This window comes from Rhinolophus hipposideros (assembly GCF_964194185.1).
Source record: "Rhinolophus hipposideros genome assembly, chromosome: 3".
Classification (NCBI taxonomy): domain Eukaryota; kingdom Metazoa; phylum Chordata; class Mammalia; order Chiroptera; family Rhinolophidae; genus Rhinolophus; species Rhinolophus hipposideros.
In genome coordinates, this window is record NC_138049.1 from 11,241,327 (window position 1) to 11,385,505 (window position 144,179).

The 144,179-nt window shown below is 36.8% G+C and overlaps 1 protein-coding gene and 1 pseudogene across 3 annotated transcripts; one reads left to right on the top strand and one right to left on the bottom strand.

Annotated features, from left to right (window-relative positions):
• Nucleotides 1-28,188: 28,188 nt before the first annotated feature.
• SCAF8 (SR-related CTD associated factor 8) lies at nucleotides 28,189-111,195 on the bottom strand. 2 transcript variants are annotated; one of them, XM_081045165.1, is made up of 21 exons: nucleotides 110,930-110,974; nucleotides 106,028-106,090; nucleotides 80,555-80,638; nucleotides 76,766-76,810; nucleotides 66,202-66,363; nucleotides 63,881-64,034; nucleotides 62,867-62,997; nucleotides 59,801-59,977; nucleotides 58,644-58,723; nucleotides 56,828-56,945; nucleotides 50,998-51,129; nucleotides 50,611-50,723; nucleotides 49,177-49,370; nucleotides 45,495-45,595; nucleotides 42,684-42,797; nucleotides 41,531-41,687; nucleotides 39,312-39,445; nucleotides 37,599-37,740; nucleotides 36,080-36,148; nucleotides 33,288-33,506; nucleotides 28,189-32,524 (listed from the first exon to the last, which is right to left on the bottom strand). In XM_081045165.1, exons 1-21 carry the CDS (start codon nucleotides 110,957-110,959, stop codon nucleotides 31,086-31,088), a joined length of 3,858 nt encoding a protein of 1,285 aa, XP_080901291.1. In that variant the 5' UTR covers nucleotides 110,960-110,974; the 3' UTR covers nucleotides 28,189-31,085. The 2 variants fall into 2 exon arrangements, with proteins under 2 accessions (XP_080901291.1, XP_080901290.1); XM_081045164.1 differs by lacking the exon at nucleotides 106,028-106,090 and having other exon boundaries at nucleotides 110,930-111,195.
• LOC308490748 (transcription initiation factor TFIID subunit 9-like) lies at nucleotides 83,923-85,066 on the top strand (annotated as a pseudogene). The gene is made up of 3 exons: nucleotides 83,923-84,187; nucleotides 84,321-84,450; nucleotides 84,684-85,066. The product of its transcript is annotated as a transcription initiation factor TFIID subunit 9-like (transcript).
• Nucleotides 111,196-144,179: the final 32,984 nt, after the last annotated feature.

Consider the following 144,179-nt stretch of genomic DNA (forward strand, 5'->3'; position numbering starts at 1 on the left):
TGTGTGTGTGTGTGTGTGTGTGTGTGTGTGTTGGGGGGGATGGTATCCACATGCGTGACTAGTCTAAAAGTCTGACGGCAGATGTCTGGGTGTAAGGTATATTCTTTCAGGGAACAGCTCAGTCAACATCATATTTAACACTCTCTGCCTACGAAATACACGGCTCCTAAGTTAACAAAGAAGATATTCTAGTTAATGGCCTTCTGTCAATTCTAGGGACTCCCTCCCAACCCTCCCCTAAGAAATGCCAGATGTTTATTAGACAACAAATTGGATAAAAATCACACACACACACCCGGCCCCAGTCCACATACTTGTAACAGACTGTGGCGCCCTGGAACCAAACTGTCTCATCATAATTGGTGTATCCCACCTACCAAGAAGCAATGACTATACAGGCAACTGCTTAGGGGGATGGAGTTTAAAAGTATAAAGTGAAAATAAAAACTTAAAAGTATTTACTGGTCTCACTTGTCAAGACCAAATCCATACCCATAAAACTGTGTCTATATTGGTTTCCCTCATTCAGAATTGGTATGTGGGTAATAAATTGTTATTATATAGAATCTGAAAGTTAATAGAGAGACCTTTTATGTAAAAGGCCAGATTACTGTTTTAAACATTTTAATTGGGTTGATTGAATACAAATGCCATATAAATGACATAACAGATTTCTGATATAAAGCACAGTAACAAATTTGAATGTTATAGAGAAATTCTGCTAAAAACAATTTGTGTCTTGTGATTTTCACTGAAACTAGGGCATTTCAGCGCAAAAAAGTGTCAATATGAGTCATTAAAAACAGCAACAGAAACATGATTATATGCTGCACAGGGAAAATTCCAGAGCAAAGTATTAGATCACAAGAAGGAAACTCATTGAATTAATATGAGAACAACTTTAAAAACAAAAAAATGGAGAAAGCTTAAATCACTAAAAATTATACACACATCTAGTTCCTTGATATAGATGTCAAAAATTGAGGGTTCAAGAAAACACAGACTAAACTACAACAGTCAAGAATGAAATAAGGTCTAAGAATTCACTTACCATACCCAGCATGGGTTCTACTAAGGAAAAATGAGGGTGTGTAATAACTGCAGCTTGAGTATATTTACTGTATTCTAGATGCTATTCAAAGTACTTTAAGTCTATTAACTTAGTTACTGCAGGCGCTTATCAACCCGGTTACAGATGAGGAAACTCGGGTGCAGAGAAGGTCATTACAAGATAACCTCAGAACCAGTAAGTGGCAGAGCAGGGATTCGAACCCAGGACCCAGGCTGTGAACCTCTGCAGTACACAGACCACTGAGGAGTTAGGACGCTGGCACTGACGGAAGCTGTAAAAGCATCTGGCACAATATTCTCCTTGTACAAATTGAGGCCCCATCACACTGGTCTAACTATTTTTTGCCTCCCACTGACGGCTGCTTTTACAACATTCCTCATTACCTTTTACATCCACCTCGAAAATACCTTGGGTGATTGTACAATGCTAGCTGGAGACCGACAGGTTTGCCTCGACTGCCGGGAAGGGTGTCACGGCAGTTTAATGGCACACGAGCATTTGTTTGGTTCTTGAATACTCCGCTGTTATTACCAGCAGACACGTCTGTGGAGATAACCTCCAAAAACAGTATTTTCCTACAAACTACTTGTTGACAGACTCAAAGAATGAAACACCATATAACAGGAATACCAGAATGGTGTAAAGATACAAATGAGCCGTTCTAATAAGTAAAATTCCACACTATTAATTAGCAGATGACCTTTCAGAAAAGAATTTCTTTGAGACTATTTTGGATTAGCAAATTAAATGTTAAAATAATAGATGCTATATATAATGAATATTAAAGTTCCTTCAAACTCTGAGATTCTGTGATTTTTCTAGTGAAGTCATAACTTCTGGTGCTTTAGCTGATGTACCTAAATATATATGCCATGACGCCATGAAATATCATCAGGAAGTTCTCCCATTGCATGTACAAATGACTGTCTCTTAGCGACAGGCAAGTGACTTTGTTGTGAGGCGTGGGGAGGAATGTGGATAAATTCCTACAAATGCCAACAACGAATACTAGTTACTACAGGATAACCAGCTGCTCACCAACAGCACTGGGTTTCCTTCCACAGGTGCACAGTGCCCTCTACTGGTATAAATGTAGAATCCCGAAAAGGAACTTTCTCCGCAAGTGAATTTTCAGAGGCACAACTAACAATACTGAAATCTTTTAAATTTTTTAATTAAAAAAATTCCACACTCTACTAGTATTAAACATGCCAATTAAAATAAACCAGATATATAATATCACAGAATGGAAAGAACTGAACAGTACTTTTAAAAAATGAATCTAGCTGGTGATATCAAGAGAGTACATGTCATGGCATCAAAACTATTATAAAAAAATAACCTTTTTTGGAAATACCTCGAATATACCTGAAAAGTGACCAAAGGCACTACTAATAGAACAAGAATTATATACTTAAAATTCTTAAATGTTTGGAAACTTTCTGTTGTCAGATATTAAGTGACCCACTTCTCATAAATATTCCGTTGTCTTATTTTCAAAATAATATTTAAAGCTTTGGGGTTTTTCTTTTAAGTCTCAAAGGTTATCAGAAATGAAATTAGTTGTAGATAGGTTGACTAAGTTTATATAAACTTCCAAGGGGCAAATTTTACCTACATGTGAAAAATGTCAAATACCTGATCTCAAAGACAGCCCTCGTATGTTTCATTATGTAACAGTCAAACACATGCAATTATAATGGAAACATTGTAGGTGAGTTCAAAGGAAAGCATGAGTTTTAAAAAACCAATAGAAATATTTTTAATTCTCATAGGCTGAAATAATTTCCTTGCAACTTAATTTCCATAACTTTCCACTGCAGAAAGTGAAGTAGGAAAGAATTCAAAGTGATACTTTTCAGGGATGAATGCTCAAAACAAAATTTCATTCCAACTGTGGGGAAATACAGCTTCTCTAAATCTTGCTTGCATTCTTTCTTTTTAATAAAACATAATATAAATAGCTGTGGACTGGAGAGTTAGTTGGGTTTTGCACAGACTATGTGTATAGATTAAACGCAGAATTCTTTTCCAAGCAATGTTACTTATTGCTTAAGTGAGAATAAATGGATTAGGAAAAAGGTAGTTCTATTTAACTTTGATACCTAGGATGTAAATCTTCCTACAATAGATTTCCTCTTCATTATTTCTGTTTATTAATTTATCGGCCAGTATATGTTTTATAACATGCACTATCAGGACTAAAAGGGTGACTAAAAGCACTATCCTTGCTCCTGAGAAATAAGCAACTAGTAGGTAAAATAGGATTGCTAAACAAATAATTATAAGGACATATTTTAAATAACTTGCCTGTGAGATACAGTTTTCACCAAAAAGCTCGCTAAGATTTTTATACAACTCCCTACCCCACCCACCCCAAACAAGTTATCTGTAGCCACTAGAAGGGCCTGCTTTTGTAGTCATCTTCTGTCTCCTCTCCTTTTTGGAGGTGAAATGGGGAAAATTATGCTTCTGGCTCAGGGCCTGTCCATATTAACAGCACTTTCCACCACACAGGTCTCCTCTTCATCAGCCAATCTTATTCATAAAATACTCCCTGGAATCACACCCTGAACGGGGGTGGGGGGGTGGGGGGGGAACTAAGGGAAAACCCACTGAGTTCATCCCCCCCCCCCCCGTGTGTTTCACACTCTCTCCTCTCAGCTTACAGGGTAATGCTTGACTAGGTTTAGGGTAAGAAGACGACGACGCTACAAAAGCAATTTCCTAAAAGTTATCTCTAATTCCCTCAGAGACTGAATGGCTTTTAAAATTATAAACACGAAATCAAGGAATTCTGTGCAAATACTGAAGCCGTGACAGTTCCCTAAAAGAACATGTCCGAAAAAGCAGACTGGGCATAAGAGAGAAAAATCAGGAAGCAACTGAAATCCTCCTCAGTAGAAGATTGGCTAACTAAATAGTGGAATATTCTGCATACATTAAAAAGAATGACAAGCACTGGAAACGTCTAGGATACACAAGGATTGGTAACAGCAGTTGTCTCTGCAGAAGAATTGGATGGCTGGCTAATTTTGAATTTTTTACTTCATACTGTTTAGCCCTTGAATTTTTCATGATGAACATGTATTATTTTAATAACAAAACAGAAAAATAATTGTGAGATAAATACTATTTTTAGTGATAAAAAAGAACTGCTCTGTGGAAAGTAGAAAGGAAACGGGCATTATGAGACATTTTCACAACAAAAAAATGAACGGGATAGAGTACCTAACATTTGGGGGGAGGTCAAATGAGTACTTTGATAAATTTGTCAAAATAAATTCATGTCAGTTTGGAAAAATAAACAATGACCCAATAGGGTAAAGTGCCAGGATTCCTAAAAGGAAATAAACATTTAAATGAGAGGTGCTCAGTGTGGGAGCGTTACAACGTCATCCGCCCACATTTTCTTATTTGTTTGCTTTATTCGGTTCTTTGCTCCCAATGTTAACACTCCAAGAAATCAGCTTGGGGCAACACTACATGCTCCCTCACCTGTGGAAGCTGGTGACACATCCCCAAAGCATAAGCAATGTGATTACACAGGCTGACTGATTTGTACCAAGTCCTAAAGGTACTCAGATGACAAACTGCTTAGGACAGAATTCTCTGTAAAAGGCAGTAAAAACATTGGAACGAAAAGGCAGTAACAACACTGGAAAACAACCACAGTTCAGAACACATAACACTGCTTTTAAATGGGATCAAATTTGAAGGCTCCTCGATGCTATCTATGATGGACATCCTTTTCTCTGGTAATTTTTGCAAGTATTATAGGGTAAAAAAAAAAAAGAACAAAAGCAACTATGTGATGTAGTACTAAATCCCACAATGTAAATTCTCAATTTAAACTAGTCTAGATAGAGATTTACTGAGATAAAGCAATCAGGGGGAAGAAAACAAAAACAGGACAGAGCTAAGGCTAAAAACGACTTAACGTGCAACTGAGTGGGGAAAACGGCGGGTGAACGGAGGTGTGGGAAGATCAACTGAATTTGGACTTGTGGTCATTTGTCAGCCATCGTTTAAGTTGAGATTTTTCTCTGTATAAAAATACGTGTGTGACAGCGATAGTGCATGGGGTGGGGGTAGGGGGACTTTTTTTTTATTCCTGAAAGGTGTTGAGGTAGATGAATTTGAAAATGGAGAGAGGAAAGCAGAAAAGAAAGCTAGGGAAAAGTAAATTGCACTCATTTTACAGGAGCACCTGAGGAGGACAATGTATTTTACAGATTACATTCCCAGTGTGTGGGTACCTTACACATTATATGAAAATCTGCACATGTACAGGAAGCAGAAAAATCCCAAACTTTTCTCTGCGTTCTGAGTTCTTACAAACATAATCAACTTTATCAGCAATGAGAATAATTTTACAAAACACACATTTTTGTGGCTGTAATTATTACTGTCACTTCATTTCCACTTTCAAAAATTTATCATTTGGGGAGAGTAAAACAGTAATATTACTCATATTCATCAAATAACTAGGAAAGGTGATTATCAAACGATTAGTAGACAATTTGCCCCTCATGAGGATTCATCAGAGTCAGAATTCTATACCAGGTTAAACCATCCGGCAATGGCAAGCTTCTGTTGGAGATTACAAAATAACTCCTAAAATAATTATACACGAAGTCCTTTATGATTCTTTTTTAAATTTTAAACAAAAAATTACAGTACACTCCAAAGAGGATGAACCTAGCACCATATATAGTAAAAATAACTGATAATCCTGAAGACATGAAGATTCATACTTTAAAAGAGTTCAAAATGCTTTATTCACCTAAAAGCTTTAATGCTACTACAACCAAATGGAAATGAAGACGTCTTCTTTACTGAGCAGAGACTTTTCTGATCTTCTATTTAATAACAGCACAACGCAACCTTACAGATTTGAAAATCTCAAATGATCTTTGAAAAACTGGTACCTGGAAAAACAGAATACTAATTGTTGCTATGACTGACTTTTTTTACTTTGTAGTGCTGCGTCATAAGCATTTTATTTTTTGACAGCTAATTGGAATTTCAAAATCCTATTTTTTTCTACTTGGAAACTTACTGATGAAGACTTTTTTAGAGAGGCTCTAACACCCACGTTGATAGGATCTAGTTAGCTACTTATTCGTCATTTAAATATACAACTAAGTTGCAAACTAAAAAACTGAATAGCCCACATCAAACTAACCGTACTATATAGTTCCATGAATGAATCTGCATTATGATAGAGTCTTGAAACTCTTAACTACAAAATTATTTTTCTTATCTTTTAAAAAACATGCATTATTAGGCCAATCCAAATTAAAAATTCACCCAGGAGATATACAGAAAAAAAGGTAAAGTCAGAAACGAACCCGCCTTGTTAAAAGGCTTTTCTTAGGAAAGAAGATAGAATACACATCTGCATTTTAAGTGGATAACTAATCCATTATTGCTGCTTATATGTATCTTCTTAAATACAGTTCTTGGGTTTTACAGGTTAATTAGAAAATGGGTAAACTGCCTCCTTCCTTACTGTCCCTCTTCTCATATAATAAGAGGTTCTAGTTTAAGTACATTGAAACATTTTAGTTTCAATGTTACCAGGAAACTACAATGAAAAGCAGCATGCTATCTGTTAGTCATGGGAATAAATATTTCTTAGTTCCATGCCTAACTTCACCTAAAATGAATATAAAGAAATCCATTTATCTGTCAAGTCTCAGTCAAGTGAGTAATAAAATAACATTAACCAAAGATCAGTGAAGCTAAAGGGGAGTCAGGTATAATAAAAATGGAGCTACAAGGTCAAGTGCTTGCGTTTTTACCCAGCAAGATGCAAATTATACTTAGTATAATGCCTCTCGCCCTCCCCAAATAGACAGTGTTCTGGAATTACTGTTTCGATTTTTTTTTTTACAGGCTGGCTAGGGAAGTCACTAGAATTTTACAATGCAGTTCAGGGGTCATTATATCCCACTTTAAGGAGCCTAAGAATTACAAGGGGTTTGAAATAAGCACTCCAACAGGTAGAACAGGAATCATTCAACTCCAGGCACTGGTATCACTGACACTGTAACAGAAAAGGAATTTGATTTAATGAGATTGGACAGATTAAAACACAAGCAGCACAGGATGGGCTGCTCATTGATAGTATTCAACCCTTCAAAGGGGGAACTGTTTGCTTTACGACGCAACAAGACATTGATTGCACTATTTTAAAAAGTGCAAAACTGGACCCAAACCACCAGATTAATGTTCTTTTGGCTTCCACCTGGGAATAAGATGCCACATATGGATGGTTTACTGGGAAATGTCCAACTAAGAAAGAACCTAATATACAGAAATGATATCTCAGACTACCTGCTAGAATAATTCCATAGAAAACTATAATTCTTTAATCACTGGTTCTCAAAATTTAGTATGCATATAAATGACCTGAATTTGCTGGTTAAAGATGCACATGTCCCCACGTACTCCCAAAGCTGTTAGCTCCACTAGGTGTTGGAAGGGGCTGCATTTGAAACAAACCCTTTGGGTATTCTAATTCAGGTTACGCCTGGTCCACACTTTGAGAAACATTGGCTTAAAAAGTGAGACATCCTTATAGGTGGTCTCTTCCATGGTGCGATACTGCTGGGCAGTGTGCCCTGTCCAAAAATGTGAATTCTCTGTCATGTAATCATTAATCTCCAATGAATTTTTGACAAGTGTTTATAAAAATCGCTTATTAAAGTGAGTTTTAAAGAGATTACCTCTAAAATCACTAACTCGGTAACAGCTATTTTCTAGCATCTGTTGAGGACAAGGGAAATAAGAGACATTAAGAGGAAAAGGTGAGAAAAAGGGCAAAAGGAAGGTAACAACCTACGTCCAATAATTCTGCCTTGGACCCCCTTACGTGTCGCATAAAAGTGTACGTTACCTGCAAAAGGGCAAACCTCTGCACCCCCATTCTCCTACCCTACACAAAACATCCAAATTGGTCTCTCCTTAAACATCAATTCATTCAATCATTTTTCAGTTTGAGAACCTACACTAGGTGGCTCCCCAGGGCCTAACTGATGAAATCCTTCTCACCTAATGCTAAACAATCTGTGTAATGTAACCAATCTAACCACATGTCACCTTACTCGTAACCTTGGCAGCTCCAGCCAGACGCGTTTTATATCTCAATCTCTTTAGAGTTTATTCACCTTTACACTTGTTCACACCTGTGCTCAGGTTGGGTCAGTCATCCTGCCCGGAATACCTTTCAGCCGTTCCCCACCTTAGGAATCCTTCCAGACCTCCCCTCAACACCATTTCCACTATAACTGCAGTCACCACTGCTGCCCCTTTATGACTACATTTCCTATCTTTACCAAATACTGACACACTTTACTATACTCAACCGTGTGTTTTGTTACACTGTTCTTTCATATTCCACACTCTCCCCTCCCTAAATAACTTTCCAAGTTCCTTGAAGGCAATTAGAGAACTTCTGGATGCCTCCATTCCAACCCAGACTCCTAAACAAAATGCCAGTCATATTGAATCAGCTTGATAATTGCTGCCATAATGTATGCCTTTATTATCAAATTATATCCCAATGAATACCTGTAAATTATTTTTAAATATCTGGGTAACCAGTATACACCAAGCACCTTTCCCAGGCACCAGGACTACACCTAGTAAACTTTGTCCTCAACTATCTTTCATGTGAGTCCTTAAAACAAAACTATCGACTTTTTTCTGGTACCGGCATTACATGAAGCTCTATGTACCTGTTTATTACAGATTCTGAAACTTAAGTTTTCTACTTGATAACTGACACTGATATCACAGCTGACATGAGAAGCTAAGGGACACCCCCCATACACCCCGTACCAAAAGCACCGAATCTTTTATTTTATCAGAGCAACATTTTGAGATGGATTTAAGGTGCAGAATTTATTTCCTGTGTATTCTAGTGATATTCAGCAGTACGTGGTACATATGAACATGAAATGTTAGCTGTTAATTTGATTTTAAAAGCTCCAAACTGAAGATACATAAGAGGTCTGACAATGATGTTCGTGAACTTGCCACCATGCATGTACACTGGCAGCACCGTGCAAACAGCTCGGTAAGGTTTCATACCCTTGGTATATCAGTATCTCACAGCTGCGTTCGTGTCAGTATGTCGTGGTGTCTTGCTGAGTGCCGTTCATTATTGTTGGTGCATGGTTTTGTGTGCAGTTGTGAGAACATCTGAGCTTGAATTAGAGCAACAAACAAACATTAAGTTTCTTGTTAAACTTGGCAAGAGTGGAAGTGAAACCAGGGACATGCTAGTCCAAGTTTATGGGGATAATGCCATGAAGAAAACGACAGTGCATAAATGGATTAAATGTTTTTCTGAGGGGAGAGAACAGGTCACTGATGACGAGAGGTCAGGGCAGCCAATAACAAGCAGAACTGACGAAAACACTGCAAAAATCTGTGAAATTGTGCTTCAAAATCCTCAGCTGACTGTGAGAAGCATAGCAGAGCAAGTATAAACATCAACAGAAAAACAGGAAAATCTTAACTGAAAATCCTGGCATGAGAAAGGTATATGCAAAAATGGTCCTGAAGGAGCTCACCGATGGACAAAAGGAGAGTCAAAGTTGGCCAAGACCTTTTGGAGAGGCAAGAAGATGTTTTGGGCTGTGTTATGACTGGTGATGAAACATGGGTGTATCAATACGACCCTGAAACAAAGCATCAAAGTACACAATGGAAATCAGCCAATTCTCCACGACCAGAAAAGTTCCGTCAGTCCAAATCAAGAGTCAAAACGCTGTTGCTAACCTTTTTTGATATCAGAGGGATTATACATTATGAATTTGTACCACCTGGACAGTTAACCACGTTTACTATTTGGAAGTGCTGAAAAGGCTGCGAGAAAGTTAGACAACCTGAACTTTTGGCCAACAATTCAGGGCTCTTGCATCATGACAATGCACCAGCTCACACAGCACTGTCTGTGAGGGAGTTTTTAGCCAGTAAACAAATAACTGTATTGGAACATCCTCCCTACTCACCTGATCTGAACCCCAGTGACTTCTTTCTTTACCCGAAGATAAAGGAAATATTGAAAGGAAGACATTTTGATGGCATTCAGGACATCATGGGTAATAAGACGAAAGCTCTGATGGCCATTCCAGAAAAAAAGAGTTCCAAAATTGCTTTGAAGAGTGGACTAGACGCTGGCATTGGTGCATAGCTTCCCAAGGGGAGTACTTTGAAGGTGACCTTAGTGATATTCAGTAGTGAGGGATGTAGCACTTTTTCTAGGATGAGTTCGTGAACTTAATTGTCAGACCTCATATAATCTGCCACCATAAAAGATTTCTATGATTATCTTTTTCTGAATTTATAAAAAAGACAGGACTATAAACATGGCAAGTAAAGACTGAGGATGAACAACTCTCACCAGACTTGGTATTTATTTATTGTCTTTTAAATTATGGTAAAATATACGCAATGCAAAATTTACCATTGTGGTGGCATTTATTTTTATATTTAAAAAACTGTTGAAATACTATAATACTAACTAAAAACATGGAATTCTTTCCTGCAAAAAAACCCAAAATCCTAGTTAACATGTGAATTTAAAAACCAGTGTTAGCAAATATCTTTTTCACATTATAAATACTGCTACTGCTGACAAAAATCATTAAAATATGCTTTTGGTGGATAAATTACTTGTACTGCAGGTAGTAAAATAAAATGTCACACATCTTAGATTTTCTGCGTTATTTTCCTAAAACTCACAAATGGTTCCTAATAATAGCAGGAGTTAATCTTCACAGGGAACTTATTACATATCAGGTGCTGCCCAAGTACTTGATGTGCATTACTGATGTTTATTTTTTTATTGAGGTGTAATTCATATACCATTTAACATTCACGCTTTTCAAGTGTACAGTTTAGTAGTTTTAAGCATAGTCACAAAATTGTGCAACCATTACCATAATTTCAGAACATTGTCACCACCCCGCGAAGAAACCATGTATGCATTAACAGCCGCCCCCCACTTCCCCTCAGACCCTGGCAACCAGCCATTAATCTACTGTGCGTATTCCAGACATTTCATATAAATAAATCACACAATATGTGGTCTTTTGTGTCTGGCTTCTTTCACTTAGATTCTGTTTTCCAGGTTCAATCATGCTCTAGTATGTATTAGTACCATGCATGCATTACTTTTTAAGACCTCAAAGCAAACACTTGAGCTAGATACAATAATTGGACCTGTTTTACGAAAAACTAAGATCAAGAGGTAAGGCAACTTGCCCTTTTTGAGTCTCTTTGAACTCAGATTTGTTCATTGCATTTCTGTGGAGGTGCATAAACTATGAATGCTACGTGAGTTGTATACAAACATTATATGGAGTAAAGTATGTATGTTATTTTTTAATTGCTACTTAGGTTTGTCACCATGAGTAAAGTCATAATCTCTCTACGTTGTGTCTAGTGTAAAAATACAACCAAGGATCTCTATGGTGTTTCCAAACTCTAAGTTCCAATTGTTTTTAAAAACATTATGGGATTATTTACTTCTTCTTCAACTCTGATCTGGTTGCCAATTTTTCAGAGTAATTACTACAATTACTGTAATAGATATCTCTCTATATATTGTAGAGAACACGGCTTTCTATCATTAAGTATACAGTGAATTGAACAGGCAACAGTAATATTTCATATTGTGAAACAAACTTAGGATTTACTTACATATCTGTAAATCCAATTTGTTTTTATTGCAACAAATCTGAAAATAAGGAACATCATTATGCTTATAGAATTTCTTTTAAAAGGTCTCAGACAGGCACACATGAGGACACTTCTGGGATGAATTTTAAGTAAATTCTTGGCAAACTGATTGGGAATGGTCAAACACTTCCACTCACTGTAAATCTGCCAGCAGCAGTCAGTAGAGAACCTTTTCGGTCTTTTTGTTATTTTTGCAGATTTATTCAAAATTATCTGTCAGCATGTTTGTGTGTGTCTGCCATAAGCAATAACGCACATTACAGTATAAAACACCCTAAATGAACAGTCTGTATTGAAAAATACATGCCAAGTTGCTCAGAAAAACATATGGCCAATATAAAAGACTGAAGGAGGGATTTAAAGCACATTGCTGAATATGTTTAATCTAATCAAACACTGTTAACTTTAATCAGAAATAACATTTTAAAGATGGCTCTCTAAAACTTGTTTTAAAACTGTACTAAAGTTTACTTGAAAACCCAGGGTTTTTAGTAAAAGTCTTAAAAGGAGAATTAAATTACCAATCCAGAGTTTATACTTATAAGAATCTAAATTGTTCAAGCATTATAGCCCTTTAATGGACAATAACCCAAGGTGATAGGGTTTTTAAAAAAACATGTCCTACAGTGGGGGGACTGCTAAAGTAAGCAGCCCGCTTTCTGGGTCCTATGCTACCATCAATCACTGTTCTAGAATAGTGCGATCCCACAGAACTTTCTGGAAATGTTAAAGGTGTGTGCTGTCCAACGTGACAACCACAAACCACATGTGTCTATTGAATATTTAGAGGAGGATGGTGTGACTGAGGAACACATTTTTAATTTTTCATACATTTAAATAGCCACATGTGACAAAGGGATTCCTTACTGGATAGAGCAGATCTTGAATGAGGTTGAGAGGCAATATACTGTCCAAGGGCCACACCACTAATGCTCTGGTCACTTGAAAAACGAAACGCGGAAGAGGCTGGGGTTATTCGTATTAGAGGAGGAAGAACAATAAGGGAAAATAAACTTTCAAAGCAATCTAAACTTGACCTTTTAGAGATGCTTCCTTCAAAGCATGTGCAGGCTATGAGCACAAACAGAAGAAAAGGAAGAAGGGGGGCAGAAACCACAATGCCAAAGGAAAGAGTCTCTGTAGGTACACTGCAACTGCCACTTACCGGTAGTGGTAAGCGCACATTTATTAAGCAACCCGTCTGGGTTAGGTTTTGTACTAAGCATTGTGCATGTATTTTCATTTAATCCTCAAAACAAGCCTTCCATTAACTTCATTTTACAGACAAAGATATTGAGACTTTAGGGAGGTAAGCTGCTGAAATAACAACGCAACACCTAACTGAAATCCAGCCCCTGGGATCCTTCCAGCGGTATCCTGTCTATCCTTCTGTTGGAGCAACTCACACATTCTATTGAAATAGTTTACTGGTTGTCTCCCACCCTGAAAGATTAACCTCTCGAAGGCAGAGACTGTGTTTGGCCAATCCCTTACTATCTTTCTCAATCATCCACCACCACCAACTCTTATCCATCAAAGTATTAGGTTGCTGCAAAAGTAACTGCAATTTTAAAAGTTAAAAACAACTGCAAAAACCGCAATTACTTTTGCACCAACCTTATACTTGAAATATATATGTCCCTCAACAAGTAGTTGCTGAATTTACTATGAATTTGTTTCTCTATTCCCATGATAAACCCATGCGGGAACCTGCTTTCTCCAATTCTCACTATTCAAGCATTTCTATTTGACTTTTAGAATCAAGTTTAAAGCTTAGCAGTTAAAATCAAGTTTTGCAAACTGTTTCAAAGAATCTGGCAAGAAACTAGAAACTTCAATGTCTGATCAAAACATTTATCTTTGTGCTGTCATTTTTTTTCAGACCTGTTAATCAAAAAAACAAAAACAAAACAATCAGATTTCCCATATTTTGGAGAATATTTGAAACCCTGCATTTATTACACAAACATTGCGCCGTCACAGTATTCACCCCATATATAGGTCCATCTGAAAAGCACAGCGGAGCCACACAGCTTACAGTGATGTTAAAGTAAGAAAGCCTCGGCAGTTTCCTTCTGATCTTTGTATCTCATTTATCAATGGCTGCTTTTGAACCTTTCATACTTTACTGAATTATATTCACTCCCTCTAGGCACAGTGCCAGTAGCTCCTGGTAAAGTGAGGCCAAGATAAACGTTGGGATACACTGCCCACCCCCAAGTCAGGAAGGGCTAAAAGAAGTCAAGGAATTTACACCCCCAATCCAAATCCACAGCCTGCATCCCAAGATTTCATGAAATTAAACCTATAGACTAAGTAAGGATATTCACATGAGAAGTGCGCTCAAGGCTCTCGCTACAAACACCAGAGGCAGAATCACACAAAACTCTTAGATACACCAAGAAGCACTTTGAGTGAAACAATGACCTCCCCCCAACATCGTCAGAAACAGTGTCGTACAGGGTTTCTGCTAGCGGCTGTCTCATGAGAAATGTAATTTTAAACAACATGTAACATGTTATGAAATTTACCCTTGCCTTGAAATGTCCATTTACTCTTTCCCTTCTTGCCATTAAGCCTACTTATAAAAGTACCTATTCCAATCTATACGAACATCAAAATTAGTGTGTGTGTATATTCCGTGTGAACATATGAAAACCCACATTTGTGGGGGAAAAAGAGAAATGAACTCGCAGTTTCTCAAATGTCGCCCCTGAAAATCCCAAGGATCTTTTAAAGATGCGCATCTTGATTCAGTTTGTTAGAAACTGAGATTCTGACTCTAACCAGCTTCCTAAGTTGCCGGTCTAACTAAGGCTTTGTGTAGCTAGGAAGGCATTTTTCCAGATCACAGCGATTTTTGGACTCTTCTGATTTCTTTTTAATGTTCACTTATGCTTGCACCAAATTTGACTACACGTTATGAGTCAGGGACTTCACTAAGAGCAGAGGTGAGACTGGCCCTCGTAGAGCCGGGACTTGTGACTGCAAGTCACTGCACGGGAACCACGAGGACCGTAACGGTAGGTGTGCAGTGAGAAGAGGACAACTGCTGCCAGGGAGAGGACAGGAGGCTACAGCTGTGGCTCTTGCCCGGGGTCCTGACGACAAATGGACCCTGCACAGTGGAGAAGAGGAGAAGCCACCTCCCGTAGAACACACGTAAGACAAGCAGAAAAGGAGTCTGGAGGCGCCGCAGACGGTATCTAATTGCTGGAACACATGTTGTTTACAGTAGAGATGAGAGAGCAGACGGAAAGGTGAGCAGAGTTAGAGCACTGAGTCCAGCATGTCCCTGGGAACCTTACAAGGAACAATTTCAGTGGATTGGTGATGTCAAAAGTAGACTACAGTGTACTGAGAGGAAAAAAAGGAAGAAGAAATTGAGACAAATGAAGACATTCTTTCTAAAGATGTTCTATAAAGGAATAAAGAGATATATAACTAGAAAATGACAAAAGGTCAAGGGCAAGTTTTTCCTTTCTTGAAGTGTGAGAGACTTAAGCACATTAACAGGAAAATATGAGGTCAGAGAAGAGGGAAAGGGTACAACTCCAGGGAAGAGATAAAGAGAGACACTTCCTCCTAAGACTAGAGAAAGGCTTCGGAGCCCGAGCGTCTACCGTCCCACAGGTAAGTCTGTCAGGGGGCTGCCCCGGGCAGTGCGGGATGGTTAGCAGTGCCCTTGCTCTTAATCCTCACTGGATACCAGTAGCTTTCCCAAGCCTATCCCAGATGTGACAACCCGAAATGGACATTGCCAAATGTCCCCTTGGGGAAAGAAGGAGGCAAAATCTCCAAGGCTGAGAACAACTGGCCTAGAGGCAGAGACCAGATAACCGGAAGTAAGCTTCCAGATGCTGCTCAAACAAAGTGCTCTCCTTCTACCAGCTGTACCAGAAAAGAGGAAGGTCCTCTGCCAGAGGGGAGAAAAAAGTATGTTTTGTGGTCAGTGGAAAAGTTCTGGATCGACTCTGTGGAGAACGGGAGAGACGCATAACTAGGGAAAACAAAACTGTCTGGGTGTGAGAAATAGTTTCTATTCTCCGAGGCCTGAAAAGCAGCACCTTCCCTCTTATGGGCTCTCCAGAAAAGAGCATCCAAAGCAACCTGGGCTTGAAGCGTACACTGACGGACAGTTAGCAAAAGATTCTTAGTAATTTAAGGAACTCAATCATCCTGAAAAGTGTTCTCCCTTTTACAACAACCACCTTCTTGTTTGCCAGAACAGAAATTTAGGGGGTAAAAACTGACTTTCATTTTTCTGAATGTACAATTTAGTCATAATTTTGTAAAGTCTTCAATAGGGTGGTTTTTATTACTTTATTTTCCCAAATCCTGTCCATTACAACCAACATTTCATTTTTAAGACACAAAAGAAACAATCTGATATTTTAAATTAGGCATCACCTTTGAAAAACTGTCGCATCAACTTTCATACCCTGATGGGTATGAGTCCACATTACTGTTTGTGCTCAGTGTAGAAAAAAAAGATAATATTCATATCTGCGTCCTGAAAGCTTCACTCCTGCACACTGCCAGAAGTGACCGGTCAGAAGATGTAATTAGCTACCTCACTTAACATCTCTTCTAAATACAACCTTTATAACTTGAACATCCGGTTTCTGTTTTAACAATCTATAATTTCCTGAAAATGTCCCAAGTGTGCCTGCTGACAGGACAGTCTGAGCAGTGGCCCTCATGCAAGTGAAAAGAGACCAGATGCAAAATAATATCCTCAGTGTTTGTTATTAACAACATTACCAAGGAAAGTGATCTCAAAGAAATTTATTTCACTTAAAAATTCCCAAAAATATCTATTACAAAAATATAAAACTTTAGGGGCCGGCACAGTGGCTCAGGCGGTTAGAGCTCCGTGCTCCTAACTCCGAAAGCTGCCGGTTCGATTCCCACATGGGCCAGTGGACTCTCAACCACAAGGTTTCCAGTTCAATTCCTCAAGTCCTACAAGGGATGGTGGGCTGCGCCCCCTGCAACTAAGATTGAACACGGCACCTTGAGCTGCGCTGCCTCCCGGATGGCTCAGTTGGTTGGAGCACGTCCTCTCAACCACAACAACTCCCGCAAGGGACGGTGGGCTCCGCCCCCTGAAACTAGCAATGGCAACTGGACCTGGAGCTGAGATGCGCCCTCCACAACTAAGACTGAAAGGACAACTTGAAGCTGAACGGCACCCTCCACAACTAAGATGGAAAGGACAACAACTTGACTTGGAAAAAAAAAAAAAGTCCTGGAAGTACACACTGTTCCCCAATAAAGTCCTGTTCCCCTTCCCCAATAAAATCTGTTTTATATATATATATATACACAAAACTTTGCCCCCGAAATTTTTCTTTTTCCTGGATCCATAAACTTATTGAAGCACCTTCATGTGCTGTGCAGCTAACAGAACTGGACTTGCAATCTCCCTCTTCAAGAGAGCGAATGCCTCTCAACACACATTACCAACACACTAAAATATGCCAAAACAATGATCTCAGATGTAATAGGCAAAGATTCGCATCTGTGCTAAAAAAAAAAAAAAAAACCACACAAACCCTCAGAATAAGCATATATTCAAGAGCAGAACCTTTTCTCCACTAGAGAGAAGCCACATGTTGGTTATAATCTCACTATCGTTGGTCTCACTTGCTGAACAGAACTCCTTCAGACTCCACAACCATCTGAAGATGTCGAATATTGAATGATGAGCGCTTTTGATATGTTACCACTTCTCTTCCAAAGAAAGTGCAATTGGATTCACTTTCAGATTTATAGGTACTGTCCATAGGACAAAAAACTACGCTGAAATTCCATATTCCAAAGACCAACGTGAACAATGACATCATTCAAATGGACCTCTATGTACAACTTGACCCATCCACTTGAAGCCTCTGACATGATCTCTGATAACGGGCATTTAGGAAAAGCCCGTGCACTTTACTCAAAACCTGACTATCAAATACCATCCAGGCCTACATCCCAGTAAAACACTTTTATTGAAGGAAAACATGTTCATACAGCAACCGGATTATCTCTAAAGTTGTTAGGTTATATCTCTGTTCCTCTCAAAGGAAATGAAAATTGCACATGATTTGGAAATATGCTAAGAATTGAGAAAGAGAACATAAGTATAGGTAAAGAACAGTCTAGACATAATTCAATTACAGTTAGTAAATCTAAGGATTTCAATATCTATTCACATCGTAAGCTACTGACAGAAAAATAACTATGTATCTATTATTGCAAGTAACTAAATCAAATTACTTCAAAGCCAACATTAAGCAAATCAGATTTCACTGGACACGTCAAAGTTCCAAGTTCAGTCAATTTCCAAAGAGGACACATTTCTGAGACTGTTTTACTTTTTCTTGATGGAAACAAAATGGATACAATCTTCCACCATGCTCAGCATTAAAAAGTCAGCAAGGCCCTGCATTGGTTTCCACGATCATCCATAATCTTAAAATACATTATTCTAACACACTTGGTTTTCAAAACCATGAAAGCTTGATGGAAAGCTTCACTTTTTCATTTCAAAAAGAAATCCTGGTATGTTTAGGTGCTGAAAACAATGCTTGCTCTTTTCTTACAGTCTTTGTATAAGGCCTCGTTTTATTTTCTTTGGGAAATAATACATGTACACTAGTTCTAATTAAATTCTCTTTTTCTGAGTTCTTTATAATTCTGCTTCTGTATGAAATTTGCTACTCCAACGTAATTCAATACAAATAAGTGTCCCCTTCACATTTTTTAAAAAATAAAATTTTAAGATCTGAAACAAAAATTAACCGGGTTCAAAGATCATACCTTAGCATGTTCGTAATAATGACGTAAAAGGATTTTAATAAGGTTAAAGTCAACCTAAAACAAATGCTAAAACAAGTAATTTTTCCATTTAACATCTTGATTGATTGATTGAATTATGTAAGATCTGACTGCACCTTGGGGAAGTGAAGGCAGCATAATATCCGTAAGTATTAAACAATGGAAAGCAACATCACGCGAGGCACCGTAAGAACTAACAACACTACCTGTGAACTGAGAGGATGACACTCGAACAACCATTGAAGAAAGGCCTGCAGTTTTACATAATGAAACGCTTCAGGACCAGGATGGAGACGAGGTTTCAGATGGAATGCTAACTGACAAGGCGTGGCTAGGGGAAATGTGGAAAACGTGGGGCTGAGCAGGAAGAGTCTGGGACAGATTAATGGTACCTGTCGTAGTTGTGGGGGTGAAGTACACGTGTTTCTTGGGGGAGGGAGGAAAATGTTGGTACATCTTCCACATTTTTAAACCTTGCTCTATTGCTCTAGACAAACTAGAGTGCCAGAGCACAAGAACAAACTCCATTTCTGACGGGTATTACAATGATGACTTTCCCCAGGCCCAGGGTTCTTTCTATTGTGCAAGTTAAGAGGGGAAAAAAGGATATGAGTCCTAGGGTGTCAAAGATTTTAAATTACAGATGAAAGCTGCAAAGTCAGGAGGGTATGGGAAAGCCCGGGACAAGGACAATGTCTCAGCAGTTGAGAGAGGTCAATTCCAGACAGCGTTCTGCTTAGAGAGGAGAGAGTGGGAGGACCACGTCTGGTGCAGGCAGAGAGCCTTGTTCTCCTTGAGTTCAAGGTGTAATGTTAAAGAAGGCCCCAGGGTGTCTATCCGGCTGCCTGACCAGCAGCACCAAGAGATCTTCCTTCCTGGGCTGACTCCCAAAACCAGGCACAAGTCTTGGTTTTTTGGTATGTTTGTTGGTTTCATCATCATCGCAAGAAGCCTACTGCTTGGCATGTCAAATATGTACCCTTAGTACTTGACGAGTCAAACACACTGTCTTTACTCTTATGAATCACTCCTATGCTCACTGGCTCGATGAAATCAACCACTTTACTCTGAATGGATCAGCTTGACAAAATGGAGCGTAGAATAGTGGGCCACCAATTAGAACATCCAAGAGAATGCCCATAAAATAGTCTTTAAAAGTCACAAAACGGAAAAACAGAAGAAAGGTGGCTTCTTATCTGAACACTGACTCTAAGACACAGGCCGACGCGGGCGCGTGCCCATCCGCCTCGGCACGGCTCGTGGGCACCTGGCCCATCTGTCTTCTCTCTGACGTCTTGTTTGGCCTCGATTCACTTTTGGCAGCTTCGGGCCCAGCTGGTGTAAAGAAAGAAGCTGAAGCACATCCACAACGTGAACCATAATGCTGACGCTGTGAGGATCACGAACAGCAGCTGTAAAGGGTGCTGCTGGGCTACAATACATCAGAAGGTGAGTCAATGACTCAAAAACGATGTAAAGTTAGTACTTTTTAATTTTTTAGCCAGCAATCAGAAACATTACTGCTTTAAAAATTACACATGGCTCTTGCCCACTCTCATTCTCTGCGACTATTTAGTATTGAGTATACATTTCTTATTAACTTCTGGTTATTAGAGCGTTTGAAGGAGTCATTTTTCTCATGAAGACTGTGTTGGCCCTGATGAGAAAATATCAGGCTTTAAAGCCCAAATCCCAAAGAAGTACAAGCGTGGTAGGCAGCGATAAAACTCAACTAGAGAGAGGAAAAAAAGATACGGTTTTAAGTTGTCTAATTCCTGAGAGAGTATTCAAGAACCATCATAAAAACGTAAAAGAACATCTACAAGACTTGGTTCTTTGAGAAGGTATCAAATATATACACACATGCATGTGTGCATATCTATACACACATGTCTATTTCCAATTGAATTGTATTAGATTAGAAGCTATTTTGAAATGTTAAATTAAAAAATGTCAACAGCCCAGAGAGAAACAAAGTGAAGTCAGACCACTACTGAGCAGCAGAAAAATATTTACCATGAACAATCAACCTGGCTCAACCACTCCCAGCCAGGACAGGTGCTGTTTGAGGTGCCCGAGTTGGTATTTGACAAGAAACCCAGAAAAAGGCAGCTCAACAATCACTTTCTTTTCCCACTACACCACCCCAACCACCTGGAACTATAAAAAGGAATGGAGAGCTGTCCAAACTGCTCAAGTAGTAAAGTATTTCCTTAGAAGAGTTCAGAAACCCTATCTGAAAGGACTTAGTGATCAACCACAAAGTTTCGGTCTCGTTCAGTTCTCTGAACACAGATATCATGACTGTTTTCAAGACGTGGTTATGCCATTCCTCCATCCTCCTGAAACCATTTCCACCTGATCTTTAGTGGTTTAGAAAAGAATCAAGGTCACACCTTGCCCAGGGCTTCTGGGTAGCTAGAATAACCACAGCCGGAGCTCAGGAGATAGGAAGGCTACTGCCATTACTCCCAGGTTCCCAGGTGAAGACAGACATCCTCCAGAATTTGTCCTTCATCCATGAACATTCCCAACGTTCCCCACTTTTACTATCAGTTAAGCGGAATTGTTTTTGGGGTGAGGGGAATCTTTCTGGCCCTTGGAAAACTGCTGTTAATTTAGAAATCAACCTTATAAGTCTGCCACTGATTAAAATGTGGACTACTGATTTTGTGTGCCCAGGATATAACTCATGTTATGAAGAAAACTTAAACACACAGCTTAAATTAAAAGGCTCTGAATTGTGAATTTGCGGGCAGGTACACTAGATACTTAGACATCTCCATGTAAGTCTTACATCTAAAGATTTTAGTTCAATGAATAAGTTTAAAATAACCAATGTAGCCAAGAAAGATCAGAGCTATAAGAGTTTAGAGGATTGCCCCCTTCCAAATTCAGCTTTCTATATCAAGGTAATAATTAAATTTTACACTGTCCTCTAAAGAATCTGTTATTTCCCTTTTAAAGCTCTGGTAAGAAATTAAAATGCTGCTTTACATTTGACAGTACAGATAACTATGTTTATTGGGGCATTTTGTGATTTCCAATATAACCAGGATCCCTACTACCGTGTTTCCCTGAAAATAAAACCAAGTTGGACCATCATCTCTAACGCGTGTTATGGAGCAAAAATTAATATAAGACCCAGTCTTATTTTAACATAATATTTTACTATAATACCAGGTATAATATGTAATATAATTATATTTTAATTTAAGACCAGGTCCTATATTAATTTTTGCTCCAAAAGACGCATTAGAACTGGTGGTCTAGCTAGGTCTCATTTTCGGGGAAACATGGTATATCTTCTGAAACTGGCTACTGTTGAGTGACTAGAGATTTCAGAAACAGCAGTAGTTAGGTAACTTCACTTTTCTCCCCAAAATAGAGCATCTCTTTGGAGAGCTCAAATTTTATTTGATAGAAACTTACTTTGGAATAAAATGGCTCTAAATATGCTATGCTAATTCTCAGTATCATATAGGAAGGTCTAATAAAATTTTTAAATCATTTTTCTAAATGTGGTTTCCCATACAGTGGATTGAATCAGACACATTTAAGGAAGTAGTCAGTTTATTTCGATGATTAAGGACTTTTTTTAGCGTGAATATATTCATGGGAAAAGTGTAAATCTTTTTTAAATTTCATTATGAATCAGCCTTTTTCAAGTCCCATGTAAAAAAAAAATCTACTCTTAAAACTTGACTTTCTACTTCAATGTATAAAAATATCAGGAATGCTATTTTTAACCACTAAATTGTTGCTTTCTGGACATATTTAGACAATTAACAAAAAGATGCTTTCTAATTGCTCTTCCTGAAATTAGATCCCAGTCATTTCCCCATGACAGGCAAGCCCCTGGGGCCAGCAGGATGCTTGCCACTAGCCAAATGAGTCAGCCAGCTGTTTAAATGTTGGTGCTAGGGACACGCAAAGGTAGTTCAAAGAGTTGAGGCTTTAGAGACAGAAAAGCTTTAGAAGACCTATAAAACTCCAAGAACCACACAACTACATCCACCTCCCCCTCCCCCTCTCCCGCTCCATTTTGGAGTGTAATATTCAAATCCCTGAATTATCTGCAATTAACATACAGTACTGATTTGCATGTCCCAGAAGTCTCTATTAGCCATTACTGATAATTATATGCGTAACAATAGTGACACCTACATAATACTACTGTGTTTCCCCCAAAATAAGACCATCAGCTCTAATGCATTTTTGGAGCAAAAATTAATATAAGACCTGGTCTTATAGTAAAATAAGACCGGGTATTACATTACATTACATTACGTTATATTATATTATATTATATTATATTATATTATATTATATTATATTATATTATATATTATACCCGGTCTCATAGTAAAATAAGACCCGGTCTTACATTAAATTAAGACTGGGTCTTATATTAATTTTTGCTCCAAAAGATGCATTAGAGCTGATGGTCTGGCTAGGTCTTATTTTTAGGGAAACACAGTATATATCAGGCAGAGTGTTAAGTGCTCTTCAAATAAAAATCAGGAGAATTCTCCATTAAGAAAAGACCTTTTCTCCATATTTAGAAAAGACCTATACATCCATATAACTTGAATTTTAGTCACATACAAAACGTTTTTTTTACTAGATCAAATAGATTTTACTAACTCTATGAAAGAATAAAGAAATGTATTAAGATTATAATACCAGATGAATAAAAATTGTGAACTGGTCGGTCACCTGGTTAAAAAAAAAGCAACCTACTTCTAATAAACCACTGAAGTGGAAAAGTGACAGACATATCACTTACTTAAGAGGAAATTGACATGAATACACAAAAAGGAAAATGCTAATACTATTAATTAAAAATGAACAATAGAAACTAAACGTAAAGACACACTGCACATTTTCAGTTAGGCTATATTTAATGAGGTCTAAAAAACCCTCCACTTTGAGAAAAGTCAGCATTTTTTTCATGCAAGGATATTCACAGTAAATAGACTAATATTATTGGATTTTCTTTGCAAATTCCTTTAGTTAGAAGTATTATGAAAGAAACATAAAAGTATGGGCATTACAAATTCATTTAAAAAGCTAGGCAGTGCTATTGTATTTAACGGTTTGTAACACTTGTATTAGGGATTGAAATTTGATTGTTGTAATATCCAAAGTAATTTAAAAATGGAATTTCATAGATGTTTTCTCACTTTAAAATGTACTACCTTTCCCACGATATTTCAAAATACAAAAGGTCTATTTATTGAGATTTAAATAGTTAATACAATTTAGTCACAGGCTAAATTGTATTAACTATTTAGGAATTGTGTCCTCCAAAATTATGTTGAAGTCCTAACTCCAGTCCCTCAGGATGTGACCTTATTTGGAAACAGGGTCATTCCAGATGTAATTAGTTAAGAAGAGGTCACACTGGAGTAGGGTGGGCCCCTAATCCAGTACGAGTGGTGTCCTTACAAGAGGAAAATGCAGAGACAGATGCACACAGAGGGAAGTTGACGTGAACATACACGATGAAAGACAGCCGTGTAATGACAGAGGCAGAGACTGGAGCGATCGCCCCACAAGCTAGGACCCCAAGGACTGTGGAGAGCACCTGGAAGAGGGAAGGTGGGATTTTCCTCTGAAAGAAAATGGGCCCTGCCAACACCCTGCTCGCAGCCTTCTAGCCTCTGGAACCGGGAGAGAGTGAGTTTCTGTTGTCCTAGCGTCCCCCCAATTGTTGATATGTTGGTACAGCAGCCCTGGGAAACTAACTATACCAACCATATATTAAAATCTACCTTTCCAAAGGAGCATTGTGAAAGCATAGCACTGCTCTGAAGTCAGCAGAGCCTAGGTTCAAACATCATGCAAATCAAAAGCTGAGTGACCATGGACTTCTTTGAGTTTGCTTCTTTATTTGTAAAGAAGAGGTAACAAATCCTACCAAACAGTGCATTCCTGAAGATAAATTATGTAGAATGTCTGTGATACAGAGGTTAAAAATATTAAGTCTCTCCAACCCCAAACCCTTTTCTGCCTGTAATGAGAATTCTTTTTAACCTGTGCTCATAGATTATTTGGCTAACAATTCAGAAGGCAGTATGAAAACAGAAGAGCTAAAATTAAAATATTATTAAACAAATTTTACCTAACTGAAGCCCCTTACAGATTACTACTTAGAAATCTCTAAACTCTTTCCCTGGGTTGGACCAGTGATACAATATGTGATGTTTTCCAGAACCTTCTGAGATGGTAAATGCTACCCTCTCCTATCTTAAAAGGCTCAAAGTAATTTCAATCATCACAGAAGGAAAGATGAGTTCCTGAACAACAATTATCCTGTTATACTTTCATAGGTTATTTTATTGGTTTAATACAAGTCTGATTTTACTGATATTCTTACTAATATGTAAACTGACCCGAGTTCAGTAATAAACACAAGACTCATGTTATTAAAAAAAAAAAAAAACGATTGTTCAAATGCAAGAACATTTTATTTCATGTAATAATCATAACAGAAGCAAAATAATAATTACCTTCGGCAAGATTAGTGGAAATAGTATAACTCACAAAAGTGATAAACATTTCCCCTGATGTGTGGACCAGGCAGTAATACGGCCACAATATTTAGAGTCAACTGTCCAAAGACTCTGGAAAAGGAGATCAAAGGCCAGCACCACGACGTGCTGTGGATTAAACCTTATATAAATCTAAGTTTAGCGGGTTGCACAGAAGACTTGAAAAGAAAGAAAACCTAGAATCAGGTGCTATATTCTAATAAAAGAGAATAACTACAAATGACCCACTGCCACCAAAACAAAGTCTAATCTCTAAACCCTCTGAATTCATGTGGTGAATAAAGACTAACAGTTAATGTTTACTACGTGTAACTCTACATCTCGCATTTCATTGAAGGCATGGAATATTCCCAATGTAGGAATTTTGTACACAACGAAAAGAGTATTAAATTCTGACTAGACATACAGTGTTATCAATGCCAAATTTTAGAAAGGAGCTGCCGAAGCCACAACCTAAAATATACATTTGCAATCACTGCACTGGCTCTGCCTACATGCATTTAAAACACTTTAGAGAATAAAAAAAAATTTGAAATTTTATTTAATTTGTGGGAAAAAATATTTTCAAAAAGAAATCTTATTTAAAATCAAGGCAACAGAAACCTGCCTCCAACATACTGAGTTATTAAGGAAATAATAGCATTATGCCATGGTTATGACCTTAAGAAAAACAAATCCTGTAGACAGAACCTAAGAAAATAGAGCTTCAATGCTTGTTCAGCTACAGGAAAAGAAGGTAACCCCGTACAGTTGTAAAAATGAAAACACAACCTAAGTCTAGTGTTTACCTGTAGCCTTACCCTATAAAGATAAGCCTAGTTGGGCTGTTCAAGTTTGTATTTTTCTGCACCAATTTATTTGCCTTTTCTAAAGAGAAGAGGAATTTCTAGTTGGTGAGCCTCTGCCATGTGTGCCATAGGTAGTACAGACTTAATTTTTGAATTGAATAGACCTGGGTGGGTTTCAGTCTCTGCTCAACTATTTACAAGCTACGAGACCTTAAATTTGTGGCTTAGGTTTCTTGTTAGTAAAATAGATACTGAAATAACAACTACCTCATAGGACTGTTGTAAAGATTCTATTATACGGGTTATAAAATTATTCCAGTTCTGGTCACATAGTACATGTCCATTCAATATTAGCTAATACCATCAATAATAATTTAAAAAATGTAACCCTGCAGATTAGCTGTTACAAAATAATGCTTACAGGTATAGTAACTTGTTCAAAGACATACATCTTGCAAATGTTAAAGCCAGTTTTGAAAATCCGATAAAATCTGTGCTCTTTTAAAAAGCGTTCCAATATTGTTAGTCTTGCCCTCTGTTCTTCCTGCTTCCACAACTGGTCTTTTACAGAAGAAAAAACTTACAGACTCACGGTAATAAAACGCTGGAAATGTCCTTAAAATCACTAAGCCAAGGGGCAGCAAACAATTTTCAACACAGACAAACCCAACTGATAGTCCTTGCCTGGAATAATGGGTCAAAAAGAAAACACTTGAAGATTCTGAGAAAAGGAAGAAAAATAAAAGACAAAACAGTGACAGATTGACTGCCTGGGACAGGACGGTGATTGGGGGAAGGGAAAAACTACACAGGTCAACAAGTGGTCCCTAGCTGCCACTGCATGCAAGTGTAATATGCTCATTAAACTCATCTAATTCCCACTGAATTCAAGGTTCAAAGTCACCAGTTCCAAGTTCAGCTGTCCCACCCACTGAGCTCTGTGCATAGGCTCTCAGCTTCCTTCACTACAGATCATCCCACTGCCTGACATTTCTTGTACAATATAAGTTAGCCCATTAGCACATTCTACCTCTTGATACACTATATGCATAACAATCATTTAGCATATTTGCTCTCTATCTTGATTAGAACGAGGCAGAGTAATTCTAAGTATACGTGCAGGATGAAAAGAGTCCCCTGAAAAAAGAATTAAGTACAGAAGAAAAATGTCTGAGCAAAGCTCATGCCATAATAAATGACTGATTTGAATTAGTTTTGTTTGTTTTTTTAAGGAGGGCGCAGCTCACAGAGGCCCATGCGGGGATGGAACCGGCAACCTTGGTGTTATCAGCACCACGCTCTAACCAGCTGAGCTAACCAGCCACCCCTTGAATTAGTTTTTGATGTGCAATCCACATCTAAGCAGTTATACTAGTAACATTACTTCCAGTCCCTGATGTTTTTTCTTCAGAAATGGAAAATAAAAATTTGCCTACAATTTAAGTTATGGTTTAAAAGACGTTTTATATAAAACCACGTCACCAATTCAAGGAAGCAGAAAAAGGAAACAAAAAAAATCAATTATAGGAAACACTTATAATTCTCTGCCACATTGCAATCTTTATAACATACAATTTAGTTTATTTTGCCTATCTTAAAAATGAGTACAAATATACTGCTCTCCTTTTCTATATTATGTAAAATATTTTAAAACATTAGTTTTCTTTGAGAGCTAAATGCCCTTAAAACATTTTAATATAGCACCCAAAAAAGTAATAATGATAAAGGCACATAAGTTATTAACAAAATTACCATAATTGAATACTAAAATTTTCCTTTTGACTAAAAGGTTGTGCCCATCTAAAATACATATTTAAAGTTAACGAAGACCCTGTTTCTTTGATATTAAGACGTTTTACATTTTGACATTTCTGAATTAGGGATGGGTCAGTCTTACAATCACTGGCATGTCATATTGGAAGCATTTTTTATTTCTAAATGGGGCTTCTCACAATCAATAGCACCTTAGATCTGATAAACTGTGGTGTTTATAAAAAAATACTTTTTCAAATTAAGAGGTCACTTTTTCTTTTTAAATGTAACACAACTGTCCCATACCCGAAACAACCCTAAATGTGTAGCTCCATAAACTATAATCCTTTATATGAGTGAAAAATGGCCAATAAATTTAATGAAATAACTAAATTATTAGGACAAAAGAAACCACTCTGATAAGAATGTGATAAAATAATGAACAAATTTTATCAAATATTACATAATTTCAGAGTTTTAAGCAAATAATTTTAATTATTTCATCTTCCAATACTTTCTAAGTATTTGTCCCCTCCCATGTATTAAAAGAAAACTAGAATAAAGGAGTATTCCACCTATAATGTGCTGCAGATAAAGACTTCAGTATAAAGTTAAGTTTCTATAATATAAATGATCAAAGCACAGTATACGCACTTAGGCTAAGGACAGAAGCCAATGTTTACTGAAATGTTTAAAGACATAAAAAGCATTTAAAAATTAACTAATGGCTATCAATACTGTAGTCCACTGATACTGCAGAAAGCCACATCATTCCCTCTCTCTCTGACAAATCACAAAGCAAAACACTGAGTGGTTTGGAGTCTAATGCAGTTACGCCTGCAACAGTTTAAATCATTTTATTAAACTGGTTAGGTTACTCCTTGCATATTTCTAATTGCTAGCATACGAGTGACAGCACTGTGACCAAAAGCATCAAAAACATGATAGGTCCTATGTCAAACTTATCAAGTAAAGCAATTTCTTCTCTTCATCATTAAAATCTGGTGAATATAAATACCAATTTTGGGAATTCAGTATGAGAATGAATAATATCCTTTCACTTAAATATTATACAACAAAATAAAACGAGGACAACGTGAGAACAAGTAGATATAATGTTTTTCAGTTACGTTAGGAATGTCCCATATTTCCAAGATGGGTTTCTAGATTCTGTACTGGCAACTGATTAAGAAACTTACACCACCACAATTTTCAAAGCAGTGCAATACTTGCATATGTTTTGTTTTCAAGTATGCACAAGATGGCCCAACAGTGATTAAAAACCTTGGGAACAACTCAATGAAGTCTCACATTCTTTCACATTCCTCAATCCAAGTGAATGTCACTTGATTTTAATAGTAAATGCAACTAAAGTAGTTTGAGAGACATCCCCGCCAATATAATTTCCATACATTAAAACTTTGTACCATTGTCAGTTTCCCCCATTACCCTAAGGAAAAGATCTGAAACAACTCATTACCGAAGTGAAATGCCTTCAAAATAAACACCAAATTCCTACTCTCATCCACTTTTTCAAATAACAAAATAATGTACTATTTCTATTCAGAACCTGTAAGAAAAAAAAGACTTTCTTTTTGGCCAGGAATCTTAGAGCTCTTACAGCTCTGTAGACCATCAGAGGTAATAAAAAACATCCCATTTTAAATAGCTGGTGTGCTCTTACCATTTGGGGGTGGGGGCAAGGAGGGGTAGGTGTGGGGGCTTGACTAATGTAACTTTAAAATTCTAGATAAACTGAGAAAATGATGAATTGTTGGCAATGCAGTGGAAATAAAAATGACTATGCATAGGACCAAATGAAAGCCTTCATTAGAAATGAACATACACCAATGGTTTCATATATACATATATATACATATATGTAAAACCCAAAGGAAAAACAAACAACAAATAAATGAAAATTAAAACAAAAATAATAAGCAAATGGGAAACCAAGCCCCATTTTTCCTGCTACTCTGTTTACCTTGGAGATTAACCTGAACAATGTTACCCAGAGCCTACAAAACGCACGGTGGACACTTTACTCCTGGTATACAAACTAATGTTTGCAGATTCATCACCATCACTATACATTTTGTGCAAGTAAGATATTCCCTTCAGGCAAGTGACTGGCAAGTATTTTAGTACCAGCACTATCTATGCAGAAGAACAAATAGTGTGAAACAAAGCAATGCAGGCATTTACGTCAAATTTGGCTCCATGCGAAATCTGGCTTCATGCTAAACCATATTAAAAAATAAAGAATTGCCAAACCAATGTGTTTCTTTACAGTATTTCTTATTTTACCTTCATAAAGGCTAAGAGCTGTAACTATGAGCAATGTCAATTAGTCAAATTTCTCTAATATTCTATCCAGTTGTAAAGCATATTTTATTATCTAAACTATCAACTTTCTGTTTTTCTCTGTATGTGCATGAATACAGAGACACAAACAAAAAAAAGCCTATATAACTGATACAATAAACACACACAGGTATTACATACAAACTAATGCAACTGCATGATTTTTATATTAAAGTACATATTTTTGCACCACACAGTTCTTCATTTTGTTATTAAGAGTAATAGAAAACTTCTGCAACTAGGCACATGCTGCTAATGATCCAGAGTTTTAAGAATCTGTAGGTTAAAAAAATACAATTCCTAGAACACTGTTATCAAACAAATAAGTTTTATTGGCATCTAAAAACAAAATTCACCCAACATTGAAACGTACTTTAATATTTACGTTGTTGTTTTCTTTTTTCTTTTTACTCACTGCAGTATGAGGAACAAATCACAAACACTTACTTTGGAGAAACAGAGACCATAGTGTAGATTTTACAAAATCACTTTTTAAAATCTCTGTATTGTGCTCCTCAAATTATCTAGAGCCAGTCTTTGCATAAAATATCACAGCTTTGTCTGTTACCTTAAAATTCTGCAGCAGCCTAAAGATATGGATAAGATATACCACCACTGGCTATTCTGAAATATATCTATTACCATATCTGACCTAATGGTAGTATCTAAAAAATGCTTTCTTCCATAGGAAGTCTCTGACAAGCTGTTATTCATTTCCTTGAAGTTAAAAGAATCTGGGGGCAACATTTATCAGAAAAATAAAAAAATGTTTACCTACCATGTTCATATTAAGAACAATGTCTATACAAGTCAGTTGTACAATTATTTTAAGAGAAAGGTGAACATGAACATCAGATTAACTTAATTCTGGCAGACAAAGTGAACAACTATGGTCCAGTCAGCCATTAAGCTATTACAGAGAGATGACAACTTTACAAAAGGTATCTTTTACCTACTGAGTGATGATTATGTCCCCTCAGTTTCTGTGCTTTCTACCACTGGTTCACTTTCTATATCAGCAACTGTGTCACTCTTCTCCTTGTTTATGTCACTTGAAGATGTCAGTTTCTCATAAAGTTCAGGATCATTCTGCACTGGTAAAGGTGGTGGTGGAGCATGTCTCTCGGTATTTTCACCATTAACTTGAGGCACATTATCACCTTTTCGTTGAGAAGTGGCCCCTTCAAAAAAATCAAAAACCCGAGCATGAGGGGGGACCCAGGTGTTTTGAATCCTATCTCGTCCAAGACGATTTCCATTAATTTCTCTGCAGAAATCAAAATCTCTGTCATCCCTATCCCTCTGCCTCTCCCAGGGTCTTCTGCGGTCATCAAAATCTCTGGGAACTTCTTGTCCAAATCCTCTGTTCCAAGGACCACTTCTAGGATCAAATCGATAGTTCCCGGCCCGAAATCTGCCTCTTTCTTCATGCAAGCCTTTCGGACCAGCAAAGACAGGTAGGACTCGATGCTCTCGCTCATCAAAATCTCTGTGCCCCCAAGGCTTCTCTGGATTAAAGCCAAAGTGATCTCTTCGACCAAGGTGCTCCATACCTGGCCTCACAAGATTCTCTCTGATATCCACGGGCGGTCTTCCAAAATGATCCCTACCATCTAATGGAGGCCTTCCAGGACCTTCTCTTGGATCCACAGGCCGTCCAACCATCTCCCTAACATCCACAGGAGGAGGTCTATTCATGCTTTCCCTGGTTTCTATGGGAGGAAACCGGTAATCTCTATCTCCTTCCTGTTGAATGTTATCATTCCCGAGTGGTATCCTTTTTTCTGGATTATTGTCTATACTTTGCCTTCCAGGAACTAGAAAAGGTCTTTCTGGCTGACTAAAAATATCTCCTGGAGGAAAAGGACCACGGGGTGGATGAAGGGCTGAATCAAGTACCGATGGGGGAGGGATTCCTCGTTGCGGTGGAATTCCAGGCTGTAGTAAAGGAAATCTTGGTCCAGGTGTCTGCGGTATGAGTCCTGGACGAAGGTCTAACATTGGCATTATGGGCATCCTTTGACTAGAGAGATTTAAAGGGGGTAAGTTTTGAGGCCCAGCTGGTGGTTGTGTTCCCAAAAGTCCAGATGTATTTGGGATATTTGGTGGCTGTACTCCTATAAGTCCAGAATTGTTAGGGATATTTGGGGGGAGCACTCCCAAAAGTCCAGAACTACTCGAAACAGTTGGTGGCTGTATTCCCAAAATTCCAGAGTTATTTAGAATATTTGGTGGCTGAGGTCCAATAATCCCAGAACTACTGGAAACGTTAGATGGCCGGACTCCAAGAATTTCAGAATTACTTGATACATTTGGTCTCTGAACTCCCATAATTCCAGAATTGCTTGTCACATTTGGCGGCTGTCCTAAAATTGCAGAGCTACTTGAAATATCATTTGGAATCACTAAAATGGAAAGGAGAAAAAAACAACAAAAAAAAGAATCATTCTGGTATGAAAAGGAAACTATATTTGTAACTATTAATGCTATAATTTCCAGCAGTTAGCTTAGAGTTAATCAGCCACTTGTATCCCCAAAGAATCGAGGTACACTACTAGATAATAAATAAAAATCAAAACTAAAGTTTTTACCATGTGTAGGGACATCTAAATATTAAAATATATGTGAGACTATTATTTTAAAATCTTTACATAATCTTTTAAATTAATAAAAATGTCAAATTTTGTACTGATTCTCCACCTTTAACAAAAGTCTTTCTAAAGCACAAACAATTCTTAATATACTAACAGTGGTGCCATGAAAAAAGGACTTGCTGCTTTCAAATAACCCATGTCTCTTCTAGACCTGGCTAGATAAATACCTGGTAGAAGTTATTTATACCTAGTACTTGTTCATTTTCTCATTCTGTAAGTATACACACTTTGTGCAATCTTATGTTGATTAGCAACACATTAAAGCAGTCCCAATAGACCAAAAAAAGACAGGGAGAGAGTCTCAATAGAAAGACGTCAAAATCTACACTATTCTGGGACAGAATGCCAAATTTGTTTTTAGGAGATAGTGATCTCTTTTTAAAAATCGCAACATTTCAAACATTTGCGCATTGAACTGGTTACAAACGCACGGCACCTCAGAATTAAACACCACTATAGAGAAGTACTGCTTATAATTTAACTGTGGATTCTGAGGATTTTTTTTTTTTTTTACCTGATCTGGTGTTTTCACCAGAAGGAAGCTGGTGGTCTATAAGATGAGGTACTTTATCTTCAGGCTCTGCTTGTTTAGTTGGAGGATTAAAAACATTTCCAGCTGCCAAGGCAGAAGTAGCAAGACTGCTGGCAACAGAACCACCTGGTAAAACAATGCTACCAAATCCAACATCTTTCACAGTTTCTGGAGTCATGGATAATGGCGGCTGCACTAAAGCTGTTTAAAGAGGGAGAAGATATATTTCAGACTTAATTAACTAATCAATTCATGTCCTAAGTTAAAATATTAACCATGACTAACAATGGCCTTGCCAAAGTTTTAAAGGACTTCCTATCCTCTCTCCCCAATTGTTTGGTAAGACTGCTCAGTTAACATGACATACAGTAAGTCCTCACTTAAGATCATTGATAGGGTCTGTGACGTTCAGTAAAACGACATACAACAAAACCAATTTTCCCATAGGCTAATTGATATAAACAAGAATTAAGTCCTAGGGGATCTCATAAACGTTATAATGAAACAACGTTGAATGAGAAGATGTTATCGAGAACCTGCCATATAGGAATTCTCTTTTGGCCCCTCTATTTCATTTATAATGAGAACTAACTTCTGGCAGCTTGAATGTATCATTTCATAGCATCTCTGTATTACCTAAAACATTATATAACAACTGATGTGCAGAGTGACAAATGAGTCACCAGAAAGAGGATAAATTCTATTTAGAAAACTTTTTTTAAAATAGGAGAAAAAAATTAGAAATATTCACATAAAAATGTTTAGTAAAATAAGGACCTGTGACTTAAGAAAAAAATCTCAATACAAAAAAAAATCATAATTTTGCAAGGATGCCAGTCCATGAATATCTAAATAAACAGAAATGATTAGTGCAGACTGATAAATAATACAAGAATGAAAATCTGCCCAATCCCCTTGAATTTACAATGGTCTAAGGTTCTTACATTGACTATTTTTTGTCAAATGAGGTTAGAAATTCATCAGATGGGAAGAGATAATAGTAATAAGATGGAGTACAAATAAAAAGGTATAAATATTCAAATTAAAAGAATGCGTAGAAAAACCCCCAAGTGTATATATCATTTATATTTATAAAACAGAACTAGAGAAATATAAAATCACAATTAAGCAGTTAGAATTTGTAGTCCAATTTATATCACAACACTGTTAAATCATTTACATGGGGCTTTTAGCAACTGTTTTCCTCACATTTAACTCTCGTTTACCTGGACGAACTGCTAGCATGTAACAGAGCTATAAAACAGAGGAAACAACCTGAGATCACGCATGGGGAATTAGGAGAATTAAATGAGACAGTGAGCAAACAGGATACCTAGAGCATAGTGGTATTTCTCTTTCAACATTAAATTTATTTCAGATTTTTCAAAATGAGTAAATTAAGAAGAAATAATTGGGAGGTAGGCTCTAGAATGAGTCTCTGTGAATGGTGAATTAAGAAATAGCTTCTGAATATTTTTCCAATTTTCGGAAAGAATAAGCAATCTAATTAACCAACAATAACCAAAAAGAAGAATCCTAATGCTGTCTAAACACTGAAGAAGAGTAAAAAAGTAAAAACATAAGGAAAATGGATTATATCATCAAAAAGTGAGCTATCTTATACACTCTCTTTAAATAAAGCCCTTTGAGCCAATATTGGGCCAAAAAGTAAGAAGCTCACAAAAACTGATACAGTCATCTCAAAAAGATACTGTCCGAAGATGAGACAAACTGAACTTCAAAAGAGAAGTGAATGCAATTGCTTGAAACTAAAAATCCATTAATCCATAAACACTAAAGAAAATGAAGGAGGAAGAACTGGAGGGTAAGGGAGAGGAAGAGAAGGAGAAATAAGAGAATTCCTCTCCCCGCTTCAGCCACTGGTTATCACTGGAAATATCCACAGAACTCACTGCTCTGGAAAATGGCACTTACGGGAAAGGATTCAGCACCTACCTAGCTCTCCTGCACAATTGTTTTTCAAGGTAACTAAATACTATTAGTTGATAAAAGTTTTTCTTTATAGAAAAATTCTAGCTAAAAAATATGCAAGGTATTATAAAATTCAAAAGATCATCTCCACTTTGAAACTAATGAAAAGGAGATTCAAGCAATAATGATCCACGGAGGAAACAGCCTGATGCAAATGTGAAGGTGAACCTTCTACGCCAGGTTCCACTACCTGATACTCTGATACATCTTAATGTCATTTAAAGTGGGGAAGCAGGGTTCCTGATGGGACGCAATGGCAAGTCTACAGCACCCCACCTTTAAGTATTTTTGCCCAAAAAGCTGAAGTGGAATCAAACCTTTGGTGCTGAGCACTTCCTATTTACAGGAAATTCAAGGAGATGGAGGAACAAATTCAGTATCACAAAGAAGCAAAAACCCAAATCCTTTATTTGGGATCTTGCATATAGAAGTGAGCTGTTTGTTTATTCAGTAAATTAAAGACATGATGAATTGAAAAAGGAAGGGAGGTTAGGGCAGCAGTAATCTATATTATGATATTTAATACACACACACATGCAAACATGTGGTGGGGACTCTTGAATTTTGACTAAAATAATTATAGAAACATTTTGAGATAACAGAGAAAATATGAATATGGACTGTCAGATGATACGGTTAATTTTTTTTAGAAATCATTTAACAAAAGAGATGCGTTTGTCTGAAAACTTTCATAATAAAAAAATAGCAAGAATTCACAAGAATGAGAACTAACACATTAACACCACCATGAATTGAGAAAATTCTGAAAGCAGAACACTCACATGTTGGTACCACTGGGGGAATAGCAGGTGGTGGTACACCAGGTGGAGGGACTGGAGGTGGCATGTAACCTACACAGAAAAAAAAGATCCAAAGTTAAATAGTGTAAAAAAGGTTACTTCTTTTAAATCAAAGGTTTTAATAGCTATAAGTGAAATTCTACGTTCTTAAAAAAGTCTTTCATTACTACAACCTCTTATCTGCGAGTATATTTTCCATTTTAAAAATTACTTTTATATACACTACCTTATTTGATCCTTAGGGAAGCACAGAGATCCTTACCACATCCTATTTATTTACTCATTTGTTTAAGTCCCATGGCACTCTCTATGATGCTATAAAATCAAAGATTAACACAAGCCAGGTAACCCGTTTATAAGCTAGCATGCTGACCACACGGGGAATTAAACATTGTATTTCAATCTGCCGATAACATTATATGCAATAATTCAGCTGCAAAATGTGCTATTTATGTCTTTGATATATATGCTGTTTACCCACTAGATCAGAATACTTTCATTAACCTTGGATACTACTATACTATGTTGTGAACATTGAAATAAATCTTCAATTTAATATTGGCTGTTTTATGATTTTAAATGTCAAATGATCAAACTATAAAACTGCTTCCTTGCTTTTTAAAAATATACATCAAACATTAAGTTCAATTAGAAACAGTGACTAAAAGTGAGGGAAAAATGAAGATATATGACTTTCAACAAATGAAGGACAGACAATAACTTTATAAAGCCTATATGTTATGAATTTTGAAATAATCACTTAAAATATCTTCTGAAAAAACTTCAATTTTAAAATCATAAATACAGAAAATATTTGACAAAGGTAATATCCAAATATTTAAAATATACAAAAAGATAAAATTCTTATTAAAATCTGCACCAATTTCAAATTGTGTATTAAACTATAATTTTAAATTTTATGTTACATGACAAATTACAACCATTCTCAAACAATGAATTTACTTTTTGGTCTTACTGGTATTTTTGGGGGAACTCTATTCAAGAGCTCAATACTTAATTTATAGAAATCAAAGTACAGTACTTCGTTTGTTATACTATGCAAATAAATCATGAAGTTCAAAGAAAAATAAAAAGTTTTTAAAAATCAATATACTCTATTTGATTCTACGCTATATAAGCAATGATTTATATTTCATTGATATGTGATGTTTAATCTATAGCTTGTACCTAGAAACACTGATTTAAGGAAAACACTGATTTAAGGAAAAGGACCCCATTTCTTCTCTCTGTCGATGCTTCTTAACGGGTGGCCCTCCAACAATCTGCATCACCTGGGAACTTGTCAGAACTGCACCTGTTCCCCCTCAGTTCTATTGTAGCAAAGGGTGGCCCAATAATCTGCTGAAACACATCTTCCACATGATTCTAACGTATGCTAAGGTTTAAAAAATCACTGCTCTATGTAGTATTTTAACCTGGAAAAAGAAAAATTTACATGATATTCTAAATAAGTTCCATTAATAAGACGAAAATTCCTTACCAGGAGGTGGTTGTGAAGGGTTAAAACTTGCCCGAAGAAAAGGTGGAGGCATGGGACTGAATCCAGGCGGAGGAACCTGCATTGACACCGGAAATGCTGGTGGGACCAAACTAACTGTAGGCACAGCTGGCGCTACTGGAATCTTTTGTGGACAGAAAAGAAAAAGTCCGTAAATCACTTTATCCATCAGCAAAGATTACATCTTGGAACACCTAAAGGTAAATTACTTCTATCTCTTTTTTAAGGGTAACAAATTCCAATACATTAAGTTGCTTTGTTTTTTTCCTTTTCCTATACTTGTAAATAAACCCACTTGGGGTAAAAGCAAGGCACTATTGTTCAACAGATACATGTAGAGATTGTGAAATCTGCCTTATATTCAAATGATGTAAGGCAACGGGCACCCACTTGAATAGTGAATATCAGGCTCAATCTGAAATTGTCATTTCCCACTAAGTTTCTAATACGTAGTTATGTTACACAACCAAACCACCATTAGGAAGCATATCAGTAGGAGCTTTAAAATGACTTGAATTTCTCATCAATTCATTTTCTACTCCTAGCATAAATACCTTTTACTCATCCTAGATACAATAAGTCTCAAATATTTACTTGCACTACGATTGTGCCTCTCTCTTAAATTTCATATTTTATCAATGGTCTATTCAACATCTTCATTGTCTGAAAGACACTTCAAACTTCTCGTGCACAGAACTGTGGACTCCCAAGTTCTTTCCAAAACAACTCTTCCTTCCCAGTTTTCTCTCTTTCTCAGATAATGGTAATCCCATCTTTCCAATTTCTCAGACCCAAAACCTTGCCTCTGCTCTTTCTCACAACTCAAATCTAATCATACGACAAAGTCTCTTGGTCGTACCATCAAAATATACCCAGTACCTGACCACTTCTCATTCCCTCCATTGCTAGCACTCTAGTCTGAGCCACCATCATCTCTCATCTGGATTGCTCCAGCTGTCTTTTCACTAGTCTCCATGCTTTAATGAATGCCCACTAATCTATTCTCAAAATAGTACAGCCAGTGCATTCCTTTAGAACTTTAAGCCAGATCAAATCACTTCTTTCCAACTCCTCCAAAGGCCGTGCATCTCAGAGTGAAAACCAAAGTCCTCCTAGAGGTCTCCTCTCCGCTAAGCTGCCTCATTCACTGTGCTGTAGCCCACGTGCCATTCCTGGAACACACCAAGCACGCTCCAGGCCTCCAGCCTTTGCACTGGCTCTTCCCTCTGCCTGCAATGCTCTTCAGGTTGGCCAACTTTCACTTGTGGCTCCAGTGTCTCCTTCTCGGTCAAGTTCACCCTGACCATTTTACTTAGGATTGTAAGCACCTGTGCACGCTGGTCACCCTACACTACCTTTATCCTTCCACTGTGTCTCGTAAACTTATTTTAGATCTTCTGTCTCCCATTTTGAGAACAAACGCTCCATAGGGCAGGGATCTGTGTTTGGTTTTTTTTCACTGATGTATCCCAATCTCAGATGCCTAGAAGAGTGAATGTCACAGAGCAAGCCATCAACAATCATTTGTCCAATAAATAAACATTTAAATATAAATTAGACCATTTCTTAAACATTTTTTTTCAAAAACTGTTTGACTAAACTTATATTTATTCCATTTTGGACAAGTTCCTCCAAGTTTTATAAAGTAAATACATGAGTAAAACAACACATTCAACAAAAACACCCAGCACTAACCTGTAACATAGCAACAGGTGGAGGGAAAACCTCTGCCTGGGTGGTGACCACTGTCTCCTTTTCAACTGGAGTTGGGCTCTGAGTTGTCTGGACCGTCTCTTTAACAGGTTCTGAACTTTTCACAGTTTCCCACTCTAAACGAAATATTTGAAATTGATTTCCTCTAGATAGCTGCAACTTTTCATTTTATTTCTATGTCCACATTTAATTTCATGCCTGTCTAAATCCTTCATCTACCCCAGCACATCTATCTTTAACATGTGTCCACAACTGTAGGTGACAGCCTAGGCTTTGCCCAAATAAATCTGATTAGGGTACTAAGGCGTCCAAGGAAGCATCACAGGAGACACAAATGACAGACACAAAACATTTAATCTAGAGAAAACACTTAAAGAGGTATGTAATACAGACCGCAAAGGCTGTCTGACATAAGAGAAATAAACCTCATTCTGTATTTTGTCACAAGGTACAAGTAAATATTGACCCAATACGGAAAATTTTTTCTGGAAATACAGCTATGCAAAAATCGAATGAAGAAGCTCGGTTTCTCTAATAGTTGTCCATCTCCCTCCGAGTAAAGATCAAAGTCATTATGATGACTAGTGAGACTTTACATGACTTCACCCTTCTGTACCTCTCTGACTTCATCTCCTACTACTCACGCCTCACTAACTTTGCTCAAGCCATACTGGTCTCCGGATTTTTATCCGGATTTTTAAACAGACTTTGCACTTGGTGTGCCCTCTATAGGGAATGCTTTTTCCCAGACACCTGCACATCTCACCCCTTCAGATACCACCCTCTCTGTTAGACCTCCTTCAACCATTTAAAACTGCAACAGCTTCACACCTATACTGCCTATTCCCTCACTCCCTGATTTTTCTTCTTAAAACTTACCAGCATAGAAATACTGTATAGAGTATCTATTTTGTTCATGGTCTAGTTCTTTCCACTAGAACATGGGTTGGCAAACTTTTCCTATACTAAATATTTTAACCTTTGTGGACCATGTGTTCTCTGTTGCAACTACTCAACTTCTCTTGGAAAAAAAAAAGTCATATAAAATAGATAAACACAAGTGAGCATGGCTGTGTTTCAATAAAACTCTATTTACAAAATCGGCTGCCGGCAAGATTTGGCCCAGGGCTAGTACAACCCCTGTACTACAAGGTGCATGGCATGAAAGACAGAAGACTTTTTGTCTATCTGCCTCACTGCTGTAATCCCAGTTCCTACTACACAGCAGGAAGCAGGAACTGAAATACTTATTAAATGAATGTATGCTCTGGTGGAATATCCATCAAGAAAGAGAGCAACTGACAAGAAGAAAACAAGTGAAAAAGAGTTTGAATATACGCATTGGCCTGAGAACAAAAACATCCTGAAAATTAGCTAAGTATGCTAAAAAGAGCTAAGATGTGAAGAAATAACAAATATATCGTATTTCAATTCTTTTAAGACTTCTTACTGGTTATAATTACTAATCATTTTATAACTGGAATTTTTAAAAATAAAAAAGACAAGTTTTTAAAAAGAGCAGGCCAGATGGTCACTTGGTTGTAAGTGAGCATTCTCGAATTGTATGAGTGTGAACCACAACTCCCTAAACTAAGATTCTATTCCTGCCATTCTCAACATGTATACTAACCAAAATCATCTGGGAAGTTTTTTAAAGAATCTTCTGAAGTACCCAGTTCTCATTTAAACTTGAGGAATTGAAACACAGTAGTACCTCGGTTTTCAAACGTCTCCATTGACAAACATTTTGGTTTACAAATGCTGTAAATTTTATCTACGGTATGGTATGGGATCTATGGTATCATTAAATAGTAAAATTCATGCTAAATTTGCAGTTGTAGGGGTTGATTTTAAAGGTCTGGAATGAATTAATCCATTTTGCATTACTTTCTATGGGAACCATGCCTCGGTTTTCAAACGTTTCAGAACTCGAACGGTCTACCGGAACAAATTATGTTCAAAAACCAAGATACCACTGTATTTAGTTTTAAAAAGCCTCCGTATACAAAATATGCAACTCTGTCGAGCAAAACTTTTTTAAAAATGTTTTTGAACACAGTGTTTCATATTTTTTCACTTTTGGGGTGAGGGGTAGGGAAGAATCGGGAAAATAAACACAATTCACTCTATTATGAAAAACTCTTACCAATTACAACCTTTTAAGTGTACTTTCTTAATAAAAATATCCTTAGGGTTCTTACCAGTATTTACAGTTTCCTGATCAATCATGCCTCCTTCTGCAAAACCTTCCAAATCATCCACTTTAACTTTTTCCCAGGGTATATATGTGACTCCAAGATCCACATCCCAGAATTGTTTGTATTCTGTTTTTACACCTTTGTTTAAAGCCCAAGCAATCTATCAGAAATGAAGAGAGAAAAAAGAAAGCTCATGTATACTGTAAAAACAAGGAAAAACATTCAAAAATGTAAACAATATAAATACAAATAAAAAATAAAACCAGTTTTAAAAATCAGGTGAATGGGCACATCATCACTGAATAACAGTAGCCAAGAAAATTTTTCCCATGCATTTTCCGTTTTTGTTTGTTTATAAAATAAAATCTGCATTAACAGTGATGGCGTTTGTGAGATTTATTTCTACTTTTTACTGAAACTTTAAAAAAGGGCATTTCCAAAAATAATATCCAAATCTACTTTTCACCATTAAAATGTCAAGCTACATTAGCAATAATTAGACTAGTTATTATAATTTAAGCAAAATCTTGGTACTCCAGAAAAAGAGGAGACTAGTGAACTTTAGTTTACATAGACAAAACTCTCTGCCATCGAATGACAAAGGTATGGGCATGTTAACTTCCTTAAAAGCAGTTATTTTCAAGTTTTTAATTCAGTTGCAGAAGCTAATGTAATAAATTATCTCCGAATAGCAGAAATGAAATATAAATTAGTCACAAGAAGTAAAACTGGAAAAATACACAATAAATACTCAGTTTAAAGAGTAAGAGAAAAATAAAAATATAAATAAACCCTTCACGAGGGATGTAGAAGACAAGATGTTAAAAAGTAGAAATTAATATAACTAAGGAGTATGAATAGGAAGCACTGGGAAGAAATAAATGAAAGACAAACTTGTGAAAATGAAAAAGGTCTGCTCATAAAATGATGGTGACCTGGCTGATGAAGAGAACTGTGTATGTGTGTGATTTCAAAGCAAGAGTCTGACTGAAGTTTGGTTACTGTTTTACCTAATATCTAATTCTTTAACTCAACAATACTGAAATAATAAATTTCCATTGAGCTTTGTCCATAACATTAAAAAGGATGAATTAAACACAGGAACATTCTAATAATCCAATAAAACATGAGCATGTATCCCTCCCCTCAGTCTCACCTTAATAACCTTGGAACCGATTTTATACGATCCAGAACTAAGTTTCTGAAGAGCGCGAAATGCATCTTGTCGATGAACCATGCAGACGTAAGCACAGCCCCTGGGAGGAATCATCTATTAAAACAAATGGTCTCTTTAGAAGGGGTACAAGGAGGGCAATTCATTCTGGCATTTTATGGTTTTAAGGAAACAGAACATTATCTATTAACTAATATGAATTGTTTTCCCTTTGCTTTGCCCAGCTATGTTTATTGGTTCAATTCATGTACAACAAACTACTTAATCTTAAAAAAAAGCCAAAATTCAAAACCTAGTTGGGTCTCACTCTAAGCCATGATACACACGTATGTGAAAACTTGAATATCATGTCAGTTAAAGTTTTTCTAATATAAAGAACTATTTTAAAAAGTAAAAATACACACACATGTATAGCCGACATATTTGAAGGCATACGATTTAGTCACAGTATTATTTTAAATTTTCCAATTATACTGACTAACATGTAAAGAATTTTTGTTTTGGAGAAGTACCTTAACCTTAATATAAAATCTATAATCTACAACAAATGATAAAACTAAAGCACTTCAATTTTTAAAAACTTAATTTTGTCCAGGTACTTCTGGACATAGGTTTAAAATGAATGGGAAAATTGCCTCAGTGTAAGGATGTGGGAGTTTTATTTACAAACTATTTCACTATTCTATAGACTGCTAGATCATAAAATTATCCTTAATGTATTAATTCAGAATAACATAGTGCATTTGTTTCTTTAAGAACTCAAAAGGTATTCTCTCACTTTATTATTACTCCACACCTAGTAAGCTCTATTTGTCAAAATAAAAACAAAAAATTCTCCCTCAGTCTTGCTAACATTTCAAGCTGTCACTTTAATACCAAACCTTTCGAAAGACAAGTCTCTCTAACCCCTTACATACTTCAACTTTTACGATGTAGATCCAACTCCTTACCAACCCACTGAAAATATTTTTTTCAAACTCACTAGTGACCTACTTAATGTTAAATCTAACAGACTTTTCTCAGTCCTCAAACTCCTCTAAAACCAAGTAACAGCTTTCTAAATCTTACATCAATTTTTCAAATCCCGGATTTTATCACTCAGCCATTCAGTCCACTTCAGTTCACAAAATAATTTAGTGACTATTATTTGTTGAGTACTATGCTCTTCAAAGGTAATCCAGAGGAGGAGAAAGACAAGGCAAATTAATGCCCAGATTATTATGGCACAAAAAAGACCACGAATGTCATAAGCCACCTGAAAATCCAAAATGCTGCTCGGATGCAGGATCTGTTCAGAGCAGTGACTCCTGGCTTTGCATGAGAATCACCTGTGTGACCACACCTCTTCGATAAGATCCTAGATACTGCTCATGGTCATCCCTATTTTTTCAAATGTCAACACATTTCTGTTATGCAGCTAGTGCTAAGAACCACTAGTTTAAGGGTAGGAGAAAATTCGAAAAATTTTCAGGTGTTATATGATCACGGATTCTGGACAACAGTTATGTTTTGACAGCTAAAATTTAAAAAGACAAAAAGAGAAGCCTACAACTGACACTTATGGTGGAGAAAGGAATTGAAATGGCTAAGCTGAAACACTTAACCAATCACCTATTTATTAACCAATCACCATTTATTACCAGTGTGACTTAGGCAAATCACTTAAGTTTACTCACTGGTAAAATAACAATATTTACTTAACCAGTTTCTTGTAAGCCTCTAAGCAGACATACACAGTTGAAAGTAAAATACAAAATGATAAAACTCAATTCAAATAAGGAATGCTATTATTAATACAGAATAGTCAAATTTGGCCATGTACAGAATGTTGGGATCTAACACTAGAAAGGAAAACCAGCCAATTGCCCAGTAAATAATCATAAAAAGTCCATAGACATAAAAGTATAACTTAATAAAATCAGAGGGTTAATGAATTATAAATCTCCTCAAACAAATAAAAATAAAACATTTCATTAGTTTTAGCCCAAGGGGAAAATGACAGTCCTTCAGGAAGAAAATACTCAAAGAAGGAGACAGAATCGGGCAAACCACTAAAGGACTCAAGCTGAGGAGTGAAAGACTTAACTCAGGTTAGTGGAGATGGCCTGGCCACACTGGTTTTCTTGCCTAAGGCTTGAGGGGGAAACAGGAAGAGAGGGAGAGGAGGTGGGCAGAGGCTGGGACCCCAACTCCACTTGTGTCCACACACTACCTACCATTTCCCCCCGAAAATAAGACCTAGCCAGACCATCAGCTATAATGCGTCCTTTGGAGCAAAAATTAATATAAGACTCGGTTTTATATTATATTATGTTAGATAAGACCCGCTCTTATAGTAAAATAAGACCGGGTCTTATATTAATTTTTGCTCCAAAAGATGCATCAGAGCTGATGGTCTGGCCAGGTCTTATTTTCAGGGAAACAGGGTATGAGCTCATGTGCAGGTGATTACAATTCTGTGGGACTCAGTTTCTTCATTTTCTATAAAAAGAGGAATTAAATTATATCACACATAGGGTTCCTGCTAACTCATTCAATGTTTTTAGAAATCAAGTGCTACACTGCTGTAAAACCCCTATAAATTTTTGTTAGAATTCCATTTAAAACATTAATCAAGCAAGACGATAAACAGCAATAGAATAAACACCAACGAAAGTCAAAGGATCCTTGTGCAGCTGTGCATTATAAAGGCAGATGCTACTGGGCCAATAAGGAACTGAAGTGACTCTGTGTGAGTGAAAACCTCCTATTCCTTTCTCCACCTCAAACTACTGTTTAACAACTGATACTTACATTAATGGATTCAATTTGTCCAAACTCTTCAAACAGGTTGGTTAAATCCTGCTGTGTGGCCTTCTTGTCCACCTGCCCAACCCAGAGAGTAGTACTGCATACTGGCAAGACATAAGAGAGAATGGACCTAAATCACATAGACAAGTTATTTCTTTCACATAGCTGAGAAAAAAGAACTAATGACAAGAGACTAAAATTTAAGATAACAAAATACCTGTTAGTTGACATTTGTATCTATTATATTTAAAAATCAACTAAAATCCCAGGTATCCATTCACATCTATGCCAAGTCAACCTCCTGCGTGTCACCTGTTCTCAAGCTTGGAGGCACACTTGAATCACCTGTGGGTATCTGGGTCCCACTGTGACAGATGATGAATGGTTCAGGGTATGACAGAGTGGAAGATGGGAGTTCTAAAGTTCCATAGGTAATTCTAATGTGCAACAAAGTTTCCAAACCACTGTTCCCTGCAATCCTATCTGCATACCTTTTAAGTATTTTTCTGTACTGAAAAGATTAAGTAGATATTTCGCCCTAATCACGAGTTAAATCTGAAAACCGTACCTTATCCTTAAGGAAATAATAATTCGCAGGAAGATACAAAGAGGAAAAGGCTAAACTGGAACTCCTTCACTGGTTATTATAAAAGACTTGGAAGCCACTTCCCTTTATATATAATATATATGTATATATAATAAACAAATGCTACACATGAAACATCTTGTCTCCTTTCAGCTGTACTGTTCTCGTGCCTCCATGAACATCTCCTTTTCCTGAAGACATTAACTTTAAAAATATTTACAGCTAATGTATTTGCAGAGTTTTAAATACACAGTTGTCTCTTGCACAACATAGGCTTGAACTGCACAGGTCCACTTATAAGCGGGTTTTTGTTCAATAAATACAGTCAGCCCTCTTCATCCCCAGGTTTCACATCGCGGATCCAACCAATCACACATGGAAAACAGCATTTTCAATCCCCCACTGAGATCTGGGGAAACAGAGGGCCAGCTGGATGCAGTTCTATGCCATTTTATGTAAGGGACTTGAGCGTTCGCGGATATTGGCATCTGCGGATGTCATAGCACCAATCCCCACAGATACTGTAATTACCAGGTTTCCCCGAAAATAAGACCTAACCGGACACTAAGAGCTCTAATGCGTCTTTTGGAGCAAAAATTAATACAAGACCTAATCTTATTCTACTTTAAGACCAGATCTTACATAAGACCCGGTCTTATATTAATTTTTGCTCCAAAAGATGCGTTAGAGCTGATTGTCTGGCTAGGTCTTATTTTCGGGGAAACACGGTCAGTTTGGGGGAGTCAAAAGTTACATGCAGATAAATGACTGCACGGGGGTCGGCTCTCCTAACCCCCACATTATTCAAGGGTCAACTGCATTTGGATTTATGTCAGTGTCATTTTTAAAGAACAAGTTTCCAGCTTTTTGATTAGCTTTTATCTCTAATAGGGCAGGCCGAGAGCTAATTTAGACCCACATTCAGATGTGACTATTGCCAGGTCTCCACTGAACACAGGTTTGCAACCTGGTCTCTACTCTGGCTAGCCCCAGCTCCAGCATCTCCCTATCTGCGTGGGCCTGAGGAATTGTTCTCCAGCAGGACCCTGGTCACTGTTCTTCCCTGCTATTTCTTCTTTGTGTCATGGAGTCATGCCCTAAGAACATATACCTTAAATTCAACCAAAGTTTCAAGGGACAACGTGTTAGTTTTCTTTTGCTGCTGTAACAACAAAATACCACAAACACAAAACGTATTCCCACAGTGCTGGGTGTCCTAACTGGGTCCCCAAACTGCATCCATCTGCAGGCTCTAGGGGAGAGCAGAATGTTTCCTTGCATTTGCTCGGTCCTACAGGCAGCCTGCACTCCTTGGCTCATCACCTCCATCTTCAAAGCCAACAGTGCAGATCTACCAACTTTTTTCTCCTCCCATCTTCACATCACCTTTTCTCTGACCTTGTTTCCCTTTATAAAGACTCTTGGATTACACTGTGTTCTTCTGAATAATCCAAGTTAATCTCCCCACCTGAAGATGCATGCAATGCAACATCTCTACAAGCTCCAGTGATCTGGATGTGGACATCTCTGCAAGTCCATTAACCTTCCACCAAACCGTAGCAAATTTCTGAACCTCTCTCACTGAACAGTTCCCTCCTTTTCTTCCTCTGTCCTACATATCCCAGCTGCCTTTATCTCCCCGAAAACTGTTCCACATTTTCCCTACTCTTTCAATGTTATCTAATTATTCCCATGGATAACTCCATTCCCCGCCGACCCCAGAAAGCAATAATGAGTCTCCCCATCCCATGAGAAGGGCACATGATTCCTAGAATGCTGCTGTTTGCTGATGTTTCATATCCCCTGAATTATTTGAGAAAATTCTTGTGTTCTAAGGACCAATGATAAGGAGACATTACTGTATGTGTTTAAAATATGTTGGGACCACATAAAATTGACATTACTTTTGTGTAACGTAAGTTTTTAGGTAAAAAAAAAAAATCAGAGACATACTTTCACTGTACTTTCTTAAGTACTTTCTGAATTTGTTTATTATGCTTTACCCATGAAGATAAAATAGCGATAGGAAATGAATTCCATGGTGAATACCTATGTAAATGGTGGCAGCAACAACATGACAAATTAGGTGACGAGCCAAATGAAAGAGACTGTGGAAAAGCCCTGTCCTAAAATAGGTAATTCTGACTGTCTTCCTGGTAATCACGGGAAGAGGCACAGTAGAGATTTAAGGTCAGACCTTGCTAGGTGAGACACAGAAACTTTCAGAGTTTAGAACAGCAGCACCATTAGATTAACTGGCTCTCATAATCACGTACGATTCTGGCAGGAAGCCAAGGTTTGTTCAAAGTGCTAGAACTTAAGTAAGCAGATGGCTACTGCCTTCTATTTTAAGCCTGGATTTCCAAGATGCTTTAGCAGTGCCGTAAGTTATACTAATTATTTATCTATTTCCATGGCAGAAAATATTTACTTATAGATGTTTGGAAATCAAATAACCTGATCAGTGTTCGGTCTTGGCAAAAAATGACAGTTTGCTCCATTTTATGTACACTGCCCATCTGCAGTCTGTTGGCTCACGGCGGAAGTCATCACTCACTAAGAATCCTTTAGGGAGAATTTGGCACTCACTGCAATTTATTTTCCTATATCTCACATTCTAACAAAGTGAACACTCCCCTAGCCCTCTCCCAAAACAAACTGCCACTACTGCCCAACTGTTCTAATCATACATTACAGATTAACACATAAGAGAGGGAAAGTCTGTACAACAGGAATGTCTCCTTCAGTCCTGACCCGGTCAGTTTATCCTCCGCAATGAAACCCACGTGCTTCCTACACTAATTACTCCTACTGACCTGGTGGTTGTAACTGGTTAGGACACTATGCACAGAAGACACTGACACTAGCCTTGGCCCACGTTAGGTATCATTAGTCAAAGCTTATGTTTCGTAACTTGCATTAAAAAAAATACAACTCTAAATAACCTTAGTATTGGAGGAGAAATTGATCTTTGCTTTTCTCCCCTATCACTTTACAAAACCCAGGATAGCATTACTCATTTACCAAACCACTTTTCAAATTCTCAGTCTTAAAATAAGATTTAGAGAACCTACAGTTTTATACAAGTGTGTCACTTACCACTTAATGTTTTCGATCTAATTGGAGGCAGGCCCTTCTTCTGTCGTTCTTTCTCCCTTTCTCTAGCTCTTCTCTCACTTGAGTATGAACGTGATGATTTCCTTTTTCTTTCCCTTGAGCGTGATCGTGAGCGCTTTCTGTGTTTACGCTTTCGAGAACCAGATCGTGACCTAGACCTTCGTTTTCTTGGTGATCTAAAAACAAAACCTTATTTTATTTCTAATAATCAATGTTACTCTTCTATCACTAGATGAGAAAAAGAAAAAACAGGAAAAAAAGGTTGTCTTATATTTAGCTACTTCTTAAAAAAGATTTAAGTATAATCAAACATCACACATGCATTTTCTAAAATCTATGTACTGCTTAGGTCCATACTGGGCGTAGATATTTGTTTTCAATAATTCTTACTAAGTCTGGGTTAGTATTTACAAACACAAAGAAGAACAGGAGAACGAGATCCTAGTAAGGCCCGCACTTTCTCTTAGTGTCTCCCAACTCATTTTTCAAACAAGAGTCAAGAACAGGGATGAAATACCAAAGAAAAATAAAAAGATCCTTTAGGTGATAAACATGTTACCTTCTTAAAGTTAGGAAACAGAGAATGATTCCAACAGAGCACTAGGCCACTATATAATTCTGCTTACAAGTTTTCAACTTCTAAAATTTTGCTGAACTTCACATTATAAAGTGATACTGAAACACTGTTTCTTTTTTGCCTGTCAATCATAGCAAGTGAACTCTCTCCAAAATGCTTATGTAGGTGTTGCAAGACAAATAAAGAAGCTGCTATGCTAGGCTACAACAAAGAAGTTTTCAGCACTAACATTGTAACTGCTGTAGCAAGATACTGTTCACATGGGATAGAGTTAGAGAAAGTTGAACTGACAGGCTCGCCTTCACCAGAGGTAAATACGAACAACTTCTTGAAACTAACAATAAATTACTAAACAAATGATCAAAGCTACCATCCCCTCCTCTAGCAGTTACTGTTCAGATTTTCAGGGTATTCATGTGTAGAAAACTGGGTATGAAAAAATGTTAAAGATTAATTATTTTTACTTTTAAGAGAAAAATACAATAGAATTTCTAACACTGTTCCTCTACAGCCTGATTTAACTGTTGTTGAGATGCATTATTATCCATCCTAACAGCCTGAGGTGTCATCAAAATATTATTCACTAAGATGAGATATAATCCAAAATCTAAGTCTCATGATATGGCTGTGATCCATGTATAATATTCAAATAAATGGTCAAAGATATAGCCAATTAAAAACGGAAGAAAGTATTTTCTGATTTTCAAATTCTGAATTACTTCTTTCTGAGAGAATATGTCATTAAAAGAAAAAAAGTTTCCTTAAATCTTGATGCAAAGAAATAAAGGCCACCATTTTAAAAGTTTACACACAACTATTCTTAAATATTATTGTAGAACCTTGAACGGGATCGTGAATGTGTTCTTGATCTTGAGCGAACAGCCACTTTCTTTGCTTCTTGTTCAAAGATCTCCTCTTCCACTCCATCCTGCCCTTCATCTATATCCATGTCCTCAAAAGTCAAAAGAAGAGCAAACAGACAAAATGCCTGGTTGAGACTCAGTACATGTTGACAATTCTGACGTACAAAATATTCACCACAGTAGCATTAATGCCTAATAGTAAAACGTTAGAGTGCGGAGCTTAAGTGTGGGGAGAAAAGCATTCAGGACATTACCATTAATTCACGTAAAATATTTAACATAAAATAAAAATTACCATACTTTACAGTATTTTTTCCTAACTAATTTATAAATATCTGACCCAGAAAAGCATTTACTTTCTACCTGTTGCTGAATATCTATGGAATCATCCAAATTTGTTTCAGGTTCAAGAAAATGCTGTTGACTGCTCCCTTGTGATGGTGTCGCGGAATGCTCTGATCCAAATGTTCCTTCTTGACTATCCTGAGGGGTTGCCTATTGAGGATGAATACAAATACACAAACATTGGGAAATAATGAATATTATTACAAATGAAAATGTAAACATACAAACATTACAATTAATATTTTAAAAAGGAGCCCAATACAAAAAGAAATCCCGTTTAATCTTTTATAGTCAATCTAAAATTATACTTTTGTATAAATCCAAGTTTACTTAAAAGCATGGAACATCATAAAAGGGGGAGAAGACTGAAAGATTACAATAGAATGGAAAGATCAAGTAGGTATTCAAATAAACTTTTAAGTGTGGAAAATATAAACCTTCAAGAATAAAGGGATTATACGATGAATGACATATAATGGCACTAAATGAATCTAGAATTTAATTGGCAATTAGCATTTTTATAAAACGCTATAAATGAAAAGTCCCATAAAGTATTTCAAAGAACTAAGTCACATATTGCATGTAAAGAAGCAATATGAAGCCCAGATGCCAATACCAAAATCACTGATCTAGGAAAACAATTCTCAACTTGGGCCTTCCCCAACCTCCACCTTGAGGAATTCACAAAATAACATTAGAATGTACCCTGAGATGTGTAGAACATTTCAGAAAGTCTAACGAAAGTTAGGCAATGAAGCCTAATTATAGGAACATTTAAAATGTAAACTGGTTTTTCCCCTGAGACTAGAATTACAGCAACTTGACACAGTGACACTGCTTACATGACGCTCATCAGTATGACACCGATTAGCAATTTCATATACTATGGTAACAGTAAAAATGAGAAGAGACATTATGGGGGAAAAATGTCTCCTTACATAAATTCTCCTAAAACATATCTCGCAGGTGTTGAAGATGACGAAGATTAATAAAAATGTTCCTGGTGGTACACAAGATAGGAACTACTGTAATATTTACAGTAAAGAGCAACTGAAAACTACTGTTCCCTCCCTACAAACGCTGACTGTGAACAAGGTCCTTGAACTCTGAATTTCAGTCTTCCTATGTGTAAAAGGAATACTAGCATAGTGATTATAGACAACCATACTGTTTATTAACTTCAAAGTTCCCAAGAGACTAGATCTTAACTGTTGCCAGCACAAAAAAGAAATGATAATTATGTGACACGACAGAGGTGTTCGCTAACACTATGGTGGTATAATACTGTGCCATGTAAATGTATCAAACCAACACCTTGTACACCTTCAATTCACAAAATGTTGTATGTCGATTAAATTTCAATAAAACTTTTTTTTAATGACTCTTTGTCTAAGATGACATTTAAACTGAAAGAAAGCATAAAAATGAAGAACCAAAAAGAACATTAAAGAACCATTCCAAGTCTCTTAATTTATGAAGGAAAAGGTTCCCTGAGGACAAGTAACATTTTCAAAGATTAGAAATAAATCATAGCTAAAGTCAGAATTAGAAAAGACATCTATTATTTAAATACCTGTTCTATACCACAGTATTGACCCAAACAGTAGTAAATAAGAGTACTCTTTCTTCCAAAACAAATCAAAGGTGTATTAAGCATAGTCCTTGACTTATGCCTTTAAAATGGTACAATAACAAAACTTTTAACACAAGAAAATTTTCAATGCATCCTGAGCCTTACTATTTGGGTCTAATTCAGTACTTATATATTCTTTACATCATTTATTTCTTACCCCACCACTCACCTTAAGCCTCATTTCTACTCCATCCCCCTCCATTTTTCACCCTCAGTTTTCTATCTACCAGTTAACCACTGGAAGTAACTCCCAAGATCCACTGCAACCAATTTTAGTTTTTGAATTTCTTTTTTGAGCAGCTCTACCTACTTAAAAAAACTGAGATCTCATGGGAACTCACAACTTTTATTCTTTCTTAGAAGTCCTACGAAGAACACAGAGAAAATTTCTGAACTTTAAAAAGTCCACTAAAATTTATACCTAAGATAAGTCATGGAATCTTAGGTATAGGGCTTATTTTCCTATACTGTGTTTCCTCGAAAATAAGACCTACCCCGAAAATAAGCCCAATTAGGATCGTCAGCCATAGGGACACATTTAGTACATTAAGACGATGTTCCAGAAGGAGATGACATAACTGTGTTTGGATAAATGTAGATTGCTGTACATGAAAAAATAAGACATCGCCTGAAAATACTCCCTAGTGCGTCTTTTGGAGCAAAAATTCATACAAGATCCGGTGTTATTTTCGGGGAAACACAGTATATTGAAATGTTCTGCTATTTCATCATCCTAAGAATTATTCCATTGTTGCTCATCAATTATACCCAATTGTCACAAAAGACTCAATAAGAAAAATAAAAAGCATTAAAATTGTTGAGAAGTGTGTTTCAATAGTGAAATAAATCATCATTCAGTTTTAACTACACTACCAAAAATATTGCATTATATTTCAAGAAGGTATAAATAAGCTTGGAGCCACCATCTTTGTAGTCTGCTTTTAGCTTTCCGTGGAACATGGTTATATATTTAGATTTCTCATTTTCTGTCCATAATGGCATAAAACAGAGGAACACATTTCACAATTATTAGACAAAGCAGATGAATGCAAATAAATAGCCTCATTCTAGACTTCAGTGATGATGGTGAAATTGAACATTTACGTGAAATATTAGACTGAGTTTTCAGATGAACATATCCTAAGGTGTATTTCTCAAACTCAACTGATGAGAGAAAAATGTATCTCTTAGGGACAAAAATAGGGTATTTTCATCCAATCTGTCATTCAACAAGGACTCCATCTTGTATTTTTGCGACAAGAATCTGGACTTTTTGTTTTGCTAAGAAGGTGTGACATTTGAATTAAATTGAAATAGAAAGGTTTGCTACATTTCAATTATATTAAAATTCTTGAAAGTTTTTTCCCCCTATCCCTTTAGTCTGATTTCTGTAAATTATTTGTAAGATGACATGAAAATATTTTTTAAAAGGCTCCACTGGACCCAGTGACCATGATTTTTCCCCCCTTATATACTGGTATATGTCCTTAGAATACATTCTAGTATACGTCTCGTTTCTTCAACTATGTCCTCATGCAAAGCATCAATAAAAACAGAAGACAAGGATAATAGCAGCTAGCAGAGATGTCTTTCAAGGTTGCATTAAGACTCATTAAGTGTCACATTTTGATCATTTATAAATCCCCCTGCCTGTGTTTTTCTCTGTGGTTCTAATTCAGGACAAACTTAGTCAAAGGCCTTACTAAAATCCACACATGCTGTCCTATGCCTATAGCATTTTCTTGATTTATGATTGTAATAAACCTACCACCTTAGTACCCTGAAATGCAATTTATTTGAGCCTAGAGACATCAACTCATTTAATACAACTCAAGGCTCTTAATGTATCTCCCATTTTAGGTTTTATCATGTTCAATTCTACTCTTTCCATTATATTCTCCTATATAAAAAAATTACTGAAGCAAAACAGGTTACATATTTCTAACAGGCCACTGACAGCTCTTCACTAACTGGCTGAATCTTCTATAATCTTTTAATCCCTAACATTCTTTTTAAAGCCCTTTTTATTAGTCTCACCATTTTCATCAGCAGCACTTCCTTTTGAGCTACAGCTCACCTGACGTCTTTTGAATCTCCTGATAAAATAATTATCACCAAGAACTCCAACTTCCTCAAGACAACAGAAATCATTCCCCTTATGACACGATTATCTTCCTATTGTCAGGGATACTAGACCTCAGCAAGTATGCAGATGTGGTTAGGGCTGCAATGTTTAGAGAGGCACTAGCAATTCTATTCTGTAACAACTTCTAGGCAGCCATACTGAACGTACTGGTAAATAAAAATGCTTAATTTTTCTGTGTATTTCATCCTATCTTAAATACTCTAAGGCAATTGGATTTGTAGAGCCAACTACACAATTTATTAAATTTAACTGTTACTCTGTTGATATATTCTCCAATTCTGAATTTATTTTAAACACTATCCACCTTATGCACAAGAAAAGTTGTTTTTCTTCACCACTCCCTTTTCTTCATCACTCATTTTTGAACAACAAAGCTTTAAAGAACATCTACTCCTTCCAACCGGGTCTTAATGAGTTATCTTCTAAAATTTTGGAGATAATGTATAGAGCAATTAACGACGCCAAGAGGTGTTTTTATTTGGGGGGAAGGGGATTGAGATTCTTAGGACAAAATCACTATTGTCTCAAGTCTCTATTAACTTTCATTTTTCACTTCAATAACTTGGTGTTAATTACAAGCTGGTCAACAGAACTACCTTGATTTTATTGCCTCTACTAACCCTTGTGAAATGAAACTGGAACTAAAGCAATTCAAAAGTATCTCATTTATACATGAACAAATCTGCTGTTTGGATACGTTCTGTCATCACTACCTCTCGCCTCTGAACAGCTCTGAGATTTTTTATTGTATCACTGACAACTTGTTTCTTTTCCTTGAATTACAACTTACACTGTTCTTTAAACAACATCCACATGTTCTTCATTGGGCTCCATCTTCAAGTTCCTGAATTCTCAGGCAGAAACATATTTGCCTAACATAAAATACTGCACCTACTCCAATCACTGCTATCAGAATTATTTCTTCAAAATAAGGTATGGAATTCCATTCCATAATTTCTAGGTACAAGTTCCAACCTAGTAAGTATCATTAATACTAATTTCACATTTACTATTTGCATTAAAAGGACAACTTCAGAGCCCAGTAGCGTCTACTGGGCTACCCTTTCGAACTAAAGTAACGCTTCCTTCTTCTACATTCCCGATCTGTCACTTGTACCTGTTACAGAATCTAGAATTCTACCTTGTGTTCCCAGGGACGTCGCTCCATAAGGAAGCGGTTACATGAGGTCTTGCTTTTCTGTTCATCTCTGTGTATATCATTTGTCTAGCAATCCCTATTTTAAAATGTTTGTGATATTGTGTTACATTCATTTGCGCCAAAGAGTATTGAGTATTAGTAAGAAGTGTGAGTGGGGATATTTCCAAACATGTATATGCTAAGCAGTTTACATCTATAAGTACTTCTCATATAGGGCAAAAACAGGATTTATAATGGATTTAGTCCTGTCTTTGCAAGTTGACATATTTGATCAATTCTAAGGTGAGATTTTTCTTCACATTTGCTCAGCCCTAAAATTAATAAAATTCTTACAACTCCCTGGGATGTTATACTTTAGAAGAGATTAAAAATTTCTTAGCTAACAATATACGTCTAGACTACCGATATACATCAGCTGTATACTTTTGCATTAGATATTTCATTTCACTGAACTTCAATTTCCTCTGGTGTAAAATGGGATTCAAAAGGCCTATCTCATAAGGATTAAATGTAAGCATGCCTAAAAGTTCCTGCCCCGTGGTAATAGCCTAAGTAAAGGCAGCAATCTATTTTGTCATCATCACCATCAAAAATAGCAGTCACCACCATGAGCTTGCTTGACAGGGAACTGAGTGGAGAGGAGAGCACATGACGTTTCAAGTTGTAATAGTGAAATGCCACCTGTCTTCTGTTCTACACTTCCAGCATACTGAGATTAAATTCTACAATGTTCTCAATTGATTCCTAAGTTGCTAGAGCACATTTTGATTATAGGAAAAGTGTAAAGGTCCTGGAAATACTGATCATCCTAGTAAGAAATAGCGGAAGAAAAACTACCACACTTGTGACACACCGATTCCTAGCATAGAGACAGCAGTAACTCTAAAGACCGTAAGATGGAGTTCTAAACCTTTTGAGGCTGTTGCTGTTCCAGGAGTTGCTGTCTGAGATGTTCAAGGTTTTGCTGCTGTAGTTGTTCTGCTATCTGATGAAAAATGGAATTGTTCACAGATTCCGAAACATGAGAACTAAAAGGAAAAACAAGTGGAAATCTATTTTAAAATCCAGTAAAGATAATATGAAAATAAAACTGAGTATCCAAACCTCCCCAAATGCCAAATAAATGAAGCATACTCTACTACAATGTTTACTGTTGAAATATTAACAAAGAAAACGGAATACCTCAGAACATTAATATGTTAAAACAGAAATATATTCTCCAATAGTGTTTCAATAGGACGTGTTAGAAATATCTGATGAAGATCTGATACGATCTCATACTATAAATACAAATAAATTAGTACTTTTTACATTAGAACACTTCAAGAAAAGCTCAGTAAAACACTTATAAAAACAGTTAAAAAGTATTTAAACATTGTCACTTTGACTTCTCTAACTATGAGATCGTGGGAGAAATGTTCTATCAATAATAACATATGAAATGTACAATTATAATTGACCATAAACTCATAAAATTAATCTGCTTCCATTGAAAAGCATTCACATTATTAGGTATGTTAACAGAAACAATGTTTAGAGAAGAGGAAATAATTTAACTATACTCTGGGAAATTCACACCTGGAATACACCTGGAATTCTGGGTGCCACAAAGGTAAGACATGAACAAAAAAGAGGGCATCCCAAAAGGGACAATCAGGATGGTGAGAAGTCTTGAAATAGTTGAAAAAAAGAGTACGTCATCTGGAGCAAATAAACCTAAGGGGAAGAATGATACCTATCTTCAAAAACTGAAGGGCTATGTCTCAAAAGATAATGGAGCATATTTGTTTCCTTGCTTCAGAAAGCAAAACAGATGAGTGTGTAGAGAGCAAATCAAACAAGATTCAGTAACAAAATAACATACAACAGTAACAATTACTCAGCTTCTCATAATGGAAGGCATTAATTAACACCTTGGATAAATACCATTAGGACTGTTATAGAAGATTCTTATATTGTTCAGGACACTGATCTACATGATCTCAGATGCTTCTTCTAACTTTATAATTCAAAATTAAAATATTAGTTTTTAATTTTTTCAAGTAGAATCTCTTTATCAAAAGGATTTATTTGTATATTTATACATTATATAAATAATTTTTAAACATATTATCCCAATATATAAAACTATTAACTTCTGTTTGAAGCAAGAGTCTCAGAGACTTTCCCCACTCATCATCCCTCTTCCCTTCTCCCAGCTTCCACATACTACACTTCCCCTCTCCAACAATCTACCCCCTACTGGTCCTTTCACAAAACCTAGGGCTCTGAACAATTTTTTGGAAAAAAAATAAATAACTGATCTAAATAAAACCACACAATCTAATTCTTTAAAAACCAAAGTCCCTATTTATATACTTCCTAGAAGTGACCATTGGCAACAGAAGCAAGCTTCTTTACTATTATTTCAAATATTCTTACAAGTGAGTTAAATAATTTAAAGCCTAACATAGAGAAAACATCACAACTAGATTTATCAACATTTATCAACTTTCCTATACTTTTGACATAGCCCAACTATTTGCAAAGATCTGAGAGTCAAAATAATATAGCGAGGCAACAAGACAGCAACCCTATCATCTTTCTATGTTAGAGCAAAACAGCCTGAAATAATAACCTAACTTATTCAAAGTATATGTAGTAGTTCAGATGGCAACATCCCATCCAATGTTTATAAAAATAACAGAAAAAATTATGGTTATAAGGAAAAACATAGCAATTCTTACAGTTGAGAAGTTGGAATTTCCTTTTTGGGTTCTTCACTATGCTCAGAATCTTCCCCAAAATCAAACCTATCCATCAACTTCTAAGTGGGGAAGAAAAAAAAAAAGAGAAATAGACAAATTAAAAACTGCTTCTCACAAATATGTTACAAATGCTATTTTAAAGATCATGCCATCCACTAATTTATCTCTATCACTTAATATGAAAATGTTTCATACAATTTTATGTTATACTATATGAAATAAAGCATTTTACTTGAGTGGATCTTTACTTTTCTTTATTTTCACATACATTGCCTTATGTAACAAAACAAATCATGACACACACAGGATTAATACCAATACTCTAACTTTACAAAAGAGAATATGAGAATTAAAATAATTAAGTGACTTGCCAATGGCAATAAAGGTTGATTAAAAAACAGCTAGGACTAGTATAGTTTTCTGAGAATGTTCCACTGTTTCCTAAATGGTCAATTTAAAGGCTCTTTATGTGGTCTGGCTATTTAGTCAAAGTTATACTTGGAAGCTGCTGGATTAAAAAAAATCTAATAAATAAATACTGTATTTTCCTATGAAAATAACAGTAGCAGAAATAAAAATATGGAGAACATGTACAAGGTATTTTAATATTCCCGTAATTGACAAGAATACTGAGGGTACCATACAATGAAACTACACAAGAAAGATATTCACTTTTAAAAACATTATACTTTATAGTTAGGTCTCAATTTATCAAAATACTGTAGAACAGTGACAACTGGTAGAGTTGTTTTTTGAACGTAACACACTGAACAATTTCAATGTTAGCAGGTTAAAATTATAGAACATAGAACCGTAATTAATATATTTGTGACATCCACAAAAGAAATTTAAAAATTCAGAAAACAATCATTTGCCCCAATGGTGAATATACAATTTTACCGACCTGTAAATATCTTTAGTCAAAAGCAAATATTCTAAATGTTTCAAGTGGAATTAAAAATCACTTAATTTCTTTCAGAAGTTTGGACCTTTTGTAAAACTTAGGATGCTGTACTACAGTACAGTGGATATTAAAGTAGTTCTACAATAAAACGTAATTTACAGAATTAGAATCCATGTGCAGTACACAGAATTCACTAATTGATATAGGACATATCTGATGTCTTAACGTCTACCTTGTTAAAGGACACTCCCTGCTCTAAGGGATTGAGGGTGCTGGCTGCGGCAGCCGCAGCGGTCAGCTGAGCCGTCAGCGCCTGCAACTGAACAACAAGACCAGCATCCAGGGCTTGCAGGATGGAAGGCTGAGGCTTCTGCTGTTGTATCTGCAAAGTCTGTATTAACTGCTGAAACTGGAAGGGGAAAAAAAGGAAAATGAATACAAACAGGTGCTGGGTTTTATCTACAAGAACACCTATCTAAAACTTTTAGTCAATAAAATTCATTCTAGGCTTTGGAGATTGGGAAAAAATATAAACTAACTCAAAACAACAGCTAATTTTTTTTTAAAGAAAAGACCTTGTGTGCTATATATAGTATATTCCTTAATAAGTTTGTCTGGCTTCTAGAAAGTCACAGAATTTTTTAAAAAAATAAAGTGGTCATACAATGATAACCAGATAAAGAATTCATCACAAGCAGACTCATTTTTTTCACTAAACTTTTCATCCCTTCTTCAAAGAATTAACTTAATCTCTGTAAAAGGACAAGCACTGAACACAACTGCTTCTGCTATTTTTCAGATTTGCTATCTGAAAACACGTTTCCTGAAAGCAGGAAAAGCAAAGAAAACTGTCCTTTGGAGCAGAGTCTGAAACTAAAGAAATTAAAGGTGAACAGTGTCAATAGGAGTTTAAAGCAACTCCTGTTCCCCCATTCACCCACCCTCTTAAAAAACAGAAACGATAGTAAGATTCTGAAGATATTTCATGGTTAAGCATAAATCCTGAGTACGTCCGAGAATTAATATTTTTTTAATCACTACCTAAACCCAAATTAAATCTGAAAATGATCAGTTTAGAATAGAAAAATAAAAATAGCAAAGCTATTGCTAAACAAGACATTTGTACTTTTTGTAACAAGTCATTTAACCATCAGCTAAACATTTACTAGACTACTAATGTAATAGCAAAGAAAATAAAAATAATATAAAAATGTATGACCATTTAGTTCCTGCAGTGAGGAAGCTACAGAACAGACAAGATGGAGGGAGGGGGGGAAGGAAAGGAAAAGAGGAGGAAAAGAAGGAAGAAGGAAGGCAATGCCGTGTCTCTCCTTTACGCATTATAACAGCCCCTTCTGACAGCCCCATTTTGCCCAGGAGCATGGTTCCTCTTTCAGTCTCCAGGTTGAAACCACTGCAGCATCCTTTTCTCTCTACTATGACTTCATATTCTATCAATCACTATGTTTTCTTCACTCTCTGTGTACTATTTCTTCTGGAAAATCCCTTCTCCTGCCAAAAGTATTTATTTTAATGGGCATTTTTTAAAATGAGAATATTTGTTTTAGGAATTGTTTTCAAAATATCATTATCACAAAATAAAATTAGTTTTATGTATTATCAATTCACTTTACCAACTGTCCCAAAAATGTAGAAACTATATTTTTTACTATATTTGAATAGTTTGACTATAATTGAACTGGTTTTTACATTTTTAAAATCTAGAATGGTCCCACTTTTTTTGACACTGTCCTTTTTAGAGTTTATAACACTATTTCTTATATCTCCATTACTTCCCTTCCAGTATCACTGTTAACAAAACAAAGATACTTCTATCTCCAGACCTTTCTCCTCTCCCATCCATTCAAGTACTGTTCGATTCATGTGATGGGCATCAACATAAAAATCTCTGGTAATTCCCCACTGCTTAGCATATCAAGCCTTTATTTCTCAAAACCATTTATGTGTTTTGAAACCCATGTCCCAGCCTTAAGTCTGCCTTTTCAACTTTGTAACTAATAACTTATATGCACAGACCACCTTATTCTCCAGACAACAACTCTAAAATATCTTTTGTATACCCAATATTGTTATTCCTGTATGCATTAGTCATTCATTTTACAAAAAATGTATTGAACACCTGCTATAACATAGAAACTGGAGGTACAACAATGAACAAAACTGACAAAAATCCTTGCCGTTGTATAGCATACCTTCGAATGGGAAGAGACAGAGAATAAATAAAATAAGTAAATTATATAACGGAACAGAAGGTAGTTAAGTGCTAAGGAAGGAACTAAGGCAGGTGATAGAGAAAAGGAGCATAAAGAGATGCAAGGCAGAGTTTGCAGTTTTAAATCACTCTTTGAAGGCCTCATTGGGGTGACATTTAAACAAAACCTTACAGGTAGTTGAAACTAGGGTTTCTAGGTGGGAATTCCTGCCCGTTCTCAGAATTTTTTTTGCTTTCCCGTTCCCGAATCCCGAAATATAAACTGTTTTCTGTTCTCCATGATGGATCGTTTCCACAAAGTGACAGGCGATACTACCAACCACCTGGGTTCAAGGAGCCGATTTTCCCTATTTCCCGATCAACTTTTCTCGGGATTCGGGAACAGAAAACTGAAAAAAGTTCCTGAGAATAGGCGGGAATTAATACCTGGAAACCCTAGTTGAAACCCTGTGAATATGTGGGTAAGTTCAGGAAGTTTTACTTACAGATCACAATTAATTTGGTCTTTAAAGGATAGGTTAAAAAAAAAAAAAGATGCTAATGATGGGCTATCCTCACATCCTGCCATCTCAAGTCTCAATTCAAATGCCACTTCCTCAGAGACACATTCTCATGGCTACCCTCTCTAATTATGACCCCATCTCTCAAACATAGTTAGTCACTCTAAAGATCTACTGTTTTAAGTCACGTATCATTATCTAAATGTTTTATACTTTTTTATTGTCTGTCTCTTGTAACATAGGGAGGCATCTTCTCCTAATAGAAGACCTCCCCGACTCATTACTAGAGCAACAATAGTACCTAATAATGTTTGGCAGAAACTATGTGCATTAAATTAATATTTTGGTGAAAAATTAACTTTTTCTAAGACATTCTATAACAACATAAAAGTGTTCAGGATCCATTACTAAATGAAAAAATCAAGTTACACAATACTATATATAGTGTGATACTATTTTTAACAAAATAAAAACACATATTCTTTAGGCGGTATATTATGAAATAATCATTAGGAAAATACAGTAAGTTCCAAATCATTGTCAGCATAACCAAAATGCTGCTCACCTGCTGGCCTTGAGGACTTTGCAGGATCTGAGCTACAGCTGTGAGCGTGTCAGTATTTGCTATCTGGGAAACCCACGGATCAGGTAAACCTTGGACCACCGTAGCTGGAGTAACAGGTGTCACAGGAGTTCCTTTTAAAACAGACATCACACCCAATAAATATATAACAAATAAGGCTTGAAAAGGTAGAAAGATTGCTGTCACTTTCATAAAATATATACAAATATAAATATTTTTATTGTCTTTATATTGAAAAATCATTACAGAATTAGGTAGGTTAATATAAAGTACCAAAAAGATTATCTACTCTTGTCTTCAGTAACCAAGCTACTACTTTAAAGGAGCCTACAATACTTAGCAGTCATTTAAAATCTTACTACAGAAGTAAATTCAATTATATAACGAAATATTCAAAATACAATCTTCAATGAAAAACTGTAAAACTGTATGTGCAATATAAAACTATTTTTCTTCAAGAATTTGTGCACACATGCGTGCGCACACACACAAACCATAAAATAAATATATACCAAAATGTTAACAAATGTAATTCTTGGATCATGATAAAAAATTATAAATTTCATTTAAATACCTCAAAAAACAATTTTAAGATTAGTACTAAAGTATTTGTGACTCCATTAAATAAGTTTCTCAGGGTTCCTTATAAATACTAAGTTTCTGTGGTATACTGTGAATATCAAATTGATTTGCATACAAGTTTTAAAGATTACAGACAGCCCAAATCAGAAAAAATCCTACCCGACACATTCATTTCCCAAAGTTCATTATATTTATGTTTCTAGGGATTAAAACAATTCGGCTCCCTAATTTTTAGAAAAGAATTACATACAAATATAATTTCTGATTTTATTTTTCCTTCAAATTACTTTCCCTTTCAATTAACTACTGCTAGACAAATTCTCCTGCAGCCACACTGTTATTTTACATATGAATAATCACCTGAAAAGTATGAGCAGAATATTCGGAAAAGAACTCTCGATCAAAGCCACGTACCTGGGGTATTGCTCATAGCAGCAGTAGCACTGGCCAGGACAGGAGTGACAACTGGAGGAGGGATCCCTGCTGCCATATCCAAAAGAGGCTGAATAATCTCACTCTTAAATACATTATTCTTCTGCCACAAGTTTAATACTCTCACTATTTTACTCTAGAGGAATAAAGAAAAAGGACATTTTATTTTTTCGATTTCCAAATGTTAGCACAATCAAATAGCAACTAGTTGGGCAGTGGGTGGGAAAGACTGAAATACTTCTCCAGTGCTTTCCATCCCTGAAATTATGTTTCTATAATTTTGCATTGCTAACACTAACTCACGTGAAAAAAAAAATGTTCATTTTGACAGATGTACAACGTAAATGAAAACTACATTTAGCAGAAGACAGAAATGACAACTAGGTTTCAGCTTCCATGTGAATGAAGCCTGATGAGATTATGGTCACGATTGGCTGGGAAACTGCGTTAAGGCTGCTGAGGCAGGTCAGGAGTCATCACAGCACTCAATTTATATTTTCAGTGAACTGTTAACTTTATCTTTTAAACAAATAAGTAACATCAAGACAGAGTCCTTATCTTATATGAGTTTTTAAAGTTTTCATTTTAAAACTAAGGACAGGGCAGGTTATTCCCTCACATAAGTAGTTAACTAAACTTACTTTCACAACTTATCTGCATATAAAAGTTATATAAACAACACTAAGTATTAGTTACGGACTACTGTAACATTACTTGCTCCATTAGGAAAATAATTTAAATGACAGGCTGAAATTAAGTATTAACTTCTGTTAAATGTACATAGTTTATAAGAGTAAAATAAGCAATTTTAAGAATGAAGATCTGGTTCACCTTTAAATCCCTTACAATATTATACTGATGAATTTTCAAACTACATCCAAACTACATTAACATGCAAATGTTTGTACTTCAAATGAAGCATAAGAAAATTACACAAAGAAATGCTTCATACCTTCTGATTTGACTCTCCTTTCTAAGACGTGAGCACTTAGAAAGTACCTTAGTCTTTTGCTTTATAGAAAAAAATCTTCCAGTTCCCAAGACACTCATCCTGTACTTCAAAATTAGCCAGTCTCTGAAAGGTATCATTCTATGTATCATTCTACATACAAACAAATAATGCTTCTAGTTTATGACTGATATTACAGTATCAATGTAATCTTTCCTACTGTGGTTAAAAAAAATCCATTATCTTAAACTCTATTAGTATCTTAAACTCCCTGAGAAACACTATTATTATGAAGTTTACAAACTTAACACTGATTTGTTCATAGTAAGTGATAGAAATCCAAGTACAAACTAGTGACATTTCTAAATCAAAGTGTTTAACTTACTTTAAAAAATATATATACGTAAAATTTTAAATGAGTTATTTTAGGTGGGATTCTAAGGTATCTATTTTAAGAATCAGTTACGACAGGTCTCTTAAAATTCTTTTGCCTGCACAGAATTATCAAAATACCAAAGTAATTTTAAAAATAAACACCTTCTGTCTCGAGAAGTATATCCAAGAATAGTTTACAAAGAATGATACAATAATTTATCTCCATAATAACATTTTTAATTATTAAAAATAAAAACTACCTAATCTTGCTGTACTCGAGATGAAGTAAAAGATGTGTGTGCTATGCTTTTAAGTTTTGTGGTTCTTCCTTAAAGCAACCATTAGTTTTCATCTTTCTTACTGTTTCCTAATAAATGAGTATTGCAATCAACTCTGTCAGAAGAGCACACTAAATTTCCAAATCAGCATCCAAAATAAGTAAACTTCTAATAATTTTGAGCACACACGAAGATAAACAACCCCTTTTTATTCTCTCTCAGGGTCTAAAGCCTCCTTTTTATGTGGTAAAGAATATTTATTCATTCAGATCTAGCAGACATGTGGTTTTTAGCACTAATAAAACGCTAGTATAAAAGAATTCTGATATGCATTTAGTTATTTTCTATTAATTGCTTGGCAAATCCATTTTTTACAGACACTAAATAAGTAAACGAGGTCAAATAATTAAAATTCTGAATTGGTCGGGTGTGAATACATAAACTGTTAATATAATACCAAAAGCTTACGACAGCAAGTTACTTTAACATTAATTGCTTCAATAAATTAAAAAGTAGCAAAATCAACATCTTTCCACACTGCTTAAGAAGATTCTAAGAACAAAAAGGAACACGGATAGTGTAACAAGCAAAGATTCAAATCAGGAATAACTAAGAGTAAAGGATAACATAAAATTATAAATTAAGATAATCTAAAGAGTCTTAAGACCAAAAGGGTAATGTATCTATTGAAACCAGCCTACCTTGTCATCCCCAGGGCAACGATATAAATTCTGGAAAGTGCTAATGATGTTATTACTAAATCTGGGTGCAAACACATCCTTTTCTTGACCAAACTGATGTCGAGATTGTCGTACAATGGAATCAATAACATAAAGTCCAGGTACCTTGTATTCTGGTTTACACTGATAAAAAAAACAAAAGTGGGAAGGCAAAGAAATAAGGTAAAATTCCTGGGAGACAAAAATCATCATAAATCCTACACAAACACAAAAACACTCTTCATGTTGAGGTAAAAGGATTCAGACGTTGACTATTCCACACCATCTTTGTCTGGAATGGCATTTTAAAGAGCCTACTTAGGGAATTTGGCACAAAATGCAGCATTAACAGCAACCCTGCCCTGCGTCACCCCACCTACCCCACCCCCCAAAAAAACAGAATCTACTTTGGCTACTCTACACACTCACTGCAACTGCCAATCACCTAAGTTCTAAAACAGGACTGAATAACTGTCCTGAACTGACAAAAAAAGACAAATAAGGAACTGTTATAATTAAAAATTCTGTTTAATGATTTTGCAAAGCCACATGGAAGCAAATTCAGGAAACAAGAGCTCTAAAGAAAGCATTTCCAAGGTGTATTACACTTCATCTGAAACACATAATTAAAGGGTTTCTGTAATAATGTTGGAACAAAAACAAATTGTAACATTCTAGATACACTGAGCCCAAAGTTCCAAAACTTTTCTCCATATCACAAATGTAAGAAAGATGAGACGTTAGAGTTTAGATTCTCAGAATCCGGCCTATGAAAACATTTTTTAGCTACCCACTGATAAACGTTTCTCAACTTTCTCATCCATGACTCAAAGTGGGGAACATCAATGTCTCCTGCGTTCCTGCCACAAGCTCTGCCAGCCTAGCTGGTGAAGAATCATGTTTCTAACAAGCTCACCGCTCCTAGTTTGTCTCCACATCCAAAAGAATAAGAAAACCTGCTTCGCAAACATATGCTGATTAAAGTAGAATCACTGCGGCAAAAAGCAGGTTCAACTTTTGGGTCTAATTAGAAAGTGTTTCACCCAAAGTAATTTCCTGGAAATCATATACAGCACTAAATCAAAACTGTGTTCTTCAGAAACTCTTCTTGGAAACCTGAGTACCCGTGAGAAAAGGATCTTCAATCCACCTGGAATACACATACACGTTTCTAATCGGATTTTTAGCTGAGACAATGAGTGATTTCACTGCAAAAAACATGGTATTTCATATGTTACTTCAAGTCCTTTTTAAAATCCTTCTTTATGGTCTTTATTGTCCAAAAAATGAAGGGACCTTTAGCACCAATTCACAAGTACCTACCCCGCAAGATTCTGGCTGTTAAGTACTTGAAGTATTACATAAAAGGACAATAATGTTAGTGTTTGGATTTTAAAGTTTTAGGTTTAATCTACAAGATTCAGAAATACCTGCTGTTTAAAATTATCATTTTTCAAAGTCTGAAATAGTTTTCCCTCAAATTCCCCAAAATCTAGCATATGTGTCCTTTAGTTCACATCATCTGGCCAATGCTCTTTTTCCTTTGACTACCCTACATTCAAAGAAATATGTACCTAGCCAGTCAAAACATACATGTCAGAGAAGAGCAGAAAACTTTTAAAATGTAACGAAAAGCTGGACATCCACTTTGGTAAACATCTATTTCCTAATGCCACAAACAGGTGATTAATAAATATTTATTAGCTGACTTAGTGGCATTTTTATCTTCCCAATCTGATGTATAATGTATTATTTTATATAAATTATTATCTTGAGAGGAAAGCAGGATGTAATTTATAAGTTGCTGGTAAGAGCTTTAAAAATTAATACTGAATAGAAAGTAAATAATGCACTGAGTTAAAAAAAACACAAATACATCTTTTCTTTGATTTATTTAAAAAGAAACTTGGATTATAAGCTCACGATACAGAAGAATCATGAGTGGACCATACAATAAATGGGCCTTTCTGAAGATCACCAAGCTTCAGAAATACAGGAGCAGTTTTAGCTTTAAGGCCTAAGAAAAATACATTTCCACAATATCTTTAGATGTACTACATATTAAGATGTTGTGGGATAGAACTGCCTTCACTGGTAGATTAGGCATTTTGGCCACATAGAACGGCAAAAAAAAAAAAAAAAAAAAAAATTTGTTAGTACAATTCAATGTTTTAAAATAACTTAATATTTGCTAAAGTTGGATAAGTCACCAACTAGAAACTTGGGAGAATTAAGACCAAAAAACCTGAAATGTTTCCTCAATTTCCTCTTCAAGTTCTACCAGTACTGAAAATAAGAATTCTTAAGACTTCCCAATGGCATGAGGTATTTTTTTACTCTTTGAATATTATTTTAAAAAGCTATTTCATTTAATTTTCAGCTACTTAATCTTCAAACTATATACTAGTAATGTCCAACGTCTTGTGTTACAAAGAAGTAACCCTTTGTGGGGGTGGGGGGAGGCAATAACATTAACAGAATGCACCTTTAAACATATATGCGTGATTTTTATTCTAATATTACCCAGTTGTTATCTAAATACCATCAGGAGTCAGCTTTCTGACAAAAAGATCCTCTAGGTGAATTGGACCACATACTTTGCAATATATGAGCACACTTTATGTAATGACTCTATTACTAGAATATGTGCTGGCAGTTTCAGCTACTAAAAGCTGCTATTAAAGAAAACAAAGCTGGAATGGTAGAAGCAGAAACATGTGGCTGTCCCTGCAAAGCACTGAACGATGCGGCCAGTAGCATGTCAGCAGAAGGCTGTCCCAGGACAATAGCACCTGGTATGTACCCCAGGAGTTCTCACGGTGAATACTGTAGAAAAATCCTCTCATGCTTCTGGCACAGCAGGAGAAAAGGAATCATTTTAAGACAGCCAGCAGCAGTGTTCTGTTCTTAACATGGTCTGCTCTCCGGACAAACTACTTAACCTGAGCCTGACCCGCTGCAGTGTAACCAGAGCCTAACCGACATGGGGAAGGTAAATATCCAACTCCAGCCCACTCCAGCCTTCCTGTTTCACCAAAGGGGGATTTAAAAAAAAAAAGAAAAGCACATGTGAAGTTCATGGTCCAGAGGTATGGGCTCTATAAAAAAACTTAAAACTGACATCATTCTTAACAGTGATAAACTAGAAGTTTTCCCACTATATCAGCTAGGCTTGAAAACAGCTATGGACGCCCCCCTCACTGAGATCAGGTAGGCATGACAACAGGTATGGACGCCCCCTCACTGAGATCAGGTAGGCATGACAACAGGTATGGACGCCCCTCTCACTGAGGTCAGGTAGGCATGACAACAGGTATGGACACCCCTCTCACCGAGATCAGGTAGGCATGACAACAGGTATGGACGCCCCTCTCACTGAGATCAGGTAGGCATGACAACAGGTATGGACGCCCCCTCACTGAGATCAGGTAGGCATGACAACAGGTATAGATGCCCCTCTCACCGAGATCAGGTAGGCATGACAACAGGTATGGACGCCCCTCTCACTGAGGTCAGGTAGGCATGACAACAGGTATGGACACCCCTCTCACTGAGGTCAGGTAGGCATGACAACAGGTATGGACGCCCCCTCACTGAGATCAGGTAGGCATGACAACAGGTATGGACGCCCCCTCACTGAGATCAGGTAGGCATGACAACAGGTATGGACGCCCCTCTCACTGAGGTCAGGTAGGCATGACAACAGGTATGGACACCCCTCTCACCGAGATCAGGTAGGCATGACAACAGGTATGGACGCCCCCTCACTGAGATCAGGTAGGCATGACAACAGGTATGGACGCCCCTCTCACTGAGATCAGGTAGGCATGACAACAGGTATGGACGCCCCCTCACTGAGATCAGGTAGGCATGACAACAGGTATAGATGCCCCTCTCACCGAGATCAGGTAGGCATGACAACAGGTATGGACGCCCCTCTCACTGAGGTCAGGTAGGCATGACAACAGGTATGGACACCACTCTCACTGAGATCGGGTAGGCATGACAACAGGTACAGATGCCCCTCTCACCACTGCTCTTCAACATGACACCAGAAGTCCTGGTAACGCAGTAAGACATGAATAAAAGGCATCCAGATTGGGAAGGAAGGTTTAACAGGAACTAAACATATATAACATTCCTAATTGAGCCTACTCTTTACTGCTAACTCTGAACCAATCTATTCAGTATTTCTTAAGTAAACAGCATTAAACTACGTAATTTAAAACTACAAAATAAATGGACAGATGAAGTAGTATTTTCTTTTAAATGGCACACATACTACTTCTATGTCATTTTCAAGACTTCTGATGATTCAAATTTTCCCACAAAGTGTGGGACCTCAAAAATGTCCACAATAGCAACTCAATTTCCACAACACCTAAGCCAGAAGAGGGTAATGGGGAATCACTAACTGCTCTCCTCTTCGCACTCACAGAACCTGGTCACAACAGTGCGGAAGCAAGAGAAGGAGGGTGACTACGTTCCCCACTGACAGAATGTCATTAAGCAACTATGGAAGAAGGGAGACGACAAGCAAGAAAAATTATCCCAATGCCTGATGAAACGAAGCTAAACAACTGGAACTTTAATACACAGCTTAGTAAAATAACTGATGTTGAGCTCGACGTGACATACCGAATCTGAAGAAAAGTAATAATAGTTATAAAGCAACCTACTAGTTTTTAGTTTTGGTACTAGAGTACATTTTGCTCCATGACTATAGAAATTTATTCTATTTGAAGCATCATTAAGAGTCTAAAAAACATCTTGGTAAACAAGTTACAATGCTGGTTAAAATTTAACTACTTGAGTAAAGCTGATATTAGGATAAAATCTTTTTTAAAAAATTTAAGTCTAGGGGGATTGATTGGGGGAGGGAGATGAGGGTAAGGGGGATCAAATATATGGTGATGGAAGGAGAACTGACTCTGGGTGGTGAGCACACAGTGGGATCTATAGATGATGTAATACAGAATTGTACACCTGAAATCTACGTAATTTCACTAACAATTGTCACCCCAATAAATTAAAAAGAAAAATTTAAGTCTAAAAATATCAAGTGTTGGTAGAGATGGGAGCAACATAAACTCACACATCAGATAGAGTGTGAATTAGAACAACCATTTTGAAATTGATTTGGTATTATTTAGCCAAGTTGAAGAAATGCATATCCTACAACCCAGCAATTCCACCCCCACAGAAATGCAAGCTGTACAGGATACATGCGTAAGAATGGGCCAGCAGTATTGGTCATAATTCCAAAACATATATACTGTCTGCCAACAGAATGGATAAGCTGTTTATTCACATAACGGAATATATACATATTCGTGTGTGTGTGTGTGTGTGTGTGTGTGTGTGTGTGTGTGTGTAAAATGAAAAGAAACGAATACTGCTACACACAACAGGAATGACTCCTAAACACGTATTGAGTAAAAGAACTGTACACAAAAGAATACACAGTATAGGATTCCATTTACATACAATTAAAAGGCAGGTCACACTGCTCTGTTTAAGAATTCAGGGTTGTAGAGTACTACTGTACCAGCAAGGACAGGGTTACACTGAAGTCAGACTGTGACCTCCCTGAGAGGGTGAGCGATATGATCAGGAAGAGGCACTGCGGATCTGGGGGGCTTTAGCCAAAGCTCTGTTCTTTCAAGTGAGTGGTAATTACACAGATCTTCCCTTTAGAAAAATTTTGCTATACATGTTTTCTGCACTTTTCTGTATATGTGTCCATATATTTCACAGTAAAAAGAAACATTTATATAAACACCCTTGACTTCTTAAATAAAACACAACAGGCAAAAATTTCATCTTAATGATTAACGACAACTGATAAACTCAAGATGTATTTGAAATGCAAATTTAAGGGATGTGGATGACAAAGAATTGAACTAAAACATCCCAGGGCAAAGGAATTTTAGTAAAAAGTACACAAGGAAAGTGAGAATCTGGGTATTTACTCCTTTCAAACTGTCTGCGCCCAAGCACCCAAATGTGAGTGTACCCCACACAAGAGGCCCAGTAGTTTTCCTAGCCCACAGGAAATCATCTTACGTTGTTGATTTATCATCATCCATCCGCTAACCTTTCATAGCTAAAACACGGAATTCCAGATAACACATTACCAACTGCAGCCACACTCCTCCCTTCCTTGCACTATTTGTTCATGGTGGTGAAGGAAAGTAGAGAGAAACTGAATAATCTGTAGTGTTCGGAGGTGGATGATACCCCAAATTACAAATTTACTCTCATTAAATAATACTTCAAATCTTCAGATTTCTTATTTGAATATATATAATGTGCGTAACAAACTTTCTTCTAAATTTGTTAAAACAATATTTCCCACTATTAACAATATCCTAATCCAGTGAATTTACAAAGTGGTTTCACAGTGTTCAAGTGCCTCCGGGTGATGGAGCAGAAAACAAAGCAGGTGGTGGGGGCTTCAGTTTCCCTACAACCCTGCACTCCCCATTTACTTGTGTTTTATCTGTGCTCTTGCCCCATATTAAACTTCCAGTAAGAATAGGGAGGAGGAAAAAAAGTTTTCTCTGGTATTAAGTATATATATACAATCTGGAACCTCACTGAACTAAAAACCTTTGTTCTGCAAAAGACCTTGCATTAAGAGAATGAAAAGACGGTTCAAATAAACTCACTAAAGTCTTCTAAAAAACGAGAGAGAATGAAAAGACAAGCTACAAATGAGAAAACAGTATTTGCAGACCATATATATTTGACACAAAACTTACACCTAGAATATATGAAGAACTCTCAAAACTCAACAGTAAAAAATCAAACTATCCAATCAGAAAATGGGAAAAAACATGGAAAAAAATTCACTGAAAATGGCAAATAAGTAAGTGAAACATGTTCAATATCACCAGCCATTAGGGAAATGTAAATTAAAACCACAATGAGATAATCACTACCCATCTATTAGAATAGCTAAACTAAAAACCACCAAATGATGGCACGAATGTGGAAAAATTGCTGGTGGGAATGTAAAATGATACAGCCAATCTGGAAAAGAATCTGGCAATTCCTTGTAAAACGAAACATGCTCTTCCTATCCCAGAGAAATGAAAACTTACTTTCATGTAAAAATCTGAACATGTTCCCAGAAGCTTTATTCATAACAGCCTCCCAAACGGAAACAACGCGGATGAATGGGTGAATGGTTAGGCCAACTGTGGTACATGCAGACCATGGAATACTGCTCAGCCACATAAAGGAACTATTGATACACGTGCACAATTTAGATGGATATCAAGGAAATTACTGAGCAAAGCAAGCCCATTTCAAAAGACTACATTTATATAACATTCTTGAAATAGCAATATTATGGAGCTAGAGAACACAGCTTAGTCACTGCCAGGTGTTGGGGATGGTGGGGAGGAGAGCTGAGTGTGGCAATACAAACAAGGAAATGTAATGGCCCCTGAATGATGTTCTGTATCATGACTATAGTGCCATTATATGAATCAATATATGTGATTAAACTGCACAGAACTAAGTACAGATAGTGCATGGAAAATTGGTGAAAACCTGAATAAGGTTAGTGGATTGTGTCAATGTCCTAGTTGATACTATACTGCAGTTATAAAAGATGTGACCATTGCGGGAAATTGGGTGAAGAGTATGAGATTTCTCTGTACTACTATAATCTATTTTTATTTATTTATATGTATATATATGTATATATATATATATGTGTGTGTGTGTGTGTGTGCATATATATATATATATATATATATATATATATATATGTTTTTTTAAGGAGGGCGCAACTCACAGTGGCCCATGTGGGGATCGAACCAGCAACCTTGGTATTACCGTGTTTCCCGAAAATAAGACCTAGCCGGACCATCTTATATAAGACCCGGTATTATATATTACATTACATTAGACCAGGTCTTGTATTATATTATAATAAGACTGGGTATCATTTCATATCATATCATATCATATATTATATCGGGTCTTATATTAAAATAAGACCTGGTCATACATTAATTTTTGCTCCAAAGGACGCATTAGAGCTGATGGTCTGGCTAGGTCTTATTTTCGGGGAAACACAGTATTAGCACCACGCTCAAACCAACTGAGCTAACCGGCCACCCCTACTATAATCTACTATTGATTAAACGGAAATCTAGAATTACCTCAAAATAGACAGTTTAATTAAAAATATACAACTTAATTTACCATTACATTAACCCCTTGCTGAATCGCTGATACATACAGGGGCAGGGGGCAAAACCATTTAAATTTTCCCTTAGACACTGACTAGGAAATGTCATGCCTCTTTGGTGTTCTCTCTAAGGTGAAACTTTAAGACACAAAAGGAAAGGGTGTAGGCTGTGACCCAACTACATAAGTGGCGGAACAGTTGAACAGATTGTACACCTCATTCACTGTGGCATAACAACTGTTGATGAATCCCTTAAGTGCAAAAGATACCAAAATCATTCTGGATGCTATTTCAAATGTCTTTCAGGCTGCTGGCAAACTAGGCAAAGCTGAGAAATTTAGCATAATGACTAAACAATGTGGAAGTTTGGACAAAACTGAAGCTCTACAAAAGCATGAAAATGAGTCTGTATAAAAAGCTTCATTAAGATGACTGAGAAGAACTTCTCTGCAGAGAAAGAGGAAGATCAAGATGTTGGACCAGAAACTACTTCTGAAGTAAGTTCTGGATTTGTAAGTTCTGGATGGCTCTCCTGGGACCTTTGACTTTTAGATTGTACCGCTGAGGCACAAATTTGTGTGTTGTGTACTATACTGGATACAAGTTTGTCTTACTGTTTCTCTACTAAGAACTTTTTAAATGTGGTTTGTAATTGTAGCACTTTTTACAAAACTATACTTGAACAATTCTAAATTGTACATACTGTACAAAGTTTCTCAATATTCTTATTTCTATGTGGAACTTCATATCTTGCAGTGTCCTATAAAGATTAAATTCCTCCCCTTTCCTTCACGTCAGAAAAAAACACTTTCCCCCAGATACTGACTTGCTTCTTCAGACTGACTACAATTATCTCACAATAAAGATAACTGTACTCACCCAAGGTCTTCCTAAGATTCTGAAATACCTTATTAAAAGTGCCCTTGCTCCAAATCAAATCATCAAAAAACATTTATCCATAAATTCATATTTATCCTTTAAATCACGACTACTCAAATTGTGGCTTCTGAACTAAAAGTAAAGGCATCATCTAGGAACAGTTAGAAATTCGAACTCTCAGGCCCACCCTACCTTATTGAATCAGAATCTGCATTTTAAGAAGATCCCTAGGTAATTCCTCCGTACAAAAAAGTTTAAGAAGCACTTCTCCCGACATTCGAACCTTAAAAAAAAAAACTTTTAAAAGCCTTAGAACAATGAAATTTTCTAACCACCAACATTTTCATTTTATACTTTGGTTTACCTAAAACACTACCCTGTGTCTTAGCCTTAATTCACTAGTGGTTCATCTCAAAGTATGTTTCACTAATACTTTGTATTGAGAAAATGAAACTTTAAAGGGAAAAACAGAATCACATAAAGGTTAACCGACTGACTCTAAGTTCCCTAGCTAGTTAGTGACAGGAATCTCACTTTGATCCATTCATCCTTCTCCCAATCAACTATTTTTGTTCAAGATACATCGCAACCTTGCTGAATCCTTAATGCCATTTACCTGATTCTCAAAACTGGTTCTGCTTCCACTTAGCCACATGAACATGGGCAGAGTAGAAAAACTAAATTCAATTACAACACAGATTTTCTATAGTATCATTTTGTTAAGTTTTTTTTTTAAGAGTCTATGTACTCTTGCCCTAAACTGCGGCACCAATAGGGCATGGATCACAAAGAAGAGAGCAAAAAACTATAAAATCTAGTCACCAGACCCAGATGACAAAAAGCATTACTAACTGTGCACAAGACGGTCTCTTTCAACCTCATCTCCCTCTGCTTACCCTGGAAAATGGAACTTCAGATCTATCTAATGTGTCGAGATGTATAATACCCTAATGGATGAGAAAAAAATCGACAGAAGAGGAGTAGCTGGTAGCAATATTTCCCCCACACCTTATCTACACGGAGAGCTGCTCTCTTGGCATTCAGCTGGATGTGACAAATGAGAATTTCTTTAAAAGCTATAAAAGGCAACGAATTTGTAATTTCATTTAAAAAGTCATATTGACACCATTTTTTCCAAGGGACAGATGCTGGCTGTGGCAATGCAAATTAACAAAAACATCTACGTGACCACTATTAATTTTAAAATTAACCAAACGGCACTTTCATTTTACTTAATTAGAAAATAAAATATTAGTTGGTACAAAAGTAATTGCAGATTTTGCAATTATTTTTAAACTTTTAAACAGTAATTACTTTTGGCACCAACCTAATAAATGGAATCACTCTGAACAGTCCATCTTTAAAAAGAAGAGCACAGGCCATTAATCTATCATTATAAATCATTATAATTATAAATCATTATAGTACATTTAATGTATGTATGGAAAATTATATACTTACTTTCTGAATGAATTTCTCAACACTCTGTACCACATGTTTATAGAACTAAAAGAAAAAAAAGTATGGTTTTAAAATCTATTTGATTAGATTAGGATTTTCTTGCTAAGCACAGGGTTTGATTTAATATAGTTTCACAGGTCTATCAAAACAATGAATTTTAAACATGAATTTTGAGACAACCATTCATGTCACTCACCTTCCTAAGCAACTAGCTCTATGATATCTAATTAGTAAAGGGATCCTGGAAGTAGGTATATGGTCTGTGTATCTAAAGTGTGTTATGTCAACACAGATACAGAATTCTAGCTCAGTCGTTATGAAAGCTTATTTTCACAAATAGTTAGGCTGACAGCAAAATACTTGTGGTAAGCACACTGGCAGATGTATATTCTTACTTTGATGGAAGGAAAAGATTTCCTATAGTATCATTTTTTCACTAAATTAGGGTAGTAGGAAATGTACGCCGGGGAGTTGTTTTCAACTTCATTATCACCTGCTTCTCCCAGAAAATGAAACTGCAAGTATATATAATTAAATCTAGGACGTATAAGGTTCTAATGGATCTGCCAAAATGAATCAGCAGACATGAAGTGACCACACAGATTAAAAATTAGTTAATATGATACTATCAATTATGAGAAACTTTTAAGTTTTATAACCAACACTATGAATAAACCTGAAAATGAAAGAAAATGGAAATTAGAGATTAAACAAAAAGTTTCTAGAAGTTGTGCTTAATAAATTGTAAAATCTCCATGGCAATTGTATAATTAGCATATTTCTGTTTAAAGAACTGACTTGAATTATACTTCTATTTATATTTATGATCTCACAAATTACACTTTTATGAGCTATCCCTAGGCTAAAGAGACAAGAACATTGAGGTGAACTGCATCATAAAATTCAATTTATTTATAAAATCAAAAATAAAGGAAAACCACATTACTCATCATTAACAAGTGAAAATCTATAATAAGTTTAAGCTTGATTAAAATTTCCTTCCTAGAAACTAAGTTTACTCAACAGTTTAAGTTACTAAAGTAAAAAAGCTGAAACAACTACTTAAAAGTTATTAGGCACTTTATATGTAGGTGCCTATAGACATTTAAAATCAATATACAAAATATTAAATAATTACTCAGTAAGTGATATTTATTAAGTAATAATTTTCTGAAAACATCTTGACAATGCTTCTTGCTCCTATCATGTTTCCCTGAAAATAAGACCTAGCCGGACAATCAGCTCTAACACGTCTTTTGGAGCAAAAATTAACGTAAGACCGGGTTTTATTTTATTATTAGACGGCATGGCATGGCATGGCATGGCATATGATATATGATATGATATCGAGTCTTGTATTAATTTTTGCTCCAAAAGACACATTAGAGCTGACTGTCCAGCTAGGTCTTATTTTTGGGGAAACAGAGTAGTTATTTTATGTATTAACATATAACAGTAAAAATGCTTACTAAACTTTAATTCAAAGTTTATTAATTCACATAGGCCTTCTTCCACAATTACTCCATGAGGTTTTGTTGACAGTGTTCAATGTTAACAAGCACTCATGAAAATAATTATTCTCTAAATGCTGATTTAAAAAAAGCCAACAACTTACCACAACGTGAAACACAGTATTATAATACTTATATCTGATTTAAAAGGCAGTTCAAACTTCAACTTATATATATACTAAATGCAGTTTTAAAATAACATAATACTGCAAAACAGTTGGTCTACACTCTTCAAAAACATCAATGACAACAACAACAAACCACAAAAAGGCTGGGTGACAAGACAAATGAATGTAATGTGTGACTTTGGCTGCATCCTGAAAGAGCAAGGGTGCAGGGACAGCTACTAAAGGCAATATTGAGACAACTGGTAAATATAATGGGGACTGTATATTAGATAAAAGCATTGGATCAAAGTGAAATTTTTTTCCTTTATATTTTTTTATTAGTTTCTGGTGTATAAAACATTGTAAATAGACATTTATCATTTACACCCCGCACACAGTGATAACACCCCTTCACTAATCTAGTACCCTTTTGACATCACATACAGACATTACATTTCCACTGTCTCTATTCCTAATGCTGTACTCCCAAAGTGAAATTTCTTGCATGGGATCAGTGTATCGTGATTACTTAGGAACTGTCTTTGTTCTTAGGATATGTTCTTAGGATAAATATTTAAAGATTAAGTGCTATTACGAATGACTATGAAACTCTCAAATGATTCAGCCAGAAAAAGTGCGCATGCACGTGTGTAGAAATAAACCTAATGTAGCAAAATGTTCACCATTGGAAAATCTAAGGAAAGACTGTTTTAATATATTACATCTGTTTGCATATTTTTCAAAATAAAAATATTTAAAATAGCAGTAATAAAATAAAATACTAAAGTAGATCATGACGTTTAGACTCTTGACTGAGATGAACCTGGATGTAAATCCAGCTTGACTTATTCTCAGCTCTGCGAATTACTTAATTTTTCTTCCAACATCTAAAAAAATGGAAATAATGTTAACACCTATGCCTTAAGGAATCTTCCAATTAAAAAGTATTCTGCTCAACAAAAAAGTTAGTAAAAATGCATCAATTACTAATTTTTACAGAATGAAAATGATACCAATATACATGTTTGCACCTTCTCAGGATAATAAAAATCAGATCACAATGTAGAATAGTACAGCAAAGAAAACAAGAGACAATATTCTACACTAAACCTACCAGATACTCTGAAAAATCACTTCTTTGAAGAATTCTCTAGCTTAAATGTGTTTACTCATGACTGTCTTAGCCCCGCTTTGATTATTCTGCATATAAATACAGGGGTTTTAAGTGTAATGCTGTAAGATATTGACTACAAGTCTGAAAACTAAGACTTGGGCATTAAAACACTGCAAAATCATCTAAGTATATGAATTTTCTGCTAGAAGTAATTCTCTGTACCCAGGAATTTGTTAACGCCAATAGATAATGCTGCTGTTCAAAGACAATTTAAGATAATTGGTGCTCTGGTTATAGCTGATGTTCTTATTCAGAGCAGGGAAACATAACACCAAACACTCATGGATTATTACCTAAATAATTAAAATTAAGCACTCATTCATTACCAATTTTAACACCCTACTAAAAGCAGGGTGTCTTAGCTTTGGGGACAGGAACCTCTTGAGAGATGTCTGTGGCTGAGTTTCAAAAGGTCCCTAAAGCCAAGAAATTTTGTGCATGTGTGTACTTCTCTAGAGAGGGTTCAACCTTTTCCTGAGATTTTCAGAACTATCTATGAGTCAACAAAGGATCAATGGCTAAGTGTCTGTGGCCTCTTTCCACAATGTCAAAAAACAATGAGGCGCAATTGTTTTCCATAATGGCCCATTTCCAAATCTATAATAGAATCAATGAGAAAAAAAAAAAATCAACACGTCATTTTTTATTTAGGAAACTTTTATGAAATCATTTCAAGATTCTGTAAAGTCACTGTGCCAAGAACAGTGCTGAACACATTCTCTACAATGCGGCTTTATCTCAAATCTGACTGGCCTAAAAAAAGTAAGGAAAAATGACTGCTTCAAAGTTTATGGAAGAATATTTATCAAAATGTTATGTGCTTATCTCTAGGTGGGAGAGTTTGCAGGTGATAGATTTTCATTTTTGTGTTTTTCCCCATGAACATGTATTAACTCTGAAAAGAGGAAGAAAATATATAATTTGTAAAAATTATGCCACCTCCAAAATATTAGTGTAGTAGTTTCTTTTGAAAACACAAGAGTAAAATATTACTCACCTTAATAGCTTTGATGGCTGCCTTAGTAATTTGGGTCATTTTCGCTTTAGAAATTGGTGGTTTGTAGTCATTCAGGGAATACAACTGATGAAAATAAAAAAGAACAAATTTAAATTCAGCAAAACTAATTGTCTCTAAGCAATTACATGAAATTACCACACATTTCCAATTTCATATTCTCAATGAAATCAAAGTGCTTCCTTTGTTTTAAAAATCAAGTTGAACATTATTAGTCATCAGGGAAATGCAATTCCAAACCACAATGAGGTATCACTTCACACTTTGCTTACACTCAAAAACAATAAAAAGTGTTAGGAGCATGTGGAGATACTGGAACCTTTATATACTGCTAGTGGGAATGGAAAATGATGCAGCGGCTTGAGAAAACAGTTTGGCAGTTCCTCAGAAAATGAAACATATTAATACATACTAATGACCCTGCAATTCCACTCGCAGGTATAAATACCTGAGAGCTGAAAATATATGTTCACATAAAAAAATCCATTTAAAAAGTAGAAACCACCCAAATGTCCATCAACTGGTAAACATTAAAAAAGCAAAATGCATTATAACTATTCAGTGAAATACTAGCCATGAAAAAGAAGAACTGATACATGCTACAGAACAGATGAACCTTAACTATACTATGCTCAGTTTAAAAAGTCATATTAAAAAAAAAAAACACAGGTATTATAACATTACATTTATATGAAATGTCCAGAAGAGAGAAATCTATTGGTGACTGTACAACTGGGGGAGTTGGGGAGAAATAAGAAGTGACTACTAAAGAGTACTGTATTTCTTTCTGGGGTAATGAAATTATTCTAAAATTGAATGTTGTGATGGTTGGACAACGATTCTAAAAACCACTGAATTACGTATACACTTTAAATTGGTTAACTATATGTAATATATACATATACACATATATATACACACACACATACACACACATCGTTTTATTTATATATATATGTATATATATAGTGTGTGAATTATACTTCAATGAAATATTTTAGAAATCAATGAACAGCAATAATTCCCTGCCAAAAAAATTTCTGTTTTGAAATTTCTCATATAAGCAAAGGATAATAATACTGCCCAGAAGAAAACAAAGACAAGGAGGTGGGGAATTAGGAAGCAAACGACTAAGTTTAAATGAATTCTGATTAAAACTTGCACAGTACTCAGTGATGCTAAGATTTTAACAATAGTGCTATAAGGTATTAAATACAAGTCTGGAAACTAAGCTTTGGCCATTACAACACTGCAAAAACAACTTACACAGACTTTAAAAACAAATTAAAGTGAATTTGTTGGTTAATCAAGTAGGAATTTAGGGAGTCCTCTAGCTTTTGCTCCAGCACCCCTTATAACCATCACTGAATTCTATTAATTTTTACCCAGTTTCTCCATATTGGTCTCCTCTTCCTCCTCCAACCATAACTGCAGTCCCAATTACCTTCACTCTCATATAGAGAACACCTAAATAAGTGTGGCATGTTCAAAAACTAATCTGAGCATATGATTAATACTTACCCCTTAAAAAAAAGTCAACGACTTCCCACTCTTTAGATAAACACAAAAATCTATATATACAGGCCTGTCTGCTCTAACTCTTGTTTACTGTCCAGTTTCATCTCACTCCATTATTCCCTCCCAGCTCTGCTCCAGGCACAATGATCTTTTTCGGTTCCCTAACACACAGCCGTTAGAATGGGCTTGTTCTCTCTATTTGCCAATACTCTCCACCAGGGCTTCCCTACTAGTTAATTGAACTCACCCTTCTTAGTTACAAGAATCACCTCATGAGAAGCCTTTCCCACCTCCCCAACCAGATCAAAACCTTCTTTTACGCGCTCATTGTACTGTCATTCACCTTTGAAGCATTTGTTGCAGTAATGATAATTACTTGTATGATTATTAAATACTTGAGTATTAATCAAAGACAAACGATGTAAGTTCCTTAATGCAGTTTAACAGAGGTTAATTGTGCAGCAAGAGCTGTCCAAGCTGAAATCAATCCCAGGGGATGTCCAAACATCCTTCCCTTTAAGTTGCCACAGAGGTGTCTACCTGTTGATGATATTGCTCAACCAGGGTTAGGATCTCATCAGGTTGTTTAAGAAGCTGCCTCTGACAAAACTCAGAGAATTTTAATGTATGTGTAGCCTCAGTTCCTACTCAAGCCAGTCTACTTACCAGATGCAAATTAACATCAACACATTCTATAATGTTCATAGCAAGCCATGTGAAGCAAAGAATTTCTCAGCAGGCCCAGGCTGCTTCCCATCTGAGATTCACGCCTGCCCTCTTCTACTACAGAGTACTAAGCTGTAAGGACGAAACCCTAAATCTGTTTAGATTTTTTCCTTTGCTCCAAACTGTACCCTGTGTCCACTAGGGAACAGATGTTAAGAATAAATTGAACAAATACATACAAGACACAGCACTGCACAAGTTTTACACAGAAAACCTGAATTTGAATTCCAACTATGTCAGCTTACTACAAATTGCTAAACCTGTGAAGCTTAGTTTTCTCATTTACAAAATAGAAACAATACCCATTTTACAGAAACATTGCATGTAAAGCTTTTAGAACACACTAAAGTAGCTCAATAGGGTTAGCCATTATTAAAATTAAAATCCTTCTCTTTGTTAGTTATTCTCCATTAAAGGATCCATCAAACATTTATTCCCTTAGTTACATGAAGGTCCTTTGCACAGTAATTTATATTACTAGGGCAATGACAACATGTTAGGTCCTTCCTATGGTTGACAATACATTGCTTCTTTCATTCTGTGTGGTAAAGCCCTGACGTTTCAATGAAGTATTAATCCATATTCTAACACACAAAAGCTTTACTTTCTTCTTCTTCGGGAGGGTGGGGGACAAGGTAATAGAAATATTATTTAGACTTGTAAACTTGTAAAATACTTTCAACAGTCTGAAGTCAGCTGTCATCTGAGAACCTCTTTCAAAAATGCATCTACTGCATGAAGTTAAGGTACTACTCAGAGAAATACTGAGTTGCGTTGTTATAATTTTCACAAGATCACTTAATACATATAGTTTCAACTATTTCTCTAGGTTCTCTAAAATTTCATTTCTTTCTTAAATCTGATCATCAGAAACCAGGCACGGATCGTTTCATCTAATTCCTCACTGAATGCCTGTACTAGAATTTAATATTAAGTCCTTAACTTATAAAGATTGGTTAAAAAAATTTCCTCTAGTGATGTTGCTTCTGAACATCCTGTGCCCAGGGGTTGGAAAAACCACACTAGGCAAAGAACTTGCACCAAGGTCAGGACTGAAACACACTAATGTGGGTGATTTAGCTCGAGAAGTCTGATCACCGGATATCATGGAATCTGGCAAGACGGCTTCTCCCAAGAGCATGCCAAAGATGCACAGATGATGGTACAAATCCTGAAAGATACGGGGATTACGGAATATGGGCCAAGATTACAAATCAGATGTTGGAGTTTGCCTTCTGATATGTGACCACAATTCTAGATGATGCAAAAATTTACTCAGGCCATGCTATAAAAGCCACCATTGATACAGATGGTGTGCAATTGCCAATCCAGTGTTGTGCTGACCAATCTTTTACCTCTCCTCCGCCAAGGGATTTTTTCCCTTTTTAATTTATTTTTTAAGGAAGGTGCAGCTCACAGAGGCCCATGCGGGGATCGAACTGGCAGCCTTGGTGTTATCAGCACTACGTTCTAACCCACTGAGCTAACCAGCCACCCCCAAGAGATTTTTTTATTAGATATTGCAAGGCAAAGAAATCAAACGCCTTTGCTACTCATCAAACCATATTCAAGCCTAGATTGCCACTTGATAGATACTGCTTGACTGCTCCAAATTACAGACTGAAGTCTCTACTGTTTCCCCAAAAATAAGACCTACCCGGACAACCAGCTCTAATGCATCTTTTGGAGCAAAAATTAAGATAAGACCCAGTCTTACGGTCTTATATAAGACCTAATATTATATTATATATTATATTATACCCGGTGTTATAGTAAAATAAGACCAGGTCTTATATTAATTTTTGCTCCAAAAGACGCATTAGAGCTGATTGTCTGGCTAGGTCTTATTTTCAGGGAAACAAGGTACAAAAAGGGGATCTATTCCTGTGGGAGGAACAACAGATCCACGACTACTAAGTGTTGATTCAGTTACTAGCAGACAAAGTACTCCCACACTTGGCACACCAACCCCACAAACCACGTCTGTTTCAAGTAAAGTAGAGGCTCCGATGTCCCTCACAGGGCTCAGGTTTACAGTCCAGATGCCCATTTCAGTCCCCAGAGGTAAAAGCATCAACTCCTGCAACATCAGTTAAGAACGTTCTGATTAATCCATTACTAATTGGGCCCAAAAACATTCTTATAACCACTAACAAGGTGTCATCACAAAATACTGCCAATGAATCATCAAATACATTGAAAAGAAAACGTGGAGATGACGATGGCGGTGACGACGAGGGTAATCTGTAATCCAGCCTTGATATGCGTAACATGTATACTTGGTCTTGAATTCACTGTACTGAGATTAAACGTGCATGCTGGGTATTTTCAAGTTGTATTTTAGAAAACTTAAATAGTATTTAATGAGTAAATATAGTTACCATACAAAAACATGAAATTTCCCCTAGGACACTGTCTTTTACCAATCCATTAAAGAAATTATCTCTACCTTTATACAAGCATCCACAAAATATACTTTCCTTGAATTCAGAAATGGAGAAATGACTCAGCTAGTTCCCAGGTGCTTACTTTGTATCAAAAAAGGATGATTCAATAGGTTTCCCCCTTCTTGTTCCTTGGCTTCTAAGGATCTTGCTGATATTTACTAGTCTGAACATACATGTCTATTAACATCTGCTTCTCTGCTATATTTAACTAGTTTTGTTGTACACAAAAATAAGATCTATTTTCATCTGTGATTAACTTTGCTAAGTAAGATGCTTCAAAGTTCTTTTTGAACTAGGTGGAGTATAAATTTATACACTTCATGAACTAGTGTGAACCCTGCACATTACTTCAAAGACAGCTTGTCATCATCCAGCTTTCCTTCTAGACCATTCCATTCCCTTCTATTTTATTTCTATCTCCAAATAGAAGTATATATTCCACCCTTGCTCAATCCTCAGCATTAAACTCCATCATCTAGGACCTCCACCAAAGACTACTTGTTGATAATTTTATTAATGTCACATTCAGTATTTTAGAAAAATAGTGACAAAATATACTGCTAGCCCATTCAAAGCTTTTTTTAAACTTCTATAAATAATTCAATGTATATGAAGACACTATATTTAATCTTTAGACCTACAGGAAATGATAATGCCTGATACATAGCCAGCGTTCAATAATAAACCTTTATTTCCAACTAACTTATTAATACTGCAGTAAGATTGCCATTAGGGAGTACCAAGCTTTATTCGTACCCTCACTCGAATCAGATATATCAACTTACCACCAAGAATTGGGAATGCAATTCTCTCTGTATTCTCAAAAGTTGATCGAGGACAGAAAACGCATCATGGTTTTACACGGGACAGTGCCAGAGAAGAACGCAAGTTGATTCTGGGACCTTTCTTTTCCTTTGCCTGAAGATTCCCAAGTCTGTGCCTGAGTCAGAAAGACCCGCTGCACGACCCCCAGCACTGGGCTCTCCAGATGCCCAGTTTTCTCACATGTCGGTTTTAAACTCACTGTCTATTTCTCGGGGTCTGGCTCCCTGCTACCATGTTTTCCACAGTTTAAAGCGGCTGCTGATACTGTTAAGTTTGTTCCATCAAATTATTCCCTCAGGTAAGATTACTGTACTTCTATAGGGCTACCGATGCCGCTAAACTCCGCTTCCCAAATCCAAGCTTTTTCCCTCATGTATGTACATAGTAACGTTATGTAACGTTATGTACTAACGTTATCTAACACTGTGTGAACGCTTCACTTAGACAAACTCTATCCATCTGACCCCAGTGACTGAAATGAAGCTCCTGCCTTGACCTACCCCTTCCTTTGGCTACTCAAAACTTACCAGTCCAAAGGAAAGACAATGGCCTGCGTTTTCAGTCTAATTAATTCACCCTTTATGATTCAGCTCTCCTCAGGTACATTGAAAAGTGCTCTATGAACTAGCACCACTTTAAGTTTCTGTACCATCACTTACAGGCATCAGGTCAAAGGCGTATTTTTAGATCTGAAACCTACTTCTTCAAATCAAATCAGTTTCTAATGACTTTAATCGATGTTGGAGGAATCTTTTACCTAAACTAAGATATCTTAGTTGCTGCTGGCTACTCCACCAAACACTTTCATTTCTAATAAAAAATTTTAAATTGTTGGTTACTGACCAGGCCAGGGGTCAGCACAGTAAGTATTTTAGGCTCTGGAGGTGACACAGTCTCTAGCACACTACCCTGTAAAAGAAAGCAGCCACTTTTTTAACAATTCATATATAAACAGGTAGTGCGTCCCAACAAAACTTTTACACAAAAGCAGGCCAACCATTGAATTTGGACATGATTTCTCAATCCTACAAATGTGCAATCTCATACCCCTGGAAAGCACATCCATGCCTCCTTCATCTACCACTGGGTGAGGCTCATTTCCAAAGACTTAACAAAATGCTGTACTCCATGCTTATTTCAAGCAAACTCTTCAGTTCAAAAATCAGTGCCTCCCCCAATTTGAGCAGTATTAAATAATTTCTACTGTGACCTTGGAAGAGTCCAACAAAGAACTTATTATCAGACATCCCCCACAGAACCATCAAACCTGGGTAAAATTTTGCTCATTTACAGATTAATCTTATGCCTTCAGAGTTGTTGGTCCTATGGCCAATGGACTTAACCTGAAGTGTGAACCTAGAACAGTGAGAACAGCCATCAAGCCGATCCGTTTTTCCCAACAACGGTCCTTTAGGTCTTGAGGGTACTAGTTAGGGTCCCTCCATCTCTGAAGAAGTCAGAAAATCAGATATCCCACAAGTTCCTGGAACCAACACAATCTTGATACTTTCAATTCAAAATAGCATGTTTACTAGAAACATTTTATTTTTATTGCTCCTATTGGGAAAACAATACACAAATACATACATAAACAACTAAATGACTAAATAAATAATTTTAAAAGGTATAAACTACTCACAGTGAAAAGCAGAATAGGGAGAGGAGTACAATCAGCAGAGAAAATGTCACAAATTTCCAGAAAATGGAAATATGGTAAGTACTGTTAACTGATGAAAACAAAGAGGAATACTCAAACCACAGTACACACAGAAGACAGAGCCAAAAAAGGAGAACAATTTGTCCTGTAGAAGTCCACAGGCCCACCAGTCAAAATCAAGGTGTTACAGAGCAGCTCAAATGAACGAATGCTTCACCTCTTCTTGCAAAACGTCAATAAATAATGTTTAAAACTGACCAGTCAAGAAGCAGTGGTATAAAAATATCACTTAGTGATATGAAGATAATCAAAAGAACTAACGTGTGAAGAACTAAAACACTGTTCTCTTCGGGAATCCAGCATAGGGTGAGAAAGAAAAGCTTCCAATAAAATGTCTATTGTACTTTTAAAAATGTACCTGCATACGTTACTTTGAAAGATACAATAATCACTCTGTAATACAATCTTGTTCTAACTGCACTTGCCAACACTGGCCCTCCGCAGTACACCTCTCTCCCACAAAATGCGTTAAGTTGAAAGTCCCAACCGCTAAGGTGACTGTCTTTGGAAATAGGGCCTGTATGGAGGTTAAATAGGGTCATAAAAAGTAGGAGACCTGATCCCATAGGATTAGTGTCCTTATAAGAAGAGACATCAGAAAACTAGCTTTCTCTCACTACCACGTGAGGACACACATGAGAGGGCCACATGGCTGCTAGGAACTGAGAGCAGCCCCCAGCCCACAGCCAACAAACAAAACAGAGACCTCAGAGCTACAAAACTAAGGAACTGTTTCCAGCCAACAACCTGAATGAGCTTGGAAGAGGAACCATGTCTCAAATGAGAGACCTGCTGGTGAGACCATCAGCAGAGGACTGGGCTAATCAGTGCCTGGATCCTGACCCAGGAAAGCTGTGAAAAGAATATGTGGTGCTTTAAGCCACAAGCTAAGTTTGTGGCAACGTAGTACACAGCAACAGAAAACTAATAAAGTAGAGCAAAGCTGTGAATGCTTTTTCTTCATTTTCTGATTGACTATATAGGTTTTTAATAAATACTTTCGTGAAAATTTTTATTATTCAAACTAGAAATTAAAATTTAAAAATAAAGCATTTCTCTGGTTTTTTATAAATAACTTTGAAAGTAAAAATAAAAATTCAGTATTCTGCATATAGGAAAAAAAAGAAATCAGACTTGTATCATAAAGTCATTTTAAAAAGCATATTGTATTTACCCGAACAATATAAAAAACACTTATTCGTAAAGATACATGCACCCCTATGTTCACTGCAGCATTAGTTACAACAGCCAAGGCATGGAAACCACCAAAATGTCCATCGAGAGATGAGTGGATAAACATGTGCTGTATACACAAACACAATGGAATACTGCTCAGCCACAAAAAAGATGAAATATGGTCATTTGCTATTGCAAGATCCATGATGGATCTTCAGAGTATTATGCTAACTAAGTGAGTCAGTCAGACAGAAAGGACAAAAACCATGGTTTTACTCATATCAAGCAAAAAGTAACAAACAAAAACTCATACAGACAACAGAATGGTTGTTACCAGAGATGAAGGAGGTTGGAGGGAGTATAAATGGGGGCCAAGAGATGGTAATGGATGGTGAGCACACAACAGTATACATATGTCAAATTATAATGTTGTCTGCCTAAAAATTATATTAACCAATATTAGCCCTGTAAATTTAATTTTTTAATAAAGAGCATTATTACTCACCAACTTTAGTACCTCAGAACCAATATACTTTATTACAAACTTCATTTCAACAAGTCAAAAACTAGGTATTCTGTATACCCAAAATTTCTCTCTACCATACAAATTATCCTTTCCTAGATAGTACAATCTTCCATATTACTTTTGGTATGGGATAAAATATAAAAGGCTAGACAATATAAGCATGCATCAAAGTAACACGTGAAGTAAGATGCCCTTGACATAACAAAATGTAGCCAGAGATCACTAGAATGAACAGTACCCGAGTCAACACTAAGAAAAGCATACTGTAAAAGAATAATGTAACCAATGGTGACTTTTCCCTAAGATTTGTAAAGAAAATTTCTTCATAAAAAAAAAAAAATGTTTGAAATAAAACTCTCAATATATAAGCTGGGGTTAACTTCTACTGAAGTAGCAATATTCTTGAGCAATCCGAATTTTTTAAAGAGCAGAAACCAAAAGGATATGTTACAGATATTCTGCAAGGAGCCCCCAGATCAGGCTTTTAACAAAGGCACTGGTTCCCAATTTATACTAAGAAATGTGTTAGTTTGGAAACTTCTGAACAAAGTTTCAAATGCATCTTTGAAAAAAAAAAAAAGATCACATGTAGTTGTAAACACCAAAACACATAAAATCTGAAATGTTGAAATACCTAAAACACAGTGAGTGAACATAAATAATTGTTTTAAAAAAAAACATTTTTGTTTATAAAAATATTTTAGTACACAAAAATTGGAAAATACAAAAAAGCACAAAGATGACAAAAAATGCAAATAATCTGTAATCCAAGAATTCATCACTCATCCCAAATACACTCATTAGCCAGGCCCTAAGCATCCAACAGAACCGGCAGACCAGGTCTCTGTCATGAAACTGATGGGGTGCTTTCAGAGACAGACAATATTCTAATAAACAAACTCACAGTTTTCAAGTGCAGGCAGGTGCACAATGAAGGTAATAAACAACGTTATTTGGTGAAGAATATGCAAAATTATACATCTTGTTAGGAATCTCAAATCCAGAATCTTTTTCAAAGTACAAATACATAAAGGAAAAGAACGTCTATTTTCTAAAAATAATAAATCTGAAGTATGCAAACATCTGTCTAGTAAGAGGAAATCTATACACCCACCTTTGAGGGGGTAAAAAAATCCTCTAGTTTTTAAAAAAAAGGAAATAAAGGTCAGAATTTGATACATAAAAGTGGGAACAAGATTACCATGACAAATATAAATATTTACATGCTTTATAACCAATTATCCTTTCCTGTGAGCTACATGCATTTTCACATAACTAACCTTTTCTATTATTAAGCAGAATATCCTATTTCTCAAGCATGGCAGGTGTCTAAGGTTAGTATTACAGTTTTGAATACTGTTAAAAAGGAAGCTATTGACTTTAGAATCCAAATTATAGTTTAAAACTGTTAATAAAGTAAAACTGCCCCCCCCCCCAAAAAAACACATAAAGAACTAAATTTAGGCCACAAAAATTTGCATGGTCCTTTCATTGAATGCAGAAATTTACATTTTCTCCAAATCCTTGGAATAAAGGGATTTAAAAAACTACTCTTTAAAAAATGTACACAGGACTTACAGCGCGGCAACATGGAGTAAGCCAACACTGACTACAACTGCAAGGCCAGACTACAAAAAGCAACTAGCTGAGGACTCTCAGCAAGTCAGCGGAGACTGGAGTCACACCTGACTAATGACCAGTGACAGATGTGGAGGGGGGCTGTGTGTGGGTGTTGAGGTAAATTTTGTAGTGTTTTTTGTTCCTCTATTATCTCCTGGCTTTAATCCCAGAGCTGGTAGAATGAAAAGGTGCAGCCAACACTAGAAGCAAAACCACTAGGGGAAATCCCGTTTGTCTAGCCAAATGGATTCCCCATGCCATGGGGGTGGGGATCCCCCTTATTTCCGCCCCCCCTCTCTTTTTTCTCCGAGGCCCTTCAAAGGGTTGGAGGACAGCCACTGTTGCCACAGTAGTACCTAAAACCCCAAGAAAGGAGTCATCTCCACAAAGTGGAACCAGGGTAAGGGTTCAAGCCCCTATTATACAACATTCTGGTGGAGAGTCCTCATTTTTTTTCTCTCTCTCTCTTCTCTATTGCCACTTCACTTTGAAGGCTACACCTGTAGAGAAACCTGACATTTTGGCCAGAGGCACAGGGAAAAGGATGCCCCGGGATCTGGACACAGTATGGGGAAACCCAGAGATGGAGAAGAGGATCCCCTAAATCTGTGTGTGAAGTCCTGGAATGAGGCCTGCTTGAAACAGACCCAAAGAAGCTCAGGCTCTGAGGACTAAAATCTGTGTAAAACCAACGCCTAGAGATCAGCTCCTGAGTGGCACAAGTGCTGGGTGCACCTAATACACCAATAAAAGCTTTGAAAATTAAAGTGACAGCAGAACCACCACAAACAGGAAAGACAGCAGGGGTACACAAATGGGAAATCTGTCCACACTACGCAGAGGGAGAAAAAAAAATCAACTGATATCGACCCCAAGATGACACTGGTGTTGGAATTATCTAAGACTTTAAAAAATTTATAATCATCATCAATAAGGTAAAGGAGGAAAACTCATGAAATAAATGCAAAGATAGAAGTTTTCAGCAGAGAAAGAAACTACCAAAAAAAGGAAATTTTTTTGAACTAAAACAATTACAGTATTCGTAACAAAAATGTAGTGTGGTGCTAAACACAAGAGCTATAAAATATTAGTGACTTTACATATTTTAAGCAAAAGGCCATAATCACGATTACTTTCACATCAACATTTTATGACAGTTAAAAAGATGTCCAAAAAGATTTTGTCAGGTATAGTAAGAGAAAGTTATTCTAATACACACATGATAAATATACAAATATGAAAATGCCTAATGTTACACGACAAATAAAATATCTGCAATAATTACAACTTTATATATGTAAGAATTAAATGCAAAAACAAGATCAGGAAAAATATTCAGAAAAATGAATATAATTTATTAGGCATAGGCAATTTTCTTAAAATTAAAAAGAACGAAAGTCCTACCAGAGATTTCTTTTCCTATTTCATGCCATTCTTTCTACCTAGAATGGTCTTTTATTTTTCTTCAAGCCATAATCTTAACTAACCCACTACACGAAAATTTTCTCAAGATAATTCAAGCCCAATTAAAATAGAAGAGAACAAAGAAATAATAAAGTATGCTGACTAATCTTAGGCAAAACTTTTGTTCCTATTGTATTTACATATGTAACTACTGACTCATCACACAAACCATTCTTATTGTGGGTTGTGGTAAAAAAAAATATGAGAGCCACTGCTCTAGCCCTTAAGTAGAAAGTAATACTAAAATAAATTACAAGAAGTAAACATGATTAAATTTGGTGAAGAATTCTGCTTGCCAAAGGCTGAGTCTAAAGTGCAATCTTCTTTTTGTGTCTTTAAAGAAGTTATCTACAGATGCAAAAAAACACAGTGGTATGAAACTCAGATTGTTTCCTAGATGTAATCAGAAAAATGGGAAAAGGAAGTAACATTCACACATGAAATCATATCCTATCATCAATGGTGTGCATGTGTATATGTATGTGTATTTATGTATGTTTGTGTGTAGATAAGATATAGATCCTCCTCCTCCTGTAGCTTACACACCCTGCTTATTACCTTCATAGCAATCTAATCACAATGTAAAATTATTTTTCTCATCATTTGTTTTCTGTTTAGTCTCCCTATCTATCCATCCATCCATGTCTCCAGTCGTCCATCCTCTCTGGAAACACTGACCTTATATATTGCAAACACTCAATAAATAGTTACCAATATCAGTATCCTTTTTTCAGTATCTTCCCAGAATGCCTAAAACAGTTCCTTGCATATACAGTGGTACCTCAGTTTTCTGACGTAATCCTTTCCAAAAGACTGTTCGAGTTCTGAAACGTTCGAAAACGAAGGCACAGTTTCCCCATAGAAAGTAATGCAAAATGGATCAATCCGTTCCAGACCTTTAAAATCAACCCCTAAAACTGCAAATTTAGCATGAATTTTACTATCTAATGATACCATAGATCCATAAAATTTATGGCGTTTGTAAACTGAAATGTTCGTGAACGGAGACGTTCAAAAACCGAGGTACCACTGTATTAGATTTTCAATTATAATTTAACTTTGATAAAGTAACTTACAGGGTTCCAAAGGTAATCAGATAAGGTAGCAAAATAAATTGGTCAAGCTTCTTCGTGTCTAAACTCATTCTGATGCAACAAATCTATTTTGCTCAAAGAAGTGGAATGCTAAACTGGTGATAATGTAATTTTCTCTTTTTAATCCCCTGAACTTCTACTTTTAGTCATCTTTGCAATTCTGTATCTATAATCCTATGCCAATATTCATAAACATAAAGAACTAGTTTTTCACAGCAACAGAATGTCTCACTCTGAAATAATCCCCAGTATCATTTATAATGTATAATAATCATCATTGCATACTATTTTCAAATTTACTTTGAGAATTAATCATAAGCACTCAAATAAGAAAATACAAGGCCATTCAACTAACTGATTAATATGTCAAAGCTAACAGTGACTTAAATCAAACCAACATTCATTAATTAACTATGGTAGATATGCACAATATTAAGCCCTTCAGAAAACAAAAAATAACATGAAGACCTTCACCTCAAATAACTAACAATCTGCTGAGATGGAAGGGGAGGATCAGATACACCATTATTATAGTAGATTCTTAGCATTGTCAGCTTCAATAATTCACGGATGGCCCCCAATGGTCTCTAAAATGTAATCAGGGGTAATTATATTGAGAACTAATTTGACACGTCTATATTAAAAAGTTGGTGTGTAGGGAAACAATTTACTTAACTATTAGTGGCTTAGCACCTTTTTTTTCCCCCATATGTCATTTAACAGGAATAATATATGAAAGTGGTAGCACAATTTGGGGGATCCATGAAGACATTGAAAGACTTTTGCCTCATGAAAACAAAAACACATGGTATAATGTAGTGCCAAAATAAAAAGTGCTGAATGAAATGTCCATCTAGTTGGAAACGACAAAAAAGGTTTAATGAAGAAAATGAAATAAAATGGGTTGACTGGAAGAAGAGAGCATTCCTGTTACAGCTGTGATTCTGCTTCCAAACTATTTACATTTATAATACAGCCATCAGTAAATCTCTTCACAAACAGTAATATTCAAAAAGGATTGAAGAGGTTATTTCCTAATGGAAATACATGAGAGTCTCAACAGAATGCTGGGATTTCCTCCTGAAGTGTCACTGAGTACCAAAAGTAAAACACATGGATGGGAATATAAAGTGCACAGCTTTGCACACAGTAAATCTTCCCGTTTCACAGTGTTGCATATACTCGTATGCAATGTACATTAAAACCAAGAGGGAAGTGATGAGAACATGGACTAAAGTACTAATATTTATTATTTAAAATTGAGAATAAAAAGAAAATAAAGGATGCAAAAGGTACTTTTTAAAATAATTAATTGGATTTCATAACTGAAAAGACATAGACAGAAGAGAGGCACCGAGGAAAATTCCCAGTTTTCAATCTGAGTGTTTGGGAGTATGATTGTACTACTGACAAACAGAAAGTCTTAAAAGTAAGAAGTCTGTGGAAGAAAGACAAGTTTAGATTTGAGGTGATTAGAATACTATTTCATGAGCACATTACACAAAATACCTAGCAGATATGGGACTGAATCCCAAAAGAGAAAAGCAAAAATACCAATCACTCCTGAGGAGATAACAGTTGAAGAGATATAGAATCAAATACCGAAGACCAAATATCAAAGAGAGAATAAGTAGAACAAGAGTCTACTAGGCCTTCGGGTAAAGCATTTCAGAAATAAGAGCAACAAATACAAAGACTGACAAAAAGAGACACGCAGTAGCAAAATAAAGGACAGTAATAAATATTACTTTTCATCTTTATGGCACTTTGTCAATTATTAAGCACTACCACGAATGCTACATCACTTTCATCAGTTGGACTAATATTTATTATTCTCGTTTTATAGATAAGTAAACTTAAGCTAAGTGACTTAAATAAATTCAAATTGGTATTAAGCTACACAGTCATGTCCCATACCCAGTTCTTCTGGCAACCAAGACACACAATTTCCAAAAGCAAGACAAAAAAGTCCACCAGCTAGCAACCGACCAAACATACAAACACACAACTAAGGCACTGAGTAAGATGATAGAGGACTTTGGAGACACACCATTTAATAACATCAACCTAAGAAGACTTTCATCAACACATCAGATTACAAAGCTTAATGTCTGCCGATCAAGTAACAGCTGAGTAAATTCCATTTAAATACGAATTCTAAGCAATCCTCAACAAGGTTTCAACAAGGAAACCCACTTTCTCTAAAGGATTTAATTCAACATTAAAATAGTTCAACTTTGTCCTTCTCCCAAAAGCAAAAACACGTAGTATTTTGTGTTTGAGGGAAATACTAAAAAAGAAATATAGTAAGTGCTGACTATGAAAAATTCTAAATATTGAAAGCTCTCATTCACTGCACCTTATCCACCTACTGCTCTCTTAAGAAATAACCACTGGTAAAAGGCTGGTAGGTTCTCTCCCACATTTGCTACACACACACACACACACACACACACACACACAGAGTATGTGTATGTATATATGTGAAATACTTTAAACTATACATTCTGATGCAAAATGATCCTTCTCATATCTGTTCAACATTGGTTTTCTTAAAAGCCCTGCTGGATTTTGTGAAACACTGAAATTCTTATAAATGTCAACGAGTAATGTTATCGATCTAAAATACATCATGATGTTTTGTTACTTTCTGCTGCTCAAAATATTTTGTTCAACTATTTCTCCAACTTGAAAATATGCTAAATATAATCCAGTACTTTCTTTATATCCATCATCTCCATAACTTTTACCCAGTGTTAAAGCATGTTATAATATGGAGGTATTTTCCAGGGCAACAGAGAGATTCACAATAACACTAAAAGATCCCTGCTGTGGCTTTTTTTAAAACTACCTTTCCTTAGTATTCTTTAGTTTTCTCTAAGAAGACTATTTGAGAAAAGAAAAACTTATTTTAGAAAACCAAGACTATTATTAGAACTAGTATTTTTTAGTTTTCCAAATACTTTATAATTTTATAATTGTATATTCAAACCAATTTTTTTAATATTTCAAAACCAGCACTATTTAAACCAATTCTGAGAGGTAGTCAGGGAAAGCATCATTATCCCTATCTTTAAAATGAGTAAACTAAAGCTAAGAAAAATTAATTAGAACACTTGTTCATTAGGGTTAATATTTAAGAAATCATAAAGCTTATCTTGTCTAATCCCATTTTTTAAATGATGAAACAACTATCTTCTTCCTTGCCAGCTGTTATCTATCACATCTTATGTTGACAGCAATCATATTAATTCTGTAGACTTGTCACACTTTAATACACGTATACTAGGAGCCTTCTAAACAGTAATCTAGGAAAATCTAAAGGAAGTAGTTATGAAGTAGACCCCATTATTAAAATGTGAAAATTAAAAACATTCTAAGGATACAGGCTTACAGAGTAACTGTGCTCCTCTCCTACAAAGATAATCAAGGTATGAGAGCTTTGAACTCAAAGGCTGTTTTTACTGAGTTGCTAGAAAAGTGCTGGCTAAGCGGGCATCACTGCACACTACTTCCCTCTCAAGGAACGCATGTTGTCCTATGGCAACCTACTTCATGGGCAAGCGTGCCAGTACAGTAGCTTATTCCTTCCCCTGGCCCAGCATTGGCATGAAATGACAATAATCTACTAATAATCACCAATTCCCAGTCCTCCTCCACCTCCAAAACACACAACACTGCCAAAATCTCATTCAAAAAATCCATGTGGAAAAATAAAAACAAAAATGAACTCAGACACAAAACAGACATTTCTAATGTGGTCACTAAGTCAGTATATGCCTCCTATAAACTGTGATTCTGGGTCTTGATTCTTCATCCATAAAATGAGTCTGTTTAAACAATATACTATCACAAGCCTTTCAGGTCTAAAATTTGTAATTTCTGGAGAGCAAGTTTAAGCATGGAAGTAAACAAGGAACTCAACCATAGAACCACAAACTTTAGTTATACCTATAGCTACAAATGCACAACATGACTGTAATAGTCTTTAGCTACCTTATTCTAAAACCAAAGAGAAATGATTCTCCATGAGAAAACAATATATAAACAAATACACACATACATAAAAATGACTTTACAGTGTAAATTTTCCCAGGGCTCAAAACAATCCATCTTCCATTAATTTCAGTTCTTTCCTATGTCTTTTGTAAACATCAAAATGAAAAGATGTGAATTTGACCTCCTCTTAATTTTAGAAATACTAACAACAGTGAAATGGCCAAATGACGACGAGAGGAAAAGTAATTCAATTATAAATCCTCTTCCTAACAAATCCCCCAAAACCGTATCAGCTGGAATTTCTCACATAAATATGGGTTCTATTTCTAATGATAATAGCCTTTAAATTCACCATAATTCCATGTTTACAGTAAACTGGTTACTATAGACAGACTTAAGGTAAAGCATTATGTGACTGAGGAGTTAATAAAATACTGAACGATATGAGTAGGTTTAATGTTAAGCAATTCTAATAAAATCTCATTAAACAAAATTTAAATATTTACTTTTATCCATGGATCAATTTACTACTAAAATTTTAATTGCACACATCTGGTTGTATAAGCCAAATTTAAAATCAAGCATATTCCATGCAGAGTAGCTTTTAAGTGTCCTTATATTCACAAATACAATAGAGAAGGTGCAAAACCTTTAAAAATAAAATAAGAAACCAAAGAAGTTACGATGTTACAAGATTTTGCCCTAGGCTTGCTCCTCTTGTCTACACTGTGTGCCTAGACAACTGCGCTCTCTCTTACATCTTCATCCCTGGCCTGTTCTCTCGGGTGTCTAACCTATACATCCAGCGGAGTGAGGCCACTTACTGTCCCAGGTACCAAACTTCAAGACGTACAAACTACTACTGGAGTCAATATAACAGGAACAGTAGGTGCCTTTGGGTGGTTGATATATGGGTGATTTCAATCCTCCTTCCATACTGATGATCTTTCCTTTATTCTAGATGGAAAAAAATTATCCCCCATTCAACCCAACTCACCAAATTACCTTTCTCAAGTGTTTTGCTCCTCCTGCTTTTCCCACCTCAGTGACTGGAACTGTACCACTTTATCTACCTGGTCACTTAGCCAAAGCCCTGGCATCACCCTCTTCTTACTCCTATCCAGCTCCCTATTATTACTAAATTTCTCTTGCAGTCACCCCTTCGCCTGCCATTATCACTCGCTGGGTCGCTCATTTCCTCCGTACTAATTAATTTAACCTTTCTTCTCTCCCTAGCCTCATCCCTCCATTGCCCTGCCCTGCTCTACAAAGGTATTAATCATCTTCCTAAAACACAAATGTAAACTTATGCTTTCATTTAAAACCCTTCAGCATCTCCTCCACTCTCTTTTAATTAAAAGTAAGTTCCTGTTTAGTGTACAAAGGCCCTCCATCAGAAGATCCTTGCCTAGTTTTCCACCACTTCGCCCAACCCTATCCCCCACCCAAAGTTGACATTTCCTTGAAAATGATTTTTATCCTTCGCCTCACACGTCTTCTCCCTCATACTATGTACATCATGATATACACAGAAGAGTGTACACATAGTATACAATCACTACCTCTCTTTGTATCATAATATTCATCACACTACCTTCTTCTAACTCTGGCGATTCAGTGCCATCTCCACCAGTGTTAGAATATGAGCTCTTTGAGAAAAAAGATGCAGGCATCTAAGTCACAGATGCCTGAGATGCCTATTCACCAGTCTGCAGAATACAGTGCCGGAGAAATGGCAAATATGCATAAATAATAAAGCTCAAACAACAAGCAACTACCTTCTAGCACTCTTTCCAACCACTAGTTGCTATTACATTGAAATTTTCATGGGCTATTATTGCACTCTAGCAATTTAAAAATATTGTAACTAAAATGAAAAAATTGTCAATCTTGAAGGATTAGCAAAATAAAGGAAGCACTCACAGAATTATTTGGAATTATTAAGTGTTACGGCTCTAAGAGGCCTGAGACATCCCATCCTTTGATTCTGCAAATGAATCAAAGCACAAAAACCGATGTAGCAGCCTCTGGCTAACTCCTTCAGGGAGCTGATGCTCTTCAGCAGAAGTGGTCACCACCCTGGATCTTGGAATTGCCACTAAGCAGAGACAGACCTCTCAAAGAGGTTCTGAGTTCTCTGACAGAACAGGAACAAGAATTTGGACATTTCTGCTCAACAAGAAAGAATGCTATTAGAACAAAAACCATTTTTCTGGCTGTAAAAAACAAAAAAAAAGCCAGAGATGTTAATAATCCTTACAAACCCAGTTACTCATATCTCAATAAAGCTTTTAAAAGGGGGGGGGGGGCTAGTTTATTAAACGCTTACAGAAAAACTACTCTAAGACAGAAGTTATCTCAGAAACAAACATATAACATGGTAAAAACTCACTTTGATGACTTTTATTCAACAGTGTTGATATTTAGACAGGAACAAAACAGATAACCTACAGGGACAAAACAGATAATCTGCAAATAGTTCTTGAGCTTTTCTTTGGTAAATAAATATTAGCATTATCAGGAGACTTTCTCCCTATTTCACGAAAACTACACAGCAACAACTTTCACAGCGGTCCTCAACAAAGGATAGTATTTTAAGAATCATTCTCATTTATTCATTAAAACCCTAAAGAAAGATTAGTTGAATTGCTGTTATGTACTTGAATAATATGTTTTAAAGATTCTATAATACACATGTACTTATCACCAAATTAAGTCTGGATTCTTTGTCCCAATTAAAGAAGTTTTACTTGTTATCCTTAAGAGAGTCAATGTAGCTACACACTGAAAGCTTCATAATTAAAAATCATTTTCAAATAAAAATCACTTCACAAAAAAGGAGATGGGAAGCAACGAGCCAAACTTTTAAGTTTTCCCCCTTAGCTGTATTTTTTAATCAAGTTTTCAAGAAAAAAACGTTTGCTCTGCAATTACTATGAGAACTTTTAGATAAAATGTCACTAAATTAATTTAAAAAAAGGAAACATGCGTTTCCAGTAGATACCCACACACAAAAACTAAATGTAAACTCCTCAGGGCAAGATTTATTTTCTATGTTTTTGTTTTGGTTTGGTTATTTTTTTTTGGTCTCTTTTGCACATTGTTAAATATCTAGAATTTAGAATAGTGTCTGCACATAATGGTTAAGTGCCCCAAAAATTTGTTCAATATTTTCACTAACGCAGCCTTTTAAGTTGTTTTGTTTTTAATGTTAAAGTAAGCCTTATAAAGCCTATAAGGAATATATCTTCTTGTTCAATTAATTGATTTATAAGTAGCGTGCTATTAATCAAGTTATCAGGTTTCCAAGTTCACAGCAGGGGCCAGCAAAGTATGGCCTATGGCCTATTTTTGTAGGTCCTCAAGCCAAGAATGGTTTTCATATTTTAAAAGAAGTGTGCAAGACCAACAAGAATACGCAAACACACACACACACACACACACACACGCAGAAAAAGAAAAATAAAAACCTTAAATGGCCCATGAAACCTAAAATATTTACTATCTGGTCCATTACAGAAAAAGTCTACTGACCCCTGCGAACGAAGACTGAATTCACAAGAGAATAAAAGTTCAGAACACACTCTTTCACCTGTTTCTAAGACCTGTGCTATTAGAAACAGATCTTTCACCTAAGACTTTCTCCATATCTAAACCTCTGAATTTTGGGCTTGTTATTTGACTTGAAGAATGTTAAGGAAGAAAAAAATGTTTTAACCAGAGCATGCGTGGTTATGCTGCTGAAGATAATAAAAAGCAAAGGAGGATTAAAGTTAGTTTATGTTTACTGTTTTGAATAATAAAAAAATAAAATAAAAACGGATGGAGGAAAATAACAAAATAGAATACAAACAGAAAAAAACTGAACCTAATTATATTTATACTTTAAATGCACAGCAGGCCTACATTTAAGGAAAAAACTAACCAAGAAATGTTTGAACACAGTGTTTTGCCTATAAACCCTAAGGCTAAACAAAAATATATTAAACTCTAGTTAATAGGTTTATTTTCACAGATATGGTTTAGCAACTCTGAAACTACTTTCTATGTATTTTTGGATTGATAAAATAATCAGTCAATATATTGTGGATAACAGAAACTAGTTTTCTCACTGTAAGAAGAAATTACAGATTTAGAAAGAAGAACCCTTTGGTGTTGGGATGGAATGGTATCAGGATGAACTCACACCTTTTAGATGAGCAGAAAAAAAGAAAAAAAAAATGTGTGTCTCTATACACATATGTATGCCCACACATATAAATAATTTCTAGTTCAATCTATTAATTGATATCCACTAAAAGAAACTAGAGCTCCATAGAGAAATGGCTTACTCCAGGGCTAGAATGAGAATATCTTACCGTGTTTCCCAGAAAACAAGACCTAGCTGGACAATCAGCTCTAATGCGTCTTTTGGAGCAAAAATTAATATAAGATTCGGTATTATACTATATTACATTATATTATATCCGGTATTATATTACATTATATTATATTATATTATACCAGGTCTTATGTTAATTTTTGCTCCAAAAGACGCATAAGAGCTGATTGTCCAGCTAGGTCTTATTTTCGGGGAAACACAATATTATACGAGGGAGCACTTAAAAATGGTGAGCACATGTTAAAAAAGGCCACCTTGAAGGAGATCTGACTGGTAAAAAATGAGACAATCTAAGCATCAAAAACTCCCCAATGAATAAAAAAGAACCCATTAGTTTTACTGATATGCATACATACACAAATAAATAATCAGGGAGAAAGAAAGGCTCATAAAGAATGCCAATAAACAATAGAAAAATCACTGTTTGACAACCATCTTCGTACTGATTCAGGCAACAACTAAATGGATACTGAAACAAATGGGTGAAAGTTTGATGAGTAACAAGGTATTTGCATAGTTTCAAAATATCTACCCTTAAGATACTAAGGGAAAAACAGTAATTTTACAATGGAAAAAAACCCTGTTGCATAAAAAAGTTAACATCCCTATTAATGGGATAAATGAACATCATGTGCTTCCAGAGAACACAATATCACTTCTGGAGTATTCCTGCCAAAAATGCATGACCTGAACCTAATCATGAAACAACAGCAGACAAATCCATATTGAGGGAATTCTAAAAATAACTGGCCTATTCTCATCAAATATCATCAAAGGTCATAAAAGACAAAGACACAGTAATAACCACTGTTACAGACCAAAGGACACTAAAGAGACAAGACAAGTGAACGCGAAGTGTGATGTAAAATCTATTCTTTCTGTTAAGGACATTACTGGTACAATTAGTAAAATCTGAATAAGGTCTGCAACAATTGCATTGTACCAATGTTAACTTCCTGATTTTTATAAATGTACTATGGTTATATAAGAGAATGTCCTTGTTTTTAGAAAACACAATTACTTAGAAGTAAAAGGTATCGTGAATTGCAATTCACTCTCAAAATGTTCTGAAAAAAGTTTGCATGTATTCATGAACATGTAGAGAAAGAAAGAAAATATAGTTAACATAACTAAGTAATCAGGATGAACTGTACACAAAAATTCTTTCAACTCTTCCATAAATCTAAAGTTATAAAAATAAAGTTTAAAAAGTGGGAAAAAATAAAGTTAATTTGGACAATATACCAGTAAAAAGGAATTGTGAAAAATCGAGTGATGGTTCTCCTTTACACAGAAGGGTAAGAAAACATCTCAACCAGTGTTTGAGACCTAGGTCCTTCTATTCTGCCTTCTAATGCTTACAAAGCAGCATTTCCTGGGTTAAACCACAATGATGGGCCTCAGTTTCCTTATTTGTAAAATGGGGATCGCACTTATCCTATTTTTCTCACAAGGTTATCCTAACAATCCACTGAAACATGATGATGGTTGGGGAAAAAAGGGGCAGATTATAAAATGCTACATATTAAAATGGCTCGCTTTTAACAATGTTTGATAAATAAAAGGTACTCCAAAAACACATAAGCCAGGTATATGTTTTCATCATAGTGAGCAGCTGTTATAGAAACTAGATATTTGCCACATAAGATGATTTGGTTTGTAAAAATTTTACCTTATTCAACATTCTTTTTATCCATAACTTCAAACATTTCAATAAATTCAAATATCTATATCTATTTTTTACCTATTATATCATATCTAAATATTATCTTTTATATAATGTTTCTATTTATTTAGAAATATTATACCTAAATAAATATCATATCTATTTTTTAAAACTTTATAGTATCAAAACATTACTAAATTAAAGAAAGCCTTTAACTAGGATTAGGTCAACCTTTTTTTTTCTGTAAATGAAGATGTAACTGACATATAACTGTCCTCATTTCAGGTATATTGGTCAACCTTTCAGATACTGTGACCCAATAAAAAAAGATCTTTATATCATTTCCCAAGCACTACACACTAAAATACATGGTCCAAACTGTTTCATCCTTCACTCACAAGCTATGCAAATGAGCCCTGAGGAATCAAATCCAGAAAATAAGTGTTTATGAAACAGACAGAGAGGGGAGGGAGGAAGGGAGAGGGAGAAATCAAAAAGATGTATACTTAAAGTAAGGAAAAGTTTGTTTTAAAAATAAAATTAATTTGTTCTTCCAAATTCATACAGGTTTCGTCATCACTTAAAAAGTATTTTTAATCATTTGCATATGGAGATGAATATCTCACTTACAAAAGAAACAATCCTTAACAGCTGCATTTTGAGGGTTATGATTCCAAAATACCAAATGGAGATTTTTTAATACACAATAGACCACTGTCGATAACACAGATCGTATTGTTACTTAAAAAGTCGACTTGGGCGGATGGCTCAGTTGGTTAGAGCACGAGCTCCGGGCAACGGGGCTGCCGGTTCGATCCCCACATGGGCCAGCGAGCTGCGCCCTTCACAACTAGAATGAAGTCAATGGGCTGCTGCTGAGCTCCCGGGTGGGCAGATGGCTCAGTTGTTGGAGCACGGGCTTTCAACCACAAGGTTGCGGGCTCGACTCCCACAAGGGATGGTGGGCTGTGTCCCCTGCAACTAGCAACGGGGACTGGACCTGGAGCTGAGCTGCGCCCTCCACAACTAAGATTAAAAGGCCAACAACTTGACTTGGAAAAAGTCCTGGAAGTACACACTGTTCCCCTTCCCCAATAAAGTCTCTAAAAAAAATTAAATAAGTCGACTTGATCAATCTCTACTTCGAAAAGCAGATGATCAATAGTAGGGCAGCACTGAGTCTGGAGAGAAGTGCCACAGCAGGAGCCTCGCGTCCCTAGCAAAGAAGCAACCAGAGACAGAAATGTCTGCCCAGCCTCACTAGCTCTGTAGCAAGGTCACTGCACACAAAGGATTACAAGAACACAAACTCCTAGAGGGTATGCTTTTCACTTGTCACATTTATCACTACCCCAACAGAGAGAAAAGTGCCTGACAGGTGGTAAGCATTCATTAAGTGGTGGTTAAATGAATGAAAAAAAATGAATGAAATCCTAGGTCTTTCAAGTCACCTATGTAAATTATATTAAGTTGCAGAATTATTTTAAAAACAAATTTGGCAAACATTAACTTAATAGCCATACTATCTTTAAAACACATGAACTAATAATCTATATTCCCCAGTCTGACTAAATAATGTCAAACATTCTAAGATATTTCTTGACCTACAGTAGGTACTGTAACACATTTACATACCCTTCCCTGAGTTTAAAATATGTTATCAGAAACTCTCATAAAGCAGAATAGAAAGACAAATAAACACATAAAACCAAAATCAGAAAGAGCAAATGTATCATGTTTACAATCAAAACTTGATAGAATTAACCCAGATAAGAAGTCACAGGCTACAGAAACATTTCTCATCAGCATTTATTTCTCATAATAGTACATCTACCAAAATCTGTTCCTCCACAATTAGAAAACCAAATATTTGGTCATTTTTGTTTCTCTATTCCTATAGTATATCTGTCAATGACTTGTTATCGTATAGTTTGAAGAATGTAAGATGTATTTTATTTCCAACCATCAAATTAAGGTTAATTTACTCATATTAAATAGGTAATATTATACTTATTTTACAAAAATAACTGAAATTATGTGGAGCAGAAAGCAACAAGAGTATACGCATATATGATTTATGTTCACTATTAAGCAAATAACTTCTTTTTTGCTTACTTTTTTGAAGAAATTCAACTTATTCCCTACATGTTCTCTTTAAGATCACTAATATATTCTAAGTGATACGCTTCATTCTGCTTCCCAACTACTGCCCATACAATCAAGACATCATTTCAGTACCAACTGAAACCTAATATTTTCCAAACAGCCTGCCTTATGTGGGTTATAATCATCTTACTATGCTTCTTGTGTCCATGCTGCTGGAAAAGCAGTCTGTACAAGCAGGAGTAGAGGCACAATCCTGAGAGAGAGGAGCAGAGAAAGATGTTGAGAAAACAACACCAGATAAAATGAGCTCACTTAAGAGCTTAGGAACTCAGCCAGTGTTCAAGGTCAAGGTTGATTACATTCTCTCATACCATTATGAGTTAGAAGTTGTCCAATAACAGCAAAACTGGTCCTAGAAAGAGATATCTGAAATTCGATGAACACGTAGTAATATTATCACTAATTCCGAGTCAACTATACTTCTTAAAAAAAGGAGTAAGTGATAATAAAATATGACTATTTAGGACACTGGACAATACACATGTCTTCTAAATTTCAATCAAAATTACTGTAACAAACTGAATGGGAGCCTAGAATAAAATGGTTGAGTGTGCACACGTGTGTGTGTAATATATATATACATATCACATGAATTTCAATCTTGCCAAAAAATTTGTATATTTAATTTTGAATCATTAAGACTATAACACCCTCGAATCATATAATCGCAAAAATTGCTATTATCAATCTCAATTATCCTTGTATTCTAAATTTTTTAAATACCGGTAAAAAGTGAGTCATTTATTTTATTTTACAGAAGAGAAAACCAAATGTCCAGAAACATTAACTATCTTTGTCCAGGTCATTCAGCTACCTAGAATATCATCCATCCATTCAAGAAATCTTTATTTAGTGTATACTATGTATTAAGACACTGTGGTACACACCAAGGAAATGAAACAATAACAATATATGGTCACTGTCCTCATGGAACTTAGTCTGGTGGGAAAGACAAATACTAAGTACTTTAAAATGTAGTAATCACTAGAAGGGAAAGTACAGAGTGCTTTAGGACTGCTCAACAGAAGACCTAAGTCACTGATTATCAACCGAGGTCAATTTTGCCTTCCAAGACCCATGTCTGGAGACATTTCTGGATGTCACAACAGTGGATGGAGGCCAGGGTTGCTGCTTAACAGCCCCTCAATGCACACAACAGCTCCTCACAGCAAGTAATTATCCAGCCCAAAATATCAACAGTGCCGAGGTTGAGAAACCCTGATCTAAGCCAACAGGGCAAGAGGAGTTAGTAAAGACTTCCTTACTTTGTTAACACTAAGTATGCTACATCTTTAAGGGATTTTTCACAAGGAAGAAACAAAAAACATAGCCTGATTAAACAATTAACCAAAACTCCCACTGGAAAGTTAAAATAAGCAAGACAAAGGAGACAGATTGACTGGTAGATGAAAACGTAGTGCTTTATAGCTGCTTTACATAAATTCCCTTTCCTGAACCACAACGGGAAAACACACAAATTAAAAAACAATGCACATGCTTTTATTTCTGTCTACTTTTCCCACTGTTCTCTCTACCAACCCATGTCTACCACTAGATATTGGTGGAAAGATTATAAAAAATCCTGTAATCAGGCAAATGAACATTCCAGATGCAAAACTGGAAATAGAGTAAAACGGAGATGGGATTTCACTTTTGATGTGAAAACCTAGGCATGGAAGAGGAAAATGTACTAGGTATTAAAGTGACTGCATCCTGGAACAGTTTAAAGAGCTATCTGACTAACCAAAAGATCCTAGGGACAAGAACACTAAGAATTCTGGTATCCGAAAGGTGATAAAAGGTACTAGAATCCCCTACAATGAGTTGTAATTTCCTAAGGAAAGGGGCATGCATTGCTCTTCTCTTTTCAAAAACAAAACCCTGCCCTAATGACCTCCATCCAGCGGCATTCCTAAGGACAGAGTTCTCACAAGCTCTCACAGAAACCTGCTGCAATCCAGTAATCACTGTAGTCCAAAAGGAGTTCACAGATTCAAGCAGACCAGCAGGAGATGCTTCTCACTGAGGTGAGAACTCTGAACCGGAACAGTAAATGCCACCATCTTAGAGCAGCAAGGATACAATACCTTGTCATAATAATTCTCCTAGTCAACTGCTCAGGTCAAGCATTGACTCTCAGGGAGTCTTATATTCCCATCTGGACAAACTTTCTTTCATTTCAGAATTGACATTAGTGGTCACAGGATTAACTCTTTCATCATAATCATGACACTTAACCAGAAATTAAGGTTTTCCCACAAAACTAGCACAGCGGGCACCTAAATAATTCTTAAGCCTCAATCTCACTTAACTCATAATTTACCACATAAAGGATCTTCTGACAGTGATTTTGAACACAGGGGAGGGGAGGCCACAGACCCCTTTGAGAAATTATGGGGGAAAGGGGCAAGGGGATATGACAATCATGACTCGATACATATTCTGCATAAAGTCAGGGATTTTCTGACTGAAATTCATCCACCATTTGCAGATTAAAGAGCTGTATTCTTAACTGAAATATCTGGCATGTTCCTGTTTTCAAACCGATGGGGGAAGGCGGAGCTTTAAAAACCTGAGAATTAGCAAGCCGTAAAAACTAAGCATTTCATATTTAAAAATTTTAAGTGAAGTGTCAAAATATCTCATTGACACACATTAATAATTATGCTTAGGGCTAAATTTTGGTGCCTTACAAAGCAAATGGAATTTTTTCACAATTCCGTGCGTCAAAGATACCTTTAAATGTAAAAAAAAAAAGTTCTGATGGGCTAAGCCCAAGGCATTTTAAGATTCCTTTAAAAGCCAAATTCACTGTAAGTAAACATTTTGTTTTCCCTTTTTCCTAACCGTTACTCAGATTCCTTTCTTATTTTTGTACACTGCAACACGATTTAAAGGAAAATACTTACTATTAAACTATTTCCCGCTATATATTTACTTGCAACAAAATTTTCATGAGCATTATGTATATTTATAGAAACTATACTAAAAATAAGAAAAAAGCCTAACAAGATTATGTGTTGTGTTAAAAAAAAAAAAAAAAGCATATTCTCCTCATGAATCTGCTTTGAATATATTTCCCTTCCTCAACTCATCTGTGACTCTGTACTGCTACTATTAAGCTAATTCCACTTTTCAAACATGGTGACATTTGAGCATGTTAGTAAATAAGAGGGTTTTTATTAAGTTATTTGAAATCCATAGGGTGAGAGAGGAGAATGCTACACATCAAAATGGGAATACTACTGCAAATCTCAAATTCCTGTAAAGATTAGGTAAGAGGTGAAAGGCCATGTAAACCTAAGCCCCCTATACTTAGTGTCAATTCTAAAGTGAAAAACTAATTGTAACATTTCTACTCCACTGTGCTCTACTGTAAACAACCATAGTGTGCTAACCACTTGCTTGTTACTACATAAGGGACCCTGTTTAAAACTTCGTGGATACATTATTGCAGTGGAAGTAACAGAGGATTTATATACATATATAATTTAAAAAACTTTTTTAACATTCTGTTAGTGCTGTAGCACTCTACGTAGCAAATGAAAAGTTTACGTAGAGCTGGGGTTTTTCTCCTGCACAGATGTGAAACTTTTAATGAATGGAACATATTATATCATTAAATACTTTCTATTCCACATTTGAAACACTATATACAGTATTGTGGGGTGAAACCAAATTTTATTAAGTGGTCCCAAATTATCAGCTATAAATTCATAAATAAAATGAAAAAGATTCCCAAGTCTATTGCTGTAATTATTTATCAAGTGGTTTTAAAAAACCCAGTACTCAAAATGAAAATCCTTTACAAAAAAAACTGCTTGTTTTCATATAACTGTTATCATTGGTATCTACTGATACGGAGAGTCCAAATCACATGAATGTTATCTAACTTTTAGCTTCCTGCTCAGCTTCCCAAATTCTTAGAGAGTTCGAGGGACAGAAAATATGTGAATGAAAAGAAGAAAACAAATTGTACAAAGCTTTTTTAAAAAAGTATTGTCCTCTTGGAATTATCACAACACATCCGGTCCTTTGAAAGGTGAATAAGATGTTCTTAACAATACTACTGAATAATGTGTTAATTAGCACTTCCACATCACAAGTTCATAAAAATGTACGCGAATTTAGCTAACATCACATCAGAATTGTTTTCCGTACAGGTTGAGGACAATTCTGGTTGTGTAGATATGTACTTGTTATGTTTAGTTAATGGTTGCATTGAGGTCTATTGAAGTTGGAGCTCTAAATTTTTAAAGAGGTACTTTATCAAAACCTGGTTTCCTTCAAACTGGTAAATCCAAATGCATAGTGAAAACTGCACCCCCGCTTGTTCAAGTCCAGGGTTCGATTTGGCCTGTGAATCAGCCCACGGGCAAAGCTTCCCAGGCACCTTCCCTCTCTCCGTGCGGACCTAGACCTCTTCCTGCCATTTGTGTCTTTCCGTCGTGACGGGGGGAGGGGCAAGAGAAGGAGGAATTACAGAATCACCTTGCCTCTCGGCCAACCATCCTCTCAGCTTCAGTCCCCAGTTGGCCGGTTACCTGGCCAACAGTATCTCGATCGCCAACGCGACGTGCCCCGCGACCACGGCCCATCACCCCAGTAGGCGCCTGGCTCCGTGCGGACCCGGGGGTCCGGGCAGTGAAGCCCCGCGTGCAGATAAGATCCCGCAGGCCCGGGGAAGTGGTGGGCGGGCCCGGCCGCGGCGGCAGCGACCCGCAGAGACCGACCGGCCCGGAGCCTCGGGGGGGAGGGCCCCACGCGGCCTTCCCTCCAACCCCGCAGCCGTCCGATAGGGCGCTGGAGACACTGGAGCCTCCCTCCGCCCCGGGCGCCCTCCCCCGGCCCTCCCCGCGGACTCGGGGGAGGGGCGCCGGGGCGCGGAGACGCCCCTCCCCCACGGACACAGCTAGGCCGCCGCTCGCCCCACCCTGGGGAGCCCCGTCCGCCCGCGCCCACCCGCCTCGGGCTCGCCTCGTCCCGGGTGGGGCGGGGTGGGCCGGCGGGGAGGTCCCACGGCGATACCAACCTCGCTATTGAAGGTTTTCACAGCCTCCATGTTGTCGGTGCTGAGGCCCCGAGCCGGCGGCGGAAGAGGCGGCGGCCACCGCACTGGGTGGGGAGCGCTAGACGGAGGTGGCGGCGCCGCCGCGAGAAGGGGCGCTGGCGGGGAAGCCGGCCGCTGCGATCCCGGGGCCGGGCTGGAAGGGCGGGCGGCGGCGGGCAGGGCTCCCTCAGGGCCCGCGAGGCATGGCCGCTGGGGCGGGCGGGCGCCGGTCTGGGGAGCACAGCGCTGCCGGGGCGGCTGGCCGCGCGCGGGGGAGGGGCCGGGCCGCGGCGCCCTCTCTCCTCCGCCCGCTCGGTCTCGGTCTCTACGCCTCCGGCCCCGACCCCCACACTCCCCACCCCCTTCTTCCTCTTCCCCTTCCTCCAGCCGACTCCCGTTTCGCCTCCCCGCCGCTCGGGCCGCGGGAACCAGCAGCGCACGGCGAAGACGGAGGAGGAAGCACTGGCAGCAGCGGCTGCGGCATCCAATATGGCGGAAACGAGTCGGGCCGCGCAGCTCGGAGATCGGCGGCGCCGGCCAGCGCGCCCCCTGGCGACCGGAGCGCGGGGCCCGGCGGCCGCGCGGAAACCATCGAGCGAGCGCGGGCCAGAGCGTCGCCGCCCGGAGGCTCCGCTCCTCTGGCCCCGGGCCGCCAGCGCCTCGGCCCCCGCCGGGCTCCCGGCCGACGCGGGAGCGAGCGCTGCAGCCGGGTCGGGCGTCCTTGGCGGCCACGGCAGCGCGTTGCGCGGAGAAAACAACCACACGATCCTACAGAGCCCCCAGTTTAGGAAAGAACTTTGTCCACGTTTTTGTTGTTTCCGCGCGGATTGGCCCCTGTACACGAGACGTTGGGTTTAGTTGCGCTTTAGAACTTTACCGGAAAGTGGCCTAGAGGTTAACAGACGAAACAAAAGTTCTTCATCATTCATTTATTTGGTAACGATGTGCCCAGGTATTTTAATAGCATCCGGAGGAAACAGTAGAGACACGCTTAGGATCCGGGTGGGGGCAAGAGGATGGGGGAAGCATGTTTGCAGCCCGTGCAGGACATGCATGCTGCAAAAAATCCAGGCGGACTGATGCGGCACAGACAATAAGTGCTTCTGTGCGGCAGGAAGCGGGTCCCCAGGTGCACAGGTTTGCATTGGGGAAAGGGGACTCATCTTTTGTGGAAGATGAATCCTTCTAAAGGAATTTTGCCCTCGGTTGTTTGGAGCAAGACAATGAATACAATATTCCTAGATACAATGGGAGGTGCTACTAGCAAAATGCTTTCCCTCTTACTTCGTGCAAACGTAAACATTTTTTAAAACTAAAAGTTAAGGGTGTATCATTGAACCCGGAACACTGCTGCCCTCGCGCTGAGAGTGGTTTTCAGCAATCACTTCTCCCTAGATCACCCAAAGGAAAGGGAGGAAAAGGAGGGCAGCGTGTTCCTCTGGAGGATTGCTGGAATCAAGGTACTTGGGTAAGAGCTGATCCCAGAGTCCTATGAAACAGAAAGGCAAGCCCTTCTGATATTTTAGGGTCTTTGAGTCTACTTCATTGTCAGCTTTAATGCGGGGACTGGCTACTTACAAGGTAAAAGGGATAACTTCTTCATCAGTAAGAGCTTATAATTCTATCTTCATATCTCAAATGCTGTCACAAAATTCTCCATCTCCATTTTCCTCCAATCCTCATCGGCCAAGCCATCCTGATCTCTTGCCAAGAATTGCAGAAGCCTCCTAACAAGTCCCCTGCTTGTCTTCCTATACGGTCATAACACATGATGACATTTTGGTTAACGAAGGACTGCATGTAACATGGTGGTCTGATAATGGAACTCTAAAATTCTTATGGCCTAGTGGCATTGGAATGACAATGTCTTTAACTACATAGCACGATGAATTACTCATGCATTCGTGATGATGCTGGTGTAAGCAAACCTGCTTCCTTGCCAGTCCTATAAAACTATAGCACATACAATTATGTACAGTACATAATATTTGATAATAAATGACTATATTACTGGTTTATTTACTATACTTTTTATCATACTTTAGAGTGTGCTCTTTCTACTTACAAAAAAAAGGCTTTGCTGTCAAATAGTGTGCCATGTTCCACCAGCAGCAATCTCATACATCTTGTGTTTACCATGTCTCTTGATTGTATCATTTTCTCTTGTGCTTGATTCAATCTCACGTTGTTTTGTATAGTCATGCTCTACAAGATTGTAGCCTAGGAGCAATAGGCTATCCCACATGGCCTACGTGTGCATGTAGTAGGCTGTCCTGTCCAGGTTTGTGTAAGTACCTCTATGCTGTTTACGCAGGGCCAAAATGGCCTGATGATATGTCCCCATTAATAAGTGGCACGTGACTGTAGCTCATTCTCCAGACTGTAGCGAGAGGGTTTGGGGAGTTTATTTAGACACAGATCAAGTTACTCTCTTGCTTAAATCCCTTCAAAATCTTCCCATTACATTTCAGATGTTATAACTGCTAACCATGGTCTGAAGGCCCTGACACCTCAGCCCACAACTTTCTCCCTCGCTCACATCACTCTGCCACATGACCTTGGTTCATTGGCAGCACTGTTTTCCAACCTAGGAGGCTGCTTCTTTTTCTTTTTTTTTTTTTTTTTTTTACCATTCCTTGGGCGAGTACAAGGTGATAGAGACGCACAGCATACCACCCCGGCAAAGCCAGAATCCCCAAAGTGTTACTTTTCATCATGAGGATAGGTCTGCACCATAGCAGATAATCTATGACTAACAAAGTTCTAATGAATAAAAATACACACAAAGACCACAAAAGGGGTTTCTCACCATAATGCCTGAACAAGTATCAACACCAATCAAAGTACTAAGGGCAGGGCCGGCCGGGTGGCGCAGGCGGTTGGAGCTCCATGCTCCTAACTCCGAAGGCTGAAGTACTAAGGGCAAATCATTGAGCTGTATTCGAATGAATTGCTTCAATTTCCACTGCCTTAAACCCTTCAAGTTGTGCAATGAAGAATCTAGAAAGAACCTGGTGTGGTTAGAGTCTTGATTGCAAAACTCTTTTGCGTAAATCATGATCTTTTCTGAGAACTGAGGGGTCCACTTAACTACCAATTTCTTGACATTACTCATTTTTTTTTAACAAGAATAAATTACAGAATACAAGCTTCTGAAAGTGAAGACACATTTTTTTAATCAAAAGAGGAAGTCAAGATTTCCACATGCAAATGTAGAAACCAGTTATGAAGAATAACAGTAAAAATAACAATAACAGACATTTGTATAATGCTTATGATGTGCCAATCACTAAGCATTTCTATATTAATTGATTTAATTCTTATGACAACTTTTTGAGGAAGATACGATCATCTTCTTATAGTTGAGAAAACAGGCACAGAAAGGCTAAACAATTTGCCCAAGGTCACACAGCTATGAAATAGAAGAGGTGGAATTCTAACCCATGCAACCTGGCTCTTACCTAACGATTCTTTTTCACTTCCAACCACCATCATATCACTGATTTTGTTACAGCTGATACCGTGCTTATTGATACTGTTGACCCCCAAGAAGGAATATACCTGGCCAAAAGGACTCCTTGTGATTAAACTGGGCCCAAATTGATAACCAGAGTCCATCAGCAATTGTTTACAGAGGCCTCTCATGGATGTTGCATTTCAGGGAAAAGCCAAAGAGTGGCTGCCAAGCCTGCACTCAGGAGGCCGCTTTCTGGTATGCACCTCTTCCCTCTGTGCAGTGATGTTGCCATCGCCTCATGTTCCTTTCACCCTTGCTGACTCCTCATCCTTTGGCCCTCCTGCAAAAGGTGTATCCTCATCAGTTCAGGTAAACCAGCATGCTAGGATTTACTTTCGTAAATCCTGATTCAGTTCTACTCATGCCAGATTCTAAAGCTCAACACTCACTGCCTTGGCAGATGAGGGATTGTTTATTCAGTCATTCATTAATGAATGTTGACTGAATGACTTAGGCCTGAGAGACTAAAATGTGATTCAAGCTAAGGAATAAAATCAGGTATTAACATGTTATATTACTTAATTTAATAAAGCTTCCACACCCAGAAAGATAGGAGAGGGCATACTTTGATCAGGTAAAGGAAAAGAAATAAAACAGAGGACAACCTAAGCACACTCTTGACGTGAGAAGAAAAGTAGAGAAAGATTAGAGGGGGCTAAAAGGAGGCTGGAGGCCCAGAGCAATGACTAAATAGACTTTATGCACAACTATACCCCTCCACGATGTGAAAATGTCAGTACCCGTATTGATAGTATAGGTACATATATATTAGGATTACCATTTCCAGCACATCAAACCAATTCGAGCTAGCTTAATTAAGCATGAAAGAATTCACTATTAGGATACAGGTTTTTCTCCTATAACCCAAAGTCGGGAATTCAGGTTCTCATTTAGAGATAAAGTCTTTAAAGATATAATTAACTTAAAATGAGGTTATTAGGATGGGCTCTGATCCAGTATGACCGATGTCTTTATAGGAAGAGATTAGGATAGGTAGGACCACATGAAGACGCAGGGAGAAAGCAGCCATCTCCAAGACAAGGAGATAGACCTAGACGTAATCACACTTGCCGACACTTCGATCTCGAATTTCTAGCCTCCAGAATCGTGAAGAAATACATATCTGTTGTTGAAGCCACCCAGAATGTAGTACTTTGTTATGGCAGCCCTAGAAAACTAACAGAGGTGGTATATAAAACTGAGACTGGGACCCCGGTATTTTTTAAAGCTTGAGGGCTAAAAGTAGCAGGAAAACCTGCCAACAGTTGTCATTTTCTGGGAAGAGATTTGGATTTCTATTTGAGAGTAAATTGCTCTTCATTTGGGGGGGGGGGGTTAGGAGGGGGTGTGCGATGGGGAAACACTTTTTGTTTACAAAAGTAAATTCACAATTTTATTCTGAAATGAAGTTCAGGAAAATGAAGCACTGTTCCACTGCTCAACACGATCACATAAAAATGTGCTCAGGTTAGCTTCTTCACTGTTCGCAAAGTTATGAAGCTAACTTGGAGTTGGGACTAAGCTTTGGCGTGAGGAGGAAATGGGTTTTCACCTTTTATTGGCCCTAGAGGGACTTGCAGGCATTGGGAAGATATGGTCCAAGGTGCTCCATGGTGCTGAGGTAACCTGAACCCTGCAGTATCCTAGTAGGCTGCAGAACCTCTAGAATTTTCTTGCCATTCAAATAGGTTGGCACAATGAAAGGCAAACTTTTGGAGGCAAGCAAGTTGGAGGCTTAGCATATTTCTGCCTTCGTAATCGCTGCCTTAAAGGAAATACTAGTGCTACCTGAAGAAGAGGTCATCTTGACTGCATTGGCAATTATTTATTGCTCAGTTTCTGAGTTAACCTTTCATATCCATCAGTGATATAGTCCGTTCCCCCTAGATATATGTTATGTTTGTATGGCTTTTTTTCTACGATATTCCTCTGGCTCCTACAAAATCCCCAACGATTTTTACCTTTTTACTTTGGCATTTTGACTATTCTAACGGATATGCAAAGATGAATAAGACACGACAATAGTGATTCTTAAAAGGAAAAGTAGCAACAAAGATGAAAGAAGGACCAAGAGCAAAGTGTTTACAAGGAAAGTATGTGAAGGGGATGGCGGTCAAATATAGCAACTGTTTTCTTAAAATTAGGTGATTTAAACTCTAGGAGCTTCCATTAGATTTAGTAAATAGGTTTCAGTGGTGACTTTGATGAAAACAGCTTCAGTGTAGTGTTGGAGTGCAAGAATCAGAGAGCAATGGGATGGAGAGTGATTTGTAAACAACTTTTTTTCAAGAGGTTTCTGTAAAGAGAGGAGAAATATAAGAGTCAAAGGGGACAGGGTTCATCCAAAATATACAAGGAACTCATGAAACTCAACAACAAAACAACAAACAACCCAATTGAAAAATGGACAGAGGACCTGAAGAGACATTTCTCCAAAGAGGATATACAAATGGCAAATAGACATATGAAAAAATGCTCAACATGACTAATCATCAGAGAAATGCAAATGAAAACCACAATGAGATATCACCTCACCCCAGTCAGAATGGCTTTCATCAACAAGACAAATAGTAACAAGTGTTGGAGAGGCTGTGGAGAAAAAGGAACTCTCATACACTGTTGGTGGGAATGCAGACTGGTGCAGCCGCTATGGAAGGCAGTGTGGAGGTTCCTCAAGAAATTACGAATAGAATTACCATATGACCCAGCAATCGCTCTCCTGGGTATCTACCCCAAAAATATAAAAGCATTTCTCTATAGAGACACGTGTACGCCAATGTTCATTGCAGCTTTGTTTACGGTGGCCAAGACATGGAAACAACCAAAATGTCCTTCGATAGATGAATGGATAAAGAAGTTGTGGTACATATACACAATGGAAAACTATTCGGCGTTAAGGAAAGATGATATAGGAGCATTTGTGACAACATGGATGGATCTCGAGAGTATAATGCTAAGTGAAATAAGTCAGACAGAAAAAGCAGAGGACCCTATGATTTCACTGATATGTGGTATATAAACCAAAAAGAATAAGACAAACAAATGAGAAACAAAAACTCATAGACACAGACAATAATTTAGTGGTTACCAGAGGGTAAGGGGGTAGGGGGTGGGTGATGAGGGTAAAGGGGATCAAATATATGGTGATGGAAGGAGAACTGACTCTGGGTGGTGAACACACAATGGGATTTATAGACGATGTAATACAGAATTGTACACCTGAAATCTATGTAAATTTACTAACAATTGTCACCCCAATAAATTTAATAAAAAAAAAAAAAAGGGGACAGGGTTCACGACCATGGTTCCTAGACTGTGCCCCAAGGCGCCACGGAGTACAGCAACAAACCATGTCATGGGATAGGCATAGAAAACGGCCGAGGAAACGCATCAATACTTGGAATGCTAGACTACTAGCTCAAGGGAATTCAGTTTCAACATTAGAGAGTACAGCCTTCCTTTCCATGAGGCTATGCCTTTGTGAAGTTGGGCTGGTGAAACTGTTGGGATAAAAAGGAAGGACTGTGTGAAAACCAATATGGAACAGGAAATAAAGGTGGAGGTGTCCAATCTTATTTCAAGAGTTGAGAAGTCCTACAGTGCTCCCAAAGGTACACACATCCCCTTGGTAACTAATTATGTATTTAAGACTGAAAAAAAAGGTTTTCCTTCAAGTTATTATACATTGTTTTGTTTTGTTTTTCAAATGGATGCTAAGTAATTAAGGCATAAGTACTTCTTTTTTGGACCAAAATCATATAATAATGGAACTGTTAGGTATTTATTTTGGCCTAGGGCACCAAGCATGAAAGAAATTATTGAGATACTACGGGCACTTTTTTTTCCCCCAAACCCTGACAGGTGGGGATTAAGCTACATTTGATTTTAATTAGGAAAGTAAACTCAGGCCAAAAGGAGGGGAGTAGGTGGGCACCCAGCAGTGGTCCCCATCAGCAAAAACCTACCACAAGGGGTGGAGAAAACAAGCACAGCTTCTGTTTACTCCCCTTAAGGATCTGTTTGCTCCTTGTTATGGACCTCTTAATGGAGAGAAGGTTATCTTCCACAGAATGTCCAAATTCTTACATTCTTTACCCTTCCATCCCTGTCCTGATTTTTTTTTTCTTTAAACCTAAACCCCCGCCTTACTTTGTCTTACAAAGTGTTCACAGCAAAACACGTCTGGTCTGTTTTTAGATTCTTGAAGAATTAAATAGTATTTCATCAAAAAAAGAATGAAAACTAAAGAAATGTAACAATTATTTTATATAAGTATAGTGCCAATTTGTATCTGTTAAATGTTTTAAAAAACAACAAAAATGTTTCTAGCATACAGCTAACAAAATGAAATGCATTATTATCATCCCTACTTTATAGATGATGAAAGTGAGTCACAAAGAAAAAACAGAGCTAAATAATAAGCAAAATGGATAGTAAAATGAAATTCTCCTGTGCACTTACTCTTTGTAACACTATTGCCTATATTAATGGTTCATTTTATCCCTGGGTTTAAACAAACCTGTTTTATTTGTGTGTGTGTGTCTGTGTGTGTGTGTGTGTGTGTGTGTGTGTGTTTTGTGTGTGGGTTTTTTTGTTTGTTTGTTTTTTAAATTTATTGGGGTGACAATTGTTAGTGAAATTACATAGATCTCAGGTGTATAATTCTGTATTACATCATCTATAAATCCCATTGCATGTTCACCACCCAGAGTCAGTTCTCCTTCCATCACCATATATTTGATCCCCGTTACCCTTATCTCCCTCCCCCCACCACCCTTACCCTCTGGTAACCACTAAACTATTGTCTGTGTCTATGAGTTTTTGTTTCTCATTTGTTTATCTTGTTCTTTTGTTGTTTTTGGTTTATATACCACATATCAGTGCAATTATATGGTTCTATGCTTTTTCTGTCTGACTTATTTCGCTTAGTTTTATACTCTCAAGATACATTCATGTTGTCACAAATGTTCCTATATCATCTTTTCTTACCCTTGAATAGTATTCCATTGTGTATATATACCACAACTTCTTTTTCCATTCATCTATCAAAGGACATTTTGGTTGCTTCCATGTCTTGGCCACCGTAAACAAAGCTTCAATGAACATTGGAGCACATGTGTCTTTATGGATAAATGTTTTCAGATTTTTTGGGTAGATACCCAGGAGAGGGATTGCTGGGTCATACAGAAATTCTATTCGAAATTTTTTGTGGAACCTCCACACTGCCTTCCATAGCGGCTGCACCAGTCTGCATGCCCACCAACAGTGTATGAGAGTTCCTTTTTCTCCACAGCCTCTCCAACACTTGTTACTATTTGTCTTGTTGATGATAGCCATTCTGACTGGGGTGAGGTGATATCTCATCGTGGTTTCTATTTGCATTTCTCTGATGATTAGTGATGTTGAGCATTTTTTCATATGTCTATTTGCCATTTGTATGTCTTCTTTGGAGAACTGTCTCTTCAGGTCCTCTGCCCATTTTTCAAATGGATTGTTTGTGTTTTTGTTGTTGAGTTTCATGAGTTCCTTGTATATTTTGGATATTAGCCCCTTATCGGAGGGCTAAAACTGGAGGCACTGTTTGCAAAAAACTTCTCCCATTCAGTTGATTGCCTCTTATTTTGTCGATGGTTTCTTTGGTTGTGCAGAAGCTTTTAAGTTTCCGATAGTCCCATTCATTTATTTTAGTTTTTACTTCCATTGCCTTTGGAGTCAAATTCATAAAATGCTCTTTGAACCCAAGGTCTTTAAGTTTAGTACCTATGTTTTCTTCTATGCAGTTTATTGTGTCAGATCTTATGCTTAAGTCTTTGATCCATTTTGAATTAATTTTGGTACATGGTGACAGATAGCAGTCCAGTTTTATTCTTTTGCACGTGGCTATCCAATTCTCCCAGCACCATTTATTGAAGAGGCTGTCTTTTCTCCATTGTATGTTTTTAGCTTCTTTGTCAAAAATTATCTGTCCATATTTATGTAGTTTTATTTCTAGGTTCTCAATTCTATTCCATTGGTCTATGTGTCTGTTTGTCTGCCAATACCATGCTGTTTTGATTATTGTAGCCCTGTAGTACAAGCTTAAGGCAGGGAGTGTGATACCTCCAGCATTGTTCTTTTTTCTTAAGATTGCTTTGGCTATTCGGGGTTTTTTTTGGTTCCAAACAAATCTGATGATTTTTTGTTCTGTTTCTTTAAAAAATGCCATTGGGATTTTGATGGGGATTGCATTAAATCTGTATATGGCTTTGGGTAAAATGGCCATATTAACTATGTTGATTCTTCCAATCCATGAGCATGGAATGTCTTTCCATTTCTTTGTGTCTTCTTCAATTTCTTTCAAAAATGTCTTATAGTTTTCAGCATATAGGTCTTTCACATCCTTGGTTAAGTTTATTCCTAGATATTTTATTCTTTTTGTTATAATTGCAAAAGGAATTATTTTTTGTATTTCTTTTTCTGAGATTTCACTGTTAGTATATAGGAATGCAATGGACTTTTGTACGTTGATTTTGTAGCCAGTGACTTTACTGTATTCATTGATTGTTTCTAATAGCTTTTTAGTAGCGTCTTTAGGGTTTTCTATATATTGCATCATGTCATCTGCAAAGAGTGATAATTTAACTTCTTCATTCCCAATTTGTATACCTTTTATTTCTTTCTCTTGCCTGATTGCTCTGGCGAGGACTTCCAACACTATGTTGAAAAGCAGAGGTGATAGGGAACAGCCCTGTCGTGTTCCTGAACGTAGAGCAAAGGGCTTCAGCTTTTCACCATTAATTATGAGGTTAGCTGAGGGCTTGTCATATACGGCCTTTATTATGTTAAGGTATTTTCCATCTATACCTACTTTATTAAGTGTTTTAATCATAAATGGATGTTGTGTCTTGTCAAATGCTTTCTCTGCATCAATTGATATAATCATATGATTTTTGTCCTTTATTTTGTTTGTGTGATGTATCACATTGATGGATTTGCGGATGTTGAACCATCCTTGTGCCCCGGGGATGAACCCCACTTGGTCGTGGTGAATAATCTTTTTAATGCATTGTTGTATTTGATTTGCTAGAATTTTGTTTAGGATTTTTGCGTCTGTATTCATCAGAGATCTTGGTCTGTAGTTTTTTTGCGTGTGTTGTCCATACAAGGTATTGGTATCAGGATAACGTTGGCCTCATAAAATGAGTTAGGGAGTACTGTCTCTTCTTCAATTTTTTGGAAGAGTTTGAGCAGGATTTGTATTAGATCCTCTTTGAAGGTTTGGTAGAATTCACTAGTGAAGCCATCTGGTCCTGGACTTTTGCTTTTGGGAAGGTTTTGGATGACTGATTCAATTTCGTTACTGGTGATCAGTCTGTTTAGATTTTCCAGTTCTACATGGTTCAGCCTTGGAAGGCTATATGTTTCTAAGAATTTGTCCATTTCTTCTAGGTTATTGAATTTGGTGGCATATAGTCCTTCATAGTATTCTTGGATGATCCTTTGTATTTCTGTGGTGTCTGTGATAACGTCCCATTTTTCATTTCTGATTTTGTTAATTAGTGTCTTCTCTCTTTTTATCTTAGTGAGTCTAGCCAAGGGTTTGTCAATTTGTTAATCTTTTAAAAAAAACAGCTCTTTGTCACATTCATTTTTTCTATTCTCTTTTTGTTCTCTATTTCATTTAGTTCTGCTCTGATTTTTGTTATTTCCTTTCTTCTGCTGACCTTGGGTTTCATTTCTTCTTTTTCTAGTTCTTTAAGGTGTAACGTGAGGTTACTTATTTGGGATTTTTCTTGTTTCTTGAGATAGGCCTGTAATGATATAAATTTCCCTCTTAAAACTGCTTTCGCGGCATTCCAAAAATTTTGGTAGGATGTATTTTCATTGTCATTTGTTTCTATGTATCTTTTGATCTCTCCTCTAATTTGTTGTTTGACCCAGTCGTTCTTTAAAATATGTTGTTGACCCAGTCGTTCTTTTAAAGTATGTTGTTTAATCTCCATGTATTTGTGTTTTTTCCTGCTTTCCTTTTTGCAGTTGATATCCAATTTCAACCCTTGTGATCAGAGAACACACTTGGTATGATTTCAATCTTCTTAAACTTGCTGAGGCTGATTTTATGGCCCAATATATATATATATATATATATATATATATATATATATATATGTTATATATATATATATATTTATATGGCCCTTGAGAATGTTCAATGTACACTAGAAAAAATGTATAGTCTGATGTTTTAGGATGAAGTGCTCTATATATCTCAATTATATCCATTTCACCTAATGTGTCGTGTAGGGCTGCTATTTCGTTATTTATTTTCTGTTTGGATGATCTATCCATAGCTGTCAATGATGTATTTAAGTCCCCTAGTATAATTGTGTTTTGGTCAATTTCTCCCTTTAGTTCTGTTAGTAGTTGCTTGGTGTCTTTCAGTGCTCCCTGATTGGGGGCATAAATATTGATGACTGTTATGTCTTCTTGTTGTGTAGTCCCCTTTACCATTATGAAATATCCATCTTTGTCTCTTGTTATCTTTTTCACCTTGAAGTCTGTTTCATCTGATATCATTATGGCTACACCTGATTTTCTCTGGGTACCATTTGCTTGGAGTGTCAATTTCCACCCTTTCTCTTTGAGTCTATGCTTGTCCTTGTAGCTGAGATGTGTCTCTTGTAGACAGCATATGGTTGGGTTTAGTTTTTTGATCCAATCTGCTACTCTGTGCCTTTTTATTGGTGAGTTCAATCCATTTACATTTAGAGTGATTACTGATATGTGAGGATTTCCTGTCATTCTATCTTTAGTTTTCTGGTAAGGCTGTGTCTCCATTGTTTCTTTGCCTTTTTGTTGTTGTCTATTATTTCTGTGTGGTGGTATTTTATGATATTTTTCTCTGTTTCTTGTTTTATTACAGTATATATTTTAGTTCTGGATTTGTTTTGAGTGGTTACCCTTAAGTTTATGTAAAAGAAAGTTTGATATTTAGAGTGTTCCATTTTCTTCAGCATGCTTACTTTCTCCATTCCCATATTCAGGTTCAGGCCTTTACTCTCCCCCTTTTTATGTTTTGGTTGCCACAAATTGTCCTTATTGATGGTGATCGAATAGCTTCCTTTAGTATTTCTTGTAGTGCAGGTTGTGTATTAGAGAATTTCCTCAGCTTCTGTATGTCTGGAAAGGTCTTTATTCTTCCTTCATATCTAAAGGATATCTTTGCTGGATATATTATTCTTGGCTCATAATTTCTCTGTTTCAATAGTTTGAATATTTGTTTCCACTCCTTCCTGGCTTGTAAAGTTTCTGCTGAAAATTCTGATCATAATCTAATGGGCTTTTCTTTGTAGGTTACCGTCTTCTTTTCCCTGGCTGCCTTGAGGATTCTTTCTTTGTTGTTGATTTTAGACAGCTTCAATACAATGTGCCTTTGAGAAAGCCTGTTGGGATTGAGGTAATTAGGTGTTCTATTTGCTTTTTGGATTCGAGGATCCAGTTCTGTCCACAAGTTTGGGAAGTTCTCATCAACAATGTTTGAATATATTTTCTGTTTCCTTCTCTCTTTCTTCTCCTTCTGGTATGCCCATGATTCTTATATTGCTCTTTGTGATGGAGTCAGAAAGTTCTCGTAGAGTTCTTTCACTTTTTTTGAAGTCTTAAGTCTTTTCTTCTTGCATCTGTGTAATTTCCAGGTTTCTATCTTCGATGTCACTGATTCTTTCCTCCATCTCGTCAACTCTACTACCTAAGCTGGTTATTTCATTCTTAATTTCTTCTATTGAGTTCTTAATCTCCAAAAATTCTACTTGGTTCTCTTTGAAAATTTCAATCTCTTTCGTAAAATGCTCATGTTGTTCTTTGATTGGGTCTCTGCGTTCATTAAACTGCCTTTCTGTGTTTTCTTGCATCTCGTTGAGTTTTTTCAGAACTGCAGTCTTGAATTCTCTGTCATTTAAATCACATATTTCCATATCTTTAAGTTCCTTTTCTGGAGACTTTTCACTTTCTTTCTGAGCTGTCTTGTTGTCTTGGTTATTCATGGCAATTACTGATTTATTATTTCTCTTCCTAGACATCTACAGGAGTGGCTTCTACAATAGGTTGATAGGAAGAAGTCTTTCTTTTGTTTTCCAGTTCTTGTTAATAGAATGTTTTATTTTCTCTCCAACTGCAGCCTTTTTTTCTCTCTCACATGGTAGTAATATGTTTTCTCTGCACTATTCCAACTTCTCACACAATGAGGGGATTTTCTGGGACATGGGCTTCTCCTCTGTTAATAGTTCATCTGGGTCACAGGGCGCAGTGCCCGTATGGGTATGCGGAGACCCTTTGAAGTTCCAAAGCTCTTCCTGCACCAGATTCAGAGCCGGTATGTTTCAGCAGTTCTGTTTACTCCTGCAGGGATCCACCCAGATAGGTGGGGCCAGGGGCAGGGTGAGAGGTTGCCCAGTGTAATGGCGGCGACCACCACCACAGTTGGTCCTGCTTCCTCATCTTCCTCCCCTTTGCTGGAACTAGTTGGGCTGCGAATCTGTGTCTGCGGTCCACAGTTCTCAGAACAGCAAATATTCTGTTCTTTTGATCTGACACTGCTACTGTTCCTAGCACTGGGCAGGTGGGGGTGGGGCAAGCTCTGGGAGGGTAGGGAGGGGGTGGCTAGTCTCCGTGCCTAAGGCTTCCATTCTCTGCTCTGCAGTGAGGGCTTAAACCACCGTTTTCAGCCTTCTTCTCTCAGTCTTTGCTCCGAGGTCTCTGCCGTGAGCGTTGGGTTCAACCATCTTATATGCTGCCCCCTCAGCCCTGTGGGCCATAAGTGGAACCCTAGGAGTCCGAGTTCTTCTCTCTCCTGCAGCTGCAGTAGTTCCGGGATGCAGTGAGCTCGGAGCCCTGAGCTAGGTCTGCGTCCTGTTCCCACGTGGCTCCATCTCCGCACTTCTCCCTTCCCACCTCCCCCGCTCATGTGATTCGCCCACCTTTAGGTGAATTCAGCAGTGGGCCTCTTTGTCTTGCCTGTCTGCTGTGCAGGGAGTCCTTTGTGGAGTTATTGTTGTTCGATTAGTTGGAAATTTCAGGGAAGATTTACAGAGGCTCACCTCACGCCACAATTTTGATGACGTCTTTTTTTTTTTTTAATGTTTCTTCTTACCTTTTGATTCCCTTCATCCATTCCTCGCAAACCCCAACCCTCACCAGTGGTAACCAGCAACCTGTTCTCTGTATCTATGGACTTTGGTTTTTTTCACTGTTTATTTTTGTTTTTGTTTTCTTTCCTCATATGGGAGAGATTATACGGCATTTGTATTTCTTTGTATTGAATTATAATCCAAACAACAATGATAACCACACTAACGGAGTGAAGACAATATTGTTAAGATGTCAATTCTCAAAATGACGGAAAGATTCAATGGAAAAAAAAATTTTGAAGCAGGGTTTTTTACTGCCAGAAATTGACAGGCCAATTCCAAATTTTATCTGAAGGTAAAACAGATTTAGAATATCTCAAACAATTTTGAACAAAATTAGAAAAACACAACCTGATCTAAAAAATTATTATAAAGCTACAGCTTCAAGACAATGTGGTATTGGAGTATGAATAAACCTATGTATCAATAGGGAAGACTAGACAACTCAGGGAAAACATGTATGTATGTTCCCACACACATATTGTTTATTAATATTCAACAAAGTTGCCAAGGTAATTGATAGTGTTTTCAATAATGGCAATTGAAAAAAGGGGGACTTGAGGAGGGGGAATGTGCCTGAAACCTTGCAGCACAACATAGACAACAAGTAGAAGGACGAGGAGCATACATAGAAGGAGGATAGGGTTGGGGGTAATGAAGAAAACATCTCTTGGAGGTCAGAGTCATGGCTACTTCTGATTTCTTCTTCAGTTTCATCGTTTCCTCCAACTCCCCTGTCCCTAATTTCAGTTCTTCGAATGCAGTATTCTGTGGTTTGATTCTAGCTATTGCTGTTCTATTTCATTTTACTGGAATACTTTCTACATAATTCCATCTCATCTTTATTTGAGTAACTCGTATTCATTTTCCCTGTTGTTTTCCTTTTGATTAACTGGTAAATATATACAATAATTATAATATATGGATGATATAAAAATACAAAACTAACAACTGTATAACCAAGTCTGAAAGAGATTCCTAAGAACAACTCCAGGTTTGATATTAGCTAGGCAGTCTCACATTCTCAGAAAATAATCATATTCACAATATGATTTATTACAGTAATACAAAGCAAAAGCAGCAAGGTAAAAGGCACAAGGCACAAGGAAACCAGGTGCAAGCTTCCAAGAGTCCTTTCCCAGGGGATTTACACAGGACACATTTAATTCTTCCAGCAATGAATTGTGACAACATGTGTGAAATGCTGCCTATCAGGGAAACTCATTAGAGACACAGTGGCCAAGGTTTTTATTGGGGCTGGATACATAGGCTCCGGCTGCCTAGTGCATACAAAAATTTAAGACTTCCGGAAAGAAAGCAGGTGTTTGGCATACATTATGTTGTTTATACAAACAGTTTAGGCACAGTGAGCCACTCTTATCAGGCAATGGTGGGAACTCTCCCAAGATGAAATCCAAGCTCCCGGATACCAGCCAAGGTCTAAACTCGGAGGCAGGTCTTTCTAAGGATAGCATTCTCAGGCCTGCTATTAATCTATTCTGCCACCTACTTCCTGTGTAGGCCCATCCCCAATCCTGTCACTCTTTATCCCCAAAATGTACCCTGTATCCACCAAGTAACTACCATATTAAGTGAATAGTTATTATTCTCTTGCTTTTTTCCTACAGATTTATTAGATACATATGTATGCCTATACAATTTATTTTTGTTCTGCAATGTTTTGAATTTCATATAAGTGGAATAATGTATTTTTCATTTTTTATTAATATAATGCTTGTGAGATTCATCCATGTTGATACTTGTGTATTCTAGTATGTGCATGTGTATATATACACACACTTTATTATTTAAACTTTATTATATATGTATGTATTGTGTGTATATATACATATATATGTACACACACACAGAGGATGCCAAAAAAATGTATATACATTTTAAGAAAGGAAATAACTATTAAAATTGTAATACTCAACATATGCCGATAACAAAAGATGAATACAAGTCATGTTTGACTTCTGCAATTACAAGAGGTGCTCAAAGTAGTTACCATCAGCATCCAGACACTTCTGATTATGGCGAACTACTGCTTGAGCAATGTGAAAGTGTCCACTTGCATACATTTTTTGGCACCCTGGTATATACATTTGTTGAAGATAGAATATAATCCTCAAGTCAATAAAGTATTTTCTTTAAATGTGCTCACTGATGCATTATTTATATTAGTGGAAACAAACCAATTTCTATCAATAAAGTAATGAATAATTAAGTTATAAGGCAGAAGATAATTGAGATATAAAATATATCTGTTTTATAGCTATATATAGCTATACATTCAATATATAGCTATATAACAATTATAAATATATATCACAAGGCTGTAGGACATATCCTAGGCCTTGCTGCAAAAACAAGGCCACAATTTATAGAGCACTGATTAATTATCCAGAAATAGCTAAGTTGACTTTTTTCATTTCTTACTTAAGAAAGCATCAAACATAGATTTCCTTCCTCCTCACCCATATTTCATAAAATCTCAGAGTTGAAAAGAATGAAAGCATACACCAATGCTTAGCTCCTATATGAATTTTTGACAAGTTGCCGTACAGTTTCTGCTCTTGTGGTGCCAGTGATGGGGAAGTCCAATTTATTATCCAATTTATTTCAGTTCTATTTGCTATTAAGTTCTATCTCAGCCTGAGCCAAAATATGCTTCCATGGAACTTCCACCCGCTTGTCCTTGTCCTTCATCCCACAGCCACACTGCATAGGTTTGACTCCTCTTCCACAGTATAGTCTTTCAAAAAACATTTAAAAAAACTATCACGCTTTCTGCTGGACATAAATAACTATACTTTCTTTCACTTCTTTTAGTCATTTGTCATATAATCAACTCACTAGCCAAACCATTGTCTTCAGATCTGCTCCAGAGTGTAGTTTTCCTCTTAAATAGTTGTTCCCCAAACTGAATACAATACTACAAATAAGGACTGCCATGCTCAGAAAGAGCCAGACCTATGAGAGCCTCTATTATACTTCTATTGGGATAACTTAAAATTCCATTTACTATTTTTAGCACCTAAATCATATCACATTTGTTGCTCTTAAGCTGTACTCCTGTGTGGTTGGTTTCTTGGACCAAGTTCCAGCATTACGCTTGTCTACATTAAACTTTGCTCTCTTAGATTAAGCCCATAATTCCAATCTACCTTTTTTTGATCCTGATTCTGTCAAATCTATTAGCCTTCTAGTTTTACCTCATCTGAAGATTTAATCAGCACATTGTCAATGTCATTATATCAATAGCTATAAAAAAAAGTCTGATTACTGAGGAGTCTATTTTTCAGCTTTAAAGCCCTTTCCCAGCTTGACATCAAACAGTAGTTTGTCTTTTCTGATTGCTGCATTGAATACAAATCCACCCACGTTACATTGCCTTGTCTACAAAAGCATTCTGCAATGCAGTTAACATTCCCTTCTAACTGCTAGAGTATTCCTCTCATAATCATGGTGAGTGTCATGACTTTAAGAATACAGTTATGACCACAGTTTTATGATTTAAATATGGCACCACAACAATATTTTAGAGGGCTCTGGCTGAAGATAATGGACACGCATTTTCCTCATGTCCCTTCTGAGACTCCACTGATGTAACACTATGGAAATAGAAAAAGTTACATAAACACTGTGATATGAAAGACAATGAGGGGGTCTTATCAGGAGAGAAGAAATGTCAAACAAATTTGGGAAGACAACATTAGACAGATGTGTGTTGATGGATAAGATGGAGCTCAAATTATAGTTCAATAGGGTAGCAGTGTAGTTGGGAGACCAGCCGGAATCTACAAACCAAAGAAAGTGGGAGTGCAACGTGGGACTGAATATACAGAAAAGCTGCGCTAGTCCACTCCCAACTTCTTACCCACCAGAGGCTGCATCACAAAAGAGAAGAAAGCTCGATTCTTAAGAAAAGTATACAATTTGAAGGCCTGAGTTTTCCAAGGTTGAGCACTGGGTTTGATTTCTTGGCTGCTCTTGATGAAATATAGCATTCCCATGGATATGTCCCTTCAACATATGGCAACTTGCCATTTAGAGAAACAGGCTTATCGGGAGGGAGTAGGAGAAACCCATACCAACAACATGAAAAAAAAATCCATCACTTCCTTTCTTCTTAAATATAAGGAACTATCAAGGTCAACAGATGTATCAGGAACAACAACAACAAAAAAAAAACCCAGCAACCTGAAAGAGCTAGACCAAGAGACACAAGGGAAAAAAAAATCCCAGATGCAACTAATAATTTAAGAATCAGAAGAGAGCTTAAAATAAAATTAGTCTCAAGAAAATGTTACATACAAAAAACAAAAACAAAGAAAACAACCACTTTAAAAAGAAACAGTACAAGAAAGGGCAACTATAAACTAGTAATATAAATGCTACAACAAAAATATTTCAATACAACTGTAAGCTAAAGTTAGAAAAAATCCCACAATGCCTCTCAAACTTTAATGTGCATAAGAATCACAAGGGGGATTCGTTAATGAAGATTCTAACTCAGTAGGCTTGAAGTTGTACATGTCTAATGATCTCCCTAGTGTAGCCAGTACTGCTTGGCCACAAACACTCTCTGAGCAGAAGGGCCATAGATATAGAAGGAACAAAAGGGAGAGACCAAAATGATAAAACAGAAAAGAGGAGAGAAAGACAATCCAGGAGAGCCACCATATGCCACTAATTGAAGTCTAGAGAAAATATTGTCAAAAAAACTATAGAAGAAAACTTCTAGAATTAAATTCAAGTCTTCAGATGTAAAGGGCTCACTGAGTGCTGAACAGGATGAATTTTAAAAAGACACATCCGTGGACACAATTGTGGACACAATTCAGAAATTGTGGACACAATTTCAGAACAATATAAACAAATATAAAGATCCTAAAACCTTCCAGAGAGTAAACATTAGGACAACTACAAAAGAACTTGGAAGAGACAGATATAAAACTTCTCTTCGATGCATTAGATGTTAGCAGGCAATGCCTTCGAAATTCTGAGCGTAAAATCTTGGGACTTGAATTTTTAGATTCAGTTGTTCTTGATCATTCAAGTTAGGGCAGGACAATGACAGAACCAAGATGTGGCAGACACTGAAGTTTGACAGACTCATTTGCATTCCCAAAATCTTTCTCCCTTGCTGCTTCTCCCATAGAGGCTGGTAAATTCCAATGCTCGTTTATAAGCTTTGTGCAGCTAGGAGTGGCCATCACACACAGATCTGGCCAGTAGACAAAAGTCTATTGATGGTCTTTCTGGGGAATTTTTGTCTAAGTTTCATGTATGTTCCAAAAGAATTTTTGGTTTTTGATTGGTTGGTTATGTAGCTATTTATGTGAATTTACTAATGATGTTATTTTCAAGCATCTGTGTCATCACTTATTTTTAGTATGCATTATCGATAAATTTCTGAGAGGGTCTGTTAAAATCTCTAGCTATATTTGTCAATTTATCTAATTTCTCTCTGTAATTCTACCAGCTATTTATATGTATTTCTTAAGGCATTAGAAATTGTATCGTGGTTATATTGTTGTTTTAATATTCCGTTTCCTTTAGAGTTGAGCTAGTAGCCTCAGTTCATTTATCATCTTTGGACCTGGAAGCTTGGCCTTATACCACTCTTTATGGTCTAATATAAAAAATTTGTAAATATCCCAAAAATACATACAATTTACTGTTGTCAGAAACTTATTCTTTTAAATTCATCTATATTCTATTTTTCAGGGCTTTTTTATTATTTCTCCTCTTGGTTATTTTTTGCCCATCACATATTAGGGAGGAAGGTCTGTTAAATTTTCCAACCACATGTGCTAGTCTTTTGAGTATTTCTAACCATTTTGCTATGCAAATAGATGGATGCTACGCATTCTGCTTCAATGTTACTTAGTAAAGCTTCGTGGGAATTATAATTTATTATGAAATATACTTTCATTGGTATAAAATTTCTTATTCTTTTTTTCTTGAACTCTACACTTCATAATATAATCTATTAAGTAAATAATATACTTTAATAATACATCAATTCAGAAAACAATTCTCACTTTTTGATATGCCTATTTTGAGAGTACATTATTTGATATTAATGTAGGAGTAACACATTTGTCTTTGCACTTGACTAATATTTTTTCCATGTCTTTTGCCTTTTAATCGTTTTGTTTTGTTTCATTTTATGTATTTATCAACAAATAGCATATACTTAGAATATGTTTTAGGGTTACTATGACTTTTTTAACATGGGAATTTTACCCAAATATACTTATTAAAAGAAATTATTTACTATATCTTCCTTTTGTTGTTCTATTCTGTTCCCTATAATTTTGCATATGACCTATGTTTTCTCTGCTATACTTTCTCTAATGTATTGGGAGGAAGTAAGATAATTTGAATAATAATGAGCTTATGCTGTAAATCAAGCAGATCTAGCTTTTAATTCCTGTTCTATAAATGATTTGTTGTATCAACCTGTATATGTGTCATATACTCTTTAAGCTGCAATTTCCTCATCTGTAAAAATGGGATAAGTGTAGTTCCTACTTTGTAAAGCAAATATGGAGATTAAAAAGAGATGAGGCATGTGAAGAAATTTGTACAGAGCTTGGCAAATAGTTCATGACGGAATTCTTTTTAGCAATTATTATTAGAACATACTACTCTATTATATTTTGAGGTTTACCAGTGTTGACCATTAATATTATTCAAAAGCAGTTTTTAATCTATACTTCTATAATTGTCAGCACCAACAGTAAGACAAAATTTTTTTAATCCCTCTCATTTTGGGCAAGCTGTTTTAGTATAAATTGTTCAATCTTCTCTCTCCCCTCTCTCCTTCTTCCCTTTTTCTTATTTTAGTATAATCTTAAATAAATTCAGATAAATTTTAAATTACTTTTAATATTACTTAATCTCATTCTGAGAATATTTATATTTGCTCTGTTTTATAATAAACTGAAGATTTGTATTTTTGTGTATTTTAACTTGTTTCAGTTCTCACCACTCATTTTTGAGCTCTTAAGACTGCCTTTTCTGGACATGAAGCAAAAAACAACTTTAAACCTTATTAAAAGGTGGTGGCTATGAGGCTAAGATCAAAGGGATTTGGTATAGTTTTCCAGTAGTTACGAGGTTTATTCATTCATAATGCACACTTTGTAGGCCTATAAAATATACCAACAAGCTAAATCCAGGACAGTGGGTACCAGTCTGGACCTCTGTGATACACTTGGCTTTAATATCTTCTGACACTGAGCAGGGAGGACAATTTGGATTAAATTTATATTATTTGGTGGGATGAGGTTCTCAGAAGTGATTTATGTTGATTTAAAGAAAATGAATAAATTTGCTAGTTCCCCAGGTTAGAATGTGTGATACAATTAACTCATAACACAGATAATAGTTTGATATCTGGCTTTGCCTCTTTTTACTAAGAGTTCAAAAGTTCTGCAGTGAAATATATGACATATACCAAGTACCACCCGAGAGAACAAGCCTCCAATGAGGATGTGATTAATGATACTTCTAAATGTTAATTTTTTTCAGTATTCATTATTATGCTTGCAGATTGATTCCTTTCTCTTCTGATAAACACATTAGCATTAAACCAGTTTCCTTAACTATTGTCTACATTTCAAGATCTGGCGACCTACCGATATGGCTTTATTTATTTATTTTTCTCTCGAGTCTTTTAAGTGTATTTTAGAAGATACAAAATTGTTTTTCATCTCACTTATAGAGTAGTTTTCTAACAACTACATAGAACATTTTAATTGCAAATGCAGTTAACTCCAAATAGCTAGGCAAATTAGCATAACTACAGAACTGAAAGCTGTTAGGATAGTCCTAAATTAAATCAGGCTACAAAAAGAAATTTAAGTGACCAAAAAAGATTGAATATAGACAACTCCCATAATTAGTGTTCTAGTTCCTCTGGGCCATTGGTGCTTACAGCTGTGCATTCTTCCTACTTAGCCCAGGGCATTTCACATAATTTGGGTGTTCAATATATTCTTGCTAAGTGAATGAATAAATGAGTAGGCTAGGTCTCCTGGCTGTCACCATGCATTTATCCAAAATGCCTCTGCTGGGTAAGTACTACTAAAAAAAGCTGATTTCATCATGTCATTCCTCAGCTCAAATACCTTCACATTGTCTACATAATGAAAATTTTCTTGGCCTGAATAAAATCTTGCATTACTTTTAACTCTTGCTACTTCTTTTTTTACCCCCTTTTAAAAAAGATTTTTATTTAAAAAATATAGCTAACATACAATATTAAATTAGTTTAAGGGGTACCCCATAGTTACTCAACATTTATATACCTAAAGAAGTGATCACCATGATAAGTCCAGCAACCATCTGACACGGTACCACGCTATCACAATATTATTGACTATATTCCCTATGCTGCACATTACATCCCTGTGACTTATTTGTTTTATACCTGGACATTTGGACCTCTTATTCCCCTTCACCTTTTCTCCCCTTTTAAAAATTTTCAATTACAGTTGAAATTCAATATTATTTTATATTAATTTCAGGTGTACAGAACAGTGGTTAGACATTTATATAATTTAAGAAGTGACCCCCCCCCGACTAGTCTAGTACCCACCTGGCACTATACATAGTTATTTCCATACTATTGACTATATTCCCTATGCTTTATTTTACATCTACATGACTACTTTGCAACTACTTTGCAACTTTGTACTTCTTAACCCCTTCACCGTTTTTACCCTGTCCCCAACCCGGTCCCATCTATCACCCCAACAAATCTAGTACCCATCTGACACCATAATAGTTATTACAGTATTGTTGACTACATGCCTATGACTGGCCAGGGACTACCTGGTAGGAGTTACAAAGTGATCTGCAGTTGTTCACTGCCTGTGCTAAACCTAAAGGTGTATGAGAGAGGCCACTCTGTGAACCAAGGATACCTGCCACCAGTACTGAGACTTGGGTAGCTCTGCAAAAAGCCAGGACACCCAGAGACTGCTGCCACCTGTCAGCTCACTTAAAGTTTAGCCACTGATAAAGCCTCATGCTATATGAAAGTTGGGTGAGGCAGGGTGTCATGCGGGGTGTCCGGCGGGGTCTCTGCTCCCGCTCCCCACATAAGAACGCAGGACATGGTGAGGCCAAAAAGGAACACCCACGGAGCCATAGGTAGGGAAGTCATACCACTATGGTCTCACTGGAGGCTGGGTTTACACGACGTGTGACCTGCTGTCCGCTTTGCTGCCAACCGACCAACTCTCCTCGACTCTCTACGACTCTCCTTCACTCTCCTCCTTCACTCTCCTCGGCTCCCCTCCGTAGCCGCGGCAGTTATATCAGTGACCAATGGCTTAATGGCTACAGCTGATGGCCAACCAGCCACAGCTGACGGCCATCCACTATCCGAGCCAGCACCTCTCCACATGAGGCCGCGAGCCTGGAAACTGCTTTCAGTTTCCAAAGGGGGCTCTGTCCCCACACAGGGTCTCAGGAAGTCACTAGGGTGGGAAGAGTTGTGGTCACCAGGTCAATGTAGATTCTAGTTTGGTGCTAGTACTGAGCTTGGAGCTACTCAGCATAAGTCTCAGAGCACACTCAGGTCAGTCACTACCTGCCTGGGGCTCTCAGACTCTGATAGTTTTCCAAGAAAGAGTGCAATTCGGGTGGGGCTGGCTGCTCTCGGAGAAAGTGTCTCTAGTGCTGGAGGAATTGGGTGGGGTGAGTTCCTAGTAGTGTGGAGCAAGCAGAGCTTACCAGACCAATCAGATTAAGATTTGGCCTGTGGGGGAGGGCTCAATAGAAGAAAGTTGGCTCCCACTTGTCGATTGCATAAAAGGAGTCCTTCACACAGGGAAACTGGCAACTGTCTTCCAGCCCTCACCACAAAGCCACACACCTCAGTCTGCCACTTTACACCTCCCACACCCCCGGAGTTACCATCCCTTCGCCAGAGCCCAGGGTGAGTGCCTCTGAGTGAGTGAGTCTATGTGTGGCTCTTTAAGAGGATGTCTGGGTTTCCCCGCAGCCTTCCATCCCACCCAGATAGTTGGAATATCCATTGCTTATCATGGCCAGATGTTGTGGGGGCGCCTCTTCTCAGCATCGGTACTCAAGGCTGGGGAGCCTGATGTGGGGCTGGGTTCTCTCACTCCTCCGGGGAGAACCTCCACGGTCAAGATATCCCTCCTGATTCTCAACTGCCACACAGCGGTTTGGGGCCTGTTTTGCTTCTTTGCCCCTCCTTCACACACACACACACACACACACACACACACACACACACACACACACACACACACAGAGCCTTCTTCTCCATCTCAAACTGAACTAATTCCTCTCCATCCTGTTAGTTTCAGCTGGTTGCTCATTTCCTTAATGAAATACTCCTTGGGCACACCAGCTTACTTTGCTTTTGCTTTTAGCTAGATGAGCAACACCTGCCTCTTGTAATGCACATTCCTTAACTCCTCCCCAGGCCCAGTCTCCTCCAGGGGATACTCTTGGTGGAAAAGTATAGGAAACAAACATATCACACTCTCTTTGGTTATGTAATCATTGATAGTCTTTTACTGTTACTTCTCTGTTTCCTCTGTATTTCTCCTCAGGAAGAGAATGTGCTCTGGATATATCGGGACTCTATCCATATTTATCCTGTTTGCTTCTCCTTGCCTAACATTATCGTGAGAGTAGATGCTTTACACATTCCCTCTACATAAATGGATTATCTGGTAAAAATTTTTGCCTACTGATAGCTTTTTGAAAAATGTGGTTTGCGACATTGGTCCCTAATAGAAGTATTTATGAAGAATAAACATTAACTGGTTTAAAATGTTTTTATTTAGTTAGAAAAGGAATTTTAAAAGTATATTATACAACTTCAATGTTAAGAGTGAAAAAGGGCATGTGGGATTGTTTAGGAGTAAATTCTGGTTAAGTGCTTACTCATCAGAGATTCTATATTTAAGCATTGATGTTGGAACAAAATCAAGAATTAAAAATCCTTTGTGAATATTTAAGTAAGCCAGAAACGTGAAATGAAAAATTGAGTCCTATGAAACTGGAGCCAAACATCTTAAATATCATGATCAATTTTGATTTTTTTTTTTAAGTTTAGCAGATGGGATATTGATTTAATACTAAAGTGTCTTCTTCCACTTGAGTTCTACCAGTAATTCACTTTATTTTGAATGCCTTTATTATTGGGTGCCTTTTAGTGAATTTGATAATCTTCAGAATCCATACATTCCTTGTATAAGATAATGAGAAAATAGAAGGTACCTCTAGTTTCTTAAAATGTGAAAAGCAAATAACTACAATTTTCAAACTTGAAATAGAGTAAATAAAGTTTTCTGTTTACTCTATATCCCATTCATCTGATTGAAATGATAAAATAAGTGGCTGTTCAGAGTTTTATAGGAACACAAGACTGTCTGAGGGTGTATGAAAAGTTAGTTTTAGCTTCAACATATTTCCTAAGAGAAGGAGAAAAGTCCATTTCTAGAGGAAGAAAACCTGACCAAAGTAATTTGTTAGAAGAAGCTGAGATATAATTTAATGAGATTTTAAAGAAGCTGAACTATGAGTTTGGCTTAGAAGGAAAATGCCAATGTTTCTGTACTATTTCAAAGTATTTTTGCACAATTGATAACAACCTTCTTTATAAATTCTTCTGTGACTTTAATGGTCGAGGTCATATGAATTTGCATTTGCTATTTGTGGTGGCAAGTTAGAACTCTTCTCTTGTTACACTTCATGCTCCAGAAATATCAAACCACTTGTAAGTCTCCATGTGACCCATGTTTTCTGAACCCTTCATGTTCCTCACATGCTGTATGGGATGCCAATCACAACGTGCATATTGCAGACTCCACTCGTCTAAATCTAGGCTAAAACATCATTGCTTCCAGTCATTTCTCTATCTCAAGATAAACTCCCTCCTCCATGGTTCCACGGTGTCTCATGGGGTACCTGTATCTTAGCTCCCCATTTCACTGAGACTGTAAATAATTTCAGGTTCAGATTGTGAGGGTTTTTCGTTTTTTGTTGTGGGTTTTGTTCTTATTCTTTTTAGTGCCTACAGCAGTTGCACTTGGCCTACAGTAAGAAGTCATCAATAAATACATTGTGAATGAATAGAAATTAGACAATCAACAGTGATCAATAAATCCTCTAGTAACTAAGAGCATGTATAATATTTCCCATATCAAAAAAAACAACACTTCAAAATCATGTAAAATTAATTTTTCTTAGGTGGGGCCTCTCTGTAGGATTGAGAACAAATGAGGCCAAATCTAAGGAAGTTGTTGGGCAGTTGGTCTGCCTTCTTTCCAATTCTGATTTTCTGAGACATTCCCTGGTGTTTTTGTGGGTTCTCTTCCTTACAGCACTACTCTTTCCATTTTCTAATATGCTTCTCTACAAAAAAAATCAGGAAAAGTTCATTTGTGCTTGCTATATGATGGATTATAATTTTGTAAGTTTCAATATGTTACCTTAATTATACTTAAATAATGTAGTCTAATTCATTAATTTGGGGTACAAAATTCCTTTTAGTAGTCAAATTAATTTCGAGACTTCTGGTTCAAATTGGTGAACTAAGTTTGTGCTTTTTTGCTTTTCCTTCCCAAATCTCGATGAAAATTTATAATGATGAGAAAAACGTATACCATCATCACAACAAAAGAAAGGATTTTCACTTGCATGGAAAAGATGGAAAATAGATGAAACAATAATAACTAATAAAGCGGGGTAGATAATTTACAGCCTAGAAACAGTGTGTAGGGGGTGCTGCTAAAAAGAGCCAATCTGCTATGCACCACCCTGGAAACACTCAAAATTTGCAGGCTCCGGGCACAGTGGATGACGCTAAACACAGAGACAGTAATGTAAGGAATCATAAAGGGATTTTTTTCTTCTTCTTCTAAAGACATTAAATGAGTGTACAAAATCTCAGAAGTTAGGATGAAATGTCTGGGCAAAATCAGAGCAGATTTGTCTGTCATTTGGGGACAAATTACTACCAACACCTGTCAGTGACAAACTCACCCATAGATTCAGAACTTCCAATGTACCTTTCCAATTCTCCAGTCTTCAATACGATGAAGCAGGATCATAGATATAAATGAGGAAGAACAAAAGGGCAAGCAGGAAAATTCACCTGAGAGGAAGCTGATGACTTAGGGAACATGAGAGAACATACGTTTGTTTTTCTCTAATTAGTAGTCTCTTTAAATTCTAGGTGTGTAACACAGAGAAGGACACCCTGCAAAAGAGACATTCAGATAAGAAGAGAGATTTTGCTAATAAAAATGCCATGGAATATCTGGAGAGAAAACATTGGAGAGCGCTCTCAGAAAGGTGAGCAAAAAGAGATGGAAAACAACGAAGGTGAGGATCATTTCAGCGGGTCCAACAATAGGTGAGTTGTTTGTTATTGCATCAGTTATGCAGGTCACAAATGGTACAGCAGTACAACATGGACCTAGAGAGAGAGATTAGAAACAACAGAAAAGAGGGAATGAGAATTTTCCAGAGTTGAAAGATATGCATCTTCAAATTTAAAGAGGTCATTAGAGGCCCAACAAAATGAATACAAAAGTCAGTACTTGAACACATCATGATATTTCAGAACTTCCAGGCTAAAGAGATTATTTTCATTTCCATCATTCAGCTCAGGAATTTTGTTTCCCAAATGTAAAACTTTAAATATATAAATGAGGCATGAGTAAATGAGAACTATCATACCTGTTGGTGGAAGTGTAAATTAAAACAATTACTTTGAAGAGCATTTTTGTCAATTCCTGGTACAGTTAAAGATGCATAGAAACTGTAACTCAGCAATTCCACTTATAGATACATTCCCTGGGGAAACTGCTACCTTTCCTTAAGGAAACATAAATAAGATTATTCTTTGCAACATTGTTTATAATAGAAAAGAAACAAATTATTGTATAATAGTTAAATTACTATGTATTAACATGGATATCTCCCAAAAAATTAATGTTGAGGGGAAAAAAGCAGGTTGCAAAGTGATGCATTCAGATGTATATTTAAAATATATGCACATTTAAAAATCCCAAAAATAGTCTATATAGTTTTTGATAGTGAAAGTAGAAAAAATATTTCCAGAGATTAAAAAAAGCAAAGAAACAATCCAGGTCATCCAGAGACAACAGGAATCAGACTGGCATAGGCTTCTCATAGCAACATTGAATATACTAGAAAATATGGGGTGATACATTAAAAATTTGAAGCTATATGATTATATCAACAGCTTTATGGTATAGTTTACATACCATAAAACTCACACATCTTAAGTTAAAAAGTCAATAAACTTTAGTAATTTCACAAAGTTGTGAAACTATTACCACAATCCAGTTTTAGAACATTTCCATCACTCCAAAAAGATTCCTTATAACTATTTGTAGTCAATTCTCAGTCTCACCCCTGCTCCAGGCAACCATCAATCAGCTTCTCTCTCCATAGATACGCCTTTTTTATACATTTTGCATAAATGGAATTATACAACATGTAGTCTTTTGAATCTAGTTTCTTTCACTTAATGTGTTTGAGGTTTATCCACATTGTAGCACATGTCAAGAGGAAGTTCCTTTTTATGTTTAACTATTTAAGAAATATCCCAATTGTTCTCCAAAGTTGTTGTACCATTTAACACTTTCACCAACAATGTACAAAAAGTTCAAGTTTTTCTACACCCTCAACACTGCTTGTTATTGTAACTTTTTGAATTTAGTCAAGTGAAGAAGTATCTCGTTGTGGTTTTAATTGCATTTCCATAATGACTAATGAGCTTGAGTATCTTTTCATGTGTTTATTAGTCAATCACACAGTTTCTTTGATAAAATAATGATATGATTGGTCCATTTTTAATTGTTTTTTTGTCTTTTTAGTATTGAGTGGTAAATGTCTTTTATATATTATGGATACTAGTGTTTTAGGAGATACATGATTTGCAAATATTTTCTTTCAGTCTGTGGTTTGTCTTATCCTTATCCGTAAGGGTATCTTTCTCTTTCTTTCTTTCTTTTTTTAACAGGACTTTATTGGGGAACAGTGTATACGTCCAGGACTTTTTTCCAAGTCAAGTTGTTGTCCTTTTAATCTTAGTTGTGGAGGATGCTGTTCAGCTTAGGTTGTTGTCCTTTCAGTCTTAGTTGTGGAGGGAGCAGCTCAGCACCAGGTCCAGTTGCCATTGCTAGTTACAGGGGGTGCAGCCCACCATCCCTTGTGGGAGTCGAACCGGCAGCCTTTGGAGTTAGGAGCACGGAGCTCCAACCACCTGAGGCACCGGGCCGGCCCCTTAAAGGTATCTTTTGAAGCACAAAAGATTTTAATTTTGAAGAAGCTCAATTTGTCAATTTTTTAATTTTATGGATCATATTTTTGTTATTATATTTAAGAACTCTTTGCCTAATTCAAGTCATGAAGATTTCCTTCTGTGTATTTCTCATGTGGGGGAGGGGGTGTCTAAATTCTGTGGTAATTGTTCAGCACCATTTGTTAAAAAGAGAGTATTATGGGTTAAATATGCCCCCCACACCAATTCATATGTTGCAGTCCTAACCTCCAGTTTGTTAGAATATGATATATTTGAAATAGGGTCATTGCAGATATAATTAGTTAAGATGAGGTCATACTGGAGTAGGGTGAACCCTTGATTCAATCCAACTGGTGTCTTTATAAAAGGGAAATGTGGACACAGACACGCATAAGGGAAAACGCCATGTGAAGGTGAAGGCAGAGATGCTTCTACAATCCTAGGGACACAAAGATGGCCAGCAAACCACCAGAAGCTGGGCAAGAAGCATGGGCTAGATTCCCCCTCACAGACCTCAGGAGGAACCAGCCTTGTTGACAGCTTGATCTTGGATGTCCGGCCTCCAGAACTGTGAGATAATAAATTTCTGTTGTTTAAGCCACCCAGTTTGTGGTACTGTGTTACAGCACCCCCAGCAAACAAATGCAGACTGGCTATCTGATTGTTAACGTAAAATTCTAATCTTAGCTCAAACTATTAATCAAGGAAGAGGGCTGGATGAGGGCTTTTCTCTGACATGCAAGGACTCAGGAAATTTACTTCCCGTGCACCATTTCTTAGGAAGTTACTTTAATGTATATTGCAGTAAAATGAGGGGGAAACAGGAAGGAAGAGGAAATATGATCTCGAGAGTGGAGTTAGGAAGAAAAATAAGTCCCAGGACAACACGATGTAGCAGATTTGGAGAGCAGTCAGTCTGGATGGGAGCAGGAATGAGATGTTTCAGGAGGGATTCCATAGATTTATCTGTGCTTTTATTGTTGGCAGAATGTAGCTTTTTGTTACAAATGGAAAGAAAAAACGCACGAGAAACGTGTATTAGTTTGCTAGGGCTGTCATAACAAAGTTCCATAGATTGAGTGGCTTAGGGAACAGAAATTTATTTTCTCACAATTATGGAGTCTAGAAGTCCAAGATCAAGGTGTCAGCAGTATTGGTTTCTTTTGGTGTTGTAGGTGGTCTTCTATGTGTGTCTGTGTCCTCATCTCTTCTTCTTACAAGGACACCAGTCATATTGGATTAGAACCCACCCACAAGAATTCATTTTACATAGGACCTCTTCAAAGGCCCTATCTCCAAAAAGTCACACTCTGAGATACTAAAGGTTAGAACATCAACATATGAATTTTGGGTTAGAGGTGGGGTTACAATTAAGCCCGTGATGAAACTGAAGGAAGCAGTACTGATTCAGTGGTCTAGTTTTTCAGCCGTCTCACTTCACAGCAAAAAACACTGAAATTTTCTCTCCTCTCCGAAGCATGGCGGTCCTTGTTTGCATTGCAGGGTTGGCAGATTGTACACAGCTCTCTCCTATGTTTCTTAGCCAGAAGCCCTCCTCCTCACAATAGTAGGTTTGGGGTCCCCATGTTATAGCTTCCTGGGGATACAGCTCTTTTTGTTCACATAGGTATATCTGTGGCTAATTCCCAATGGCATGGCAGGCAGCGGCTCTAGTGGAACTGTATTGGGAGAGATTGAGTCAGTCAATTTCAGTATCAAGGCAACAATAGAAAGTATAAGGACCATCAAAAATGGGATATTTCCCTAAAGGAGCAGCCACATCTCACTTCAGACATATCACTACCATTAGGACCACGGCTATCCTTAGGATATAGTAAAGCGTGTTAGAGAGTCTACCTGTCTAGAATTGAGTGAAACCTTCCGTACTAATAATGCTAATGATCTAGCTTTGACCTTATCTCTAGTCCTAATATTTAGACAATTATCTTTTATCTGAGACGTATTTTTTCTTATCACGTACATAGTATGACATACATAGAAAAAAGCACACAAATCATACATAGTCAGACAATTAGGTTTGTGAACTCATCCTAGAAAAAGTGCTACATACCTCACTGCTGAATATCACTACGGTCACCTTTGAAGTACTCCCCTTAGGAAGCTATGCACCAATGCCAGGGCCTAGTCCACCCTTCAAAGCAGTTTTGGAACTCTTTGTCTGGAATGGCCCTCAGAGCTCTCATCATATTACCCTTGATGTCCTGAATGTCATCAAAATGTCTTCCTTTCAATATTTCCTTTATCTTCGGGTAAAGAAAGAAGTCATTGGGGGCCAGATCAGGTGAGTAGGGAGGGTGTTCGAATAGTTACTTGTTTACTGGCTAAAATCTCCCTCACAGACAGTGCCGTGTGAGCTGGTGCATTGTCGTGATGCAAGAGCCATGAATTGTGGGCGAAAAGTTCAGGTTGTCTAACTTTTTCATGCGGCCTTTTCTGCACTTCCAGATAGTAAACTTGGTTAACTGTTTGTCTAGTTGGTATAAATTCATAATGAATAATCCCTCTGATATCAAAAAGGCTTAGCAACATTGTTGCAACGAGTTCGGAAACTTAATTGTCACACGTTATAAGGACTCAATTACCTCAAAATGAGCACATTCAATTACTACCACCTGGTTAAGAATTAGAACATTAACAGCAACCCAAAAGCCCTGTCTGTGTTTCCTGCCAATCACTATCTGTCCCGTCTGCCCAAGGTTTACAGTAGTCTGTCTTCTAATGACCAGTTTTGAACTTCATGTAAAGAAAGCCACATGTTGTATGTTTTCTCATGACTGTCTTCCTACTCTCCACATTGTGTTTGTAAGATCCAACTAAGTTGTTACACGTAGGAGTAGTTCATTCTTTTTTGTTGGATAGAATTCCATTGTACCAGCAAACTGTAATTTATTTACCTAACCTCCTAATGATGTACATTTCCCCTCAGATTTTGGATCTTGTGAGTAATGCTGCTCTGAACATAGGAAGACATGTACATGTCTTTTAGGGTGTATGAGCATGCATTTCTGTTGGGTATATGTATGTAGGAGTCAAACTGTGGGGTCATAAAAAATGTATACATACACACACACACACTCAACTTCAGTAGATGTTTCCTAACATAGTACACTAATTTATACTAACTTACAGAGTAGGAGTTTTCTCACTTGTTCTCAGCCTTACCAGAAATCTGTCTTTTTATTTTTA

Excerpts from the sequence above, each read along its gene's own strand:
- SCAF8 (XM_081045165.1), bottom strand. The coding sequence starts at position 110,959 with ATGGAGGCTGTGAAAACCTTCAATAGCGAG. Across the intron at positions 64,035-66,201 it reads GTTGCCCTGGGGATGACAAG|AGTAAAATAGTGAGAGTATT; the intron begins GTAGGCTGGTTT and ends TTATTCCTCTAG. Across the intron at positions 37,741-39,311 it reads CACCTGTTGCTATGTTACAG|ATTCCAGTAGCGCCAGCTGT; the intron begins GTTAGTGCTGGG and ends TGTCCACAAAAG.